Here is a 116,591-nt window from a genome sequence, read left to right as displayed (position 1 = left end):
TTATTTGGGACAAAGTTAATAGCCATGTGGGATAATTAAGAAAAGGTCAACATGGTTTTGTTATGGGCAAATCCTGTTTCATAAAGTGTGTTGATGAGGGTAATTTTTATCAAGCATAAGTATAGCTTTCTAAAATGTATTTGATAAAATGGTGTACAACCCTTTTATGGGCAAAGTTTATGGAATGAAAAAGCCAGTCAAAACATAGATGCAAAACCGGCTAAGTGATAGGAAATAAAGAGTAATGGTTATAACCATTACTTTTCAGACTGGAGGAAGATTTAAGTACAATTCCCGAGTGGCAGTGTTAGGACCCCTCCTTTTTCTAATATATATTGATAATCTAGAACTTGAGCACAGTTTCAAAATTTGCATATGATAGGAAACTTGGAAGTAGTGTGAAGGGAGAGTGTAGAACTTCAAAAGAACAAACTTAGATTAGTGGAATGGGCAGACTAGTGGGCAAGCAAGATGTATGAAGTGGTTTAGCTTGGTTGGAAAATACAAATGCAAATGAGCCAACATAAACTAAAGGGTACAATTCTAAAGGGTTGCAGGAGCAGAGGGATCTGAATGTATATGTACACTGAATGTGGAAGAACAGATTGAGAATGTACAACCTGTAGGGGCATAGAATATAACAGCAAAGAAAATTTGGATATTAAATTTGGATTAAACCATGGTTCAGCCTCAACAGGAGGATTACATGCCATTCTGGCCACTGTATTTTAGGAAGGATAAAAAGACAGTAAAGAAAGTGCATAAAACATTAATGAAAAGATTCCAGCATTGAGAAATTTCAGCAACATAGAAACAATGGGGAAGTTGGGGCTTTTTTTTGGAATAGAGAAGGTTAAGAGAAGATTTTCTGGAGGTATTACCAAATTATGAGGGTCTGGACAAAGTAGCTAGGGAGAAAGTGTTCCCTTTCTTGGAAGGATTGAGATTGCAAAGGTACAGGTTTAAGATTGGCAGAAGAAATTATGTCCGATGAGGAAAATTTTTATTGCACAGTGAGTTCTTAAGACCTGGAATGCACTGGAAACAGATTGACTCAAGAAATTCCAAAAGGAATTGGATTACAGTCAGTTCTGATATAATGCAATAGTTCCGTTCTCATGCGATCTTGCGTTATAAGAAAATCGCACACGAGCCTTACCATTTAATCTAGTGGAACCGGAATCATGTTATAACCAATACAGCTTAGAAAAGTTTGTGTTCTACAAATAACAGTCTAAATTCTTCAACTGTGTTAAAGCCAATTCGCATCGAAGAAACGTGTTTTAGCAGAACCAACTGTATTAGTGAAAATGGGCTTTGTGGAGAAGGTGAAAGAGTGGCATTAGGTGAATTGCTGCTTTACAGAGTCATAACTATTTTCTGATTCTATGGTATGACCTGCAACCCACCTACACTTCTCTTTTCCTCTACTGTTATGCATGTATAACTTCTGTTTTAGATTAATTTAAGCAAATATAATTGGACAACAGAAAACAGATGAGAACTAATTTAACTGAATGTGGAGACCATCACTATTATTCTTTTGTTTTTCTCATTTACATTTGGAACTGTGAGTTGAAGTTGAGGACTAAATTTTAAACTTTGAACAGCAGTTTAAGAAGAGGAGAGAACAAAAGACATGGTCCCCATGTCCTGGAAAGACAATGCAGGTTAATTACTACAATCAGGACAGTGCAGGCTGTTCTGTGCCAAGATGTTGTTATGCTCAGAACTGACAGATGATTAGATGTTGAACTGATCAATCAAGAGAGGGCTGTTGGTGGCTAGTCAACCACAGAGAATTTTGAAAAAGCAAGAGAAAACAAAAAAACAAACGAGGCTGACTGGGTTTTGAAAAAAGAAAGTGAGGACTGGGTTTTGGACCTGAAGTAGTTTTCTTTAGGAAGCTCCTGCATTGGTGTTCTTCTGTTTTTGCTTTGTCTTTTAATTCTTCAGTTATCAACTTGATAAAAGTTCTGAGAAAAGAATCCCTGTTAGTAAGAAATAAGTAAAACTCTCCTCAGAGGGCGGCATGGTGGCTCACAGTACCAGGGTCCCAGGTTCGATTCCAGCCTTGGGTGACTGTCTGTGTAGAGTTTGCACATTCTCTCCGTGTCTGTGTGGGATTTCCTCCAGATGCTCCAGTTTCCTCCCAAAATCCAAAGATGTGCAGATCAGGTGAATTGGCCATGCTAAATTGCCCATAGTTTTAGGTGCATTAGTCAGTGGTAAATACAGGGTAGGGGAATGGGTCTGGATGGGTTACCCTTTGGAGGGTCAGTGTGGACTTGTTGGGCCAAAGGGCCTGTTTCCATACTGGAGGGAATCTAAACTAATCTGCACACATTGTCTGCATTCATTGGTGGCATCAGAATTCAAGCAAGATATACAGTCCTACCTGCTTGTAATACAACCCATCATCCAAGATTTCATGATAGTATTCATAGTTGAAACAGTACTAAACTGGCAAACTACAATTAGAGTCAGAGAGTGATAGAGATGTACAGCACGGAAACAGACCCTTCGGTCCTACTCATCCATGCTGACCAGATATCCCAACCCAACTTGCCAACACCTGGCTTATATCCCTCCAAACACTTTCTATTCATATATCCAGCAATGTTGCAATTGTACTACCCTCCACCACTTCCTCTGACAGCCCATTCCATATTCATACCACCCTCTGAATGAAAACGTTGCCCCATAGGTCTCTTTTATATCTTTCCCCTCTCACCCAAAACCTACGCCCTCTAAATCTGGACTCCCTCACCCCAGGGAAAAGACCTTGTCTATTTACCCTATCCATGCCCCTTGTGATTTTATAAACCTCTATATGGTCACCCCTCAGCCTCTGATGCTTCAGGGAGAACACCCCTAGCTTATTCAATCTTTCTCTATAGCTCAAGTCCTCTAACCCTGGCAACAACCTTGTAAATCTTTTCTGAACACTTTCAAGTTTCAAAACATCCTTCCGATAGGAAGGAGACCAGAATTGCATGCAATATTCCAGAAGTGGCCTAACCAATATCCTGTACAGCCACAACATGGACTCCGTACAAGACTCAATACGCTGACCAATAAAGGAAAGCATATCAAACGCCTTCTTCACTATCCTATCTACCTGCAACTCCACTTTCAAGGAGCTATGAAGCTGCACTCCAAGATCTCTTTGTTCAGCAACACTGCCTAGGATCTTACCATTGTGTATAAGTCCTGCTAAGATTTGCTTTCCCAAAATGCAGCACCTCGCATTTATCTGAATTAAACTCCATCTGCCACTTCTCAGCCCACTGGCCCATCTGGTCAAGATCCTGTTGTAATCTGAGGTAACCCTCTTCGCTGTCCACTACACCTCCAATTTTGGTGTCATCTGCAAACTTACTAACTGTACCTCTTGTGCTCGCATCCAAATCATTTATGTAAATGACGAAAAGTAGAGGACCCAGCACCGACCCTTGTGGCACTCCACTGGTCAGAGGCTTCTAGTCTGAAAAACAACCGTCCACCACCACCCTCTGTCTTCCACCTTTGAGCCAGCTCTGTAACCAAGTAGCTAATTTTCCCTGTATTCCACGAGATCTAACCTTGCTAATCAATCTCCCATTGGGAACCTTGTTGAACGCCTTACTGAAGTCCATATAGATCACGCCTACTGCTCTGTCCTCATCAATCCCCTTTGTTACTTCTTCAAAAAACTCAATCAAGTTTGTAAGACATGATTTCCCACGCACAAAGCCATGTTGACTATACCTTATCAGTCATACAGTCATAGAGTCATAGAGATGTACAGCATGGAAACAGACCCTTTGGTCCAACCCACCCATGCCGACCAGATATCCCAACCCAATCTCGTCCCACCTGCCAGCACCCGGCCCATATCCCTCCAAACCCTTCCTATTCATATACCCATCCAAATGCCTCTTAAATGTTGTAATTGTACCAGCCTCTACCACATCCTCTGGCAGCTCATTCTATATACGTACCACCCTCTGCGTGAAAAAGTTGCCCCTTAGGTCTCTTTTATATCTTTCCCCTCTCACCCTAAACCTATGCCCTCTCGTTCTGGACTCCCCAACCCCAGGGAAAAAACTTTGCCTATTTATCCATGCCCCTCATAATTTTGTAAACCTCTATAAGGTCACCCCTCAGCCTCTGACGCTCCAGGGAAAATAGCCCCAGTCTGTTCAGCCTCTCCTTATAGCTCAGATCCTCCAACCCTGGCAACATCCTTGTAAATCTTTTCTGAATCCTTTCAGGTTTCACAATATATTTCCGATAGAAAGGAGACCAGAATTGCACGCAATATTTCAACAGTGGCCTAACCAATGTCCTGTACAGCTGCAACATGACCTCCCAACTCTGTATCCAAATGGCTCGTTCTCCCTGTATTCCATGAGATCTAACCTTGCTAATCAGTCTCCCATGGGGAACCTTGTCGAACGCCTTACTGAAGTCCATATAGATCACATCTACTGCTCTGCCCCCATCAATCTTCTTTGTTACTTCATCAAAAAACTCAATCAAGTTTGTGAGACATGATTTCCACGCGCAAAGCCCTTGACTTTCCAAATATCTGTACATCCTATCTCTCAGGATTCCCTCCAACAACTTGCCCACCACCAACATCAGGCTCACTGGTCTGTCGTTTTCTGGTTTGTCCTTACCAGCTTGCTTAAATAATCGCACCACATTAGCCAACCTCCAAGCTTCTGGCACCTCACCTGTAACTATCAATGATACAAATATCTCAGCAAGAGGCCCAGCAATCACTTTCCTAGCTTCCCACTGACTTCTAGGGTACAGTGATCAGGTTTTGGGGACTCATCCACTTTTATGCATTTCAAGACATCCAGCACCTCCTCTTCTATAATATGGATACTTTTCAAGATGTCACCATCTTTTTCCCTACATTCTATATCTTCCATGTCCTTTTCCACGGTAAACACTGATGCAAAATACTCGTTTAGTATCTCCCCCATCTCCTGCAACTCCAAAGACTGCCTTACTGATTTTTGAGGGGCCCTAGTCTCTCCCTAGTTACCCTTTGTCCTTAAAGTATTTGTAAAAACCCTTTGGATTCTCCTTAATTCTATTTGCCAAAGCTATCTAATCATCCCTTTTTGCCCTCCTGATTTCCCTCTTACGTATACTCCTGCTGCCTTTATACTGTAAGGATTCACTCAATTTATCCTGTCCATACCTGACAAATGCTTCCTTCTTTTTATCAATCAAACCCTCAATTTCTTTAGTCATCCAGCATTGTCTATTCCCACCAACTTTTCCTTTCACCCTAACAGGGATATACTTTCTCTGGATTCTCGTTATCTTATTTCTGAAGGCTTCCCATTTTCCAGCTGTATCTTTACCTGCAAACATCTGCCTCCAATCAGGTTTTGAAAGTTCTTGCCTAACACCATCAAAATTAGTCTTCCTTCAATTCAGAACTTCAACTTTTAGATCTGGTCTGTCCTTTTCCATCACTATTTTAAATCTAATCGAATTATGGTCGCTGGCCCCAAAGTGCTCCCTCACTGACACCTCAGTCACCTGCCCTCCTTATTTCCCAAGCATTGAATCAGAAAATTTTCTTGTACATGCTTAACAAATTTGTCGCCATCTAAACCCTTAACACTATGGTAGTCCCAGTCTATGTTTGGAAAGTTAAAATCCCCTACCATAACCACCTTATTATTCTTACAGATAACTGAGATCTCCCTACAAATTTGTTTCTCAATTTCCCTCTGACTACTAGGGGGTCTATAATACAATCCCAATAAGGTGATCATCCTTTCTTATTTCTCAGTTCCACCCAAATAACTTCCCTGGATGTATTTCCAGGAATATCCTCCCTCAGCACAGCTGTAATGCTATTTCTTATCAAAAACGCCACTCCTCCTCTTCTCTTGCCTCCTTTTCTGTCCTTCCTGTAGCATTTGTACCCTTGAACATTAAGCTGCCACTCCTGTCCATCCCTGAGGCATATTTCTGGAATTGCTATGATATCCCATTCCCAAGTTCCTAACCATGCCCTGAGTTCATCTGCCTTCCCTCTTGCAATGAAATAAATGCAGTTTAAATTATCTGTCCTAACTTGTTCTCTACTTTGTCCCTGGCTGCCTGACTGTTTGACTCACTTCTTTTCTCAACTGTACCAGTCTCAGATTGATCTCTTTCCTCACTAACTCCCTGGGTCCTCTGCACCACCCTACCCCACCCCACCTTGCTAGTTTAGATCCTTCCACTGGCAAATCTCCCTGCCAGTGTATTAATCCCTTTCCAATTCAGGTGCAATCCGTCCTTCTTGTACAGGTCATTTCTACCCCAAAAGAGCTTTCAATGATCCAAAAATGTGAATTCTTCTCCATACACCAGCTCCTCAGCCATGTACTCATCTGCTCTATCCTCCTATTCCTGCCCACACTAGCCTGTAGCACTGGCCGTAATCCAGATATTACTACTCTTGAGGGCCTCCTTTTTAAATTCCTGTCTAACTCTCTATATTCTACCTTCAGAATCTCAACCTTTTCCAATGTTGTTGGTTCCAATGTGTATGATGACCTCCAGCTGGGCCCTCTCCCCCTTGAGATCATTCTGCACCTTCTCTGAGGTATCCTTGATCCTGGCATAAGGGAGGGAACACACCATTCTGATTTTTCGCTGCTGGCCACAGAAACTTTTGTCTGTGCCTTGGACTAGAGAGTCCCCTAACACATTCGATCTCTTGGAACCCGACGTACCCCTCATTGCACTAGAGCCAGTCTCAATACCAGAAACTTGGCTATTCATGCTACATTCCCCTGAGAATCCATCACCCCCTACATTTTCCAAAACAGCATATTTGTTTGAAATGGGACTAGCCACAGAAGACTCATGCACTACCTGCTTACCTCTCTTATCTTTCCTGGAGTTAACCCATCTATGTGACTGTATCTGTGACTTTTCTCCCCTCCTAGCACTGCCATCCATCACACCCCCTTGCTATAAATTCCTCACTGCCTTTAACTGTCACACCAACTGATCTATTTGATCTGATAGGATTCGCAACCAACAGCATTTATTGCAGATATAATCCTCAGTAAGCTCTCCCTAAACTCCCACATCTGACAAGAAGAACATATCACTCTACTAAGAGCCATTTTTGCTTCTTCCAGTCTGCAGACCCAGAAAATAGCACTGTCAAAATACTACTCCAGGTTAACTTAATACTTATGTCTTATATTTTTAAGTTTAATCAAGAGATATATCTCAATAAAACATATAATCAAGAAAGAATCTACTCTACTCAGTACTGCAGACTTACAGCAAGGCCACACTTAAAACTATCCACTTATCTGTCTCTGTTCTGTGATCTCTTCCAAACAGGTTCCTCCAAGGTCAATTATGAATTTCACTGTTTGTTAATTTTCTCAGGCACTCTCCAAAGTCCATCGATACATGAATTCAACAGCAAAGGTAGTAACTGTGTAGTTTCACTGCTGTTAGCAGTGTGGGTTTCTTTCTCTCTCTCTCTCTCTCTCTCTCCTGCACAGACCATGTGCTACCTTTGTCTGTTTCTTTTGTTTTCCTTTTCAGTTTATCTGTTAATTGGTCTGTCTGTCTGCAGGTGTATTAGTGATGAATTATGATCAAAGAATATTGAGTTTAGAACATAGATATTAACTAGATTGCCTTTGATTTTATCTGTGTTCTACTGAAGTTATGTTCTTATTAATACATTGTTATTTTTTGATTTGGAGATGCCAGTGTTGGACTGGGGTGTACAAAGTTAAAAATCACACAACACCAGGTTATAGTCCAACAGGTTTAATTGGAAGCACACTAGCTTTCGGAGCGCCGCTCCTTCATCAGGTGATTGTGGAGGACACAATTCTAAGGCACAGAATTTATAGCAACAATTTACAGTGTGATGTAACTGAAATTATACATTGAAAAATACCTTGATTGTTGAGTCTTTCATTTGTTTGAATACAACAGACAATCAAGGTATTTTTCAATGTATAATTTCAGTTACATCACACTGTAAATTTTTGCTATAAATTCTGTGCCTTACAACTGTGTCCTCCACAACCACCTGATGAAGGAGGGTCACTCTGAAAACTTAACCTGTTGGACTATAACCTGATGTTGTGTGATTTTTAACTTTGTTATTTTTTGTTTAAGTCTCAGAACATTTATTTGTAAAGGGTGGTAGGAACAATTGTGAAATTTTCAGGGTGATTGGATGTTTTAATTATACTGTGATACGAACCTAGTGATGGTGATGTTGATTAGCTTGTTATCACTGTGTCATAACTCTTGTTTAATTTCCTGCCTGGTCCTCATAACTCTTGACTCTCTTGTCAATCAACAATCTGTCTAACTGACCCATGAATATATGCAATGACCCAGCCTCTGCTCCTCACTGGAGAAGGGAAATACAAATATAAATGACCCTCTAAGAACAGAAATTCATCCTTATCTCTAGTTTATTTTGAAACTGTGCCCTCTAGTTGTATATTCACATGTGAAAGATCATCCTTTCAGCATTTATCCTGTCAACTCCCCCATCCCCTCCAGAATCTTATGTTTCAATAAGGTCACCTCTTATTCTCCTTAACCTCAATGAGTATTGGTTCAACCGGCTCAACATTTCCTCGGGGATCCACACATACATATGTACATTTGTAATAAGACTCCCTACTGTTACACTCCACCTTCTTTGTAATAAAGGCCAACACCCCATGTGTGCTTTCATTTGCTTTAACTTCATGATGATGTCTTTGTGAATCCTACAGTTGTAGTATAACGTTCTGTAATCTTTCCCATTACACTTTGTTAAATACATAACAATCTTCAAAGGGAATTGCAGCACTATGGGTACAGAGTAAGAGAATGGGACTGTTTCAAAGAACCAGTTTACACAGGTCTACATATTGATTCTTTTCTCTCTTTTTATCAGTTGAAGAAACCTCCACTTGGTATAAATGTTATTCCGCTGTTCCTTGATCAGTGTTTCTAGAACAATTTCCATTTGACTTATTTTGCTGAAATGGAAGCCTGATTGAAGGGCTGATTATAACACAAGCCACCACCAAAGCTAAAACCAGGTAGAAAGAATTAAGGTAAATTAGGAAGGTGTCGTGAATCAAGTGGATTTTAAAATATCTCTGCACTGTCCAGAGAGATACAAGACCAATTCCGTGAATCATTTTATTCTTAAACCATTTCAAGTCTTTTAAAGTGTTTGGATTTTAATTTGAGTCGCACTTTAAGAGGGGGCAGCGTACTTTGAAATATACGTTCATTACTCTTTCGGTTGGTGAATCTCTCAGCTAGCCTTACTTAAGGAAAGGCTTTGTTCTGATGCTCGCTCTATTCCAGAACTGGACTAGCTCCAAACCAATGTTATATACAGATTTCATTAATCATTCTGCACATGATCTGGTGTCTCTGGAGATTTAACATGACTTTTGCTTGGAGTCTGCTCGCTTAACATAATCTACCCCTGTGTTTGTAGCTTTTTAAAAAACTAGCAGATATTCTCAAATTTCCGACAGAAACGAACCCTTTCAGCAAATGATACCACCCCCACCCTAATCTACTGTATTGGCTTTGTTTGTTGAGAAATAAGGGTATCTTTCTTTTAGATGCAATGTATTAGGCAGTCAGACACTGTCTCTTGCAAAGTTGTGAGTGGTTAATGTGAATCTTGTCTGAACTATATAATCGTAAGATGTTTTCCAATAAGCAATGTGTGTGTGTGACTACATATACGCATCATGTTGCCATTAGAGTGAGCAGGAATGGACAAATTCGAGTTAATGAAATGTTTGACATTCTGCCTGCAGGGATATAAATGCGACCGCCATTAAATGTTTTCAAATATCTGTCTTTACAGAGGCTGGGTTGGAAGCACGTCAGATGGTGGGAAGGCTGTAATATGTCCTCTCCCTCACTGCTCTCTCCAGCTTCCAGCAATGCATTGACCCGCTTGTCTGCAGTTCAGCTTTAAACTGGGTTCGACAGCAGCTCCGTGCCATTTTGAGAAATTCCAGGGTTTCGTCTCTCCCTCTCTGTGAGCCGCGGCGTTTCATTGAGGAACAAAAACTGGAGAAGCGACTGCGCTTTAGAAACTTTTTGGATGATTAGTACAAATGTATATGGACAGAAACTGCTCCGGGGAAACTGCTGGGGCCCGAGTGAAATTGGAGACTTGACATTTGATCGTAAGTACGGTTGTTATATGCCATGTTTTTGTTTGCATGTGTTTATATTTTCTAAAAGAAAACTCCGTGAAGTTGAGGAACTGCACCAGGATCAGTCACGTTATACTCGGGTTAACTGTACGAATTTCTATAAGGCTGTGAGAGATGAGAAAAAGAATCTGAAATGTTGAAAATCGGAGATTTGGACCATGCAGATTAGCATCTGAGTGCGAGCATTCAGTGCATTAACGCCCCCAAACACCAATTTCCTGTGCTCTTTCGCCGAGGTGATTTTTCTAAACCAGGGTTCACTCTGATCAGCAGATCCCTTCGAACCTCTCTCAATGATCCAATCGTCTGTTCAATAGGCACTGAGTGTTAGCAGGCTATTCGACTGTGAAATGCATCGTAGCCAGCATTAATCTTGTCCTTATTGCACACTTTCAAAGCGGCTAAAGACCTGAAGCTGTAACAGTGGCCGCTTTCTCTGCTCTCTGTGGGCTAGGACCATGGGACCTGATAGTAATAGTTTGGAGTTTCTGGGTCAGACCCGGGATTTGCTGCTATGGATCACTCCGTTACATTCCGTGTTTAACCCGAAGAGCCGCCGAGAACGTTCTGGTTTTGTTTCCTTACATCAGGAGTTGATAACAGTCAAGTGGTAGCACTCATTAATATCATGTCCTTTGCTCACAACATATTAACATTCAGCCCCAACACCTTTCATGCAGGATCAAAATTCCAAGAAAAGTTTGGCTAAAAAAGTATTAAATAGCTGGCCATCTGTCTAGAAGTTGTTTCCAATGAGCATTCTTGCTGCAGTAAAACTTAATTTGCAAACTCTTATTCTCGTGAGGATATTTTTGGCTTCTCTCTTTGCAGGAAACCCACGAAATTGACTTCCAGTCAAGAGTGGGGGAGGAGGTGCAAGCACAGGCCGGTAGTCAACAAGAGGACTGTACTTAGCTCTGATAAAAAAGCTGGCATTTCCGGTCCCATCATTGACTCTGTTATCACACATGACTAATTTGAATAACAATGAGGTTTGCACCATGCATATCTGGTCTGGTGCTCCCAGTGACAAAAGGCTTGAGAATAGTGAGGAAACAGTGTCGGTTTGATAGATGGGGTGAATAAAAACATTCTTGTTGATGTGACAGTGGAGCTAGTCATGGATGGCTCTGCAACCTAAGTGTTATGTCTGGATTCAGCATGTAATTATCTTAAACACAACTGTCTGCAATACTGTTGGAACTGACAATTATAGCAGAGACAAACGTAATGAGAAGTTTGGAGTAGGTAAGAACGTTAACGCGAACCTCTAAAATATCCCTTGTGTGTGATGAGTTGACTGCTTTGAGCTGAAACAGATTATTTCATTGCAGTATGCTTCTTCAAACCGCCCGCCCCGCTCCAACGTCCTTCATCCCCAGGATCTGTGTCTAGGATAGGGAAGGACTGTAGATGTCATATGCGTGGACTTCATTAAGGCATTTCATAAGGTTCCCCATGGTAGGCTGGTGGAGAAAGTGAAGTTGTATGGGGTCCAGGATGTACTGGCTAGATGGATAGAGAACTGGCTGGGCAACAGGAGACAGAGAATAGGAGTTTCTCAAAATGGAGAACTGTGACCAGTGGTGTTCCACAGGGATCCATGTTGGAACCACTGTTGTTTGTAATATGCATAAATGATCTGGAGGAAGTTATAGGTGGTCTGATTAGCAAGTTTGCAAATTACACTAAGATTGGTGGAGTAGCAGATAGTGAGGAGGACTGTCAGAGAGTGCAGCAGACTATAGGTAGATTGGAGAGTTGGGCAGAGAAATAGCAGATGGAGTTCAATCCGTGCAAATCTGAGGTGATACATTTTGGAAGATCCAATTCAATAGCAAACTATATGGTAAATGGAAAAGCCCTGAGCAAAATTGATGTACAGAGAGATCTGGGTGTTCAAGTCCATTGTACCCTGAAGGTGACAACAGAGGTGACAATAGAGTGATCAAGAAGGCATACAGCATGTTTTCCCTCATCGGACAGGGTACTGAGTACAAGAGTTGGCAGGTCATGTTACAGTTGTTTTGGACTTTGGTTTGGCCACATTTGGAACACTGCATACTGTTCTGGTCACCACATTACCAAAAGGATGTGGGTGCTTTGGCAAAGGTGCAGAGGGGGTACACCATGATGTTGCCTGGTATGGAGGGCGCAAGCTATGAAGAGAGGTTGAGTAGATTAGGATTATTTTCATTCGAAATATGGAGGTTGAGGGGGTCCTGATTGAGGTCGACAGAATCATGAGAGGTATAGACAGGGTGGATAGCAAGAAGCTTTTTCCAGAGTGGCAGACTCAATTACTAGGGGTCACGAGAGGGAAAACGTTTACGGGAAATACGTGTGGAAAGTACTTTAGGCAGAGGGTGGTGGATGCCTGGAACACATTGCCAGTGGAGGTGGTGGAGACGGGCATGATAGTGTCATTTATAATGTATCTAGACAGATACATGAATGGACAGGGAGCAGAGGGATACAGGTCCTTAGAAAATAGGCGACAAGCTCAGATAGAGGATCTGGATCGGCGCAGGCTTGGAGGGCTGAAGGGCCTGTTCCAGTGCTGTAATTTTCTCCGTTCGTTTTGTTCTTTGGTAGTAGTTTCTGATGGAAATTGCATGTTGGGTGAGGTTTGGTTGTACAAAAGTGAAATCCAGCAAATGCTGGAAACTAGACATCAAAATAGAAAATGCTAGAATACTCAGCCAGTAGAGAAAAATAGTTTCAGGTTGTTGACTTTCCACAGAATTCTGAGTATTACTCTTTGCTGACTTCTTTCTCCCGCCACAGATGCTACCTGACTTCCAGAGTATTCCTGACATTTTCTGTTTTATTTCAGGCATAGTTGTGATATCTTCCGCAGCACTAATAGGCGCTGGGAAGGTATAGAATCATTCCTGCCTTTACATAAGATACCTGAAGATAAGTCACAACTACACGCTGAAAGAGATTCCTTCCTAGTCTTTGCTCAAGTATCCATGAAAATCTGCTTTCACATCCACATTTTCTTCCTTGGTAATTGTATTCGGCTCTAACGTCTTCCATATAATTTCAACTGAAATTCCGCCCTTCGTGTTATTGATCCACCCATAATAATAGGCATCTCCCAGACATTCAACATTCCTTGGACAGTTACTCTGTCTGTATCTTAAGATCCATTACTCCATGCCATGTGCTGCCACATGTACACTCTTCGCTTCAGAAACACCAACTCACTCTATCTTAGAGCTCTTCTGGTTCCCAGTTTCATTTCACCCTTTGTTTCACTTTAAGAAAAAAACTTTTCCCCTTTATTACAGAGGGACTTCAAGCTCCAACAATTAATGGGTCGAGGTGCTCCTCCTGCCCATTCTTCCTTTTGACTCCACTGCTAATCTTGCCTCTTGCAAACATTCATGCTGTTCTCCAACTTTGCCTTTTCTGACGATGAACCATGCGTCCTCAGCAAAAAACTCCACTTCTTTCCTTTAAGCCCTTATGCCCTCACCTTCATGAATTTTGAGCATAACTTTGGGCAGGACTCCATCCCCTTCTTAATGAACTCTTTCACCTCTTCAGTGTTTGCCACCACCTTGACTCTGATGATCTTCCCTCTACAGTTTCTCATGTCATGGTTCCCCAATCTCGAACAGCATACTTCTACTTCCTTCCCAAGATCCAGAAACAGGACTTCTCCATTGACCTATTGCGTAAGTTTGTTCCTGACCCAATGAACTGATTTCTTTCTAACTTGACACTTTCTATTATTAAAGGATAGGACACTCTGGAGGCAGGAAGCATGTTTCGGCTGATGTGTGAGTCCTGAACCAGAGGACACAGTTTAAAAATAAAGGGTAGGCCACTTAGAACAGAGTTGAGGAGAAACTATTTCACCCTGCCCCAGAAGGCTGTGGAGGCTAAGTCTCTGGATACTTTCAAGAAAGAGTTAGATAGAGCTCTTAAGGATAGTAGAATCAAGGGTTATGGGGATAAGGCAGGAACAGGATACTGATTGAGGATGATCAGCCATGATCATAATGAATGGTGGTGCTAGCTCGAAGGGCAGAATGGCATACTCCTGCACCTATTGTCTATTGACTACTTTTTATTAGCCCGTGTGCAGACTCTTTCTCGTATAGCTGTGGCATCTCCGATGCCCTTTGTCACTTTAAAAATTCCCAATTTCATAGCCCTCTCCTCTTAAATGTGGATGTCCAATCTCTCTGCACCTCCAACCCACACTAGGATGGTCTCAGGAATCTCTGCTTCTTCCTTGAATGAGGTTCAAACAGTCCTATCCTCCACTTGACTTAGTTTTTCTTCATTCTGAACAACAATTCCTTCAACACCACTCATTTCCTCCAAATACACATTGTTGTTATGGGTACTTGTACAGGTTGTAGCTATGCATACCCACTCACCCATTGTACTCTATGCTACTTTCTCCCCACCCCCACCCTCCTAGAACATAGAACATAGAAAAATACAGCGCAGTACAGGCCCTTCGGCCCTCGATGTTGCGCCGACCAAAGCCGACCTAACCTACACTAGCCCAATAACCTCCATGTGCTTGTCCAATGCCCGCTTAAATGACCATAAAGAGGGAGAGTCCACCACTGCTACTGGCAGGGCATTCCATGAACTCACAACCCGCTGAGTAAAAAATCTACCCCTAACATCTGTCCTATACCTACCACCCCTTAATTTAAAGCTGTGTCCCCTAGTAACAGCTGACTTCATTAGCGGAAAAAGGTTCTCACTGTCAACCCTATCTAAACCCCTAATCATCTTGTACACCTCTATCAAATCTCCCCTAAACCTTCTTTTCTCCAATGAGAAAAGTCCCAAGTGCCTCAGCCTTTCCTCATACGATCTTCCTACCATGCCAGGCAACATCCTGGTAAACTTCCTCTGCACTCGTTCCAATGCCTCCACATCCTTCCTATAGTATGGCGACCAAAACTGCACACAATACTCCAGATGATGCCGCACCAGAGTCTTATACAACTGCAACATGACCTCAGGACTCCGGAACTCAATTCCTCTACCAATAAAGCCCAGTACACCATATGCCTTCTTCACAGCTTCCTCTAGCTTATCTCTCCACGCTTCAGGCTCTCTGCCTGTATTCCTGATTGAGGGCTTTTGCCCGAAACGTCGATTTTGCTGCTTCTTAGATGCTGCCTGAACTGCTGTGCTCTTCCAGCACCACTAATCCGGAATACCTTTTTCTGCATACAACACATATTTCTTGTGCATCTTATTCAACTCTTTTTTTTCCAGTACATTGGTGCCGGAATGGTGTCATATCCTGTTATTGTCCTGAATGAAAAGACTTCATCACCATTGCTTCCAAATTCCACCTTTGTCCCACCTTCATATAGTTTATCTCTGACAATTCCCTCCCTCAACTTCTCCTTCTCCACTTCCAGTGATAAGCTAGCCACTCAATTCATTATTAACTACCTGACTCTCATAGCCATTTCAACTATACTTTCTCACTCAGTGCTTCTTCTGCCTCCATCACTGCTGTTCTTATGATGCAACCCTCTAAAACAGTATCTCTGAGCCGTCTTCTGGTTTCCTCAACCAAGGAGTTCTATCTTCGACTCCATCATGATTGCCAAGAGGCCTTGACTGTCCTCATTTCCTGAACTTGTGTTCCAAACCCTTCCCAGAACCATAATGGGGCTTCCCCTCTCCTAATTTTTGACCATAACTGCCTCTATATTCAACAATTTCCCACCATTCTGGCCACCTCCAAACACATCTTCCCATTCCCTTTTATCACTCCAGAGGGGTCATTTCATGCCTGATATCCTGGCCCGCTCCTCAGTCACCATATTCCCATCCTCCAACATCTCTTCAGTGCAAATGCAGGAGGTGTAACAATTGCCCTTTTATTTCCACTATCTTCACCTTCCAAAGGTACAACACTCCTTCCAAAGGAAACAGCAATTTACGCGCACATCTTTCAATCGAGTCTACGATCTTCGCTGCTTGCCATGTGATGTCCCCTACCTAAGGGAGCCAGAATGCAGATTAAGGTGACCTTTTTGTGGAACATCTCCATTCTGTTCTCATGCATGACCCTTGCTCTCACTTTGTCACCTCTGTCCTCAATCTACTGCACTGTTCCAATGAAGTTCAACATAGGCTTCAGAACAGCACCTCAAATTTCAATTAGGACCTGACTGCCTTCTGGATTCAACACTGAGTTCAACAATTTCAGACTGTAAACTCTTGACCCATTTTGTTTCCATTTCTTTGCTTTTTAATTTTTTTTAAGACAGTGGCTCATTCTCTCTCAGTAGCTCTTTTTTGGTTTTTTTTCTTGCTCCATCACCAATCCCTTTGCCCTAGAGGACAGATATTTCTGCCATTCAATCTCTCCTATCTTCTAACCTATCACAGGTCTTTTGCCCTTGTCCTGCTTTCCCCTTGCTTGAAACCGAGTAAGTCTCCAACTTTCCCCAGTCCTGATGAAATGTCATGAACCTGCATCTGTTTCTATACTGAGTGCCTAACCTTCAAAGTATTTTCTCTCATTTCCTGTATTGACCTTTAAAAAATTGATATTTTAAGGAAAGATGGTGATGTGTAAACCTCCATATTTCATGTACACTTGAGACCAAAATAATAGAACAGTATTTGGAAGCAGTTTTGAATCTGTTAATAGTTAATGTTGATTAGCTTTAATGGTAGAAGTGATTTCATTTGTGAGAATCTGTTTTGGTACAGAACTGGATTTATTATAAAAATTGTGGAGACTCATCCAGTTAGTTATGGCTAAGAAACAGAAATCTACAGATGCTGGAAATACAAAACAAAAAGCAAAATCAGCTCATTTATAGCTGCTGAAATGAAAAAGAATCGTGTGCAGCTGCTATCTTTGGATATTTGCAGCCCCTCTCTGGACACTCATTTATAAACTAGGAGAAAGTGAGGACTGCGGATGCTGGAGATCAGAGCTGAAAAATGTGTTGCTGGAAAAGCGCAGCAGGTCAGGCAGCATCCAAGGAGCAGGAGAATCGACGTTTCGGGCATAAGCCCTTCTTCACTCATATATAAAACCTATCCTTATGGAAATCAAAATATAATCATAAGGTTGTAATAAAAATGCCCAAAGTTCAACTCCGTACTTGTTCCATTTGCCTTTGGCTCTCTCATTGCTTAATCTCTTGCTTTGTTCTCTATTTGTTTGCCTGTTTTTCTAATTGCTATTTCCTCACTGTTTTGCAAGCCTATATTTGTCTGCCTGGGTTTGCTTTTCTATCTGCCTCACTCTTCCCTACTTCTCTTTTCCCAAACTATGCTTCTCTTCAGTTTGCACCAACCATTGATGTTTCAATGGTAGCTTCCTATTGTGCTCTGACTCCAGATATATTACACTTCATCTTGAGACTAAACTGAATAAGGGTCTTCCAAAAACATTTTAAACAAGCAAGTGGGAATTTTGTTTATAATTCAAAAGGAGAAATAATTTAAATGTGCATATATTGCGGCCCATGATAAAAAGTAAACCACCATTTAAAGTGGTCCACCAAAACAGTAATGTAAATTTTTCTTGAAGTGCTGCTTCTCAGCATTTGTTCTCTATCTCTTACATATGTTTTCAAGTTGTAGCGGAGAATATATAATATACACTAAAGACAGAATCTTTCAGAGCCCTGAGTGATGTGTGGGCTATGGCAAGATGTATGGCACAATTGGCAACAATTATGATGAGGGCCATCTTGAAATCAAAATCATCACATGCCATCTTTTATATTTTTCTCAAGTGATGTGGCCAGATTCTTGCTAGGCACTTGACACTCCCTGTATTTTGCTAAACATCTTTGTTAACATCACAACTCACCTCAATAATATGCAGACTCCTATCTTACCAAACTTACCAATCAAACTTGATGCTGGGAGAACTCGATATGGAAACCAGAGTGCATATGTGGCAGGTCAACCTGCCACTTACTCCAACAGCTGACTGTAGCCAAAGGATAGCCCTGGTCATAATCAATGGGCATTATCAGAACACATCCCTGTTTCCCAGGAATTGGAATTTGCTATTTGCTGACCAATCATGCCCATCCTGATACTTCAATTATGCATTGGCATTGCACTCTGAAAGTACAAACTTTCATTGTAAGGCACACAAGCAATCAACATTGATAGGCTGCAGCAGCAACACAGACTAGATTAGGTGACAATACAGGGAGAGCCAGTTGCTATCTTCGCACTCCTCATTTAGCACCTAACAGCAGGCTTGTAGCAACCCTGCCATGTCTTGCCTAATGATGCCAGTCACACAAATAGGCAACTTGCCTTGGTGCCAAGCAGTCCTTGGTCCTTAGGGGATGCACATCTTGCTGTGTGGTAGTGTGCTATATTAACCTCACACCTGCTCGATATGTTTGCAGCTTAGGGGGCTGCAGAACTTGCTGTTCATAGCGTTTTTTAAAGGGAGATAACATTGGTCACAGACCCCATGCAATGTACAGTTCCCAGGCTGCCTTCTCCCAAGCCACTGCACAGCATTGACTCTCTCTGTCACATGTCCTTGGCACAGCCACTGCTGGACAACTCTGACGAGGTGGCTCAGTGGTTAGCACTGCTGCCTCACAGCGCTAGGGTCCCAGGTTTGATTCCAGCTTCGGGTGACTGTCTGGAGCTTGCACATTCTCCCTGTGTCTGCCTGGGTTTCCTCTGGGTGCTCTGGTTTCCTCCCACAGTCCAAAGATGTGCAGGTCAGGTGAATTATATACTGGATTAGTGGTGCTGGAAGAGCACAGCAGTTCAGGCAGCATCCAACGAGCAGCGAAATCCTGCTGTGCTCTTCCAGCACCACTAATCCAGTATTTGATTTTCAGCATCTGCAGTCATTGTTTTTACCAGGTCAGGTGAATTGGCCATGCTAAATTGCCCATAGTGTTTGGTGCATTGGTTGGGGGGAGGTGGTTCTGGGTGGGTTGCTCTTTGGAGGGTCTGTGTGGATTGGTTGGGCTGAAGGGCCTGTTTCCACACTATGGGGAATCTAATCTAATCTAAACTAGATCTTTGAGCACAGAAGAAGCTAAACATTAGGCATTTGAACAAGAAAGTACTAAGATGTTACCAGGACCCAATGCTATGTGTATGCTTTGCTCCTCCTGCTTGTAGTTAGTGCAGTGGGCTCTCCATCCATTGAGCCTCATGGGTAGCCAGAAACTGATACCGGTTGATGAGAAACTCCATATCCGGTGCTACCAATGTGTCCTGAGCATGTTTTTCTCTCTCTCCCTCCCATAAAATCTCAGTGCACTTCCTGGTTCTGTAGCTGGGGTGAGAGAGCCAGCTCTGCTGGGAAGATAGTTGGTCCTGAGGCTTCATGGGAAGAGCCTCTGGTGCTTGAATTTAGATAGGCTAAAGATATGCTGATGGTTTTCTTCCCAGACACGTTGATTCTCCTCAGCCTAAACCATTTGGAGGAGAGCGGGCAGCCACCTCTGCAGTGTCCTGAGTGGACAGAGGGTTTGTGTGTGTTTCCACCTCTGGCTGTGTGCCTCTGTGTTGCCCTGTCTCCTTGAGGATGGGGCACCTGGACCTGTAACCCTGGCTTTGCTCTAGGGTCTAATGATTGGGACAATGAGAGTGTAGACATAGAGTCATAGAGATGTATGGACAGATCCTTCGCTCCCACTCGTCAATGCAACCAATCTAGTCCAACATGCCAGCACCCTGCCCATATCCCTTCAAACCCTTCCTATTCATGTACCCATCCAGATGCCTTTTAAGTGTTGCACTTGTACCAACCCTTACCACTTCCTCTGGCAGCTCATTCCACACATGTACCACCCTCTGCATGAAAAAGTTGCCCCTTTAGATCTCTCATATATCTTTTCCCTCTCACCCTAAACCTATATCCTCTAGTTCTAGACTCCCCCAACCTAGGGAAAAGACTTTGTCTATTTATCCTATCCATGCCCCTCACGATTTTATAAATCTCTATAAGGTCACCCCTCAGTCTCCGACGCTCCAGGGAAAACAGTTCCAGCCTATTCAGCCTCTCCCTACAGCTGAAACCCTCCAACCCTGGCAACATTCTTGTAAATCTTTTCTGAACCCTTTCAAGTTTCACACAATCCTACAGATAGGAAGGAGAGCAGAATTGCACACAATATTCCAAAGTGGCCTAACCAATGTCCTGTACAGCCACAACATTACCTCCCAATGCCTGTACTCAATACTCTGAACAATAAAGGAAAGCATACCAAGTGCCTTCCTCACTATCCTATCTACCTACAACTCTACTTTCAAGGAGCTATGAACCTGCATTCCAAGGTCTCTTTGTTCAGCAACACGCCCGAGGATCTTACCATTAAGTGTATAGATCTTTCTAAGATTTGCTTTCCCAAAATGCAGCACCTTGCATTTATCTAAATTAAACTCTACCTGCCACTCCTCAGTCCATTGGCCTATTTGAACAAAATCCCACTATAATCTGAGTTAACTTTCTTTGCCGTCCACTACACCTCCAATTTTGGTGTCATCTGCAAACATAGTAACTAGACCTCTTATGTTCACATCCAAATCATTTATATAAAAGACAAAAAGTAGAGGACCCAGCACTGATTCTTGTGACACTCCACTGATCAGAGGCCTCCAGTCTGAAAACAACCCTTCACCACCACCATCTGTCTTCTACCTTTGAGCCAGTTCTGTATCCAAATGACTAGTTCTCCCTGTTTTCTGAGATCTAACCTTGCTAATCAATCTCCCATGGGGAACCTTGTTGAATGCCTTACTGAAATCCATAAAGATCACATCGGCCGCTCTGCCCTCATCGATCCTCTTTGTTACTTCCTCAAAAAACTCAATCAAGTTTGTGAGACATGATTTCCCATGCACAAAGTCATGTTGACTATCCCTAATCAGTCCTTGCCTTTCCCTCAGGAAATGTACATCCTGTCCCTCCAACAACTTGCCCACCACCGACCACAGGCTCACTGGTCTATAGTTCCCTGGCTTGTCCTTACCACCCTTCTTAAAGAGTGGCACCACGCTAGCCAACCTCCAGTCTTCTGGCACCTCACCTGTGACTATCAATGATACAAATATCTCAGCAAGAGGCCCAGCAATCACTTCCCTAGCTTCCCACAGAGCACCAGGGTACACCTGATCAGGTCCTGGGAATTTATCCACTTTTATTTGCTTCAAGACAAGCGGCACTTCCTCCTCTGTAATATGGACATTTTTCAAGATGTCACCATCTATTTCCTTCCATTCTATATCTTCCATGCCTTTTCCAGAGTAAACACTGATGCAAAATACTCGTTTATATCTCCCCTCATCTCCTGCGGCTCCACACAAAGGCCAACTTGCTGATTTTTGAGGGGCCCTATTCTCTTCCTAGTTACCCTTTTGTCCTTAATGTATTTTTAAAAACTCTTTGGATTCTCCTTAACTCTATTTGCTCAAGCTATCTCATGTCCCCTTTTTGCCCTCCTGATTTCCCTCTTAAGTACACTCCTACTACCTTTATACTCTTCTAAGGATTCACTCGATCCATCCTGTCTATATCTGACATATGCTTCCTTCTTTTTCTTAACCAAACCCTCAATTTCTTTAGTCACCCAGTATTCCCAACATCTACCAGCCTTTCTTCACCCTAACAGGAATATACTGACCCTGATACTGTCAAAATTAGCTTTCCTCCAATTTAGAACTTCAACTTTTAGATCTGGTCTGTCCTCTTCCATCACTATTTTAAAACTAATAGAATTATGGTCGCTGGCCCCAAAGTGCCCTCCCACTGACACCTCAGTCACCTGCCCTGCCTGACTTCCCAAGAGTAGGTCAAGTTTTGCATCTTCTCTTGTAGGTACATCCACATACTGAATCAGAAAATTTTCTTGTACACACTTAACAAATTCCTCTCCATCTAAACCTTTAACACTATGGCAGTCCCAGTCTATGTTTGGAAAGTTTAAAATCCTCTACCATAACCACCCTATTATTCTTACAGATAATGGAGATCTCCTTACAAATTTCCCACTGACTATTAGGGGGTGTACAATAAGGTGACCAGTATGCCTCTTCAGCAGTCTCTGAAGGTGCTGGACCTGGCTCTCCATGGCAGCTGCCAACCTGTTGATGGAGGCAGCCCAACAGTTGCAGGATTTGCTGCATGGAGGCAGCTTCTGGGTAATGAAGGCCAATGTATGCGTGGCTGTCACTGCTGCATCATGCTGTGTGTTTAGATACAGTCCCTGATTGCACACATCACAGGGTCATCACCTGCCTGGGCCCAAACAGCGGTCTGGTCTCCAGCAGCCCTCTGAGTGCCAGTGGACTGGGCTGTCATTTCTTCCTCAGCCAGCTGTGGAATTGCCACTATGAGGTGCTCACCACATTGTACTCCCACACACTGTACTTCGATGATTTCCCCCAAAAGTGTCTGTCAGGGCTGATGGGTGGTGCAGGAGCAGCCTTGCTGATGTTTCCTCTTGAGGCCTTAGTACTTTTGTCCTGAGAGGTCCACAGCCAACCACCTCTTCACAGATGTCATAGAGTCTTCAGAAGGATTATGGGGTATCCAAGACAGAAGAGAGAGAAGCTATTATGGTCAGTGATTCAAATCACAATGGTGTTAACGGGAGACTGGTGGTGGCATGCAAAGTGATACTTACTGATTTGATGGGTCATGGATGTCTCACTATCTCCACAGGAGCAGTCCCGTGGTTCTGCAAGGGTCAGGAGTCTAAAAGGGGTGAAGGCATGGGTGTCAGACACCTCTCAACTGTATAAGCTCACTCTGCCCTTTTGCGGGCTGTCTTCTCTTGTAATGAGAAAAAGGGAGCGACTGAGTGAAATTACAGTGAGTTGCATAGCTGTCAGTGTTGAAACAAATGGGGCAAGATAATATACCAAATGAGGACCAAGGAGGCAACGTATAGGGCAAAGCAGGATTAATGGTATGGAAATGAAGGAGGAGAGAAGGTGAGGGAAGATATTGTAGGCAATAGTGGGAGTGGCAGAGCATGAGCCTTGGAGGGAGCAGTGACAGATAGAGAGTGAGTGTGACGTAGCAGAGAGAAGAATGCACCATATACTCTGGCATAGCAGGTAAGGTATTGCTCTTTCTGCACTGCTGGCCCTGACACCTGGGTCTGTGCTGGTGGTGCAGTATCTTCTGGCTGCCCTCTGGGAAGAGGACACTTCTTCATTGGTGCCTCCAGATCCCTGTCAAAGAATCATCATGCCATCTTCTTTTTCTCCGATAACATGTACAAACCTCCCTGTTGAACAGGGCAGCTTCAGATTGCCAGTGTTCATCTGGGTGTGTAGCACCCTTTTAAAGATGGCAGGGATGCTGGTGCTTTGGCAGATATCCACTGAGTGCTAAGTTAATTTGGAAATGTTATGTGGTAAGATAGGGCAGAAATTAGATGTGAGAGATGCCGTTAGTGCTGGGTTTGTAATTAATGTGGCGAGTTTAGTAAATTAGGACAGAAAACATCTCACTTTGAAAAACTCTCCAAGAAACTCAAAACAACTTGGATGTAGTCAAAAAAGATAAAATTCACCTACAAGGCACTGAAGAGATTGTTTCCTTTCTGCTGTCTGAAAGACATTGACATGTGCTGATGATTTCACAACGCCAATGGCCTTTTATACTGCCAGTTTTCACAAACGAGTCTGGATGATCAGTGGCAGCAGACCAAGGTCAATGAACTTCCACACAAATATTTTCCATGACAGATTGGTAGCTAGTGATCAAAGGAGGGACCCTGTCTGATACTTTCCATCCGATTGTGGGATGCTAGATGCTAAAGTGAAATGGAAGACACCCCTCCCCTCCCAACCCTATTCCCTCCATGGCTGAGAATTGTTAACATCACACAGATCAGTACATTAACTTGACATTGGGTAATTTAAAAATTCTCTTTATTTTTTAGGGCCGTAAGTTAGCTGGATATGCTTAAAACCTTAAGTGCAACTCAGAGCTCAGGATGGTTGAAGTTTCCAGCACATTGGGAGACTGACGGGTTAATTCTTCACTCACATTCTTGATATCCTTCTAAGCTATGTCCTGGAGCAGTCTTAAAGTGGCTGCTTTTACCCCTCTGGTTTATGTAAAAGCCAGCTGTCCAGTCTCCTATTGCTATGGTTCAAACAGCTGATTCTGCAGAAACAGCATCTGATATTTATGACAGACTTTCAAGGCTGAGCACCACAGCTGCTTTATCTTTAAGCTTGCTTCATGTTTCCACAAAAGTACATATTGTCCCATTTAGCCTTCCAAATAATTAAAAATATCTTTTGAACTTGGTCAATCTTCTCATTATACCTTCGAAACACTAACAGTTCTGTGTACTTTTTTTTGTTGTTGTTAATATATTTTATATCAAATTCTGCTCTTTGTGCAATCCAGGGTTTATAGTTCATCTTTTTAATTTCCTGTAAAAGTCCCAAATCCTTATCAAGCACTACATAGACTGCATGGTTTAGTTTCTCACAAGTATTCTTTTTACTTAGACCTTAATGAGGCAGATTAAGTGGCTGGAAGGACACAACTTGCAAACTGGTGAAACAACAATAGTTTTAGAATAAAAGCAAACTACTGCGGATGCTGGAATCTGAAACCAAAAGAGAAAATGCTGGAAAATCTCAGCAGGTCTGGCAGCATCTGTAAGGAGAGGAAAGAGCTGACTTTTCGAGTCAGTTAGACTCGAAACGTCACCTCTTTTCTCTCCTTACAGATGCTGCCAGACCTGCTGAGATTTTCTAGCATTTTCTCTTTTGATAATAGTTTTAGAATGATGAGACAGTGAACTGATCAGCTGCCCTGTTCACCAAACTATTGCTTTAAAGACCAGAAAAGGCAGTTTTCTGTTTCTCTCAAGCAATAAAATTAAAAGTCTCTTTATTGATAGCAAACGATAACCTTCACAAATAAACACTTTATATGGGTAATGTTCAGGTGCCTTTTTTTAGTCCTTGTTGTGGCAGTTACAGGATTTAGATATATCAATATTGTGAGTTCAAAGTGTTTTGATCCAGAATCTGCATTAAGTACTAACAGATCAAGTGGACCATAGACTGTAGGAGGTAATTGTAAAGGGTATAAACTTACAGATGCTTCATGGAAAGTTGTAGGAAATGCTGCAGTGAACTCTTAAAACACACAAGGCTGGCAGGCAACACTTCCTGCAGTAATGCACATTGATAAAATTGACCCTAAAGGGCTCCAATATTCTCTTCAATCATTTAAATATAGCCCAAGAAGAACAGTTGTTACTGTATCAGAGTAATATTGCCTTTACTCACACCAGCAATCTCAGGTTTGTGTTATGGCCTTAGCCCTTGGATCCTGACATACTTGACCAAAGCTGTTTCAGTTCACTTATCATCATCTGAACATCATTCTCAATACAGTATGGGTGGCACGGTGGCACAGTGGTTAGCACTGTTGCCTCACAGCGCCAGAGACCCGGGTTCAGGCGACTGACTGTGTGGAGTTTGCATGTTCTCCCCGTGTCTGCGTGGGTTTCCTCCGGGTGCTCCGGTTTCCTCCCACGGTCCAAAGATGTGCAGGTCAGGTGAATTGGCCATACTAAATTGCCCGTAGTGTTAGGTAAGAGGTAGATGTAGGGGTATGGGTGGGTTGCGTTTCGGCGGGGCGGTGTGGACTTGTTGGGCCGAAGGGCCTGTTTCCACACTGTAAGTAATCTAATCTAATCTAAACAGCTGCCAACCTTTGGTAAGATTTAAAAGAGACCTAAGGGGCAACATTTTCATGCAAAGGGTGGTGCGTGTATGGAATGAGCTGCCAGAGTAAGTGGTAGATGCTGGTACAACTACAACATTTAAAAGATGTCAGGATGGGGAAATGAATAGGAAGGGTTTAGGAGAATATGGGCCAAGTGCTGGCAAATGGGACTAGATTAGGTCAGGATATCTGTCTGCCTGGATGAGTTGGACCAAAGGGTCTGTTCCCAAGCTGTATATCTCTATGTGTCTATGCCTGTAGGATAGGGCAACAAAACTCAGAGAAAACAGACCTTATCTATACCATTTTCATACCCAAAGCTGAAAATACATTGCACTGGAACACTGAACCAACTAGTTATAAAACATTTTGTCGTGCATTTTGAATAATAGGCATGTTTCTATTTACATTGTGCCTCAATGGAAACTTGTAAATTCTGCAAATGATCAATCTGAAAGCCTTTTCCGGGTTGAGGGAAGGAAATTGAAAATGATGAAAAAAAAGGGTCATGGCCAGCAACGAATTTCATTTATACAGTGCCTCTAATGCAATAATCCTGCCAAGGCACCTCACAGGAGCATTCCAGAGCATAATTGGACCCAAGCCACATAATGAGATCTCATGACCGACCGATAACGAAAAGCTCAGCCACCGAGAAATTTTAACAAATATGCTAATGGAGAAAATAGATGGAGAGATATAGAGGTTGAGGTAGGAAATTCCAGAGTTTGGGTTGACAGCTGAAGGCTCAGCCATCAATCTTTGAGCAATAACATTGTGAATGCTCAAAAGACTGGAATTACAGGAATACAGAAACCTCAAAGGGTTATGGGACTGGGGATGACCAAGGAGATATGAAGGGATGAGATCAGGTGAACTTTAAAAACAAGGATGAGAATTTTAAAAAATTCATGCTTTGCATGATTGGAAGTCACTGTAGGTCAGCAAGCATAGGGTGAAAGGTGAACAGAATTTGGTATGAGTAAGGACATGTGCTAGATGACCCAATTTTTGGACAGTAGAATGCCAGCAAGGAAGTGCTTTGGCATAATCAAATCTAGAGGGGACAAAAGTATGGGATGAAGGTTTCAGCAGAAAGTGAGCTGAGTCTGGGGTGGAGTCAGGTTGATACTTGGCGAAAGTGAAGACTGCAGATGCTGGATATCAGAGTCAAGATTAGAGTGATGCTGGAAAAGCACAACAGGTCAGGTAGCATCCGAGGAGCAGGAAAATCGATGTTTCGGGCAAAAGCCCTTTATCAGGAATGAATCCTGGTCAGGTCCACGCCCCCCAACAACTACCCACCCTTCCTGGCACCTTCCCCTGCCACCACAGGAATGGCAAAACCTCCGCCCATACCTTCCCCCTCACCTCCATCCAAGGCCCCAAAGGAGCCTTCCACATCCATTAAAGTTTCACCTGCACATCCACCAATGTCATTTATTTTATCCATTGCTCCAAATGCGGTCCCCTCTACATTGGGAAAACCGGATGCCTTCTCGCAGAGCGCTTTAGGGAACATCTCTGGGACACCCACACCAATCAACCCAACCACCCATGGCCCAACATTTCAATTCCCCTGACAAACACCATTCCTGAAATCTTGAAGGTGAATGAATTACTTTATATAATTGAAATTGTCAGTCGATATCTAATGCCAATAGATAATCAGTCAAACTGTGCTGAAGAGGTTGGAGTTCTCTGAACCTTGGAAATACAACTAGTTATTACAAAAAGTATTACTACCTGTTGTTTCCCTGCATCTAAATGTGGATTTCACCTTCATAATGCTGCAGCAATTACTTCAGAATCATTTAAGTTTAATGTGGGCATCACAAAGCTACTGTACTAAAGAACAGTTCCTTGATTACCTTACTTGCTCCTCTTATTTTTTTATAATCTGTAACTCTATTAATTACTCCCTTCTAATCCTCTGTATTGTTTATTGAACACAAAATACGGGGACAAAATGATTTTCTGTCTGTACTAAACTATGGGAAGTACAAAGAAATAAGCTCTGTATTTAAGTTTTTTCCTATATACTGTTAAATCAATAAAGAAGTAGTAATAGGGCAATCTGACATATGAAGAGAATGAATTTCCTCAGGAGGAGGGGGTGTTGGAATATTGGCAATATCGTTCTGGAGAGAGAATACCATTAATTGGGACTTTTTTGAAGTATCTAACACATGAAATGTTTCTTTAAATCCATCAGAAAATTCATGGGTCAGGTTTAATGAAAGTGAAGGTGGCATCACCTGCGAGTAAGTGTTGGCAAGAGCCACACATTGCCACTTTTGGGGAAGAATTGTCAATTTATTTAACAGTTGTGAGCCTTCCCTGAGATCAAAGGCCTTCAGATGAAATCCCACCCCTGGGAACTGCTGGCCAATCAAATGTTGGCAACTGTATCCAGTAGCAGTGACATCAGCTATTTCCTGCCAGTAGGGCACCCACTAAGTCCTGAGGTTGTCACTGAGTCCCAGGCCGCAGGTTAGCAATGGTGGAAGTAGTGGGTGGGACTGTTGGGAATTCAGATTGGCAGCAAGGATAGAGGGAAGTGTGTTATACTCAGTGGCACACTCCTCCCTTCCCGAATGCCAGGTACCTCAGTTGGATATGGAATACCCTTCGATGAAGAATTCCTCTGAGTGTCCACAGGTAACCCAGAAGGAGTTTGTTTGTTATCCTCACCATGTGGCAAGCCCCTCACCGGCTGCTGGAATAACGGTTCTGAGCCAGGAGGGGATCCACACATCTTTATTCTATGGACTCAAATGAGCTGTGGATAAGAAAGTAGCAGAATTCCTACATGCTACCCTCCCTCCTGAATAATTAACCCAGACCAAACTCATCGGGGAGGAACAGGATTAAATTGTACACCATAGATGTGCAAGTTGGTTAGAATTAAATTTCAGTAGAAAATACTTTTATTCCAAGACAAGATAATTATTTGAAATAATTTCCAAACAAAGTAATTTGACTAAAATGATTAAAGTAATTCAAGGTACAGTTAGAAGGTAAAGTTTCTGCCAGACAGAACCTAATTGTATTGGGTAATGTGAATAATCGCACATGTGCATGATCTACAATTCCAGCCATTAATTTTAAATATACCTCTCATGGATATAATCTCTCATGACATTGATGGCTGGAAGTCTAGATATTTTCTAATTAACCTGTTCAGAGATGTTTTTACACGCCTCCTGGAGCAGGGGTGACTTGAACCCAGGCCTCCTGGCCCAGAGGTAGCAACACTACCACCACACCATACAAACCCTCCAAGAAGCTGATAGTTTTTTTTTATTATATCCAGAAGCACTCAAGCACAACTGAATGATTATACTTTCCCCCAAAACCAAATTATCCCTGTTTTTTTTCCCATCTATTAACCACTACAAATAAATCAGCAGTGTTTCCCACCATGTTAATTAATTTGTGTGCAAAGCCCACTGAGGTCAAAGTGCTCGTAGTCTAGATATTTTCTAATCAACCTGTTATTAAGCCATAGAGTAATACAGCATGGAAACAGGTCCTTTGGTCCAACTTGTCGTTGCTGACCAGATATTTGGTTCCATTTGCCATCATTTGACCCGTATCCCTCTAAATCTTTCCTTTTCAGACACCAATCCAGATGCCTTTTAAATGTTGTAATTGTCGCTGCCTCCACCATCTCGTCCTGCAGCTCGTTCCATACATGCACCACCCTTTGCCCCTCAGGTCCCTTTTAAATCCCTGTCTACCTGCAACTCCGCTTGCAAGGAACTATGCACCTGCACCTCACGTCTCTTTGTTCAGTAACACTCCCTATAAACGCTATCATTAACTGTATAAGTCCTGCCCTGGTTTGCCTTCCCAAAATGCACCATCTCATATTTATCTAAATTAAACTCCATCTGCCACACCTTGGCCCATCTGATCAAGATTCTGTTATATTCTGAAATAACCTTCTTCACAGCCCACTACTCCAGTTCAAAGGTGTTATTACACACCTATAGAGCAGATGAGATTTGAACCCAAGCCTTTTGTTTCAGAGGTAGGGACACTACCACTGCACCACTAGAGCCCCTCCTGGGCTTGTGGTCTAGCACTCACACTAGCATGAAATTCAGTTGCTAAATTAGCTTAACGTTTTGAGCTCAAACTAGGAAAAATGTAATTACAGCTGACTATAACCTGCAGAGATTTTTTAAAGTAATCACTAGATTTAATGTTCTTCTTACATAAAGTTTTTTGTATCTAAATTTAACACACTGAAGCACGAAATCTGGTACAAAACATCATATTCTTGAGCTTCTCCTATGTTGTTACTTAAGGTGTTTTATACTCCAAACTGCACAATATTATTTCACTGGTATGATGAAATCTTCAGGCTACCACTGTTTAATAAAAGACCTCTGCTTCTGTACGTCTGTTATCTGATATAATTTAACATTTAGCACTAATAGATCAAAGTAAAACAAAAACTATTCATTATTTTGTTCCTTCAGCAGGGTATACTGGAACCAGTCTTCCAGAATAGTGAAAAGAGGAATTACTTATAAATTAAACACAACATGTCTTCGCTGAATTATCCAAACTGGGTGACTTTTGATGATGATTATGGTTTCCAGTCACCAAAACAGTCCTTCAGTTCGGACAATGGGCACAAGTCCAATGGTCTGGTATTGAGTCTTTCTTCTCAAGATGATTTGTCCAGGAGATCTGCCTCTGGCAGTAACACGCCACTTTCTTCACCATTCACAAACTTTCCTTCCACGCCAATGTCTGGACTTCAGATACCAATCACAGCAAGCTCATCCGGGGATAGCTGTTTCTTTAAGTTTGAGGATCTGTCGCAAACCGATCAGTTTAGGCCACATAATAATGAGAATGGATACACCAATCCATTTTGGAATCAGAGTTATATTTCAAGCACTGGTATTTCTCACTGTGAACAAGAAAGTAACCAGGCTCATGAAATCTCAACCACAAGCACAACAAACACTTTTTTTCATGGCCCCAAGCAAATGAATGGACCCCAGAAAAGTTGGAGTAATTCCCCTCTAACTGTTCTTTGTCAAAAACATGAAAAGATACAAGCAGACGACTTCCAACCTTCAAAGACATTTTCAGAAAACAAACAACATCATGTTCAAATATCTTCGCCTAATGTTAGGAATCTCTTCAGAATTGGGTACAAAAATGGTTGGCCTTTAATGATGAGGATCCCTGAGAAGAAGAATATGATGTCTTCCCGTCAATGGGGCCCTATCTATCTGAACCTCCTGGCTGGGGGAGTTTTACAACTCTATTATGAACAGGGCCTTGAGAAACCTTTCAAAGAATTTCAGTTGCAACCATATTGTAGGCTCTCAAAACCCAAGCTGGAGAACTACAAGGCATCAGAAAAGATCCACACAGTGAAGATTGAAAATGTGTCATACACAGAAAAACGAAAATATCACGCAAAAACCGAAGTCCTACATGAAGCAGAGGTTGAACAGGTGTTGAAATTTGGAACAACTGACTACAAGGATTTCACAGACTTCATTGCTGCTGTTGAAGAGGAACTAATGAAACTACCTCTCCTTGCACAGCGCAGAAAGAGCTATGAAGAACAAGAAATGATACTTGAAATAACGGATCACTTCTGGGGAAAATTTTCAAGAGAAGGAAAAATGATTGAAGGTTCAGTGGTGACCCACGTTTATTGTCTGTGCTTCATTAATGGCAATGTTGAATGTTTTTTGACTCTTAATGACTTACAGCTTCAAAGAAAAGACCGCTGTTATTTGAAAAATGATATGGATAGCACATGGATTCAGATCTCTGACTACCGGGTTCATAAGTGTGTGAAAGAAAATGAGTTTGAAAAATCTAGAGTCATAAAATTCACTCCTCCTGATGCCTGTAGATTGGAGCTCATGCGTTTCAAAACAGTCTGTGACAATCCTGAGCTTCCCTTTTTGTTAAAGGGTCTGGTCACAGTTCATGGAGCCTACACAGAATTGCAAGCATTTCTAGTTATGTCCGCTGCCTATTCCAATCTCCAAAACAGGCTGTCATCTATGTATTGTGAAAATGTGATGATCCGCTTTCCTGTTCCCCCAGCTTGGTTCAAGATATTTCAAACTGGGAATCTCTTCAGACAGAAGTCCTTGAAGGCAAAGATGAATCGGAATGCTCGATTTGGCTCTGTTAGCACAACAGGTGGTGAACCAGTAATGCAAGTCACCATTGGTACAGCTAAGTATGTACATGCTTTCAAGGCAATTGTCTGGAGGATTGATCGTCTACCTGATAGGAATGCAGGTATATTCCATCATATAATTGCTGAACAATCAGAATGTAGAAATTGGCTCATCTGGTGAGCAAGTGCATAGTTTCTGATATCCAATGATAAAATAAAGTTAAAACTTTTATGGGACAGTGGTGGACATCAGCCAGAAAATTGAGAAACCCTACTTCAACTGGCCAAGGAAGTCCCCACTATATTTTACATTCCTCTAGTAATTAATTGCCTGCAATTGGAGTTTCCCACCTCTTTTAAGAGGCAGATTTCTGGTCTATTAGATGGTTGTCATCTCTTCAGTCTCAAAGGTACCAATGGGAGTGGTGGCCACGGCTGGGACTGCAGCAGGTTAGGGCCAGCTGCAATGGAAGAGATTTAGACTGAGTTTGTGAATCTCATTAGGACCATTCACACATGGAGGAGAGGAAGGAATCTCATTTTGCAGCAAGGCTGTCTTTGCTGTCTGGGGTCCCACATTATCCTGAAGAAGGGCTCATGCCCGAAACGTTGATTCTCCTGCTCCTTGGATGCTGCCTGTCTGCTGCGCTTTTCCAGCAACACATTTTCAGCTCCCACATTATGTCAAGTTACATTGATGCTTCCACCACTTCCAAAGCCAGTAAGCAGGCTGTTAGGGTGTAAACGAATGGGAATTACTTTCTCCATGAATCATCTGTTCAGCTATGGGGCTGTACCAAGAAGACATTACACCTTTCCGTAGGAAGGGAGGGAGGGAGAATAAAAGGAATTTATTCACCTTTATAATTTCACCTTTATAAATTCTCTATATTGAGAAGTGCACCAATAGAGACTGGGAACACACACATCTGCCCTCCTATTCAGCCGTAAATAATGAAAATCTCTCAAAATACAATCAAAGAAAAGGAAAACTACAACTTGTATTACTTAAACTGAATTCACCAAGAATGTGGAGATATGTAAGGTAAATGAGAACTAGAGAACACGGTAATTGCAATAATAGTGCTACCATAATGAGGGGTCTTCCATTTAAGATTGAGATTGAGGAATTTTTGTTTTTTTTTAAGAGACCTGTGAATCTTTGGAACCCCCTTCCACCGAGGGTGGTAGAGGCAGGCACTGAATTTTTTTAAGGTAAAAGAAGATAGATTCTTGATTAAAAAGGGAATCAGAGATTACCAGGTACAGGTGTGAACGTGGATCAGGCCTAATTCATATGGTCATAAGTAAAACTTTACACCATGATTGTTCAGATTTTTATTTATTATTATTTCAATACTATATCTTTTTAATATTTCAGTAATGTCAATACTTAACATCTTTATTATTTGTTAGCCATACTGTCCCATCGATAATTCTAATCTTGAAAAAAATTGTTACTAAGGTTTGGTTATGCTCAATGTATTGCTCCTCACTGCTCTGTGAAATGCTACTTCTCTCATTTTATCTTGTAGCATCTGACCATCCACACTGTTTTTCTTGTAAACTTGAGCTGGGTTCAGATCAAGAAATACCTTCAGAATGGAAGCCAGTCATTGCTGTGGAGTTTGAGGTACCTGACACATCAGCTTCCAAAGTGCAAGTGAAATCATTCGGAACAGAAAGTGATATCCAGCCAGAGAAGCACATTCATCGAAAAGCTCAATACCACTACCAGGTCATACTTTATATATTCATCTTGTTTGCAAGAGTTTCTGTTGTGTGGTAAACAACAGGACATTGCAATAAAATGGGACTGAAAAGTGAATTTTGAATCTGCTAATTTATTGAACATTCTTTCACTGTAAAGTCATTTGAAAAGATTTGAAGGATTTCAGCCAGGCAGGTATTTTATTTTTTAACTCATATTATTGCAATGTGCTGTGATGCTTTTTTGCAGGTTCGCTGTTTAATCTACCAGAGGGTTCTGAAGAGTTATCAGCTTCCCCGATTTTATGCCTAAATTCTTTTGTTGTCTTATTCTTTTGAGTTCTCCATCTCATGATTGTGCCATTCCTGCAAAGGGACGAGAAGATGTAACTCCCATATAATTTTGTTTGTTCTGGGTTTCATGCTCCAAACCAGAGAACTGCCCTGATGTCCACAACAATCCTTTGAAGTACATCTGTTCCATTTAGCTTCATTACTTTTTCAAAACTTGAATTTTCCATAGTATTTTCTCTTCCTGTGCTGGTTCGCTTAAGGCATCTTTTAAATGCTATTATGCATTAAATTTCCACTTGCAATTAAGCACAAGATGTAAGAGACAGATCATGTCTAACAGATTTGATTGAATTTTCTAGAAGGTGACTAGGTGTGTAGATGAGGGTAGTGCAGTTGACATGGTCTATAAGACTTCAGTAATGCTTTTGACAAGGTCTCCATTGGTAGACTGGTTAAGAGGGTTAGAGCTCATGGGATCAAGGGCAGTTTGGCAATTTGAATTCAAATTTGGCTCAGAGGCAGGAAGCAGAGAGTGATAATGGAAGGGTGTTTCTGTGACAAGAAGCCGATATTCAGTGGTGTTTGGTCCCTCGTTGTTTGTTATGTACATTAATGATCTAAACATAAAAATTGGTGATATGATTAATAAGTTCCCAGGGCTCATGCAAATTGGTGGTGTGGTAAATAGCATGGAGGAAAGCCTTAGACTATAAGGTGATATATTTGGACTGGTCACAAGGTCTGAACAAACGCAAAGGGAACTTATACCTGAAAAGTGTGATGTGATGCATTTTAGAAGGACTAACAAGGCAAGAAAGCACACATTGAATGGTAGGACCCTAGGAAGCACAGAGTCATCAAAGGCAGAGGTGTGCATGAGCACAGATCCTTGAAAGCAGCAGGACAGGTAGACAAGATGGTTAAGAAGGCAAATGGGAAACATACTTTTATGAATCAAGGTATTGAATACAAGAGAAAGGAGGTTATAATGGAGCACTTTGTAACATTAATTAGGCTGTAACTGGAGTACAGTGATCAGTTCTAGTTGCCATTTACTAGGAATTGCACTAGAAAGGACACAAAAAGATGTTGCTTGGATTGGAGATTTTCTGGAATGAGGAGGTCAAATTAGCTGGGGTTGTTTTCCTCTAAGCAAAAAAAGCAAAAGCAGAATCTGATTTGAGGCATACAAAGTTTTGGGGTTATAGACAAGGTAGGTAGGGAGAAAGCTTTTCTCTTAAGGGAGCACAGTTTTAATGTAATAAATAGGAAGTTCAGAGGGGATATGAAGAGGGTTGTGGGTATCTGGAATTCACTACCTAAAAGGGTGATAGAGGTGAGAATTCTCAAGACATTTTAAGAATATTTAGATGCACACTTGTATGCCATTCCATACAAGGCTATTGGTCAAGTGCTGGAAAATAGGATTAGAATAGATTGATATCTGATGACTAGCATGGACGTAATGGGCCAAAAGGCTTCTTTCCGTGGTGTTAAAAACTATGACCCTAATTATTTTTTCTTGAAGCAAGTGCAAACTCTGGGTAACGGCTAAGCTATGATCTAAAATAGAACTATATTCCCTCAATCCCAAATACAGCCACACACACATGAAAGGACAAGTGTCTGCAGAGTTAATTCCCCTTAATATTCTTTCTTCACTCCATCTTACAGCCTCTTTATTTGCGTCCTTGCAGGGTACTTATTAGACTTGCACTTTTACCCTCCTTCTTGCAGCTTTCAATTCCCCCTCCTGCAGCATCCTCTATACCCCCTTTGCAGCCTCTTCCTTTCCCCTCCAACACCTTTAGCTGCCTTCTTCCTCCGTGCCCACCACAGCAGCCTCCAATTGGTCAAACAGCAATTCCTAAGATCCCAAGGCTGTGAGCTAATGCTCAGCAATCCTTGAGGCACAGAGCTGTGCTGATAGTAATCCCCAAGGCCCGGAGCCACGCTCATCAATATGAGCAACTCAATCACTGCAGCAATGTATCTCCCTAGCGACCCTTCCTTACGGGTTTGAAGTATAACCAAACAGTCATGTCAGAAATTTGATAACTGAAGTGTCCTGAAAGATTTCTTCAGTTAGGAATCTTTTCTATTTTAATCCATAGGCCAATTTGTCAAAAGTCTGAAAAATTGCTGAAATAGGTCCTCCTAAGTATAGTCATTTTGTTCTTCATTCTTTATGGAATGTGGGCACCACTGGTAAGGCCAGCACTTGTTTATCCATAAATGTCCTTGAACTAAGTGGAATTTTAGGCCGTTATAGAGGGCAGTTAAGAGATAATCACACTTTTGCTATGGGTTTGGAGTCAAATATTGGCCAGACTAGGTAAGTGCAGCAGATTTCCGTCCTAAAGCACAGATTGAACTAGATAGGATTTTACAATAATTGACAATGGTTTCATGGTCATCAATAGACTCTTAGTTCCAGCTTTTTGTTGAATTCAAATTCCACCACTGCTATGACAGGATTCAACCTGGGTACCCAGAACATTACTTAGGTTTCTGGATCGCTAGAACATGGTGAGTCGCACATGACTATCAGGTGACAGTACTCATGAAATTCCTTTAATTGTCACCATTACCTTTCTTGTGTCAACTGAGCAGACACATGTCTGTATGTACATTTGATCAACATCAAAGGAAAACTTTAATTCAGTCCCTTGTTCATATAGCACCAAATCCACTGGTAGAAACCTCCCTGTAAGTTGGCAAGATGAGTCAGTCTGGCACACCACAAGAGACATAACTTTGGCATCAAATTTATTTATACTCACTGAAACTTCTTGCTGTGTCAAGAATGTAGAACCCTCCCACTGGAAAGAATGGTAAATATTTTGCATGGAAATATTTCCTGTTAATGTCTGTAAAACAGAATGTTGTGGGTTTTAGTTCTACAATGTTCAATGGAAATTTGAAAAAGACAGTTTCTGAACTTTGGATTACAATTTTGTAAAATAATCTTTTACTTTCTGAGATAAGGAATTTAAAGGTTGCAAAATGAAACATTTTCAAGTTTGTGCACCTGTTTGTCAGCTCTAATTACTCCAGGACAAGAGATTTTAAAACAAAACAACTGAACTTACAGGCTTACTCTTTGTTCTAGGCAGATACCCTGCTGATCAGAAGGTGGTGATATTCCTGAGTCTTACTTTTTATTTTCTGCATGAGCCAATCTCGTGGTTCTTGTACTGCATCATGCTGACCTATCCTCCCTAGTTATGATCATTTCTGTTGTGGATCTAGTCCTAAGAACTGGACAGTGGATACCAAAATTGAAGAGAAAGTCATAGAATCCCTACAGTGTGGAAGAAGGCAATTTGGCCCATTGAGTCTGCACTGACCCTTTGTAGAGCATCCAACCCAGACCCACCTCTTTATTCTATCCCTGTAACCCTGCATTTCTCTTGGCTAATCCACACTGCCTCCACATCCCTGGACACTATGTAGCAATTTAGCATGGCAATTCCACCTTAACTCCACACAGTCACCGGAGGCTGGAATCAAACCTGGATCAAGTGTACTGTGAGGCAGTAGTGCTAACCACTAAGCCACTGTCACCCAGACGTGTGCCAGATTTGCCTTTAAATATCTGCACAGTTTCTGTTATCACTTGCTGTTCTGTATAAAATAGAATAATGAGATATGATTGAGAGATGCCAGTCACTATACAAATTGACAGACACCTTTATGTTGGATGACTTCTCTATAATTGCTAATTGGAATGAACATTTCAGACAAGTTTTATTTGGATGTCAAACAAGCATGACATCAACACTGTGCCTGCACATACCTACACAATGTGGCATATTCCAGTTTTTTTTGTCTTTCTGGTGCTCTGTTGCAGTAGCTTTTTTCTTGCGGTGGAAACATGGCCAGCTGAAGAAAAAGCCAATGGATGACTAAGGGATGTTTTTGTATGGGGGAGCAGATGCTGGCAGGGACTGGTGTTGGTGAGGAGGTGGAATGAGAATGAGCTGGCAACAAGTCAGGAGATTTTTATGGAGCCTGGAAGAGAACATCAGCTTGTCATGTACCATGGAGATCTTTTAAAAAAACACAGGAACATTATCTTTTCGGAGAGACCTTGAAGTGGTCTTTTTAAACCTTTCAAGCAAAAGAAACGGAGATTATCATGCACTGTGCAAACTCTGCCTTTCCTTTCCAAAAGATTTGAACTCCAATTTGTCAGAATTTTCTAATTTTTCAGGTGAAAACTTTTCAGTTGAAAATTATCTCCCCCATTAAATTGCTTTTATACAATAAAATTCTAAGTGGGCATTGGCTTTGCTTGGTAGTCAGAATAAGGAGAAGAAACAAAAAGTTGTCATCAACGCTAACTATCTGCGCACTACATTTTCCATTGGTTATTTCATCGGTTCAGAAGAGTTCACATCCTACCGTGTGATATTTGGAACAAACATTTTGTTGCAAATTTTATTAATCCATACTGTACCATAAGTGCAAACCCTTTTAAAACGAACAGATTGAACAAATGGGCAAAACACTTCATATGGACACATTAATATCAAACTAAATTCAACATTAGTCCTAGGATATAATATTTATTTTCTGTAAATTTTGGCAGTTATAGAGTCATAGAGACATAGAGATGTACAGCATGGAAACAGACCCTTTGGTCCAACCTGTCCACGCCGACCAAAAATTCCAACCCAATTTAGTCCCACCTACCAGCACCCGGCCCATATCCCTCCAAACTCTTCCTATTCATGTACCCATCCAAATGCCTCTTAAATGTTGCAGTTGTCTTTTGTAAACCTCTATAAGGTCACCCCTCAGCCTCTGACACTCCAGGGAAAACAGCCCCAGCATGTTCAGCCTCTCCCTATAGCTCAAATCCTCCAACCCTGGCAACATCCTTGTAAATCTTTTCTGAACCCTTTCAGGTTTCCCAACATCTTTCCGATAGGAAGGAGACTAGAACTGCACGCAATATTCCAACAGTGGCCTAATCAATGTTCTGTATAGCCGCAACATGACCTCCCAACTCCTGTACTCAATACTCTGACCAATAAAGGAAAGCTTACCAAACGCCTTCTTCACTATCCACTTTCAAGGAGCTATGAACCTGCACTCCAAGGTCTTTTTGTTCAGCAACACTCCCTAGGACCTTACCATTAAGTGTATAACTCCTGCTAAGATTTGCCTTCCCAAAATGCAGCACCTCACATTTATCTGAATTAAATTCCATCTGCCACTTCTCAGCCCATTGGCCCATCTGGTCCAGATCCTGTTGTAATCTGACGTAACCCTCCTCGCTGTCCACTACACCTCCAATTTTGGTGTCATCTGCACTAACTGTACCTCTTGTGCAGCATCCAAATCATTTATGTAAATGATAAAAAGTAGAGGACCCAGCACCGATCCTTGTGGCACTCCACTGGTCACAGGCCTCCAGTCTGAAAAACAACCCTCCACCACCACCCTCTGTCTTCTACCTTTGAGCCAGTTCTATATCCAAATGGCTAGTTCTCCCTGTATTCCATGAGATCTAACCTTGCTAATCAGTCTCCCATGGGGAACCTTATCAAATGCCTTACTGAAGTCCATATAGATCACATCTACTGCTCTGCCCTCATCAATCTTCTTTGTTACTTCTTCAAAAAACTCAATCAAGTTTGTGAGACATGATTTCCCAAGCACAAAGCCATGTTGACTATCCCTAATCAGTCCTTGCCTTTCCAAATACATATACATCCTGTCCCTCAGGATTCCCTCCAACAACTTGCCCGCCACTGAGGTCAGGCTCACCGGTCTATAGTTCTCTGGCTTGTCTTTACTGCCCTTCTTAAACAGTGGCACCACGTTTGCCAACCTCCAATCTTCCTGCACCTCACCTGTGACTATCGATGCACAGAATATTAGAGTTGATTCTATGATTATTTTTTAAACTGAAAACATCTATAGTTTTGTTAATTATATTCTTTGAGGCCCTTTAAAGTAATTCAAAAAGGGCAAAAAAAGAAACTGACATGAGAAAAGTAAATCTATTCTAGTCCATTCTCAGGACAGCCTAGAATAAGTAACAAAGCTCCCTAACTGTTCCTGGAGAAGAACAAGTTAGTTCCCAAATTAACAATCAGGACAAAGTTTCTTTACACCCTCAGTAACCCACAAAATAGACATTTTAATTTACCTGACAGATTATATTTTAAATTGTACATGAGCAATAATTCCACTCAAATCCCTCTGTTTTTACCCAGCAAATTTTAATTTATGCTGCATCATGAAAAGCACCACCAATGTATATCATTAAAAGAATACTTTAATTTCATTAAGACTGGATAAAAGTCTTAGTCATTTGGACACAATAGTGTTGTTAGTGTTTTAGGCCAACCCTTAATGTGTAGCTTATTATTGGTAGGCTTACTGAAATTGTACTGTGACCTTGCAAAGTGCTGGTGAGACCACAACTGGAATACTATGAGCAGTTTTGGTCCCTTTCATTTGAGGATATCATTTCACTGGAGACTGTTCACAGTATATTAACTGGGATGATCCCTGGTATGAAGGCAGTGTCTTATGAGCAAAGGCTAAACAGATTGGGACTTCACTCACTGGAGTTTAGAAGAATGCAAAGTGATCTCAATGAATCATTTTGAATGCTTAATGGGCTTGACAGGGTAAATGCTGAGAGCATGTTTCCCCTCCTGGGAAAGTACAGGACCAAAGGGGCGTAGTCTCAGATTAAAGGGGCACCATTTTAAGACTGCAATGGGGAGGAATTTCTTCTCTCAGAGGATTGTGAATCTTTGGAACTCCTTCCTAAAGGGAGCAGTGAGGGTAGAGTCCTCGTGTATACTTAAGGCTGAGATAGATTGTTGGTCAGTAGGGGAATCAAAGGTTACAGGGAAAGGAAAGTGGACATGAGAAATGTCTGTTCACTCATGATTCTGTTGAATGGCAGTAGGTTCAAGCAGTCAAACAGCTTTCTTCTGTTCCTATGGTGTAATGGCCTTCCTAAAATTTGACTGAACAGGTCCATTCACACATTAAATCAAGCCACATTTGTCCAGTTTCCAGATTTACTTTTTACCTCTCTCTGGTTTGTGTAGCTAATGCAACTTCTCTTACTTACTTTGGATTTATTTTTAATTGCAGGTTGAAATTGAAAAGAAGTGGATTAGTATTGAAGGAGAAGATCCAGACAAACCTGGAGACTGCATGACCCAATGAACATTGTATTGTACATAATCTCCAGCATAATATTGTAACAATTATTGACTAAGATTATAACAATGGACCTGACTATTTGGAGACTGCATGACCCAATGAATATTGTATTGTACATAATCTCCAGCATAATATTGTAACAATAATTGACTAAGATTATAGCAATGGACCTGACTATTTTGAAAATGATATTGAATGTGTGGTAACACAAAGTTCAGGATATTATTCTCAGTGTATTTTTATGCTTTCTGTGTAACTACATATTTTACCAGGCTCCCCTCCTATAAATTTAGCTGCCATCCCAACTGTGGACCTCCTGCATCCTGGACCACAAAGTGTTTGATTTTAGAGCATCACCAGTGCTACTTACAATTACGATCATGAAAATATGGCCTGGTGAAGACTTTTCATTTGATGTTTCCCACTATCTATGAAAAATTGTCTGGATTGAGATTAGAAACGCTGCATTGAGCACAGTATCACGCTTTGTTTCTCCATCACCGGCTATGTCAGGCAATTATTGTATATTGAAGGTAATTTCAGCGATCTATCAAGGAATTGCTTTATTTTGTTGTCTTATTTGATTTTAATTTACATAGAACTTAATTTTGAATTCTGCAGATGGTTTAAAATACAGAAATGTAATAAATAGCGAGACTCAGACATTAGAAGAACATCGATTGGTGGAAAGGGCAAACACATGGTTGATGAAATTTAATGGAGGAATGTGAAGTCATGCATTTTGTTTAGAAAATGAAATAAGACAATCTAAATTAAACTTATAATTTTCAAGGCAATGCAGGAACAAAGAAATCTGGAGCCATGCATACAAGCTTTGAAGATGGGAGGACATAGATATAGAAAATGGGAACAGGAGTAGGCCACTTTGCCCATCAAACCTGTTCTGCCTTTCAATATGATCATTGCTGACCAGTATCCTATTCCTACATTTTCCCCATATCATTTGGTCATTTTAGACCTAAGAACTATATCTAACTCCTTGAAAACATTCAATATTTTGGTCTCAACTGTTTTCTGTGGCAGAGAATTCTACAGCCTCACTATTCTCTAGGTGAAGAAATTGCTCCTCACCTCAGACCTAAATAGACTAGCCTCACACTGTGACCCCTGGTTTTGAACTCTCCAGTCTTTGGGAAACATCCATCCTGTGTTTACTCCCTCTTGTCCCATTAAAATTTTATAGATTTCTGTGACATCCCTCCTCAGTATCTCTCCATGGATTAGTTCTACCACCTGGGGATCAGTTTGCTAAACTGATAGACCTATAATCTGAGTTCCTGCATGATAATTAACCGCTGGGGACTTGTACTGGATGGCAGCCAGCATCTAGAGAACCAGTAAGGAGTGAGATCAGGACATGTTAAAATAGGACAGGAGACTTTACACAGAGGCTTGGAGTATGAGAGCAAATATTGGTTAAACCCCAGGTGATGTTTTATATTCAATTCTGGGTGCCACATTTTCAGATAGATATCAAGACTTTAGACTCTGGTTATGTGAACAAACTAGAGAAGTTGGAGATATGTTCCTTAGAGTAGAGGGATTTAAGGGGATATTTAACAGTGGTTTTCAAAATCATGAAGGGTTTGATTTATCCAGAAGCAGAGGATCAGTAACGTGAGGACACAGCATGAAGGCAATCAACGTAAAGTCTAAAAGCAATCAGAAGAATTTTTTCTACAGTAAGTCTTTACGCCCAGAATAAACTAGCCAATAGCATGATGGGGTTGGATTCAAAAGGGAATTGGATAAATATTTGCTCAGAAAATAATACAAGTGTGTTTGGAAAGTTCAGGGATTGGAATTAATTGTATAACAACTCAAAGGTTGTTTTAAATCGACAGTACAAGCATGATAGCGTTTTTCAGTTGTTTCATTCTATAATTCTGTAATTAAAGGGCAAATATTTGTGGGCGGCACAGTGGTTAGCACTGCTGCCACACAGCGCCAGAGACCCGGGTTCAATTCCCACCTCAGGCGACTGACTGTGTGGAGTTTGCACGTTCTCCCCGTGTCTGCGTGGGTTTCCTCCGGGTGCTCCGGTTTTCTCCCACAGTCCAAAAATGTGCAGGTCAGGTGAATTGGCCATGCTAAATTGCCCGTAGTGTTAGGTAAGGGGTAAATGTAGGGGTATAGGTGGGTTGCGCTTCGGCGGTGTGGATTTGTTGGGGCAAAGGGCCTGTTTCCACACTGTAAGTAATCTAATCTAATCTGTAAGTAATCTAATCATATGTTCCTTTTGTAGTCTGAGAATTGTATTCGCTGATTATTTTCACAGATGTAGACCTAAGCAAATGTATTATCCAAAATAAATCCTGACCTTCAGTAACAACCAGTGGCTGGAATACACTTTTTAATGAAATGAGCGCATTCTGTACTGCGGTGGCTCAATCAGTGGCAGTGCTCAGTAATATGATCGAAGGAGAGCAACCCCTCACCATTTTGACAAATGTATAAATCCTGATCTATGTTTGGCACAGCACACAACACTCCTTGGTGGTTATGGCTAAATCTACTCAATGAATGATGCTAACAATGGAATTGATTAGCATTTAGCAAGTAACTAACAAGAAACAATTTCTCATATGTGACATTTCTTTAGCCAATTATGATTAATTCATTCAGTACAAAAGAACAATTAAAAGCAAATTATTCACAGAAACTCCAAATGCTAAATGCAGTGTAGTTAACAATTGGAATAGGCTACAACAAAATGAGTCTAACCATTCATTTCTTGCATGTTACTCCTGTTGGTTGTTAACATTATGGAACTGGTCTAATTACTTTCGTGAAGGTAACCAATGTTGTAAATATACTTATTACGATGCTTCCAATATTTATTCACATTAAGAATACAGAAAATTTTAAAAATTTGGACAACAGTAAATACTATAGGAAAAATAACTCTTTCATATATTTAAAATGGAGTGATATGATATTTACAATATTAAAAGGGGCGACTTACTTATTGAATTGCCCCTTATGGGCTGGAGGTCATGCTCCCCGCCAATGGGTTGAAAGGTGGCATGCCTCACAAAATCTGCTGTTAAGTCTGCTCATGACTACCTTTCCATCCCTGAACAATCTGAAATTTTACAAGAGGTGTTGGAAGCCTTGGTTGACCCACTAATTCTGAGGTCTATTTAGGTCCTGTAGTGACTGATTAATGGCCTTATTCTGCCCTCATGCTATTTTACCCACAGCAAGGAGAGGCACAGGCAAGTGAATAGTCCAGCAGCTTTATCTGCATGGGCTAATGTTGAGCAAAGGGGTTGAAGGATGTCCCTTGCAGGTCTCCTGTGCCCGTCAGAAGCACCCCCACTTCTCAAAGTGCATTGTACCCTCTTTACACCATGTGTCCTCTCAAATTTGTCCCTCCAAATCCCTTGTCTGCCATCCTGATCTCAGCTCTATGCCAGATTTCACCTAAGTTCGGGATCCCCTCGTCAGGACTGCCTGTAGTCCCAGCAGCGGCCACTGCTCCATCTGACTGGCTGCAGTTCTGTAAGTTGTGAGTTAGATTGGGACAGATGTTTTGCTTTAAAGCAATTAACACAGCTCACAGATATTGTAGCTGAATGGTTAGAGACCAAAACACACCTTAAAATCCATCCAATAATATTAAACCTTTAAAAGGTGTACACTTTCACAAAAGGAGACAGATTCCTGTGCACTTAGTGATGTTCACTAGTTACCCTCCTATATGCCCTGTAAAAGCAACCTCGGAAAAGGCATTTTTCTTCTGGGGTTCTCTTCAGGGATATTACGAGTCAGGATTATGCCACTGGAGAAGCTTAACTCTAACCCTCTTTATTTCAAACTGATTCCATTAATAAGTGTATGGCTACCTTCCTTTTCAACACTTAAAATCATAGGCTATTTCTGTAAAATATGTCCACCAAGATTGATTAAGTAACACTGATTACATCCACTTTGAATACTGATAGCACCAACTCCTAATAATCTGAATATTTGCTCAAATCCTAGGTGATAAATTGCTTTAGAATTAAACTAGTTCTGTAAAAAATGCTCTATTTAATCAATATTCCATTTTTTGGAAGCAGGATTTTAATATCGACTGTTAATCCTCAAATTATTAAATGTATTGCACTATTAGCTAAACTACCTTGAACATAGAACATAGAACAATACAGCGCAGTACAGGCTCTTTGGCCCTTGATGTTGCGCCGATCCAAGCCCATCTAACCTACACTAGCCCACTATCCTCCATATGCCTATCCAATGCCCGTTTAAATGCCCATAAAGAGGGAGAGTCCACCACTGCTACTGGCAGGGCATTCCATGAACTCACGACTCACTGAGTAAAGAATCTACCCCTAACATCTGTCCTATACCTACCACCCCTTAATTTAAAGCTATGCCCCCTCGTAATAGCTTGACTAGTGCTTTGAATCCTAACTCAATTAAATCTACTGTCAAAACAGTCGATTGATTAATTGAAACACAAATATAAAATCATAAAAGTACTTAAATTTTAAAAGAATGAGAGATGATCTTATTGAAACATTTAATATCCTGAAGGGACTAGGCAGGGAGGAGGCTGAAAGGATGCCCTTTGTGCAAGAGGCTAGAAATAGGGATCTCCCTTTAAGACAGAGATGAGGAGCATTTTCTTTTCTCAGGTCAAGACTCTTCCCGAGGTAGGGTCATTGAAAATATTTAATACAAAGGTAGATAGATTCTTAACTAGTGAGGGAGTTAAAAATTGTTGGGGGTAGGTGGAAATGTAGAATTGAGGCAATATTCAGATGAGCCATGATTTTATTGATGGCAGATCAGGCTCAAGGGGATGAAAAGCCAATTCCAGCTAATAACACCTATATTTGTATAGATTTAATAAATCTTTAAACACTCTCAAGGTCAGCAATAATGTAAGAGTGCTGCAACAGCAAAACTAATACCAAATAATTTTGTCCTCCCTTTGTACAAGCCCTGACTCAGAAATGGAATCCCAACTCCACCCCTCCCCTCCCTCCCACTCTGAAACACTAATCCCGAACACCACCACCTATCATAGGTGTATTGAATTCTGTAATCTGAGGCTGAATATGGAATTGTGCAGTAAAACTCTGAGTGCTTGATATTGACACCAGTGACGGATTTTCACAGAGTTGGAAGGACTCCTTAAACCTGGTGGGAAAGAGCCAGATTAACAAGAACTGCCTCATTTCCAACAGACCTAATGTTTGCAGGGGAAAGGTGTGTATTGCACATGAGCGAAACCTTAATATTAAACTCAGTGCTGAGCGAAAACAGACCCTATTTTCCCTGTTCCAAGAGCCTTCACCCACAACGTTAGTGCCACAACTTAATGGACTAGTTGTGGGCTAAAGTGTGTCAAAGGAAGAGAAGGTTTTATAACTCATGATCCAAAGTTATTTTAATGCTCCGTTGTTAAAACTTTAAAAAATGGCTGAAGGTGTCAATGATAATTAAAGAGAACACCTCTCTGCAGAATTGCCATGGTGAACAGTTTAAGTTAGGACAAAAAGTAGCATCTGGTCATGCAATTTCAAAAAGACTTCTCTATTGACATTTTACATTATTACGATATATTGGCTGAGTTACAGAGCTACAAATATCTCCACAAGGGGCTCTAAGTTCACAGTATAAGGGGAATATTAAAGGACTAGTTTTCTTTCATATGGAGTCTGAATAGCAGTTTGGTTGTTTTATACAAAGATTAATCTCATGAGGAAATTGAATGAGTTCTATGAATGTCATTTTTCACTATTAAGGGTAGAGGAGTGAAAGCTTTATTAGACTTACATGTTTTTTCATCTGCCCATTGCTTGGTATCTGAAGCCGCCTGTCTGCCCTCCAGGCTATGATAAATACACAAACTATGAGGAACCAGAAAAAGAAACATAAGAAGCGAGAAATAAAACTGATTCTGCCTTTGCAGAATAGATAAAGATATGCAAATTTATGTTGTATTTTGGTATAGAGGTTTGCAAAGGGATAGCCTAAGCTTTTGTCTTCTTACACGGAGATGTATTTTGTAAATTATTACAGGCATATATACAGTATATCATATGTAAATATGACATGGTCTAATACAACCAAAGAATAATGACTTCAAAGCTCTCTGTTTTCATAATGCTGTATGGCTGGCTCATTTATGATTTGACTTTTTAATTGTTTAAAATGTTGGAAAACATAATTACACCATGGTAATTTTTTATCTGATGAACGAAACAAAACAATGACCTATTATCATTGGCTGATTTGAGTGACTATTAGAAATGCATGCTTCTTTATTTCATTTTATCATCATTTTATCACATTTTTATGTTTCATGTTCATCTGTGAAATACATTAAATTGAATGCTAGCTGCTATAAGTCATTGAGAGAAACACAGACGCAAGGAGCAGAAGTGGGCCATTTGGCCCTTCATGCCTGCTCTGCCATCAAATGTGATCATGGTTGACCTCTATCTTAATGTCATAGTCCCACTTTCTCCCCATCCCTCTTGATGTCACAGAGTCATAGAAATGTACAGCATGGAAACAGATCCCTTGGTCCAACTTGTCCATGCCGACCAGATATCCCACCCTAATCTAGTCCCACCTGCCAGCACACAGCCATATCCATGCAAATCCTTCCTATTCATATACCCATCCAGATGCCTTTTAAATGTTGCAAGTGTACTAGCCTCCACCACTTCCTCTGGCAGCCCATTCCACACATGCACCACCTTCTGCGTGAAAAAGTTGCCCCGTAGGTCTCTTTTATATCTTTCCCCTCTCACCCTAAACCTATACCCTCTAGTTCTGGACTCCACCACCTCAGGGAAGAGACTTTGTCTATTTATCCTATCCATGCCCCTCATGATTTTATAAACCTCTATAAAGTCACCCCTCAGCCTCCAACACTCCAGAGAAAACAGTCCTAACCTACTCAACCTCTCCCTATAGCTCAAATCCTCCAACCTTGGCAACATCCTTGTAAATCTTTTCTGAACCCTTTTAAATTCCACAACATCCTTCTGATAAGAAGGAGACCAGAACTGCATGCAATATTCCAAAAGTTGCATAACCAATGTCCTGTACAACCACAACATGACCTCCCAACTTCTGTACTCAATAACGGAAAGCATACAAAACGCCTCCTTCACTATCCTATCTACCTGCAACTCCACTTTCAAGGAGCTATGCACCTGCACTCCAAGGTCTCTTTGTTCAGCAACACTCCCTAGGACCTTACCATTAAGTGTATAAATCCTGCTAAGATTTGCTTTCCCCAAATGCAGCTCATTGCATTTATCTAAATTAAACTCCATCTGCCACTCCTTAACCCATTGGCCCATCTGATCAAGATCCTGTTGTAATCTGAGGCAACCTTCTTCGCCATCCATTACACTCTAATTTTGCTGTTATCTGCAAACTTACTAACTATACCTCTTATGCTCACATCCAAATTATTTATATAAATGACGAAAAGTAGTGGACCCAGCACTGATCCTTGTGGCACTCCACTAGTCACAGGCCTCCAGTCTGAAAACCAACCCTCCGCCACCACCCTGTGACTTCTACCTTTGAGCCAGTTCTGTATCCAAAAGGCTAGTTCTCCCTGTATTCCATGAGATCTAACCTTGCTAACCAGTCTTCCATGGGGAACCTTGTTGAACACCTTACTCAAGTCCATATGTGTCACGTCTACCGCTCTGCCCTCATCAATCCTCTTTGTTACTTCTTCAAAAAACTCAATCAAGTTTGTGAGACAAGATTTCCCACGCACAAAGCCATGTTGACTCTCCCAAACCAGTCCTTGCCTTTCCAAATACTTGCCCACCACTGACGTCAGGCTCACTGGTCTATAGATCTCCGGCCTGTCTTACCGGCTTTCTTAAATAATGGCACCACGTTAGCCAACCTCCAATCTTCCGCCACCTCACCTGTGACTATTGATGATACAAATATCTCAGTAAGAGGCCCTGCAAACACTTCCCTAGCTTCTCACGGAATTCTCAGGTACCCCTGATCAGTTCCTGGGGATTTATCCACTTTGATGCGTTTCAAGACATCCAACACTTCCTCCTCTTTAATATGGACATTTTTCAAGATGTCACCATCTATTTCCCTACATTCTATATCTTCCATATCATTTTCCACAGTAAACACTGATGCAAAATACTCATTTAGTATCTTCCCCATCTCCTGCAGCTCCACACAAAGGCCACCTTGCTGATCTTTGAGGGGCCATATTCTCTCCCTAGTTATCCTTTTGTCCTTAATGTATTTGTAAAAACCCTTTGGATTCTTCTTAAATCTATTTGCCAAAGATATCTCATGTCCCCTTTTACCCTCCTGATTTCCCTCTTAAGTATACTCCTACTGCCTTTATACTATTCTGAGGATTCACTCAATCTATCCTGTCTAAATCTGACATATGCTTCCTTTTTTTTAACCAAACCCTCAATCTCTTTAGTCATCCAGCATTCCCTACACCTACCAGCCCTTCTTTTCACCCTAACTGGAAAACACTGTCTGTGGATTCTTGTTATCTCATTTCTGAAGGCTTCCCATTTTCCAGCTTCCCTTTTCCTGCAAACATCTGCCCCCAATCAGCTTTTGAAAGTTCTCACCTGATACCATCAAAATTAGCTTTCCTCCAATTTAGAACTTTAACTTTTAGATCTGGTCTATCCTTTTCCATCACTATTTTAAAACTAATAGAATTATGGTCGCTGGCCCCAAAGTGCCCTCCCACTGACAGCTCAGTCACCTGCCCAAGAGTAGGTCAAGGTTTTAAAATTAAAACATATATCTATTGCTGTATTGAAAAGATTCAGTGACCTGGCCTCTACAACCTTCTGTGACAGAATTCCAGAGTTTGACTACCCTTTGAGTGAAGAAATGTTTCTTCATCTCACACCCTAAATGAATTACACTGTATTGTAAGACTGTGATCGTAGTTCTAGACTCCCCAATAAGGGAAATATGCTCCTTGCATCTAGTCTGTCATTCATTTTCGAATTTTATACATTTAAGTCAGATCCCCTCTCATCTTTTCAAACTGTAGTGAATACAGGCCCAGTTGAATCAATCTCTCATCATAGGACAGTCCAGACAACCCCGTATCAGTCTTATGAATCTCCACTGAACTCCCTCTGTGACAAATATAATCTTTTAGGTTGGGACTCCATACATACTCCCGATGTGGTCTCATCAAGATCCTGTTTAACTGCTGTCAAACATCCTTACTTCGGAACTTAAATCCTCAAACAATGGGGCCCAACGATCAATTACGGTGATGCCATTGAAAGTTAATGGATGGTGGTTAGGCCCTTTCTTGTTTGAGGGAACTAATTTCTGCTGCTGTGGTGCAAATGGTACTCATCACTTGTCAGCCCAAGCAGGTCATGCTGCATGTGAGCAGGGTCAGTGACCAATCATCAGTGAACATTCCAACTTCTGATGAAACAATTGAAGATGGTTGGGTCTAAACGCTACCACAAAGAACTTCTGCAATGATGCCTTGAAAATGAGATGACAGGTCTTGAAAAACGACAGACATCTTCCTTTGTGCCAGGTATGGTTCTAGTCAGTGTGAGTGTTTTTCCCCAATTCCCACTGACTTCAGATGTAGACAGTAAAATAAAAAGAAAGATTAAGACAGAGGAAGGTTAAAGAGAGTAAAAGAAAAATACCTTTTTCCACTTTTTAAGTAATGACAGGGACAGAAAGAATGCACAGTTAACTAAGCCCCATTATGCCATGAGTCACAATTAGTATAAATGTTTTGATTCAATCACCAAAATGACAAATTGTTTCCCTTCTGTACTGCTTTCGAGAATAAAGACATTCATCTGACTGCTTTAATGAACTCATAATATCTTTATTAAAGAACAAAATTAATTTCTAAAAATAAACATCAAAATTGTTAACACCTAAACTATAATTTGGAACTAGAGCTATATTTCCTTTTAATTCCAATGCAGACACTCAATACAAAACACAACAAAACCTCTGCTCAGATGATATTTTAAAATGGGCAAAAGAAAAGCTAATGGTCTGGGAAACAAAAGAGACAAGTTAACAAATTCTGACAGTGCACTGAGTTTCTTCCTGATTAAATCAAATTGCTGACAAACATGGACTGTTAAAAGACCTTCCAAACATGGCACTGGTTTGGATGGATATGAAACTACCTCCAAATCTTTGAATAGTGGCCACAGTTCAGGATCCTATCCTCATAAATGGTGAGGAGTCAAATATTGGGCAGTGCCTCTGGACTCGTCCTGCCCTATTGGGGGATGTTTTCCATCTGGAATGAGCAAGAGGTAGACATTATTAGAAGTGAAAATACGTTGTGAGGATGTCTCCTGAGCAAGTGAGTAGGCAATGCAAAGGGCATGCAGGGTTTACGGTGTTGAGGATTGGGTGAGTGAGAAAAGACACTGCAGGCAACAGTGAGAATATTGTGTTCGATTCTAACCTAACTCCAACAGAAAGGACTTATAGACCCATCAAATCTTTTGAGAATTGTAGTATTCTATCTACCCTCAGGCAATGGTGGTTGACAGTTCTTGTTACTAGAGTACACCCAAGCAGTAATCAAGTTTCAAATTTTGTGGGTCTTCACATGATTGGAGAGTCTGATGCCATTTCATCTAGAGGGGGCCATTCATGTCATTGTTGTTGGTGCCTCGGGAACTTTCTGCCATTTATTTCCTTGAGACATGCTGAACCAAATTTTCAATGTTTGTTTCCACATGAGCCATTGGGTGTAGTGTTTTCCCAAGAGAGGGAATGCAGATGTTTGTAACTGGCTTTTTCAGGGTGTCTTTGTAGTGCATAAAAACGCCTTTGTCTGATTTGGCATGAGACAATTCAGCTGCGGTTATTAATTTCTATGGTAAAGAGCCCCACCTAGTGGTGGAAAAGGAAGTACAACAAGTCACTTTTCGAAAACATTTCTAAGACGTTTTTTAATCAAACTGTTTGGACATGTTTGGCACCATAGCAGGAGGGACTTGGATCTGGGCCTTTGTGTTCAGAGGTAGGGCCTCGATTATCATGCTACAAAACTTGTAAAAACAAGTAAAGAAACAGCTGCAGTTCAAATTCAGCTTTCTAGATAAGCACTTTAACCCACTAAGCCACATCACCTATCAACTGAGTCCCTTCTAATGTTGCTGAAAGTAATTAAAAATTAAGATTAATGATAGCAAACAATCAGTTTAGGGCAAATGGGTTAAGCTGATGTACAATGATTCTTTATTTAATTTGTGGCAGTCACAAAGAAACTTGGGCACTAAATTGAATTAACCCTGAGAATGGAGTCAGCGATTCACTGCATCTTAATCATGGTTATCAATTGACATGCTGTGAGGATACCAACTGCATGTTGCCTGCCTAAGGTTGAGATTTCAGCATGGACCAGGTGGCAGGTGAATTTCAGGTCTGAGAAGTGCTCCCTAAGCACCCTCTTTGAATTTGGTTTCCCGCTGAAAGACCTTCAGTCCTTTGTCCTCCCTGATCTATCAATCATTTCTTCTTTGCAGGGTGGCCAGAACACCATTAAGACCAATAACCCAAAAGATCTGAATAACTCTGAACACAAGATTCCCTCTTTTATAATGTTCACTAAAATCAAACAAAAGTCAACATAAATTAAGCATGAATTATCAAGCAAATGATCTTCAATAGAAACTATTATCCTTCAGGTAGTTCATTTAACAAAGATAGATCTTACAGATTTACTGGAGTCCTCTTAGCTCATTGGCACCATGCTCAGCCACAATTCCTTCAAAACACTATCTCCTTCAGTTAGAGTTCGGCATCATTTCTTCACCAGTCATTGAGTTCCCTCCAATAGCAGCTTTATTCTACTCCAGTTTTATGGTTATGGTCATCACCAAAAAGATGCATTTCTGAATTTTGTTAGCTCAACTTCTGACGGTCCTAATGGTATGGATTCCCCAGAGTCTGACTTTGACTCATCATAAACACCTCGATACACTATATGGCCAGTTCAGGCTAATAAGTGAAACTGTAACATTAACTTTAGTTCACTTTATCTAATACCAAATCCAGTTTTTAGGTTTCTTTATCTTTAGATGTTTCTCATATACACAACTCCCTAAAGCCTGACTGTACTGCTCTGCTGTTGAAATCTGATTCCTAAGGATTCTGTGGGTTTTTGTCTATATTCAGTACTCCCCTCCTGCTCAGATGGGTGCAGCTCTAACACACAAGAAGCTTGATACCACCCAGAACAAAGCAGCCTGTTTGAGTGGCACGTTATTCACAAACATTTAATCTTCATATCATTGACACTCAGTAGCAAGTGTGTACCATCTAAAAGATGCACTGTAGAAATTTACCAAGATTCCTTAGGCAGCACCTTCCAAACCCTCAATCCCTACATCTAGAAGGACAAAGGTAGCAGGTACAAGGGAGAACCACCACCTCCAAGTTCCTTTCCAAGGCACTCACCACCCTGACTTGGAAATATATTGCTGGTTCTCCAGTTTTGCTATGTCAGTTCCATCCCTAACAGCATGTGGATGTACCTTTACCAAATGGACCACAGTGGTTTAGGAATGCATCTCACCACTACATTCTCAAGGATAACTAAGATGGCAATAAATGCTGGACCAGCCAGCAACATCTACATCCATCAATGAAAAACAGAACAATGAACAACTTGAGGCCAAAGTCTGATTTTTCCAGAAATTTGAAGCTGTAGCTATCATAGAATTCCTACCATGTGGAAAACAGGGCATTCGGTCCTTCAAATCCATACCAATCCTCCAAACATCAACCCCACTACCCATCTCCCCCCCCCGCCCCACCCCGGAACCCTGCATTTCCCATGGCTAATTCACCTCCCCTTTACATTCCTGGGTACTATTGGCAATTTAGCGTGGCCAATCCACCTCACCTGCACATTTCTGGACTGTGGGAGGAAACTGGAGCACCTAGAGGAAACCCATGCAGATGTGGAGTGAATGTGCAAGCTACATACCAACAGATGCCTGAGGATGGAATCAAACCCAGTCCCTGGCACTGTGAGGCAGCAGTGCTAATGACTGAGCCACCGTGCCACCCCTATCAATAGGGATTGTCTCAAAAAATTACAGTTGAGAGTGTGGTGCTGGAAAAGCACAGCAGGTCAGGCAGCATCCGAAGAGCAGGAAAATCAACATTTCAGATATAAGCCCTTTATCAGAAATGAAGGCTTATGCCTGAAACGTCAATTCTCCTGCTGTACATCTCTTTAACTCTATGACTCCTGCTCCTCGGATGGTGCCTGACCTGCTGTGCTTTTCCAGCAGCACAATCTTGACTCTGATCTCCAGCATCTGCAGTCCTCACTTCCTCCTCAAAAAATCAATACTCTTATCTCCCTGAACACTGGGCCAGCCATAGGTGCAGAAACCAATTTGCACACTCTTGCCCCTGTCCTAACCCCAGTTTGCAAATAGCAGATTTCATCTCAGTGGATTCTCTTTAATCTCCCAACCATGTGCAATGTCTCTAAAAAGGCCCACATGTCCACCCAGTTCTGGGAGAACTTGTTTACATAGCAGCTGTTAAATTAACTGCATGTTCCATGTAGACCATTGAAAATGAACCAACTATAGAAAGCCCTCAAAATAGGTAACATGACAGCAAATGCAAGAAGATATGATTCAGCAGTTAAATTACAAGTAGGTGTGGCTATTCCCAGGGGTTAACCAGGCACATTAGGTCCAGCAGTGAGGTGAAAGTCATTCACCTCCAGGTTTGTGGAAGTCCTCACCTGATTTAGCATTTTGGTTTCCTGCTTCAGAAACATTGTCACTCATTATTCACTTCAAAGGAACTTCAATGCAATAATGTTCAAAGTATCAACTAGTCACTTGGTTGCAGGTTAGAGGTGTGTTTGGATTGGAATTTGTTTTTTATAAAACTTTCCCACCTAACCACATTTTATGGAGTTCCCACCTGTCAGGACTAATATGTATGATAGCATACTAAGACATTTGACACGAGAAGCATATATACATAAACATTAACAGATTAAATTGGCCAGGGTTAGAAAGCATTGTAACCAAGCCAAAGTCTGAAGTCACAGGCACATGAGAGATGAAAGAAGCAATATTTGGGATCGGGTCAAGTACTGAAATAGTCATGCAAAATTCAGGAAATACTGTACAGCAATTGCATGTTTTACTGAAATAACTTAATGACAGAATCTGCAGGATTATTTTTATTCTTCATGGATGTGCACATAATTGGCAAGATGTAGCACATTCCAATTAAATTGAGAAGTTGGCAGTGAGTTACCTTCTTGAACTGCTTCACTCCATGTGGTGGAGAGGGAGTTCCAGGATATTGTCTCAGTGACAATGAAGTAACTATGAAATAGTTTCAAGTCAGGAGTTGTGTGCATATAATTGGGGATATTGCAGGTCGTCGTGATCCCATATATCTGCTGCCCTTAGCTTTCTAGGTGGTAGAGGTCACAGGTTTGAAACATTGCCACTGAAGAAGCCCTGATAAGTGGCTGCAGTGCACCTTGTCCATGGTATATTGTGTACTGGTGATATAGGGACCAAATATTTAAGCTGATGGGGTGCCAATTCAGTAGGTTGTTTTGTCCAGGATGATGTTGAGTGCATGAGCGAACATTCCCACTTCTTACCTTAAAACATCTGAAGATGGTTGGGACTTGGTAATTCCCAGAGTGATGTCCCTGGAAAGGAGACAATTAATCTCCAACAACTGCAATCATTTTCCTTTGGCCTAGATATGACTCCAACCAGTGAAGAGCTTGCTTTCATTTCCATTGACTTCAATTTTGCCAGGGCTCCTTGATGCCACCCAAACATATTCCATCGTGATCTCAAGGGATATCACTTTCATCTCCTGTCATGGGTTCAGCATTTTTGTCCATGGTTAGATCAAAACTGCCATGAGGTTAGGAACAAAGTGACCTTGACAGAACTCAAATTGAGCATCAGTGTACAAGTTACTGCTGAGTATTTAAGATTTAATAATGATGCTGACAACAACTTCTACCACTTTGCTGATGATCAAGATTAGGCTGATGGAGTGGTAATTAGTAGGTTTGGATTTATCCTGCCTTTTTGGGACATACCTTAGCAATTTCCCCATTGTTAAGTAGATGCCAATGTTGTTTATATACAGGAACACTTGGCTAGGGGCAAGTCTAGTTCTGGTGCTCTAATCTTCAATACTATTTCCAGAATGTTGTCGTGGCCCATTGCCTTTGCAATATGCAGTGCCTTCAGCCTTTTCTTGATATTATCTGGGCGGTATGGTGGTTAGCACTGCTGCCTCACAGCACCTGAAATCTGGGTTCAGTTCCCGCCTCAGGTGACTGATTGTGCGGAGTTTGCACATTCTCCCGGTGTCTGTGTGGGTTTCCCCCGGGTGCTCCGGTTTTCTCCCACAGTCCAAAAATGTGCAGGTTAGGTGAAATGGCCATGCAAATTGCCCGTAGTGTTAGGTGTAGGGAAATGGGTCTGGGTGGGTTGCGCTTCGGTGGGTCAGTGTGGACTTGTTGGGCCGAAGGGCCTGTTTCCACACTGTAAGTAATCTAATCTGGAGTGAAACAAATTTTCTGAAATTTGGCATTTGTGATATTGAGGACTTCAAAAATACTTTGAGATGGATTATGCACTTGGCAGTTATGGCTGAAGATACTTGCCCAAATACTTTTCCTTTATTCACTCACGAGATGTGGGCATCACCGGCTCAGCCAGTTTTTACTAGGTAAAAACAATGACTGCAGATGCTGAAAATCAAATACTGGATCAGTGGTGCTGGAAGAGCACAGCAGTTCAGGCAGCATCCAACGAGCAGTGAAATCAACGTTTCGGGTAAAAGCCCTTCATCAGGAATAAAGGCAGTGAGCCTGAAGCATGGAGAGATAAGCCAGAGGAGGGTGGGGGTGGGGAGAGAGTAACATAGAGTACAATGGGTGAGTGGGGGAGGAGATGAAGGTGATAGGTCAAGGAGGAGAGGGTGGAGTGGATAGGTGGAAAAGAAGATAGGCAGGTCGGACAAGTCAAGGAGACAGTAACTGAGCTGGAAGTTTGAAACTAGGATGAGGTGGGGGAAGGGGAAATGAGGAAGCTGTTGAAGTCCACATTGATGCCCTGGGGTTGAAGTGCCCCTCACATAGGATTGCATGTGTCACCTTTTAACATAAGGGAAGTCAGTGTACATTTGACAACTATACAATCTAGTTGCATGGCTTCCACTAATGCCATAGCAATTCAATTGGAGAATGTCAATCCACTGCAGCCTTTACCTGCTTTCATAGCATAAGATGTGCTTATATCTGTCTGTTTTACCTTGAGGAATTAAAAACATCTTTTAGTAGTAGTCCACCCCTATTGATCTGCCCAGACCAGAATAGTAGATTTGCTTTGTGCAAGTTTTAGCTGGGATAGTCATAGGGAAAAGGGAGACGAGCATAACCACCTAATCTGCATTCCTGACATGCAAGGACCAGTACCAGGGTATAGTTATTAATCAGCCCTTGAACCCAAGATCACCATCTCACCTGCTGTCCACTCAATTCCCCCTTGCTCAGCCATTGTCCTTGTTTAAGTACCATCTGTCAAGGGTCAGCGAGAATTACAAAACTATGGCATAGAGTTCTAAACAATCAAAATGTAGAAAGTTATGAGCTGCTATACATCTCAGACTCATTGGGGAAACAAACGCCACAAAACACTGCAGAACATTGCTGAGGCAGAAGGGACTATAGCCTCTGTGCAAAATGTCCCTACCTCTAGACCAGAAGGCCTCGTTTCATGTCCTCCCCAACCCCAACCCTAACCCTATCAGAAAAGATTGGTTAAAAAATACCTGGGGCAGCCATCAGGAAGGGAAGTTCTTGTGGTGCAGTGGGTAATACCATTAACTCTGGTTTCAAGTTCCCCCCAATCCTGTCAAAACAGGTTGATTTTAAAAAAAATACCTGGGCCACTGCGCTCGAGCCCCGCTGACGTCATCCAACGAGCCTCTATGACGCCACAGCGCCCGCTTTGTGACATCACGCCCGCGCCTAACGGTCAGCGGTGACGTCACGAGGCCAGCAACCGGCGGTTTGGCGTGGGGCACACCTCCTCCTCCTCTTCAGGGAGGGACACCATGGCCTGCTCCCCCAATGTCAACCTGGTGGTAAGGCAGCAGCTTCCAGCGTTTACCATGTACTCTTCTTTATCAAATCCAATTACTTTTGGGAGGGGACCTTACTTTCGCTGCGGACTGACCGTTTGACACCTTTCAGTTGAAGTTAGAACTCGTGCGTTGACAGTAACTACCATTGGGACAGTCGACAGAAATTCAGTATTCACACTTTTCATGGTTAACTTTGTTTAATGCACTTTAAATTATTGTTAATTTAGTGCGACCGTTTAGGTACCGAAGGAGAGACTGGGACATTGTTTTAAAATTATGCTTTGAAACGGCACAGGCTGATTTTAACCCTGGTTGCCTAGCAGCTGGTGTTAGAAAAATGTATCTCAGAGCAGGGTTAGGGGGATTCATGATGTGCATGTTCCACTGCCATTTCAACCACACTGGTATTTAAGTCAGAAGTGATGCCCACCTCAGCCTGTTGGGGTTTTGTTAAAATTATGAAGATTGATCTCCCATGATGCGAAGACTCACTTTCTTGGATATCTATTTCTGTAGAAGGAGACTGCTTCTCCAGGTTCAAAGCCAAAATCAGAAATTGCTGGAAAAACTTAGCAGATCTTGCAGCATCGTGTAAAGAAATTAGAGTTAACGTTTCGGGTCCAGTGACCCTTCTTCAGAACACATCTGCCAAATTTGCAGAGGTTGATTTCTGCTGATTTTTTTTTCCCAGCAATTTCTGATTTTGTTCCTGACTGACAGCATCTTCCATTCATTTTTGTTTTGCTTCTTCAGGTTGTCTTTTGCAGTAGGGCCTGCCACCTGGCCTGTTGGACCATGACATCATGCTTTGCTAATAACTTTGCCATTTTCATATGATACGGAGGACATCAGCTACATTAGTATTCATGTTATACAATTTTTTTTTACTGTGTCAATCAAGTAATTCGCTTGGCCACAAGTCTTATTTTGGTTATTCATTCATGGAATGAGGGCAGTGCTAGCTAGGCTAGGATTTATTGCCCATCCCTAATTGCCCAGAGGGCAGTTAAGAGTCAACCACATTTCTGTTGGTCTGGAATCACATGTAGGCCAGGTCAGGTAAGGGTGGCACTTTCCTTCCCGAAGGGCATTAGTGAACCAAATAGGTTTTCCAATACTCAGTAGTGGATTCATGGTTTTCATTAGACCATTTAATTACAGATATTGGTGGGATTTGAATCCATGGTTATCATTAGACTCTTTAATTACAGATATTGGTGGGATTTGAATCCAAGTACCCAGAACATTATCAGGGTCTCTGGCCTTCACCTCCCCATAGTAGTACTTTTTCCTCGTTGACCTTAACATTTAACCAGAGATAGTCAGGGATTTGTAGCTGTGGCAGGTTTTTTGTGTAGGATGTCATTTATTGCACATGGATTGCTATCTAGGCACTAGAATGTGAATAAGGAGTATCTTTCAAGAGGAAAGGTTACTTTGCTAACAATGCTGATTACAGTACCTCAACATACAAGTTCTATAAGGTACCCAGGGAACTGCCATGATGCATTTATCTTGAGACAATGTACCAACTGTTATCACAGCTACCTGCTACCACTCCCCTTTTATTGGAATATGAGTGTCATCTTAAGCAGCTGAATGATTCAACTCTGCCTTCTCCTGAAGTTGGAGAAAGTGAGGACTGCTGATGCTGGCGATCAGAGTTGAAGAGTGTGGTACTGGAAAAGCACAGCCGATCAAGCAGCATCTGAGGAGCAGGAGCGTCGTTGTTTCGAGCATACGCTCTTCATCAGGATCCTGATGAAGTGCTCATGCTCCTGCTTCTCGGATGCTGTCTGACTGGCTGTGCTTTTTCAGCACCACACTCTTTGACTTCTCCTGAAGTTGCCTGGCCTCTGAGCTATGGTCTTCAGTCATTTTGATTTATTCCATATGATACCAAGAAATGGCTGAAGGCCATAGCTCAGAGGCAACACCTCCCAATGCTGAGTTTGGTTTTGACAGGGCAACTCTTTCCCCTGACCTCATTACAGCTTTGGTTCAAACGTGAACTCAAGATGAAAGGTGAGAGTGACTGCCCTTGAGATCAAGGAGTGCAGGTGGCTGTCCCTTGGTTGAAGTCATTCCTAGCACACTGGAAAATAGTTGTTTGCTGGAGTCATCCATCTCAGTACCAGGACATCACTACAGGAGTGCCTTATTGAGCTTCCATCATAGCCAGAGACTATTTCCCAGGGCAGAAATGGCTAACACGAGGTGTCAGGTTTAAGCTGGTTGGAGGCAAGTATAGAGGGGATGTCAGATGCGGGTTCTTTACACAGAGTTGTGAGAGCATGGAATGTGTTGCCAGCAGCAGTTGTGGAAGCAAGGTCATTGGGGACATTTAAGAGACTGCTGCACATGCATATGAAATTTGAGGGTGCATACATGAGGATCAATGGTTGGTACAACATCGTGGGCTGAAGGGCCTGTTCTGTGCTGTACTGTTCTATGTTCTATAAAGTCAGAATTCAGTGTGTCCCCTGATGATAGCACAATGTTTAGTCGTAAACTCCAACACCTGGGAAATGTCAAAGCTTCTATAAATTGGGAAATAACATGAATGCCAACAGAAAGACCATCTCCAGCAACAGCAGATCTAACAATCTCTGTGACTTTCAATAACACTTTCATTTATTGCTAAATTCATCAACATCCTTGAGGGTGACCATTGACCAAAAACTCTACCAGACTGGCCATATGAATAGTTTGACTTCAAGAGCAGACCAGAGGCTGGTAGTCTATGGTGAGTAACTTGAATCCTGTCTTCCGAAACAATGTCTAGTTATCTACAATGCATAGGTCAAGGGTATGAGGGAATACTGCAACTTGCCTGGATGAATGTAGTTCCAACACCACTGGAGAGGTTCAACACTTTCTAAGACAAAGCAGTCTGCTTGATTAGCACAACATCTGCCACCATAAACCTGTGTTTCACCCACCATTGACATACAATGGCAGTAGTGTGTATCACCTAACCACAAAGCATTGCTGCAATTTATAAAGCCTGTATCAACGCCATCTTCCCATCCTGCAATTTCAACAACCTGGAGCAGTGGACACCACCCCCTGCAAGTTCTTCTCCAAGTTGCTTATCCTGAGTTGGAACTAGATTGGTGTTACTGCATCTTTTATCTGGATAAAAGTTCTGGAGATTCCTAACAGGGCAATGCTATACCAGATGAATGCAACAATTTAAATGGGTAGTTCACCATCACCATGGAATCTGTACAGTGTAGAAGCAGGCCATTTGGCCCATGGGGTCTCCACTGACCCTTCAAAGAGCACCCCACTCAAACCTACTCCACTACCTTATCCCTGTAACCATGCATCTCATGGCTGGCCCACCCAATCTATACAACCCTTGACACTATGGCTAATTTAGCATGGCCTATTTCAACTAGCCTGCATGTCTTTGGACTGTGGGAGGAAACCAGAGTACACAGAGGAAACCCATGCAGACATGGGGAGGATATGTAAACTCCACATAGTCACCCTAGGATAGAATTAAACCTGTGTTCACAGTGCTGTGAAGCAGCAGTGATAACCACTGAGCCACCTTGCTGCCATAAAGTGCCACCACTTCCAGAACAATTAGGATTGGGTAACAAATGTTGATCTCCTCCGTAATGCTCACATCCCATGAAAGAATAAAAAATGCCTCATTGTCGGCAACCACATTGCACTATGCTGTACATTACTCCATATTCAAGTGTTCTTGCATTTAAGGGGGACAGTGCACAACAGGGATCCTCCTGTAGAAGGATCATTCAAATTTAAAGCAGAGATAGTCTGCTTGGTCCTTTTGAGCCTGTTCCGCCTTCAAACAGATCATAGCTGTTCTGCTCATGTTTCACATTCTACTTCTGTTCTACCCTTTTTAACTTTTTTGCCTAACAAAAATCTAACTGTGCTTTAAAATGTTAAGTAACCCCCCTCCAATGCTTTCTGAAGCAGAGAATTGTAAAGTTGCACAATCCTCAAAGAAAGAATGTTCTTCTAATTACTTTTCTACAAGGATGTCATTAACTTGTAAAACAATACCCCCTCGTTTTGGCTCACTAGAGGAAACATCCTTTTCCGATCCACTGTCCAAGGATCTTATCAACTTTAATTGAGTTAACCCTCACTTTAGAAGCATGGAATAGCCCAATCTATTCAATCTTTCCATGAGACAACCCACTCATTCCAGATGTCAAGCTAGCAAACCTCCTCTGAATTATCTCCAACACATTTATAACCTTCTTAAGTAATTGCACATCGTATTCAAGATATGCCTCACCAGTGCTGTGTATAACTGAAGAACAAATTCCTTTTATATTCAATTCCTCTTGCAATAAAAGGTAGCGTCCCACTAACCTTCTTAATTATTTGCACACGTTACAAAGATTTAATAATCATTACAACACCTAGAACTTTCTGCACCTCAATTGTAGTTCTCTACTTAAGTAATACTGTGCATTTTTATCCTGCCAAAGTGAATACATTTTCCCACAGTATGTTCCACCTGCCAGATTTTTGCCCATTCACTCAACTTATTTCTCTTCAACTTCTTTATGTCCTCTTCACAACATAAGTTCCTAACTATCTTTGTGCCATCTGCAAATTTACCTGCCAAGCTTTCTCTCCCCTCAACTAAGTCATTCATATAAACCCATACCTCAGGATGCCACTTGTCGCATCCTGTCAATGATAATAGTATCATCTATTGTGATTATAATTATCTATTCTAAGTAATCTAATGTAATCTATTTGTTCATGTCCTATTTTCTGCCAACCAGCAAATATTCTATCTGATAATATATTATCCCCTAAATCATGTATGTCTACTTTGCATAATAACCTTTTTAATTGGCACTTTGTCAAATACATTCTGGAAGTTCAAGTATAGTACATCTATAGACTCCCTCTTATCCAAAGCACAAAGCCCATATAACATAAGAACAGAAGTAGGCCATTCAGCCCAACCCGTTTGCTATGCCATTTAATGAGATCGTGGCTGAACTGATAATCCTTATCTCTACTATCCTGGCTTCCACCTATACCCCTTGATTCCCTTATTAATTAAGTATCTGTATATCTCAGCCTTGAATATTCTTAATTTCCCAGTCTCAATAGCCCTCTGCAGTAAAGAATTCACCAGTCTCTGTGGGGGAAAGAATATCCTCATCTCTTTCTTAATTGGGTGACCCCTTATTTCGAGATTACGTCCTCTGGTTCTAGATTTTCCCATAAAGGGAAACAACGCCACCACATCTATCCAGTCAAGCCCCCTAAGAATCTCTTCTGTTTCAATAAGGTCACTCCTTGTTCTTCTAAACTCCAGTAAGTACAGGCCCAACCTACTCAACGTCTGCTCATAAGTTGGTCCCTCCATACCTGGTATCGCCAACTCGCAGACCATTTCAGGGAACATCTCTGGGACACATGCATGAACAATCCCACTGCCCTGTGGCCAACCATTTCATCTCTCCTTCTCAGTTCCACGATGACATGTAAGTCCTGGGCCGCCTCTACCACCAAATCAAATCCACCTGCCAACTGGTGGAAGAATGCATCATCTTCTGCCTTGGGACCCTTCAACTACACAGCATCAGCATTGACTTCACTAGTTTCCAAATCTCCCCTCCCCCAACTTCATCCCACATCCAACTTTCCAACTATGTACCGCCCTCTTGACTTGTCCTACCTGTTCATCTTCCTTCCCATCTATCAGCTCCACCCTCCTCACCAACCTATCACCTGCCATCTACATACACCAATTGCCTTCCCACATACCACAGATACGGGGGGGTACTCCTGTATTTATTGTAAATAATTGTCACTCTAGCAGTGATCCCTGTGGTACAACATTTGTTGAAGATAGCCATCTTGAAAATGCCTCGTTTATCCTAACTTTCTGTTTTCTGTTAATTAGCCATGCTAATGCACTACCCCCAACACCACGGGATCTTAGCTTATTAAGCAGCCTTATGTGCAATACCTAATGCATTTTTGAAATCCAAATATATTACATCTACTGGTTCCCTTTATCCATCCTACTTGTTACCACCACAAAGAACTATATTAAATTGTCAAGTCTGAATTCTCCTTCATAAAACCATGCTGACTTTTCATGGTTACCTTATGTATTTCTCAATGCATTGCTGTTACATTCTTTTAATAGACTCAAAATTCTATTCTCCCAATGTTCTCCCAAAAACACATATGAAGCTATCTGGCCTACTGGTATGTTTTTTTTTTCTCTGTTCCCTAATTGAATAATATGGTTGCATTGACAATTTTTCAAACCTGAGATGTGACCAGAATCTAACTATTTTCTTAAATGTCTACCATTGATCATCAGCTTTCTTTCTGCTAAATGCATTTTTTCAGTACATTCCAGCCAACTCTGCCCTCATTTATTTGTAAGTACCCTTAATTTGGTTTAGAGTAGTTGGTTCAGACCAATGTTTCTCTGCCTCAAACTGAATGCTAAATTGTACTGTGTTATTGTCACTGTTTCCTTGGGGATATTTTACTCTGAGATCATTTATTAAATCAGCCTCATTAAACATCTGATCTGAAATAGTCTGATCCAGGTTAGATCATAACATCATGCTGTCCTGGGAAATTGTTAAATGCACTCTGTTGAATCTTTCTCATGGCAACCTCAGGAAATTTCATTTTCTCAATCTAAATGAAAATTAAAGTCATCCATGATTAATATACCGCCTTTTATACATACCCTGATTATCTCCTTATTTATTCTCTTTCCTGTTCGGGCCTGTAGATTTCTCCCACCAGTGTCTTTAATTCCTTATTAGTTCTTAGCTCTGTTGTTTGGATTCTATATTTTCCGATCTAAGATCATTTCCAGCTATTATGCTGGTTCAATCTTATAATAACACAGCTACCCTACCACCCTATCCTTCCAGCCTGTCCTTTCCTTTCAGGTCCTTTCATGCCTCTCAATACTTTGTTCCTCCTTTGATCTCCTTGTAATTGGAGTCCATTGGCCTTGGTATTTTGGTCATGCAGCCCTAGGGCATTTCTGGTTTGAAGTCCCAGACATGCTGGGTTTGTCCTGATTAAAAGCATGTTCACCCTCCTCTGGAAGACAGGGACCCCTTGGGTGTCGTAAGAGAAGAATTCTAGGGACTCTATATGTGGTTTCTCCTCCAGCTGGGTGTCTGTTGGCATTGTTTGTCTATTTTGTGAGGAAGGAGCACCTGGAGTGAGATAACATTCTTTCAGCTCCTGTCACCTTGTTGTTGGTATGCACAAATAGCAAGAGGACTAGAATGAATATCTATATGTATGACCGGCAGACAATGAATGTGCTGGACATGGCCTTTAATGGCACCTGTCAACCTACCCATAAAGGCATCCAGAGGCAGCATGGTACAAACAGTGTTGGAGGGATCATCCAACCTTCAAGGCCAGATAAGATTCACTAGGCTAATGTCAAATATGCAGGGAATTTTCTTTGAGAAGAGTTTGAATTGATTGAGGATTTGTGGAGTAGGAGGGACTTTGTAATTAATGGTAAAATTTAGTCAATTGTCTCTTTAATAATCATCAAATCATCTCTTGAATGTCGCAATAGAAACTAAATTAGGAAGAGTATAAAGACAGAAAAGTCTGAGGACTCAGATAGTATCTGCTGACCTGCTCATTACTGGATGTGGAAAATTTGAATAAAGCACCTTCACTTAACATCCTTAGTACATCCTTCACTGCTCACTTTATCCTAAATGTTGAAGATCTTTTAAACAAACCATTCAGACAACCAAAGCATTCTATTAACTAGAATTAAAAACATAGAAAATAGGCACAAGAGTAAGCCATTCAGCCCTACAACTTGTTCTGCCATTCAATGAGATCATTATTGATTGTCTAACTAGTTTGCATCTCTGTAGCTCCTTTCAAGACTGTGATGTCCCAGAGTACCATTCAGCCAGTTAAGTAGCCTTAAAATGTAGTCACTGTTCGTAATGTAGGAGAACAGGTAGCCACTTGGTGCAGTTGAAAGTCATATAAACTGTGATGAGATATAATACCAGAAGATCTGTTTTATTGATAGGACTGAGATAAATTCAGGTCAAAGCAGTTAAAGAAATCCATTGATGATTTTTATACCTGACTGGGGACAGTTAAGAAACAACATTGATAAATGTTTTGGAATTCATTAATTGTCCTCTTATTTGCCAATGATTTCTGCCTCCGCAATAATGAATAACATGACATCTCATCTGCATCTGTTTTTCGAACAAATCGTCCAAGTATGCGTTATTGCATTCTGCTTCTCCAGAATAAGGGATTTGATTCCAAAACTTTAAATGCAGAGTTGATCATCTTCTTTTTGAAACATAGATGTTGAAACTCAGTAGACAGTAGGAAATCTATCATTATACTATAATGACGTATAGTGCATTACGATCCACTATACGTCACTGCTGTGAGCAATCCCACAAGAAATTTTATCTCTGTTTGCTTGTAGCTGGCTCATACTGTTTTGCCACCTCATACAAAAAAGGAAGGAACAACCTCATAAAAGTCAAAACTGTGGAAAAAATATCTAACTGCTAATAAAATTGTTTTTTTTTGTTTTACAGCCCAGACTCTATAAATCTGTTATTGAGGATGTCATCAGCAATGTACATGATTTTTTCCTTGAGGAAGGTATTGACGATCATGTTCTCAAGGATCTGAAGCAGGTATTTGGTACTTCTGTTAGCACAGAAGTTTACATTTTCTGTCCTAAGTGTTAGTTTTCTAAGCGTATGCCAATTATGAGTAGCAATAAAAATACTTTACCTGATAATAAAAAATAGAAGATCATTACAAACTTCTGAGATTATAAGTCCAATCTATTCAATCACAGACCAATCTACTCACCACAGAAATTAATTTAATGAATTGTCATTACATCCATTCTAAGGCATGTACTCTGGTGTGGCTGCACTTGCAGTATTGTGTACTGTACTGGTTGCCGTATCCTAGGAAGGATGTGGAAGCATTGGAAGGGGTGCAAAGGAGATTTACCAGGATGTTGCCTGGTATGGAGGGAGGATCTTATGAGGAAAGGCTGAAGGACATGAGGCTGTTGTTGTTGGAGAGAAGAATGTTGAGAGGTGACTTAATAGAGCCATACAAGATGATCAGAGGACAGTGAGAGCCTTTTTTCTCAGATGGTGTTGGCTGCCACGAGGAGCTATAGGTATAAATCGTGGGGTGATAGAGATAGGACAGATGTCAGAGGTAGGCTCTTTACTGAGAGTAGTAAGGGCGTAGAACACCCTGCCTGCAACAGTAGTAGACTTCCGAACTTTAAGGGCATTTAAATAGTCATTGAATAAACAAATGGATGATTATGGAATAGTTTAGGTTAGATGGGCTTCAGATTGGTTTCACAGGTTGGCACAACCTCAAGAGCTGAGGGGCCTGTACTGCGCTGTAATGTTCTATATTCTAGTAGGATATGTAGTGTTTCAAATATTATCCATCTAAAGTGCTATAGAATTGCACTGAAATGTTGTTACTCTTGTTATACAACCCATTTACAATGAGGACTAGCATACAGTTTCCTTCCCTACGTGCTATCTTTGTGTTTCTCATATAAAAGCACCTAATTTTATCACCACTTAAAACATCAACAGTTTTTTTCAACCTATTCCCACGTTATGCTCCCCATGCTGCATGATGTACACTTAACCTAACTATATCCCTTTCCAGTTTGTTTATGTCTTCCTTATAATTTACACTGTGTAATACCAGTACGCCTGGATACATCACACCCAGTTCATTTTGCCTTATAAACTCTAAATAGCTCAGGCCTAATTGCTGATACTTGTGGCATTTCATTAGTTACACCATATAATCTTTATGACAACATAGTCTTGCCTGTTTCCTGAATTTGATTTATCCTCAATACATATTAACAGAATTCCGTAATACCTAATCTTGTGTCAGCACTCCTTGTGCAGAATTTTATTGGATGCCTTCTGAAAATATAAATCCACATCCACAGTTTTTCTTATATTTACTTTGCCATGTACAGCCTAACAGAATTCAGTTTGATATGTTTTGACATGATTTTACTTCCATAATATTAACCATGACTAATCATATTTTGAACAGATTTGAAGATGGAACTTTGATTTATGGGAGATTGAAAAGAATCAGGGTGATAGGTGTGTAGCAGCGTTCTGTATGCACTTGCTAAATTAGTTGAGAAAAGATATCTTTGTAATAAGAGGGTTGAGGACTGAAAAGGTTGTTCAAAATATTGAAAATAACTCCTATTAATTCTGTGTTTCCTCAAATATCTATCCAATTCTGCTTTAAATCCTTTCCATACTAACTGCCTATATTGCCTGGCTCGTCTTTGTAGTATTTGTTGTAAAATCTTTTGTATTGAAAAGAAGATAAACATTTATATTTTAATTTCCCTTGCAAACTTATTGTTTTCAGTCTTCCGACTCAAAAGGAAATTTAAATTTGCAAAGGTAACCCCAACTTCTGATGGTGTACCATTTTATATTTTCCTCCTTGCTCTCACAGTTCTGCCCTCTGCTTATTGCACTGTTTTAGTGAAGCTTAATGCAAGCACAAGGAGCAGCACTTCAACTTTTAATTAGGTATTTTACAGCCTTGTTGAACTCGATATTAAGATCAATTACTATAATCTCTGGTACCCATTTTGTTTCTGTTCCTCTGCATGTTTCAGTTTTCTTTTCACTTTCAGGCAGCAGCACATCTACCCAGGAGCAGAAGTGAGTACATCTATGAGATGCACTGCAGAAATTCACCAAGACTCCTTAGGTAGCACTTTCCAATTTATGGTGCTTACCATGTAGATAGACAACGGCAACAGATATATGGGAACTGCAAGTTCTCCCTGAGCCATTCTTCATTCTACCTTGGAGATATGTCAACATTCTTTCATTGTCACTGAGCCAAAAGCCAATCTCTCCCTCCCTAATAGCGTTGTGAATGTATCTACACTAAATGGATTGCAATGGTTCAAGATGCCACTTACTGCTGCCTTTCTGATGGGCAATTATGCTGGCCCAGCCAGTGAAATATTCATCCCATGAATGAATAAAAAGTAATTTGTTCAAAACCTATTGCAACTCTAACATTATAACATTACCCATTTGTAAGGTCTATTTCTCTGTCCACTGATGCTGCCTCATTGGCTGATTATTTTCAACAGTTTGTATTTTTATTTTTTTGTTTAACAGTCTCGGAATAATATTTGGCATAATTTTTGGTTATGCCAATCAGGAACAATCCATGCTGTTGGTAGCTGAATGTTGTTTTACACTCAACACCTTTTAGAATATATAGTCCTTCAAGGCTTTGTCCCATATGAGTGAATACTTCCACAGAAATCTATTAATCTCTATTTGTAACAGTTCACTATTGAGAGAGTTGTTTCTTAAAAGTTTTACACCAGGATGTCACCATTGATTAGCTCTGGGGTAGTCTTACACTGATGAGCTGTTTGCTTTTCGTTTTTAGTGACTTGTCGTGAAATATTCTGAAACTTGCTTAAAATGTTTTAAATCCCATTTTGTAATTGATTTGCTCTCTTGACTTTCATGCAATAAGCTTTGGGAGAGCAAACTTCTGCAGTCCAGAGCGGTGGAAGGCTTTTTCAGGGAAAATAATCACCAGCAGATCATGTTGGAACTCCAGCAGCAAAAAACTCATCAAACTGTACATACATCATCAGGTTTGTTCAGATTACAACATAGATTTTTTTTAAGTGCGTTTATTATTTACATAAGTAATGTGCCTTCTTACCAGCTGAAATTAAGATCTGAAAGATCTTGCACAGCTACTGGACTTCTGCACTTTTAGACAACAGATGCAGGAGTAGGCCATTTGGCCCTTTGAGCCAGCACCACCGTTCATTATGATCATCGCTGATCATCCACAATCTGTATCCTGTTCCTGCCTTATCCCCATAACCCTTGATTCCACTGTCTTTAAGAGCTCTATCCATCTCTTTCTTGAAAGTACCCAGAGACTTGGCCTCCATTACCTTTTGGGGCAGAGCATTCCATATATCCACCACTCTCTGGGTGAATAAGTTTCTCCTCAACTCTGTTCTAAATGGCCTACCCTTTATTTTTAAACTGTATCCTCTGGTTCTGGACTCACCCGTCAGCGGAAACGTGCTTCCTGCCTCCAGAGTGTCAAATCATTTAATAATTTTATACATCTCAATCAGATCCCCTCTCATCCTTCTAAACTCCAGTGTATACAAGCCCAGTTGCTGCAATCTTTCAACATATAGTAGTCCCGCCATTCCAGAAATTGACCTTGTGAACCTACGCTGCACTCCCTCAATAGCCAGAATGTCCTTCCTCACATTTGGAGACCAAAACTGCACACAGTACTCCAGGTACGGCCTCACCAGGGCCCTGTACAGCTGCAGAAGGACCTCCTTGCTCCTATACTCCATTCCTCTTGTTATGAAGGCCAGCATGCCATTAGCTTTTTTTACTGCTTGCTGTACCTGCATGCTTGCTTTCATTGATGTACAAGAACACCTAGATCTCGTAATACTTCCCCTTTACCTAACTTGACTCCATTTAGATAGTAATCTGCCTTCCTGTTCTCACTACCAAAATGGATAACCACGCATTTATCTACATTAAACTGCATCTGCCATGTATTCGCCCACTCACCTAACCTGTCCAAGTCACCCTGTATTCTCATAACATCCTCCTTGCATTTCACCCTGCCACTTAGCTTTGTGTCATCAGCAAATTTGCTAATATTACTTTTAAAACCTTCATCTATATCATTAATGTATATTGTAAACAGCCGCGGTCCCAGAACTCAACCTTGTGGTACCCCTCTGGTCATCACCTGCCATTCCGAAAGGGATCAGTTTATCACTACTCTTTACTTTCTGTCAGCCAGCCAATTTTCAGTCTGTTTTTTGCCCCAATAACATGGGCCCTAGGTTTGCTCACTAATCTCCAATGCGGGACTTTATCAAAGGCTTTCAGAAAAAGTCCAGGTACACTACATCCACTGGCTCTACCTTGTCCATCTTCATAGTTACATCCTCAAAAAATTCCAGAAGATTAGTCAAGCACATTTTCCTCTTTGTAAATCCATGCTGACTCTGACCTATCCTGTTACTGTTATCCAAATGAGTCGTAATTTCATCTTTTATAATTGACTCCAGCATCTTTCCCACCACTGACATCTGGCTAACTATTCTATAATTCCCTGTGTTCTCTCCCTCTTTTCGTGAAATTATGTATCAAACAGTACCATATCTACAGTTAGATGAATGAGTCAAATAGAAGAGAGATTCCCAATGAGCATTATTGGATTACAGTTTATATTGAATGTACCAATCAAATAGCATATTAGGACAATATTAGGGCAAATTACTTAATACCATTTCCACCATTTATCGTGAGAAGCTGCCTGTATTCAATGAATGATGCTAACCACTTATCAATTCCACTGAATCAATTATAAATTTGCTGCGTATAATACATTAAGTGTGTTGATTACTTCAGGTGATCAGTACATGTTTCCCACTTTATTGTTGTAAATATTATTTGGATTCCTCGTGTCAATCTCCATCCTTGGCTGTACTTAATCTGTTTTGAGTCTCAGCTTATCAGGAAGCATTTCTACTGATACTGGACATTTAATGAGCTATTGATCATGGAGGGACAGATTCGGACACAGGGTAGTACCACATAGAATATTTGGAGCAGATTTTGCTTTGTGCTTACTGCTTTCAGTTATATGTGTTGCTGATAATCAATTCATTCCCAGTCTCTGACATTTCCTATTGCTGTTCTCTCTCTGGATCTAAAGGATGATGCATTCTCCAAGATTTATAACGTTTAAAGTAAAAGCAGAAAGTGCTGCAGAAACTCAGCAGGTCCTGCTGCATTTATTCGTAGAGAAGCATAGCTAACGTTTTGCTTTCAATGTGCTTCTTCAGAATCCTGAAGTTCTGCCAGATTTCGAGTTTCTTCAGTACTCTAACAACACCAATTTGAATTCAGTTCCCCGACTTGAGGTCCAGCAACACACAGGAAGTTTGACATCATCCAGGACAGCCAACTTTGAATGGTACCACATCTGCAAACTTCCACTCCGTCTATCACTGATGATCAGTGTGTACTATGTACAAGATGCAGCACAGAAATTCACCAAAGATTCTCAGACAGCACTTTCCGAATCCATCTAGAAGAATAAGGGCAACCGATACATGGGAACACCACCACCTGCAAGTTACCCTCCAAGCCACTCACCATGATTTGGAAATATATTGCTGTTCCTTCCCTGTCACTGAATCAAAATCCTTTAGTTCCCTCCTGAACAACATTGCTGCAGCTTTTCATCCATATAATAAAAACTGGGATGAAGCTGTTCCCGAATCTGCTCGTGCATGTGTTCAGGCTTTTTATTGTCTGCCTGATGGAAGAGATTATAGGAAATTATTACTGGGGTGGGGTGGGTCCTTTATGATGGCAGCCTTTCTGCAGCAGTGAGCCACGTAAATAGAGTCCATAGATGGAAAGTTGGCTTTCATGATGGTCTGGCCTGTGCACACCACCTTCTGTATTTTTTAATGGTCCTGGGAAGAGCAGTTACCTTACCAAGCCATTATGCACACGGACAATATCCTTTCAATGGTGCATTTTGTTCTGGAACAGGCCAGACCTCAAAGCATTTCAGCAAAATAGCCTGGACCCAAACTTTGCTAATTGTTGTTAGTAGGTGTACAGTTGATATTACAGGAGGGATGCAGCTGGCTTAACCACTTAGTTTTAAACAAAACTGAATGTATTTGCAATATTACCGAATGAATCACAAACAAAAGAGAACAGAATATAGAATAACTTAACCTATCTGTAAACCCATCAGACTGTCCAGATTAATGATGCAGTTTCAAATATTTGCAACAATCCCCATGAACACCCCTTGGCACAAAAGGTAAAATAAATTCAGGGTCTTACGAGAGAGAGAAAAATGGCAGCATGGAACACCCTCTTCCATGAAGCTATTTCTTGGCTCAGCAGCCTCAAAACTGACTGACTGCTTTCATTGAATAGCCAGACTGCCAAAAACCAAACCAAATCTGAGCTGGGAACATTGTACAAGTTTTATTTTTAAACTTTAAAGCCTTTTACCTGAGGTAGTATCTGTTAGCTATAATCAAATTGGTCTTAAAACCCATCCAAGCCAGACCTTTTGGAGTCACTGCTTTTATAATCTTTCTGGGGGGAAAAATAAGCTAAGGACAGCATAACCTTGTTAAAGGTGCAGCATCATCACACCTTTCACCCCCTCCTTTAAAAAGTGTACCATCAATATCCAAAGATGGCTTCATTTTTTAGAAACTCCTTAATTTAAACTGTTAGTACTCTACAACATATACATTACATTGAAAATAATCATGCAAATATGCGCTACTACATTCTGTTTTAGTCTGTTTTAATCCTGCCTCCTCTGTTTCTCATTCAAGTCTTGACAATGCATCAGCCATCGCGTTTTCTTGTCCTGCCACATGCACAATTTTCAAACTGAATGGCTGTAATAACAATCTCCATCTGAACAGTCTTGCATTTTTGTCCTTAACCTATTGAAGTTTGTACAAAAATTTATGGTCAGTGTATATGATTGTCTCAGATATGTTGCTGGGAACAGAAATATTGAAATGTTGTAACACCAACACCTCAACTGTTGAATATTTCTGCTGATGAATGTTCACTTTCCTGGAGAAATACCCAGGCTTTCTATCTTCTCATCTTCTTGCAAGAACACTGCACCAACACCCACATCACTTGCATCAATAGCCACCTTGAATAGCTTTGTGTAATCACAGTGGAACCTTGATTAGCTGAATGTAATGGGTGGGCAGTATTTCATTTGGATAATTGATTATTCAGTTAACTGATTCAATGCCTCTCCTCTGGGCCTCGGAGTTTTCTGAAGTTTCCTTTTTCTTCACTCTGCCTGCCTTGCTCCCTCTCTCTGTGTCCAGGGTTTGTTTCTGAGTGGACACACACTTATGTGTAAGGGACCTGCGGCATTGCTGAAGCTTCACTGCCCCACCGCCCCAATCTGTTCAATGGGATTGACACAGTGAGCACTTGCTAAATCAGCTCTCTGTTCAGGAGATTAGGCAGCGGCACACTGCACATGAGCCACCGCCCCTGCCCCCACCCATGCCCCATCGGCCCCCCTGCCTGCACCTACCCCGCCCCCACTCCCATCCGTCTGCCCCCACCACATAGCCGCCACCATCCACCCACTGTCAGTAAGCAGAGTACATTTTTAATCATTGTAAACAAAAGACGCGATCAGTGTTGAAACACCTCTTTGATGTAATGTTTCTATCAGGACCTTGCGATCTTTTTCACATAATCTGAAATTTGGATAATTGAGGTTTCTCTGTACTGTGGCTAATACTGGAGCAGTGGTTAACACTGCTTTCAGGCTGTCAAATACCTTCTGACTGTCCGTTGTCCATGGAAACCTCTTGCCTTTTTTTTGCAATTCAGTGGGTGGAGCAGCCATACTGCTAAAATTTGATATGAATTTTGATAAAGTCCACTCAATCACAGAAATTGTAGTACTGCCCTTTTTGTTGATGGTATGGGAAACTCCCCAATTACCTTTTTTTTGCATTCCTTGGGTTCATTTGTCCATGTTGAATAACATGGCCCAGGAGGGTGACTAGGGTTTTGGCAAACTCACTTTTAGCCAGGTTTATCACCAAGCCTGCCTTCCGAAGTTGATCAAACAATTCTAATAAACGTTGCAAATGTTCCTTCCATGTGTGACTAAAAATCACCAGGTCATCAATATATACGGCACAATTGGTTAATCCAGCAATGACCTTATTGATTAATCTCTGAAATGTGGCTGGCGCATTTTTCATACCAAACGGCATGACCTTAAACTGACATTGGATGCTGCCTGAACTGCTGTGCTCTTCCAGCACCACTAATCCAGTATTTGCTTTCCAGCATCTGCAGTCATTGTTTTTACCTCTTAAACTGACATAGTCCATTTGCCATTATGAAAGCCAAAATTGTCTTTGCTCTTTCAGTCAAAGGTACCTGCTGGTATCCCCTGAGCAAGTCCAACTTAGAAATATAAGTTGCTTGTCCAACCTTTTCAAACCAGTCTTTCAAATGTGGAATTGGGTATATATCAGTTTTTGTAACGCATTGAATTGACTTTCTAATAGTCCACACGTAACTGTTGGGTACCATCTGGTTTTGGCACCATCACTATGGGTGAGCTCCAGTCACTGTAACTCACTTTGAATATGTCATCTTGGAGAATGTGTTCAATCTCCTTTTAGAACCTGCGCCAACTTGAGGGTTATGCCTATAAGGATATTGCTTAATTGGAGCAGCATCTCATGTTTTACATCATGCATAATTAGGTTAGTAATTCCCAGCTTACTTCCACATATTTCCCCCCCCCCCCCCCATGCAATATAATAACTCTCAGGTCATTTTAATTTTGCTCTGGAAGGTAACTCCATAATTTATCCCAATTTTTGACAACTTTCTTGTTGTCCAATTTAGTTTGAGGAATGTCCAATTCAGAATCCTCTGAACTTGGTTCTTCCCTCTATGTTGTAACCAATAACACATTCTATTCTTGCTTTCCTTTCCTGTCAAAATTTCTTTTGAACATGTTCACATGACACACTTTGTGAGAGTTCTTTCAGTCTGGAGTCATTATTAAATAGTTCATCTCACTCAACTTTCTTTTGACTTGATAAGATCCACTAAACCTTGCTTTTAAAGTTTCACCTATTACTGGAAGTAACACTAACACCTTATCCCCGATAGCAAAATTGAGTTTTTGGCGACTTGTCTGCTTCCTGTTTCATTCAATGCTGTGATATATTTAAATGCTGTCTAGCCAACCCCTCTGCTCTATGTATCAAATTTTCAGAATGATTAAAAAGTCCAAATATGTATCTCTGAATTCTGACTTACTAATTTCTCCTTAATTTTAGTGGTCCTCTCACCTCATACCCCAAAACTAATTCAAATGGACTGAATTTGGTCAATTCATTTAGTGCATCTCTGATTGCAAAAAAGTACAAATGGACTTCCCTTATCCCAATCATCTGGATATTCCTGACGCTAAGCACCATAATTCTATTAGTTTTAAAATAGTGATGGAAAAGGTCTAAAAGTTGAAGTTCTAAATTTTGGGCGGCACGGTGGCACAGTGCCTCACAGCGCCTGAGACCCGGGTTCAATTCCCGCCTCAGGCGACTGACTGTGTGGAGTTTGCACGTTCTCCCCGTGTCTGCGTGGGTTTCCTCCGGGTCCTCCGGTTTCCTCCCACAATCCAAAAGATGTGCAGGTCAGGTGAATTGGCCATGCTAAATTGCCCGTAGTGTTAGGTAAGGGGTAGATGTAGATGTGGGGGTATGGGTGGGTTACGCTTCGGCGGGGCGGTGTGGACTTGTTGGGCCGAAGGGCCTGTTTCCACACTGTAAGTAATCTAATCTAATCTAATCTAAATTGGAGAAAGGCCAATTTTGATGGTATTAGGCAAGAACTTTCAAAAGCTAATTGAATGCAAATGTTCACAGGTAAAGGGATGGCTGGAAAATGGGAAGCCTTCAGAAATGAGATAACGAGAGTCCAGTGACAGTATATTCCAGTTAGTGTGAAAGGAAAGCTTGGTAGGTATAGGGAATACTGGATGAATAGAGAAATTGAGGGTTTGGTTAAGAAAAAGAAGGAAGCATATGACAGGTATAGACAAGATAGATTGAACGAACCCTTAAGAGTATAAAAGCAGTAGGAATATACTTGAGGGAAATCAGGAGGGCAAAAAGGGGACATGAGATAACTCTATTTGCCAAAGCTAAGGAGAATCCAAAGGGTTTTTACAAATACACTAAGGGTAAATAGGGAGAGAATAGGGCCCCTCAAAAAATCAGTAAGGCAGTTTTTGTGAGGAGCTGCAGGAGATACCAAATGAGTATTTTGCATCAGTGTTTATTGTGGAAAAGGACATGCAAGGCATACAATGTAGGGAAGTAGATGGTGACATCTTGAAAAATGTTCATATTACAGAGGAGGAAGTGCTGGATGTCTTGAAACACATAAAAGTTGTACTTCACCTAATCATGTGTAACCTTGAAGTATGTGGAAAGATAGGGAAGTGATTGCTGGACTCCTTGCTGAAATATTTGTATCATCGATTGTCATGGGTCAGGTGCCGGAAAACTGGAGATTGGCTAATGTGGTGCCACTGTTTAAGAAGACTGGTAAGCACAAGCCAGGGAACTATAGACTGGTGAGCCTGATGTCAGTGGTGGGCAAGCTGTTGGAGGGAATCTTGAGGGACAGCATGTACATGTATTTGGAAGGGCAAGGACTGAGTAGGGATAGTCAGTATGACCTTGTGCATGCCAAATCATGTCTCTCAAACTTGATCGAGTTTTTTGAAGAAGTAATAAAGAGGATTGATGAAGGAAGAGCGGTGGATGTGATCTATATGGACCTCAGTAAGGCGTTCAACAAGGTTCCCCATGGGAGTCTGGTTAGTAAGGTTAGATCTCACAGAATATAGGGAGAACTAGCCATTTGGATACAGAACTAGCTCAAAGGTGGAAGACAGAGGGTGGTGGTGGTGGAGGGTTGTGTTTCAGACTGGAGGCCTGTGACCAGTGGAGTGCCACAAGGATCGGTGCTGGGTCCACTACTTTTCATCATTTATATAAATGATTTGGATATGAGCATAAAAGGTATAGTTAGTAAGTTTGCAGATGACACCAAAATTGGAGGTATAGTGGATAGCGAAGAAGGTTACCTCCGATTACAGCAGGATTTGATCAGATGGGCCAATGGGAGTGGCAGATGTAGTTTAATTTTGGTAAATGTGAGGTGCTGCATTTTGGCAAAGCAAATCTTAGCAGGACTTATACACTTAATGGAAGGCCCAAGGGAGTGTTGCTAAACAAAGAGACCTTGGAGTGCGGGTTCATAGCACCTTGAAAGTGGAGTCGCAGGTAGATAGGATAGTGAAGAAGGCGTTTGATATGCTTTCCTTTATCGGTCAGAGTATTGAGTAGAGGAGTTGGGAGGTCAGGTTGCAGCTGTACAGGACATTTGTTAGGCCACTGTTGGAATATTGCATGCAATTCTGGTCTCCTCCTTATTGGAAAGATGTTGTGAAACTTGAAAGGGTTCAGAAAAGATTTACAAGGATGTTGCCAGGGTTGGAGGATTTGAGCTATAGGGAGAGGTTGAATAGGCTGGGACTGTTTCTCTTGAGTGTAGGAGGCTGAGGGGTGACTGTGTAGATAGGGTATGGATAGGGTAAATAGACAAAGTCTGTTCCCTGGGGTGGGGGAGTCCAGAACTGGAGGGCATAGGTTTAGGGTGTGGGGAAAGATATAAAAGAAACCTAAGGGGCATTTTTTTCACACAGAGGGTAATATGTGTATGGAATGAGCTGCCAGAGGAAGTGGTGGAGGCTGGTGCAATTACAACATTTAAAAGTAATCTGAATGGGTATATGAGTAGGAAGGGTTTGGAGGGATATGGGCTGTGTGCTGGCAGGTGCATTGGGATATCTGTTCAGCATAGGTGAGTTGGACCGAAGGGTGTTGTACATCTCTGACTTTATATTTCAACTGTTTCTCACCAGTCTTTGGCTACTATGGGTTTGTTCCCCCCTCACTCTGTTCTTTACTAAGTTTAACCTTCATCTCCATCCTTTTAAAGCTGACTTTCCTGTCTAAACCAATTTCTGAAGTTCAAGCTCCCTCTCTTTCTTTCTTCCTTTCCCCTCTCTCCTTTTCTGTCACTTCTCTTTTTCATTTGCTAAAGTAATTTGTTCTTTATCTTTTTCCTGTACATTTAATTGTTATTCAAACTATTTCATTTCTGTTGCACTTTCCTTGTATTTTGCCTCTAACTCAATCTGCTTCATGTTCAATTAAATTTTAGCCATCTCTAATGAATCTGATTGTGTTTCCAGCAAATTTAAATAATGAGTTATTGCTGTAATTATCTCTTCTTTCCTCACAGAAGGAGGAAGCTCCAACTCCAGCAGCTTGACCTTAATCACCTTTTGCAAGACCCCCACAGTCACTTAGTTCTTCCACTATTAGAAAACTGTTGGTGACTGAAAGAGCCATTGCTATCCCAATTGCTGTTTAAACCAACCAAAATCAACAACTGGAACAAAAGACACTAACGCCTACCAGTTGCAGTCTTTGAATCCAACAATCCGAATCCCAAATCAGAACTATAGAACAAATCCTACAATGAATCTGTTATGGACCAGACCAGAACCCCTCAAAACATTTCAAGAAAGTAGCCCAGACCCTAACTTTGCCAGTTGTTTTAAGTAGGTGTGCATTGGATTATCCAGGAGAGATGCACCTGGCCCAAACACTTGTTTTTAAACAAAACATTTTATTTGCAATATTATCGAATGAATCTCAAACAAAAGGGAACAGAATAAAGAATAGCTTAACCTATCAGACTATCCCAAATGAATGATGGTGTTCCAAATATTTGTAACAATCCTCATGAACACCCCTGGCACAAAACATAAAATCAAACACTGTCTTACGAGAGAGTGTGACACGGCAGCATGGAACCCTGTCTTCAATGTAGCTGTTTCTTGGAACAGGAGCCTCAAAACCTGCATGACTGCTTTTAAGTCAACAGCTGGACTGCCAAAAATCAAACCAAACCAGAGAAAAACTGAGCTGGGAGAACTGGCCATTTCACTTTCTTTGTATAAGTGTTTTTAAACTTAAAAGCCTTTTGTTTTGAGGCAGTGTCTGTTAGCTATAATCAAATTGGCCCTAAAAGCCATTCAAGCCAAACTTTTTGGAATTACTGATTTTACGACATCTGTGGAAAAATAGCCAAGGACAGCATAGCCTTGTTAAAGGACCGGCATTGTCACAATGTGTCGAGGTTGGTGAGGGCCCTTATGGACATGCCATAAGGGCCCTCTTGATCATTGAATCCACGTGGGAAGTCTAGGACAGATTATCAGATATCGTCACTCTGTGGAACTTGATTTCTCTACCCCGTCAATCCTTTGAAGTAGATGGGGGTCTTTTCTCCACCTTTCTTCTTGAAGTCAATGATCAGTTTTTTAGTTTTGCTAATTTTGAGAGAGAAATTGTTCTCATTTCACCAAGCCCTCCATCTCCCTTCTGTATTTTGACTCGTTGTCAGATATCCATCCAACTATGGTAGTGTCGTCAGTGAACCTGTCGATGGCGTTCATTTGGAATTTGGCAACACAGTCATGGGTGTATAGGGAATATATTAGGAAGCTGAAGACACATTTTTGGAGGTGGGGGGGCGCTGAGTGTTATTGTGGAAGATTTGCAGTTATCTACCTTCACAGATTGCGGTCTGTGGATCAGAAAGCTGAACATCCAGTTGCAGATGGCAGAGCTGAGACCAAGGTCCCAGAGTTTTGAGATCAGTCTGGAGGGGGTAATAGTGTTGAAGGTGGAGCTGTAGTCAATGTGCAGGAGTCTGATTAGGTGACCTTGTTGTCCAAATGTTCCAGGGAAGAATGCAGGACTAGGGATACAGCATCTGCTATGGACCTGTTATGTCGGTAGGCAAATTGTAGGGGATCAAGGCAAGCTGGGAAGCTGGAGTTGATGTAGACCATGACCAGCCTCCTGAAGCAGTTCGCAATTATTGGGTTAAAAATCACACAACACCAGGTTATAGTCCAAAAGGTTTACTTGGAAGCACTAGCTTTGGGAGTGCTACTCTGTCATCAGGTGGTCCAAAAGCTAGTACTTCCAAATAAACCTACTGAACTATAACCTGGTGTTGTGTAATTTTTAACTTTGTCTACCCCAGTCCAACACCTCTAAGTCATGATTATTGACGTCAGAGCCACTGTGTGGTAGTCATTAAGGCGCTTTGCATGTGAATGAATTTTTAAGTGTTTCCTCTTTATTTCAGATCTCCAGCAGCTGCAGTATTTTGCTTTTACTTATAACAATTAATTGCAATGATGTTAATGAGCCCTCTTTCAGTGGTGAGAACTTTACTAAATTTTGACAACATCAGACATGGATGATAGTTAGATTTGCACATCTAATTTAGTTATTAGATAAGAATGCAAGGAAATTGAGAACAAATTTGAAAACATGACTGGTCAGTTTTCTCATGTATGAGATTTTAGAAAATCTATTCCACTTAAGCACAAAGCAAATTTGGCAACAAGTTACAGAATTGTTTCTAATAATGAATTCTATCGTAAATTATCATTGAGTAACTTTGTTAGATATTCAGTATCAGCAGGTCTTTCTATACACTGTCCAAGTACAATGGTACTGAAGGAAATGATGAACACAGGTCTATGGCCAGCTAAGGAAATAGTCACATGGAGTTGAAATACAAGTTCTAGGATTTGGCTAAATCTTTCAATTAAGTTTGTATTGATCAATATTGTTTGAAGTAATGGAAAGACTTGATAAAATATTTTCTATCAGTATGAGAACACTTTCATTTTGGCAGTTTACTCCCTTGTCCTAATGATGCTAGTATGTTAGAGTATGGTTCCCTAGGCATGGCTAGCTTCTGTTCTTTGTATTACTTACTGTTTTTGCACTTGATGCTTTTTATTTGTTCTCTCGCCGTGACTTGATTTTTAAATCGGTAATAATCACAAAACTCTAGATGTGGTGCAGCCATCACATTCTCGTACCTAAATCTGAAGCATGGCTGTCAAAAATTCTGGACTTAGCAAATCTTTTAAACCTTGATACATTTTCTACAAATCTCTATCAATTCTGAGAAATATTCAAAAAGATTCAGTCATTGTATACTTAAAATTCATGATGATAACTTGCACTACATGTAGCCACGATAAATTTAAGTGCAGTCTTTCAGGATTCTTCATATGCCATGTTGATGTCAGAATTAGTCATAGTAAGTATTTGTGATTTCCATGTTAACAATGGTCCTATAGCATTGGTTTAAGCAGTGCAAAACAAGATATAGCCATAAGATTTAAAGTAAAAGATCTCGGTTGGTGTATTAAAAAAGCTTCTCTATACAGACAGCTTCAAGTCTGTAGAATGCCTGGCACTGCAACCTTTGGCTGAATTGTGTGGAAGTGCTTGGATGTGTTTGGAGATTGGAGAGAGGGAGATGGAGGGAATGCTAAGGTTTAATATCCGTTAGAGCATTTTGAACTGAAGGTCTGACGTTATTTCATCATTTCTGGAATTTTACTGATGGTAACTAGCATAGAGGGCTGACTTTGCATGTTTAAAAAATTAAGGAATTTAAAGCAGTTAAAGAATTTAAAAGGCTAGTTAACTAGAATTTTACCATGCATATTGATTTTACTGAAGACATATGGAAACCAGAGGTTCAGAGCCTTGTCTAATTAAGGGAGACAACAAGGAAATGGAAGCTCAGTACAGAACTCAGCAGTCATCGAGAGAGTGAGTGTGCCTTGCCAGGTTGGGTGATGGTAAAAACAATGACTGCAGATGCTGGAAACCAGATTCTGGATTAGTGGTGCTGGAAGAGCACAGCAGTTCAGGCAGCATCCAAGTAGCTTCGAAATCGACGTTTTGGGCAAAAGCCCTTCATCAGGAATAAAGGCAGTGAGCCTGAAGCGTGGAGAGATAAGCTAGAGGAGGGTGGGGGTGGGGAGAAAGTAGCATAGAGTACAATGGGTGTGTGGGGGAGGGGATGAAGGTGATAGGTCAAGGTGGAGAGGGTGGAGTGGATAGGTGGAAAAGAAGATAGGCAGGTAAGACAAGTACGGACAAGTCACGGGGACAGTTACTGAGCTGGAAGTTTAGAACTAGGGTGAGGTGGGGGAAGGGGAAATGAGGAAACTGTTGAAGTCCACATTGATGCCCTAGGGTTGAAGTGTTCTAAGGCGGAAGATGAGGCGTTCTTCCTCCAGGCGTCTGGTGGTGAGGGAGCGGCGGTGAAGGAGGCCCAGGACCTCCATGTCCTCAGCAGAGTGGGAGGGGGAGTTGAAATGTTGGGCCACGGGGCGGTGTGGTTGATTGGTGCGGGTGTCCCGGAGATGTTCCCTAAAGTGCTCTGCTAGGAGGCGCCCAGTCTCCCCAATGTAGAGGAGACCGCATCGGGAGCAACGGATACAATAAATGATATTAGTGGATGTGCAAGTAAAACTTTGGATGTGGAAGACGCCTTTAGGGCCTTGGATAGAGGTGAAGGAGGAGGTGTGGGTGCAGGTTTTACAGTTCCTGCGGTGGCAGGGGAAAGTGCCAGGATTGGAGGGTGGGTTGTTTGGGGGCTTGGACCTGACCAGGTCGTCGCGGAGGGAACGGTCTTTGCAGAAGGCGGAAAGGGGTGGGGTCTGTTTGGAGGTGGCGGAAATGTCGGCGGAGGATTTGGTTTATGCGAAGGTTGGTAGGGTGGAAGGTGAGCACCAGGGACGTTCTGTCCTTGTTACGGTTGGAGGGGTGGGGTCTGAGGGCGGAGGTGCGCGATGTAGACGAGATGCGTTGGAGGGCATCTATAACCACGTGGGAAGGGAAATTGCGGTCGATGCAGAGCGGACATTGCCAGACAGTGGCAAAAGGGAGCCAGTATTGATGGGGTCTGCTGCCAGAATGGCACCAGACAGTAGAACTTGATCCAAAAGGACCAAAGTGAAGTATTTCTGTCTGGTTGAAAGATGTTAGATCTTCAAGGCCACCCAAACATTGGACTCTCCTTGAGGAGGAAAAGCAGCTGAGTGTGAAAGAGATTTAGCCGTTCATGTGGCTTATTACCAACCTTAGGACCATCAATATGGCCAATCTTGGAGTAGGCATTTCAGAGAAGGACTTGGCAGGTATACCAACAATTTTTAACACACAGAAAAGGCTATTCCCTTGAGAGAATATTTTAATTCAGGTTGAACTGTCTAGATGTCTGAGTAATAGCATCTGCACTTTCCAAGGAGGTAGTCATTGATCATTGTGCCATATTGCAGGATGAGCTGAAACCCATTGGGTTGATGACTGCCTAATGACAGTATCATTGAAGATTGTAATTGCTCTCAACTTCCACACTTTTTGGTTTTTGTAGGAATCTGCTGAAGATGCATGGTGTCTCCCAGTTTGTGGTACATAGGATACATCAAGGAGGTGACCAGTATCCTGTTCAGGAGGACCATCACTGTGTTTGATAGTATATCAACAGGTCCGGTGGAGACATCCACCAATTTCGCGCCATCTTTCAATTTCTGAGGTGTGAGGTGTCGTTGATTGCGAGTGTGCAAACATCAAGCCTCCCACAAATTAATCAGAGCTGTTCTACAAAGAAAGATGTTTTTCTTGCTCGATTTTAATTGATCCATGGCCAGTAAAAGGTGATTCTTCTGGTGCGTGCACAGTTCTCAGTAAGCAGCCACAATGCCTGTATACCTTCCACATGCCATAGCTCCTTTGATTCTGCTTTACACCTTCAGAGATGGCAACTGGGAAACAGAACCTAGCCATTAAAGACATAGCTGTTTAAACCTGTAAGGAATCCACTTATAGATGCAGAGCCGAGTTGCAAGCTCCGTCATAAGTCATCCCGAGTGATCATCAAGTGGGTCATATGTCAGTTGGAGATGCGATTCAGGTGCCTGGATCTTTCTGTTGGGGTTCTTCAGTCTTCTCAAACAAGCAGGTATCTTACTTCATCGTGGTTAGGTATTGGACGTTAGGACATTAGGTATTGAACAATGAAGCCATTGAGTACTGCGGAAAAAAGATGCATTTTGTCAAATGTTTTTATCTTGCACTCATCAGGACAATTCATAAGAATGTAAAGAGAAGCAATGTTTTTCTATGTACGAGAAAAGCATGTATTAGTTGGCATGTGGACTCTGGCAGAAGCATCGCTATGAAGAATGAACCATCAAATGACCGTTAACTGCCAAAGTTTCATTCTTTGCAGGCAGAAAGAACACTGCAACTGTTTCAACTGAACAAAATGGATGACATGATGTGGAGGAGCTGATATTGAACTGGGGTGAACAAAGTTAAAAATCGCACAACACCAGGTTATAGTCCAACCGGTTTATTTGGAAGCACTAGCTTTTGGAGTGCCACTCCTTCACTAAGTGGTTGTGGTATATAAGACACAGAATTTAGAGCAAAAGATTACAATGACATGCAACCAAAATGATATATTGAAAAAAACATGTATTGTTAAGTGTTTAATCTTTTTGAATGGTTGCAGGTTTCAGTTCATTAATATTACATATTACAGTAAACCTTCAGTCGTAATCTAACTGGTAGACGTATTAGCATGGAGAATTCATGAGTCATAGTCTGCTTGCCAACCAATCAACATATACTCTGCTTTTTATCCTTTGCACTAATTCTTCTGAAATGTCCTGATGAATGTAAGACAAAAAACTTTGACAAATGTGTTTTTTTAAAATTCAGAAATACATAAGTTCTGTACTACAGATAGACAATGGATACCTTATGGATCCCAAGTCTTACAGCACTGGTGATCTGGAGAAGTTAGCTGACCAGGCAATACTTGATAAAGAACTCCATGAACCACAGACAAGGGGTGCGGAGAATGTGCTAAAATATAGATATTTTCTTGTTACTCTTATGACCATTGTGAAATGGTAAAACATTCCCTTTATGCAGCATTTTTGTCACCCCCTTCAGTTTGCTGTTTTTCACCTAGTGTCTGGGTGCACACTGCACGTTTGGAAGGTTAAAGACTGTATCACTTTCAGCCAGTTGAAGAAGCCAGACTGGAGTTGAGGTTTCATCGGGTCATGAGAATTGAAAGAAAAAGAAACAATGATGTGGAACACTTCTATTGAATAGCATAACAAACATGGAAGACAATATTTATATACTGAATTCATGTATGAAATCCCAACTGCACAAATGTGTGCTTAAATCTTTTACATATACTCCTACATGGTGTTCCTGCTCAAGTTATTGTCACAGCTGCTGACAGCCTGCTCATCTTGTCCCTTAACCTTGGGATGATTTTGGTGGCAGTCCTTTGATTGAAGGTCTAGAGGGCCCCATCATACAAAGAGGTACACTAAGCAATGTCGGTATTAACAAAGGACCTGAGGAGCAGCCAAGTTGAGCTTGGAGCACTCTGCCAGGAGGCCTTAGAAATGAAAGGCAATTGCTTATCGCAGAGATATGAGGACCTATTCTCCAAGCATGTTGTCTCCTTAACACATTGCTACCTCTGCTTTCAGTTCATGGGCAAGGCAATGACATGCAGGTTTGCTCGTACTTCTGGCATCCATTGACTGGTGCTGGATCTGACTCCCCAAGAATGTTGATGATTTTTCAATTGAAGAAGCCAAAGAAATATCAGCATTTGGTTGGATGGAGTCCTTTGTCATTGTACAATATCTTTTGGCAGCTCCACCAGATGGTCCCTTACCCCTCTCTGCAACTGGACACTTGCTATGTTGCCAGGTATAGCAGTCCTGTGCTGGCCTTCTGAAAATTGAAGAAGGAGCAATTTTGTTTCTCCATGGAGATAATCACAAGCTTATGCTGGTGGCTGATAATTATACATGATAGAGAATGCAAATTTTCCTGTATGCTGGTATTCTTGAAGGACTTACATTCATAGAGTTTTATAACACAGAAACAGACCCTTCAGTCCAACTTGTCCATGCAGATCAAATATCCTAAATAAATCTAGTCCCATTTGCCAATATTTAGCCCTGATCCCTGTTAAACCCTTCCTATTCATGTAGCTATCTAGATTCCTTTTAAATAACAATTGTATCCACTTGCTCCCCTTCCTCTGGCAGTTTGTTCCACACACGCACCACTGTCTGCATGAAAAAGTTGCCCCTCAGATCTCTTTTAAATCTTTCCCCTCGCACCTTAAACATATGCCCTCTAGTTTTGGACTCTCCTATTCTGAGGGTAAAGATACTTTGGCTATTCACTGTACCCATGCCCCTTATGATTTTATAAAGTCCTCAGCCTCCAATGTTCCAGGGAAAATGCCCCAACCTATTCAGTCATTCCATATAGCTCAAACCCTCCAATCCCGGCAACATTGTTATAAATCTTTTCTGAATCCTTTCAAGTTTAACAACAACTTTCTTACAGCAGGGAGACCAGAACTGAATATAATATTCTAAAGGTCGCCTAACCAATGTTCTGTTCAGCTGCATCATGACATCCTTGTGGTGGACAGCAGTGAGAGGTGCTTTTTGCTGAAATGTAATCTTGCCTCTGGCAGCATATGCTGCCTGATCTTGTGTGTCATCAATCGGCTGGTCACTTTTTTCCATCAAACATGGCCACTTATGTTGGCCTATGCAAGTTCCAAATGCAAAGTGAACTCCCCTTGGAGGGCCAAAGCAGATCTTTCATGCACTTTCAGCACTAGATTCACAATCTTTAGTTGTCCTGCAGCTATTGGCTCCTCTACAGTCTCAGTCCAGGCTTGTTTGATTGCTCTCCTCCTTCCCCTAAGGAAGACGAGCTGTCACCTTGTCCTTGCAGCCTGAAGGAGAATCTGCTTTTGCTGAATCATCATGCTGTCTGGGTGCTTCCATCTTGTCAACATGACACTATCTATAGTTAAAAGCAAGACCTGGATGCTTTGACCATTTCTGTGAAATAGATTGCCATTAGATCATCCAACCATACCTCCTTTTCAAAAGCCTTTTCATCTGGGCAATTGACTAGTATGAGAATTAGCCCAGACCTCTTGGTCCAAAAGTAGGGACACGACTGCTGTGCCACATGAGCCTTAGGCTAGCTTTAAGTGGTGCTAACCCCTCTCAAACATGGTAAATTTATTCTAATACTATTTGCAGAACCTCCCCCTCAGTAATCCATTTTAATTAGTAGTTTCAAGTCAGATCAATTTAATCTGGTGTGCTTTCCATAGTTTCGTCTTTGGCAATGCCATTAAACAATTGTAGATCTATATAATTTTGCTAGATTTACTTGTCAGCTACATTTTGACATTTAAAGTAAAATCCAAGTTTTGTTTCATGATAATCAAAACTTAATTTCTGTTGCAGCTTCTATTGTGATTCCTGCTGGTAGAAGTGTTCAGAATTTTACCTCTGCAGATTTGGTAGGTTTTATATTACTAATCAATCCTACTTTGTCGTTTTTATCTCCACATCAATGCCTACATGTTCCAGGTATGTCCAGTGCTTGTGAAAAACACTGGACAAGTCACTTATTTTTAAAGATTGGTTGTGTACCATAGGCTATTAATAATGCTTAATTGCTCACCCGAGTTCCTGAGATAAAATTCCACAAGTTGTGACATTGATTCAATGGTTCAAAGTTTGGGAGAAGATTTGTAGCTCGGGTGCTCGTTGTTGTGGTTCTGTTCACCGAGCTGGGAATTTGTCTTGCAAAAGTTTCATCCCCTGTCTAGGTGACATCCTCAGTGCTTGGGAGCCTCCTGTGAAGCTTCACAGGAGGCTCCCAAGCATTGAGAATGTCACCTAGACAGGGGACGAAACGTTTGCAAGACAAATTCCCAGCTCGGCGAACAGAACCACAACATTGATTCAATGGCCTTGATATTTATGGGTGTGCTTTTTCAGATCAGGGTTATTGGGGTGTGGGTGCAAGGAAGCATACTGTGAGGAATGCATGAAGTAATCCCTGAAAGCTCTGTGACTTTATTCCAGCGGTGGCCAAATCAACGTCCTGTACAACTCCAACATAACCTCCCCGGTCTTACAATCTATGCCACAACTGACACAGGCAAGTGTCTATTAACTGTCCTATTAAACTAGTACCTTCAGGCATTTTGGGCAAGCATCCCATGATCCCTTTGTTCCTCTGAAGTTCCTAATGTCCTGCTATTCATTGTTACGTTTTCCAAAGTGCATCACCTCACACTTATCAGGCTTATATTCCATCTGCCACTAATCTGCCCATCTGACCAATCTCTTTATACCTTCCTGTAACCTAAGACCTTTTTCCTCACTATCAACTATTTGGTCAATCTTCACTTATTTGGTTAAACACCAGACGATACACTCACTGATCATTATCAAGTGAACATTTTGCAGTCCCTGTGGAATTTATTTTTGTTCATTCATGCGATATTAATGTCATAAGTAAGGCCAGCATTTATTGTTCATCCTTAATTGTTCATTAAAAAAGTATCAGGGAGCTACCTTCTTGAACCATTGTAGTCCGTGTGCTGTTTGTATATCCCAGGTTGGAAGTGATAGACAAAGGAGTTGAGAGTTCTTGGGGAATTGAGAGGAAAGTAGAGGAAAGTAGCAGACTTGCTAATTTGAATTCCTGCTCATATTTTTTATGTTCCCCATTGATGTCTAGGCTGGCTTTAAATTTTGTAGATATTCTTAATAACATGTTTGGAGATCATGACACATCTGTGAAGCATGTAAATTAACTCGTTGAGCTGGAAGGTTTGTTTTCAGACATCTCGTCACCATACTAGATAACATCATCAGTGAGAGTCTCCGCTGGTGGCATGTCCCGCCTCACGATTTATAGATCTTGGTTTCTGAAGGTGAGTGATATCATTTCTGGTTCTTTTTTTCAAGGGAAGGTAGATGGGATCTAAATCGATGTGCTTATTGATGGAGTTCTGGTTAGAATGCCATGCCTCTAAGAATTCTCGTGTGTGTCTTTGTTCCACCTGTCCTAGGATGTGTGTGTTGTCCCAGTCAAAGTGGTGTCCTTCTTTGTATGTATAGAAACTAGTGATAGTGGGTCGTATCTTTCGGTGGTGTTTATGTATCCTGGTGGCAAGTTTCCTGCTAGTTTATCCGATGTAGTGTTTTTTCAGTTTTTGCATAGTATTTTGTATACTATGTTAGTTTTGCTGGTAGTATCTAATGGATCCTTTAGGTTCATTAGTCGCTGTTTTAGTGTGTTGGTAGGTTTGTGGGCGACCATGACGTCAAGGGGTCTGAGTAGTCTGGAAGTAATTTCTGATATGTCTTTGATGTAAGGTAATGTGGCTATAGCTTTTGGTTGTGTTGTGTCTGCTTCCAGACTACTCAGACCCCTTGGCATCATAGTAATCCACAGACCTACCAACACACTTAAACAGTGACTAATGAACATAAAGGATCCATTAGATACTACCAGCAAAACAAACGTCATTTACAAGATACAATGCAAGAAGTGTAAAAACCACTGCATTGGACAAACTAGCAGGAAAGTTGCCACCAGGATATATGAATATCAGCTGACCACCAAAAGACACGACCCACTATCACTAGTTTCTTTACATACAGACAAAGAAGGTCACCACTTTGACTGGGACAGCACGCACATGCTTGGGCAGGTGAAACAAAGACATGCACAAGAATTCTTAGAGGCATGGCATTCTAACAAGACCTCCATCAATAAACACATTGATTTAGATCCTATCTACCTTCCCTTGGAAAAAAAGAACTGGAAATGACATCACCCACCTTAAGAAATCAAAATCTATAAATAGAGAGGCGGGACATACCAGCAGCACTCCACTGGAGGCTCTCAGTGATGGTGTTATGTAGTATAGTGACGAAATGTCTGAAAACAAACCTTCCAGCTCCGCAAGCTAACTTATATTCATATAATCAACTTGAGCTATAAATCTTCTCAAACATCACTAACACCTGTGAAGCATTGGGGCCTGAACCCAGACCTCCTGGCCCAGAAGTACTGATGCTCCACAGGAGCTCTAGGCTAGCTTTAAGTGATGCTGACTTTTCTCAAGCATAATGAGATGTGCAGCCATTTAATTCACACAATCTGTTTAGCTATTTGTGCCAGTTATGCAAATTAGTCAGCTCAAATTTGATGTGCTACTTCTGAGAAAAAGTGTGGGTTTATTATGCATAGCACCACTCTATGCTCATTTTTAGAGGCTATTGAATTTTAGATTGTTTCCCCCACCAGTTATCTACTGTACCTAATGTAGTTCTGCAGTCAATTACCATTAATGTGCGCTGGCATAGTCTAATAATTTGTCCTTTGTTAACTTTGTGGGAAAAGTGTGACCACCTTGTACTGCATAAGAAGTGTTAAGTAGCCAATTTGGGGTAAATCCCATTCTTTCATCCCTTTTGCATGTACTGTTGAGAAGTCTGTGTTGAACAGAAAAGGGATAACCCTGCACAAAGTAATCTCCATTTGTTTGGGAACATTGCAGCATGAAATTTCAGTCTCCAATTAATTATTTGTTTCAAGAATTATGTCTAATGTTAAGCACTCTTCTACCTACAAATAATTTCAGTTTAAAAATTTCATTTTCTGGTATACTTCCTTACGATGGCACCTAACCTCTCTATCCTGGAGACCCTGCACCTGAACTCCACTCAGTTCTGGTACTGCTATACTGATTTTCTTTGTGTATGGACTTTGTTCCAAGAACCTACATTAAAGGACAACCTCTGTTGCTATGATAGGTAAAAAGCAGAATACTCCAGATGGTGGAAATCTGAAATAAAATCAGAAAATGCTGGAGAAAGTCAGCAAGTCTAACATCATCTGAGGAGAGAGAAAAACAGAGTTAATGTTTCAAGTTCGAAGGCTCATCTTCAGAAGTTGGTGCTTTGGGCTACCTGAAGCTAATCATAGAGCTGTGAGCTAACAAATTTTTAACTGTTAGGTTTTTCATATCCTTAACATTGTATTGTTCTTTTAGAATGCTTCAGGTGCTACAACTACTCTTGCATTGCCTTCTGGCATTGGTCTTCCAATTCAGGTTCCCGCTGGAGTTACCTTGCAGACTGCTTCAGGCCAGTATTTTGTTTTCCTTACTGTTCCAATAAATCACTTTATGTAAGTTGGTTTTTCCAATATTAAATGTTGGATTATTTTTCTTGTTTTTGTCAATCCAAATTGCTTTCTTTTGTCTCTCCAGAGTGCACATCATTTGCAGAGAAGTTTTATAGAGGCTGTTAATCCATTTATACAAATTTGTGAGGGCCCTTGTGGCACAGTGATAGTGTCCCAAACCTCTAAGCCAGAAGATCTAGGTTCAGGTGCCCAGAGGTGTGTCATAATGTGTCTGAACAAGTCAGTTTAAAAACATCTCCAAGCTTGTGAACCAAACACACTTAATGCATAGATAATTATTGCTGGCATAGATTGTAGATTCAGGACAATATAAGCATTCGAGCAAATTTTAAAATGCACATTTTTAAAGTAAGGAAATGTAATTGGATTTCTAGGTTTGCAAACTTTTAGGTCTTGTGAGGCTAGGAAAAATAATATTGGCAACTTAACAATTTAACTGCAGCACTGCAGAAAGCAAACTATGACACCTTTATCTCGAAGGTATAAAATTTTACCAAGTTATAAAACTTAAGGAGAAGAAATCCTGGATTCAGGGAAAGCATTTTTTTTGTAGGTTCATGGATATGGGTGTTGCTAGATAGGTCAGCATTTATTGCTCATTCCAGAGGCCAGTTAAGAGTCATTGCTGTGGATTTGGAGTAATGTGTAGGACAACCAGATAAGGATGGCAGATTTTCTTTTCTTACAGGATGTTAGTCAGCAAATGAGTTGTTAAATAGCATTTGACAGTTGTTAGATGGTCACTTTTAGGTTAGCTGCTTTTCTTTATTCTAGATCTTCTTAATTACATTTAAATTTCACATCTGCCTTGGTGGAATTCCCCAGAACATTACCCTGGGGTTCTGAATTATTAGCCCAGCGACATTATTAATATGCCCCATTACTATGCTATTTGCTTCTGGCTCTCTGCTGACTGTTTAGAATTATTGAGAGTACATTTAGGAATAAGTTATATTTAAATTTTAAATGGTGTAATTTGAAAGTTTGACATTCTTTATAACAGTACTCAGATTTAAAATCATGTTGAAAGGAAATCCTTTTCCCAGTTTTCAGTTAAAGAGCAATTTACATTTTATCTACATGTAAGCAAAGTACTAACGTGTCAGCTGTTTACATTTTGTTGTAGCAGAAGTTCCTGAAACTGGTGAATATGAAAAGGATATCCAGAGAAAAGTGTGAGGCAAAGAGTTTGACTGAGGAAGTGAATTATCAGTGCCCAAACTTTACTCAAAATCTGATATCTAAAGTACAATTAACTTTAAATTCAAGGGAAGCACATACAAAGATGAACTTATAATTAGTTTAGCATTGCATGCAATGTTTGAATTCCTACTGATTTTTAGAAGTGAATGTTGAGCCCAGTGAGAGCTGCTTCTGATGCACGGTTATCATTACTATTCAGCCGAATTGCTATCGTGCTATTATGCTATTGGCTAGGACTAATTTGGCCCTGCTGCTCCTTAAAAAGAAATGGGTCTTTGAAACAGTGACTTGAAAAATCATTTGGAAATCTCTAGACTGTAACTTTTCATATTTGGCCCTCATTTTTATAATGTATTCAGATTACAGTTCTCATCTTTTTGAGTAATAACTTTGAATAATAATTAGTACTTGTTTATTTGAACATTTTAACATCTGTTTTACCTTTATTAATTTAGTTATGAACAGTATTTTTATTTCATTGCTGTGATTGAAAGCTTTTATAGTAAACTATCCTCGGGCTCTGAGAAGGCAATGATCAGTGGGTTAATTTACACTGAATAAGATTCCTAAAAATCCTTCTGTTTTACATCCTTTTGGGAGAACAGTATTGCTTTTGGAATACAGGTTCTCTAATTGATTGATTGTCTTTTGTCGATACTGACTATTCTAATTCACATGTTGTTGATTCCATTCAATCTTTATCTTTTCTAGGTCATATGTATAAGGTCAATGTTCCAGTGATGGTAACACAAAGTGCTGCAGGCCAGAAATATTTCCAGCAGCCTGTTCGTCATTTCATTCAGCAAGTAAATCCAGTTACAGGGCAGACAGCTCTCTTCCAACAAAACTCTGTTTCTAGTCAAACACACGTCATTCAGCAGACTTCACAAGACCAAGCACCAACACTCCAACAATCCAATTCAGGTCAAGTTTCCACACATCAGCAATTGCTGACCAACCAATCTTTTGATGTAGCTAATCAGTCTGTTCTGCAACAACCTAGCATATCAAGACACTTATATATTCAACAACAGGGTACAATGAAACAGGTTGTTTTACAACACACTGGGATGGGGGTACAGACAGGGCCGCCTATTGTTATTCAGAGACAGTCCATAGCAAACACAGGAACGCTAGCACAACATGTAATATCCACACAGCCAACTCAACTGGAACAGTCTGTGGAAGAACAAGTGACCACTGGCCAGACTCAACATCTGTTAATTCAAAATTCAGATAATGCTCCTCCAGCTCATACACTTATTGTACAAAACCAAGCATCTGAACCAAATGAAGGAACAAACATACCACAATGTGTTTCTGAGCAGTGTGTGGTCCAACAGTTTACACCCCAGGTAAGAGATTAGAAAAATTAGCACTGAAAGACATTAATGTACACATTTGAAAATTTTATGTCCATAACATGCAGCCTCTGACAACATGAAGTTGAGAAGCTGAGACATAAAGCATTGTTCTAATATTAAAACTATATTGTTTTATCTGCTTAAAAATACAAACTGAGTGGAGAATTGAAAATGGCTAAAAAGTAGCTAATTATTTCACACCATGTGGCATGCTGGTTTACTATGTTTCTTATGAGTGTAGCACCTGGAAACATTATTAATCTATTGCTTTTGAACCAGTCTTAAGTAAATCAGAAATGCCAAGAAAAGGTTGGTAGAGGCAGGAACCACTTCAACATTTAAGAAGTATTTGCATGAACACTTGAAATGCCATAGATACAAGGCTGTGAGCTAAATGTTGAGAAATGGGAAGAGTATATAGGTGCTTGGGAACACTCTGCTAGCTGGAGTCATACCTGGCACTTAAGATGAATGTAATTGTTGGAGGTCAGTCATCTCAGATGCAGGACACCTGTGGACATTCCTCGGGGTAGTGTCCTAGGCCCAACCATTTTTAGCTGCTTCAATGACCATACTTCCATCATAAGGTCAGAAGTGGGGATATTCACTGATGATTATGTAATGTTCAGCATCATTTGCCTCGCCTTAAATACTGAAACAGTTCATTTCCAAATGCAGCAAGACCAGGACAATATCCAGGCTTAGGTTGACAATGGCGAGTAGGATTTGTACCATACACATGCCAGGCAGTATTCAACTCCACCAAGGTAGAATCCAACCAACACCCCTTGACATTACCATCACTCAATCCATTATCAACCTCCAAGAGATCAGTATTGACCAAAAACTGAATTTGACCACCTACATAATGTGGCTACAAGAATAGGTCAGAGGCTAGGAATATTGCAGTGAGTACCCCACTACCTGACTCCCCAAAATGTCCACCATGTACAAGGTGCAAGTCAGGAATGTGATGGAATACTTCCCACTTGCCTGTATGAGTGCAGCTGTTCCAACTTTCAAGACATTTGACCCAACCAGGACAAAGCAGCTCACTTGACTGGCATCAGATCTACTCCCTCCACTCAGATGCAACAATGTGTACCATCTACACGATACATAGCAGGAATTCATCAAAGATCTTTAGACAACACCTTCCTAACCCATGGCCACTACATCGAGAAAGATGGGGACACCAGATATATGGCAGCACTACCATCTGCAAGCTCCTGACCAAACCACTCATATCCAGAATTGGAAATATATTGTTGTTCCTTCAGTGTAGCTGGCTCAAAATCCTAAAATGCCCTCCCTAATGAAAATGTGGGTCTACTTACAGCATATGGACTGCAGTGATTCAAGGAGGCAGCTCGCTATTGCCTTCTTGAGGGCAATTAGGGATGGGCAAAATATGCTGGCCCAGACAGGTACATCCATAATCCAGTAAATGAATTGTTATGAAAAATGTTAGAACCTATTATTAAAAATGTGACACCAGGACACTCGAAAATAATGTTAGCATTGGGCAAAGTCAACATGGATTTATGAAAGAGAAATCGTGTTTGACAAACTGTTTGAAGTTTATTGAGGATGTGGCTCTCAGATTAGATAAGTGGGGAACCAGAGGAAAAAATGTATTTTGGTCATTGGAAACATTTGCTAAGGTTCAACAGCAGGTTAGTAACCAAACTTAGAACACTTGGGATGGATTGAGGATTGGTTAATGGTTAGAAGACAAAGAATGGATTTGTTATTCTAATGTTAGGGGGGACCTGCAAGGATCACTACTTCGGCTTCAACTATTCATAGTCCGTGTCAATGATTTGGATGTAGGGACCAAATGTCATATTTCCATACTTTCTGATGAGACAAGCTAGCTGGCAGTGTCAGTTGCTAAGAGGTTGCAAAAGGCCTTCAAGTAAAGAACATGGCGCATGGAAATGTGAAGTTACTCACTTCGTTAGGAAAAGTAGAAAGGCAAAATGTTTTTGAATGGCAAGTGATTTTGAAGTGTTGATGTTCAAAGGTACTTGGGTGCCCTTTTCATAAGTCACTTGAAAGCTAACAAGCCAATAGGAATGTAAGTTGTATATTGCCTTAACAATATTTGCTGCAATTCTTTAGATCCTTAGTAGGACCACACCTGGAGTTTCATGTTCTCAGTCTATAAAGAATGATATACTTATCATAGAGAGAGTTAAACAAAAAGTCACCAGAAGACTGATCCATGGAATGGGATTTTCCTTTGAGGAGACTGGGTCTCTATTCTCTAGAGTTTTGAAAAATCTCATTGAAGCATGTAATATTCTTAGAGGCTTTGATAAGAGAAATAAGGGAAAGAGGTTTCTTCAGACTCTGGTCTAGAACCAGGGGAAACAGTTTTAGTAGAATGGCAGGCCACTTAGGATTGAGATAAGGAGAAATTTATTCACTTTAGAGAGTGATGAATCTTAGGCATTCTTTACCCCAAAGGAGTAGAGGTTCCGGCATTTAGTATATTTAAGCCTGCAACTATTTGATTTCCAGACATTAAAGCTATCAAGGGTGTTTTGGATAGTGTGGGGGAAAATGGCATTGCAGTAGAAGATCAATGATCTAGTTAAATGGCAGAGGAGATCATTGGGCTGAGTGGCTTGGTTAATTTTTCTGTGAGTCAAAAGAGAACGTGTTCAGTATAAGAACAGGTTCATTCAGCTAAAGTAGGTTTGAGATGGTCAGGGGCTATTTATATGTTTGTTTAAGGAAGAAATTGCTGTCCTCCTGAAGGATAGGTTTCTAATGTAATTGGTGTCCACTGCAAAAAGAGCAAGTTAAGAGCCAGAAACCTTTTAAAGTGGAAGACAGTGTCAGAAAAGTTCCAGAAGAAACTGGTCATGAGAGAAAACTTAGTTGAGATCGGCAGAAACTAGTTATCTGAGACAAAACATTGAGGTTACCAGGGACATCTTGTATGTGGACCTTGGGAAAGAGGTAGACACAGACTCTGAAGTTTTAGGCTTGGAGTCCATTGGTACATGTTGTGGGAAAGAGAGTGGGAAATTATAGCTTGATGATTGGTGATGGAGTCATGGTTGAAGAAGAGTTGTTAGAATTGGCATTTAGCATCTGACAAAAAGCAACAGCAGGTTCAATGAGCAGAACTGCAGTAATTACAGGATTTTATAAATTCTTTGGTTACTATTTTGCTAATTTTCTTCGAAGTTTATGACCGCGGTTTTATGTTCACCCTCTCAAATTTCCACACATAGGTTTAGAAAGATCCAAATCTGTGGAAATAGTTCCTCCTGTTTTTTCCCAAATAAAATATGTATTTACTTAAATCATCTTAATGGAATCACTTGTACAAATCAAGAACTCGTGTTCAAATTTGCACAAGATTACATTCAAGCAACCTTAAATCAGACTGGACATCTTGAGGCTACTGTACCATTTTTTTTTGCTTTACAATTTGGCTATTATTTGTTTTGGGGAATTAAATTTTGATTTTACCATTTAGGTGAATGAAACCTTGTTAATGGTTGCCACCACATCTGAGGAACAACCAATCAAAGTTGAAACGTCGTCCATCCCACAGTTAGATGGAACTAATGATACATCTTCAGATGAAGAAATTGGTAACCTGCGGGAAGTGGAAGAAAATGATATACTTGGAATTATTGATGCTGAAGACCTTAAAGCTCTTGAAGGTTATGATGAAGATGATAGTTCTAGCCCTGACACCTCCAGTGATGGCTCTGATGAAGAACCTAAAGAAGAAATTATAGAAGAAGTAATTATATAAAATATTTTGATCATGGATCTTAGTTCCTATAAAGATGACTAATCACATATAATTGTAATAAGTATAAGACATGGGAGCAGAAGTAGGTCTTTCAGCCCATCAGGTCTCCCTCACTATTCAGTTAAGTTATAGCTGATCTGATAATCCTTGATTCCCCTTCCCTGCCTTATCCACACAGCCCTTGATTCCCTTACTGGTTAAAAATCTGTCCATCTCAGCCTTGAATATACTTAACAACATAATCTCTACAGCTCTCAACTGTTTTTAAAAAAAAATTCCACAGATTCATGACCCTTTGAGAGGAAATTCCTCCTCACCTGTCTTAAGTGGGTGACCCTTACTCTGAGATTATGCTCTCCCAGAAAAGGAAGCAATTTCTCAACAGTCCCCTAATAATTGTATAGATTTTAATAAGGTCATATCTTATTCTTCTGTACACCAGTGAGTACAGACCCAACTTCTCATAAACATTCCTGTATGCCCAGGAGCAATCTAGTGAAACCCTTTTCTGAACTGTCTCCAATGCAAGTTTGCATTTCCTTAGATAAGAGGAGCAAAATTGTTCACAGTATTCCAACTGTGGTCTAACGTGTGCCTTGTACAGTTTTAGCAAGGCCTCCGTATTTTTATCTTCTATTCCTTCTGAAACGAAGGCCAAAATTCCATTTGCCTCTCCTAATAACAACTGAATTTTTATGCTAGCTTCTTGTAATTTGTGCATGAGGTCCTCAAAGGCTGGAATTCCCTCCCAAATGGCAAGTGGGTCTGCCAACACTACATGGACTGCCACAGTTAAACATGATAGCTACCTCCCACCTTATCAAGGGCAATGAGGTATAAACAATAAATGCTGGCTCAGCCAGTGAAATCCCCATCCCACAAATGAGCATTATTAAGATATACATAAGTTTTTGGTGGTAAGGGAGAAGGCAGGAGAATAGGGTTGAGAAATGTATCAGCCATGATTGAAGGGTGATGTAGACTTGATGGGCTGCATGGTCTTGTGGTCTTTTGCTGAATATAATAGTTCTTGGAAGAGTACAAATGCACCCATTATCTCTGAAGGTACTTCCTTTAACAATGTGGGATGTATCTCATCAGGCTTAGGGGATTTTTTGCCTTTAGCTCTATTAGTTTATCTAGTACGTTTTCTCCAGTGATTATTTTTGTGCTTATTTCTTCTTCCTCCTCCCCCGCCTACCCATCCCACTTGATTATTTAGCATTCTTGGAATGCTATTCATGTATTTACCTAAAAGACTGATTTGAAGTATTTATTCAACTCCTCTGCCATTTTCTGCTTTCCCATTATTGTTATCCCAGCCTCATTCTCAAAGGGGGCTATGTTCATTCTGGCCTTTCTTTTCACATATTTAAAGAAGCTCTTGCTATTAATTTTTACGTTACTTGATAGTTTATCTTTGTTCATTTTCTCCCAGTTTATTATGTTTTTGGTTATCTTTTGGTTTTTCTAACTTTTACAATCTTAAAAATTCTTTCCCACATTATATGTTTTTTTTCTTTCAATTTGATACTGTCCTTATTTATCTTGGTTAACCATTACTGGGGACAAAATGGCCTTGTAGTGTTATCACTGGACTATTAATCCAGAAACTCAGCTAATGTTCTGGGGACCTGGATTCAAATCCTGCCATGGCAGATGGTGGAATATGAATTCAATAAAATATCTGGAATTAACGATGTAATGATGACGATGAAACCATTGTCGATTGTCGGGAAAAACCCATCTGGTTCATTAATATCCTTCAGGGAAGGAAACTTCCATCCTTACCTGGTCTGGCCTACATGTGACTCCAGACCCACAGCAATGTGGTTGGTTCTTAACTGCCCTCTGGGCAATTAGAGATGGGCAATAAATGCTGGTCTAGCCAGTGACGCCCTCATCCCATGAATGAATAAAAAACATAGATTGATTCATCCACTTCCCAAGAATCCTCCTTACTGAGATGTATTTTTGTTGTAAGTCGCGAACTATTTTTAAAATATCTGCCAGTTTTCATCAAATGTATTTTCTATTAAACTGCTTTTCCAGTCTATTCCAGCCAACACTCATTCCTTTGCAATGGCCCTTATTTAAGTTTAGCACTGTTGTTTCTGACCCATGTTTTTCACTTTGAAACTTAGTACTATGTTATGGTCACTGTTTCTGAGGGGATCTTTTATTCTGAGATCATTTGCACATTATCAGATCCAAAATAGCCTGATGTCTGATCCCTGGGCCATTCAATCATAAGACAAGTAAATATTTGACTCTATCCAGATTTCAGTACTTCTGTTGGTACTAAAAGAATTTCCATTTTGTTTAGCCCAATGTTTGGAAATCTTAAATTGAAGTATGGTAAAAATGTTTATTTTGTCGTTTGTTCTGGTACAGGTTCTGATCATATTTTTAGCAAGTTAAGAGGTTAAATTTAGAGTTACTGCTGGCACAGAAGCTTTAATATACTGCTTACTTCGGAAGTATATTTTGTGAGACTTGGCAGATCTTGGAGGTCTGGTGGATTTTAACTCAGTGTTTCTAATAGCAGTAGAGGTCAATTCAAATTAAGAATGCTAGATAATATTTTAAATTGGTTAGGTATTCCTGTCTGAGGTACACCATTGAAGCATAATGTGTGAATTTACAAATCCAGTCCTTTGATATATGGTAATAACTGGGTTAGCAGTTACGTAGTGATTAATACTTCATATATCTTGTAATGCTGAACTATTAATTCAAAAAAATGAATTTGTTCATGCAGGCAGGAAATTAAGAAGTGTTCTTGGTCCAAAATATCAGTTTTCCCTTTATAGGTATTGTATTGACTTTTGGCAATTAGCCAGACCAAATCTGGTCTTTATTTGAGACTTTTGGCTGCTGAGAAGTTTTGATTCCCCAATGAGATTTTACTGCATGAGCCATATAAACTTAATACTCTTCCAGTTATTTTATAAATAAATGCTCTGTACTCGATGTGTTTCCTCTGTCCAAATCCCTCAACTTAACATTATGAATCTATCTGCTAATCTTTCTTTCAGAATAATTAATAATATGAAGCAAACGTGCAAGTCTCACAGATGTTATTTTTGAAGAATTAAACATTAACTGGATCTTTGGAAAAATGAATTGGGAAAATTCTGCAACTGTTGGTCTCTAACAAAATGCCAAAATTCGAGTTTATTGATTTACAAAATGATGGCTGTTTATAAAATGATTCAGAATATGTGCAATGAGTCCTTGAATGGTTCTGACTGCAATACATTAACAACATCTTGTTACATAATTCATTTTTAACCTTACTTGTCTGTTTCAATAACCTAATTAACCAAAGTAAAAATTATCGCTGTAAGTGACAGTCAACTGCTTATTTAAAATAAAGGTCCATAAGTTATGAATCCACTTAGGTAAATCAATTTTCTAAACTATACAAAGGCCCAATGCTTTGTTACATTACAAAAAAAAATGACACTGGACACTTGGTTTTATATGTGGTGTGCAGCCTTTTTGTTGGGAAATTCATGTGTGCTGCCAAAACATTTGGTGTAGATTATCAGATAGATTAAGAAGAATACAAAAAGAAAAGGCAAATAGGAAGTACTGATGTCAGGGTCTTGTTTAAAAGCTGAAGATTTGAGGGGAAAGTATGGATGGAGTTGAATTATGAGAGTTGTAGTCCATAAGATTGCTACATGTATGACTTTAAAGTGAGGAGGAAATTAGTTAAAATAGCAGATTTGTAAATGATTTCAGAGGTGTAGAGTTGATAAAACTGTTTTGCAATTTAGAAGAACAAAAGGAGATCTAGAAAGAATCTTTCCCTTAAATTTATTTTTAATTTTCAGAACATTGCTCACATAATTTCTCTATTGTACTCTTATCCAAGGATATATTCTGTACAACTTTGCATCGCTGCTTGTCAAATAAGGTCAATTCTGCTCCTGTTACATGGTGAAAGCTCCTCAGCAAATATGCTGCTTTATATCTTTCTCCCAAAGGTTTGGCACATTTTGTTGTTTTTATGGGATACACGTCTTCGGGTTTCATGTGTTTTTGTGGGACCTCTAATAGTCAAAATAAAATGTAACCTCTGTCAGATTTGCTTGAATTTCTTAGCCAAATTTAAAGAGGGTGTTTTGATTTGTTATTGGAATGAATCCCTGGAGACAGACAGTAACTGAACATTACATCTTCAGTTTGAGGTGATATAAGTAAATGTAAAGTCTGCTTTCATAAGAAGATAATGAAGTGTTAATCAGGACTAACTACTTCAGTAGCATTCAGTGCAAGACTTGGCAGAGCCAACAGTGAACAAGTTTCTCCATTTTTCTTGTTATAATCTTGGAAAAAAATCTTCATTAGTGTTTTAACATAGCTAATATTAGCCGGGAAATCTTTGGCATCAGCAGTGATGGACGAACAGCTTTGCTTTCACAAACTGACTTTTTCCTTTGAGCTACTCTTTAGCAGTCAACTTGACACTATGAACAGTAAAAGCAAGAGGTTCCTGCCCATGATATCAATTAGCAAGAATTTTGTGACTATTGCAGCATTAATCTTTGCTATTGTTCTTTGGTTTGTGACTGAGCCTATGTCTTGCTCTTTTGCTGTTTTGTACTTCGCTTCTTTTCTCGTACTCCTGGATAGAATACATCTGTCTGCAATTTTCTCTTTTTTTGAAGAAGTAACAAAGAGGATTGTTGAGGGCAGAGTGGTGGACGTGATCTTTATGGATTTCAGTAAGGCGTTTGACAAGGTTCACCATGGGAGACTGGTTAGCAAGGTTAGATCTTATGAAATACAAGGAGAACTAGCTGTTTGGGTACAGAACTGGCTCAAAGGTAGAAGAAGAGGGTGGTGGTGGAGGGTTGTTTTTCACACTGGAGGCCACAAGGACCGGTGCTGGGTCCACTAGTTTTCATCATCTATATAAATGATTTGCATGTGAGCATAAGAGGAAGAGTTTGTAAGTTTGCAGATGAGACCAACATTGGAGGTGTAGTGGACAGCGAAGAAGGTTACCTCAGATTACAATGGGATCTTGACCAGATGGGCCAATGGGCTGAGAAGTGGCAGTTGAGTTTAATTTGGATAAATGCGAGGTGCTACATTTTGAGAAAGCAAATCTTAGCAGGACTTATACGCTTAATGGTAAGGACCTAGGGAGCGGTGCTGAACCTTGCAGTGCAGGTTCATAGCTCCTTGAAAGTGGAGTCACAGGTAGATAGGACAGTGAAGAAGGCATTTGGCATGCTTTCTTTTATTGGTCAGAGTATTGAGTACAGGAGTTGGGATGTCATATTGCAGCTGTACAGGACATTGGTTAGGCCGCTGTTGGAATATTGCATGCAATTCTGGTATCCTTCCTATTGGAAAGATGTTGTGAAACTTGAAAGGGTCCAGAAAAGATTTACAAGGATGTTGCCAGGGTTGGAGGGTTTGAGCTATATGAAGAGGTTGAATAGGTTGGGGATGTTTTCCCTGGAGCGTTGGAGGCTGAGGGGTGTCCTTACAGAGGTTTATAAAATTATGAGGGGCATGGATAGGATAAGTAGAAAAGGTCTTTTCCCTTGGGTAGGGGAGTCCAGAACCAGAAAGCATAGGCTTAGGGTGAGAGGGGAAATATATAAAAGAAACCGAAGGGGCAACGTTTTCACAGAGGGTGGTATGTCTATGGAATGAGCTGCCAGAGGAAGTGGTGGAGGCTAGTACGATTGCAACATTTTAAAAGACATCTGGATGGGTATATGAATAGGAAGGGTTTGGAGGGATATGGGCCAGGTGCTGGCAGGTGGGACTAGATTGGGTTGGGATAAGTTAGACCGAAGGGTCTGTTTCCATGCTGTATATTTCTATGACTCTGACTGCTTTGCCTTTAAGCTTCCCCTGTGTTTTACTAGGTCACGGTATCCACCATGAACACAACCATAAAACTGTGAAGCTGCATGTCCATAGTAATACCAACTGCAGTCTGTGCCAGTGAAACATGGAAAAGAAGAGAAAAGGTATAACAAATGGACGTTTTCCGTTACTATTGCCTCCCAAAAGTCTTGGGCATCACTTGGAGAGACATCATTAAGGAAGAAGTGCTACAGAGGAATGGTCAGAAGCATCTATGGAACATTGTAAGAGAAAGATAAATGAGGGCAAAAGGACACCTAATTAGCCGTCTGAACCTGGAAAAAGAAGGATGGGATGGACAAAGAAAAGCTTTTGCTGCACACTGAGGAAATTCAAGAGCGGAATACTGCATTGACTGGACTGAAAGAGATTGCAATGGATCCAGATCGGTAGCAGAGGCTTTCTGCCTCCTATGTAGGACCAGAGGGATAAGTTGAACTAAATGTGTTCTACTGGTGTATTATAATTGTGTATTTAGTTATGTCATAGTTTGAACAGCGGTGATATGAGTGGCAGTTGTAGTGATCCAGTGTAAAGACTGTAGTGATTAAAGAAGGTAGTGAGCCGCCATCAGCTTGAGAGTAATTAAAGATGAGAAATAAATGCTGACCTATAAAGGAAATTTGATTCCCAGAAATCCCCATAGGCAAGTTGGTCACCTGCATTTATTAGCCATTTTTGACAAAGGGAAAGAGGCTGATAACATAACTAATGCTTAGAACAATGCAAATAGACCTTAACAGGTTTGGAATTTTCAGATTTAAGATTATTTTTTCAAGGTCTTCTCATTGTATTAACTCAAATTCACTGAATACATACTTCTGCCTAACCTATCTTTACTTGTACTGGATTAGATCCTTGTCTGAAAAACAGCATATTACCTTCTGAGATTACTGAAAAGCTTTAGTGTATGGATAAATATAGAGAGACAACCTTGTTGATACATATAGTCTGAACACATTATTATTATTTAACCCCTCAGATTGTTAGGAAGTAGTACATGATGGTTTGAGTTCAGTTGCTCAACAAGAGTGTTACTGTATAAGGGGATATCTTGCTTGGGTTCATTTCTGTTGGTTAAGTAAGCAGACTCAAAACTGACACAGATTATCAAAATGGTCAGTGATTCTATTCATGAGGAAAGAAATACTTCTGTTTGAGCTCCTGATGTAACATTCCTCATACTGGAAACAGGATCTGTTCTCTGGACCTTCTGAAGCTTGAAGATAAAGAGAGTTTCATTTCAATCTTGAAATTGCCTTTAATGATCTTGTGGGCCAGAGCTTGACTGTCTCCATGAGATTAGCCTGTTTTTTCTGTCATTGACCATTGCAGCATTGCCACCTCAGTTTCCTTGCAAATTTCTAATTGATCTGTAATTCTACAAGTCAAATGAAAAGTAGCATAATAGTGAAAATTTTCCATTGCAACCATTACTTTGTATAGTGGTTTTGCTCTTAATCTCTTTTTCTTGTTTCTCTCAACTGTCATTAATCTTTAAGAGATGTTTAGATGTTTGTTTTGATATTTTAGAAGCTTTGCAACACCCAGCTACTTTCAGGTTTACCTTGTCCTTTCTTCCCAACATTGCTTGCTGTCCACACTTCATGGTTATTTCATTGGTAGTAAAGCATTGTGGGTTATGAAAGGCACTACAGTAATACAATTCCTTTCCTTTATCTTTTTCTATTAAAGTTGTGTTCTGTAAATCTTGGTCTTTCAATTGTTTACTTTTTCAATTTTATATAAAGCCTGCAGAAATGTTATTGTTATTAATCTTTGGTAATTAATGGTGCAAAATTAATCTGAATGCAATTATTTTACAGGATCCTTTAAATTCAGGCGATGATGTAAGTGAACAGGAGGTACCTGATCTATTCGATACAGATAATGTAATTGTTTGCCAATATGACAAGGTGAGAACTTTTTTGTGAGTGCATTCAAGCAAATATGTATTTATATTTTTCTTTCAAATCGTGTTATTTTAGAAGTTATCTGATACCCGGTAGATGGGCAGATTCATGCAGCAATTGTTTTCAATTCCTTGCTGTTATGTTTTTGCTATGGGATGGTGGAAGAAGAAACTACGTATTTAACCATATGACAAGAGATAAAGTTAGAAAGAAATATATATCCGGCTGTCTTTCTACCTATCAGATCAGATGTAGAAACCTTGTAAGCAGGCACATGTTTGGCTCATCACTTGCCACAAGGTCTGTACATCTCAGAAAAAATGAGAGTAAAATGCAAATATTAAAAATTGGAAAAGCTCAGAAAAAGAAATACAGTTTTATGTTGGGAGCTCATTTTTTTCAGTTGCAGTACAATTTATAACTAAATTTGTGATATACTTTTGATTAATGCCCATTTAAAAGCTGTAATATCTGTCCTACGTGACTTAATTAAAAAATGATTACAGTTCATTTAGAAAACATTGAATTTCAGGAATGCAGAAAAGATGAGTAGTTCTGAGCCTTGTCTGTGCAGTTGGTGTTCTGTATTATAAAGTACTTGAAGCTCTAGATTTCAAAATGAGCTAGTGCCACTTGGCTTTTATTCTTCCTTCCATTTTAGGATGATTTTGACACTTGCCCAAAGACAATTGAAGATTCTTTACTTCTTCCTTCCACCTCTCTTGTCAAAAAAGATCTTCTACATCAGCAATTTATATTTACTTAGTCCTGTCAACGTAGAGGGGGAAATAAAAGTGTCAGGTGTCAGACTTCAAGTGAGAAATTATGAAAAATGGTCAGACGTATGATTGCAAAGGTGGATTTTGTTCAATATCAGAAAGATCAAGCAATGTAGAGCATTTGAGGCAATTCTGGAGTGCAGTATTAAATTTATTTGAGTATATCAGTTCAATGCTTCCTTGTCTGAAAATAGATAATATCTTCCTAATTAACCAGTAAATTTGTTGAGTTCATAAGATTCAGATAATGGGATGAGTAGCAATGAAAGGAATAGAATTAGTTCTTCCTGCTTAAGCATAGATTCTAACCAGTCAAAGGTAGTGGCCTGATTGTGAATGGATAGTACACGAACAGTCTCTAGCTATGTCTGTCATTATTTATGTGATTAGAAATTTGTCTGAACTTCTTGATGTCATTAATTGCAACTTTCAAACTGAAGTCTGAGCAATTTTAAGTCACTAATTACAATGAGATGAATAAAAAATTTCTCTTTGTGGTGTGTGAAATGTTTGGTCTACAAAATAGTTCACTGGGCACATTGGATTAGAACTCAAGGCAGTACTGCTGATGTTAGAATGATGCTTGTATTATGAAATCATAAGACAGTTTTATGAATTAGTAAAGAGGTCGTATGGATAATACACTGATTCAAAATGTCATAGTCCTGTTGACTTTCTGATGTCTGGTTTGCATACAAAGTATTTCAGTAAGAATGAATACTGCAGAAGTTAATGTTATGCTTGATCTTCAGTAAATGGAAGAAACAGCCTGTCAACATACATGGATTATGTGCCACAGTACATTGTACTAATTCTTTTTATGGTATTCTATCACTTGATTGACTTCACTGTGATCAAGAAATGGCAGCTTCTTTACGCAATTATATTAATTAGTTAACTACAAGAACCAGATTTTGTACTGTTGGATCACTGGCAGTGAGTTTTCTTGCTTCTGAAATAATACCCTAGGTTACACATTTAAGGTAGAGTTTTATACCACTTGTAAATGCAAGAATACCCTAGGTTATACATTTAAGGTAGAGTTTTATACCACTTGTAAATGCAAGAATACTGCCACTGAATCAATTTCATAGCGACTAGGGGCATTGCAGAAGGAGCAATTTGGCTTGAAGTTTTGCTCGTGTATCCGACAGAGTCAGGAAGATCCCTGGCTCCACAAACCCTGACTCCGAAGTGATGTAACCTTTCTTCCTGGGTAGAGGTGTTAATGAAATGCAAGTGCTCTATTAATAGAAAAAATTCAGAGACCATTTGGGCTGCTGGGTGTAGAAGTGGGCTGCCTGAAAGACTGCCGTTGGTGCTCCAGAACTTTGCCCCAGCTGTGAAACAAAATAAAACTTAATCAGTACTCAGCTCTTATATATTCACCATGCCTCATCCATACCACCTCATACACCACGCTGAACCCTCATTGTTACCCATATCCTCACATCATGCCCTCAACCCACCAACCCCATAGCCTTCATACTGTCCATATTAAGCTGTACCCCACTTTCCACTGCCAACAGACTTTTACACTCCTTCCATGCTATGTTATGTCCCTCCACAACACAGACTATGCCAAGATATGCCCTGCTACTCAACGCTATAATCCATTATAGCCCCTATGGCAACTGTATGCCATCCTATATCCTCCACCCACTATCATTTGACAATCAGCTCTCCATGCTAACTCAAAGTGCCCACAATAGGCAGACTCAGGACCTGTGTTGAGATCAAATAAATAAAAGTCCAAAGTGTCTACTCATGACTCCACAATGTTTTTAAAAAGTCTCAACACTGATTAGCTTCCCCTAACATAATATAGAAATAAGCATGTTTACTCCTAGCTCCACAAGGCAGAATTATGGTGCTGAAGGAGAGTTTTCTGCCCATTTGTGCCTGATACAATACTCCATCTTTGTTCTTGATATTTTTAATCAATCTGTTCAGAAATGTTATGATAAATGTGGAGAGCATGTGAAACTGAGAACTGGGTCTCCTGACCCAAAAGTAAGGGGCACTACCATTGCACTGTACGAATGCACGTCAAGATCTCAGCTGTCAATGAAAATGTGGTAATGATGGTTTTTAGAAATCAGCCATGCAGCACAAATCCAGACCTGGAGCTTATGTCAGCAGAATGAAATAGCAAGCACTGATTTTTTTCTAAGTTGCAGATTGTTTCTTTTAACTACAGGGCGGAGATTTAATGCCCTTAGCAGTTTAACATTTCTTTGGATAGCTTGACAGTTCCACTTAGTTTATCCAATTTTTACCCACATTCATGTCTACCTTTATCAGTCACAAAGGGCATCTTACTTCTCCCCAAGGTTCCCCGGATCAATCCAGAAGAGAACTTTAGTATTCCAAAAGTGTATTTAAATTTAAACAAAACTCCAGTACATTTAGAACTTATTTGCAAAGTTGTGCAATTTTCCCCTCTAAGAACAATGGATCTGGAAGCTACAACCAGTTCCTGTTTCTTTCACCCCTGGAAAAAATTATATGTAGTAGATTTACAGGCAGGACCTTTTAGAAAATGGGCTCCAGAACCATTTTGGCACTTTGGAGACCAATTCCATCATTGTGAAAATTCTGGCTTTTTTCTGACCAGCATGCCAAGGGAGAAGACTTGCTTAGTGGCATCATTCTATCACGACAAAATTTAATGTAAATGCAGAACCAGATAAGTAGCAAATGAGAATGGATACTCTAGTCAGAAATGGGATGTTGGCAGTGTGTGTTCGAGTCACATTGGTGAGGAAAAGCTTTCCAAAGCAAGTATATAACAGGCTGAGAGACAATCTGGTAGATGGCAATGAAGTCTTCCAGAGAAAGGATTCCAATGATCATAGTTCTTGGAAGGTGGGGAGACATTTTCCATATGTGGTGATGATCACGAATGTACAGCCTGAAAGGATGAAGAAGTCAGATTCAGTAGTAACTTTCAAAAGGAGATTGGACATATTGCAGTTTATGGGGAAGGGATGGTGGAGCTATATTAACTGGATATTGCTTAAGGAAATACAATGGGCTGAATAGCCTCTTGTGGCATCTCCTAACTTATTGAACATTAGCTCTATAATGCTCATTCCTACTTTATCAACAGACATTGTTTCCTCCTGTACTATTAAACTGGTTCCATCTAATGTCCAACCTCTCTTGATAAATTCAGTCTCTCTCTGTGCTGTGAAACTTCTGAAGCCCCATGATATGTTGTCATTATTATTTGCATTTCACCAGGATATCCAGTCCCACTGGAACTCTACCTGTATCATTTCTGGCTTCTCATTGAATGGCAGCCCGACCAAACCCTATCTACCAGCATAGTGCTCTATTTTGCTGAACCTGATCTGGCTTTCAATTACTTCACTTTGTTTCACTTTGAAAATATATCTAATGGCGAATGTGTCCCATTCCTGGTACTTTCCTTACTACCTTCAAGTAGGGAAAAAACAATCTCTCCCACTTAATTGAAGTAAGCACAAGGTATTTCACCTGAAAAGCTGTGTTTGGGGCTCCAAACAATGAGGAAATTGGAAGGAAAAGAGGAGATGTTGCATTTTCTGCATATGCATGGAATGATGCTGGAAGCATTGGAAAAGTGGACCAGAGACTTTTCAAGCAAAATGTTGCTTTGCAGTTCTGATATTGGGGATGGGATGTAGATGTGTTTTGTACTAATACACTGAAGTGATGAAAATTATGTAAGATGCTCCATTGAATGTGGAGGCTGATGGGATAAAAGATCCTTCTACTGATGGAGGCATCCGAGCTGATAAATTTTAAACTGCAATCTCTCAGATTGCTAATTTTTTTTCAGCTGAGCTTTCCACTCTTCCATGTTCCAGTTTTCAAAGCTTTTGCATTCACCCACTCTTCTTCCTTATACGCAATGAATGAGGTTCTTTTATCTTTCGTTCACCAAATTAATCACTATATCTATAAGATACTTGTCCACTACATTCAGCATAATTTCATTGTCAAACACTTAGTGGCGTCCTTTTTGCTTTCCAGGCAGGCTATTCCTTTGTTCATTTTACTTTTAATGGAACAGTACATTTGCATGAAATCATGTTAGATACAATGACCATCCATTTTTCTGTTCCTCACTAAGGTGATGGATTGCCAATATTTCTTGCATATCAAGCAGAATTGTCTTGGACCTCTGCAGAATACCCGTCTAACCTATTTATTCTGGAGCTATAAATAAGTCAGTCTAAAGAGATTTGATAAATTTTGACAGGTCTGTTAGCAGTTGTGGAGAGAGAAACAGAGTTAACATCTTGAGACTTGAGAGTTAACATTAAACATCTTGAGATTTAACATCTTCAGTACTGTTCTCGAGGCTCAAAGCATTAAATCTGTTCCTCTTTCCACAGCTGCTGACAGATCTGCTGAGCTTCTCCAGATATTTCAGATTTCCAACATCTGCAGTATTTTGCTTTTGCTCTAAATTTAGACATTCTGTTGTTACTCTGTGAACTGTTGATTCTCTGAAGACTTGAAATTGAATCACTATATTTTAATGTTTCAAAATAAATAAAAGCTAGAGCATTTTCTCTATCATAAAATTCATGGTAAGCTTTAAATTTTAGAGTAGTGTTTTGAAACTGTCTTGAGCAGTCTTAAAGATGAACTCTGCAAAGTATTTGCATAGATTTCTTATGCCGTTTGCTGCAAAAATGCAGACATTTGTTTTTAATTTTTACCTCGCGTCCATGAATGAATGTCCAGAAAACACATTCATTCCCATCAACCCTGTTGTACTTCATGATTGCAATACCTCCTCCTGCAGTGTATTGGCTTTATAAATGTTTTATGAGAGGTAGGAGTTCTGCCTGTTTCAGGGAGAGACACAGTCAAAACTGGCATTATTTATAATTACAACGAAATAAATCTACTTGTTGAAATAAAAATTCACCAACACTAGCTAGTAGAAGAATTTCAATACAATCAGTTTTTTTGCTGATTGTATTGAAATTCCACATGTGTGCAACATATTCTTTGATCATCTTTCTGTGCCAAAACGTATTGCGTGTTGAAAACTTTAATAAAGTCAGGTGTATTGACTTGGTCAGTGTGACTTTGTGACTTTCTCAGGTTATTTTTCTTTCTTCTCATTGGCTTAGCAATAATTTCATTCTGTTGAAACTGGTTCTAAAAGTAAAATTGTTTATCCATGGAAAAGAATTAAACCCTGCACGTGTTCTGATTAAGACTTCCTTGCAGAAAGAGTGAGTGTGCTGAAGAGAAAGGAAGGGAGAGAAATAGTGAACTGAAAGGGAGAGAAAGAAGTAAGAACTAGAGGTGGAGAGGAAAAAACTCCACAGTGAATGAAGAACTTGTTTATAAATATGAATTTGCAGTGGTGAGTAAGAAGGCATAGATTTAAGATCATTTGTAGAAGGGAATAGAGCATTCTTTTCCACTCAGAGGAAGAGAGTTCTGGAAATAATTGACTGAAAACTTGAAAGCGGCAGAAATCAAATTTAAGAAGTACTTAATATATAGTTGAAATACTGTAACCTGCAAGGCTATCTGGATCATGAACAGGAAAGTGGGATCTTTTACAGCTAGTACAGACATGATAAATCAAATAGGTGAAAGTGAGGACTGCAGATGCTGGAGATTAGAGTTGAGAATTTGGTGCTGAAAAGCACAGCAGGAAAATCGATGTTTCGGGCAAAAGCCCTTCATCAGGAATGAGTCTGTGAGTTGAGGGGGCTGGTGAAATAAATGGGAGGGGGCTGGGGCTGGGGGGAAGATAGCTGAGAGTGCGATACGTAGATGGAGGTGGGGATAATGGTGATAGGTCGGACAGGAGGGTGGAGCAGATAGGTGGGAAGGAAGATGGACAGGTCATTAGGACGGTACTGAGATGGAAGGTTGAAACTGGGATAAGGTGGGAGGAGGGGAGATGAGGAAAGTGGTGAAATCCACATTGACATTGTGAGGTTGGAGGGTCCCGAGGCGGAAGGTGAGGTGTTCTTCCTCCAGGTGTCAGGTGGTTAGGGAGTGGCAATGGAGGAGGCCCAGGACCTGCATGTCCTCGGCGGAGTGGGATGGGGAGTTAAAGTGTTCGGCCACGGGGTGGTGGGGTTAGTTGGTGTGGTTGTCCCAGAGATGTTCTCTGAAGTGCTGCGTGAGTAGGCGTCCTGTCTACCCAATGTAGAGGGGACTGCATCCGGAGCAACAGCAACAGTAAATGACATGTGGAAGTGCAAGTAAAACTTTGGATGTGGAAGGCTCCTTTGGGGCCTTGGACGGAGGTGAGAGGGGAGGTATGGACCCAGGTTTTGCAATTCCTGTAGTGGCAGCGGAAGGTGCTGAGAGGGAGGATGTGGGCCTGTCGAGGAGGGAATGGTCTTTATGGAAAGTGGATAGGGGTGGGGAGGGAAATATATCTCTGGTGGGGTCTGTTTGTAGGTGGCGGAAATGGTGGAAGATGATGCAATGTATACGGAGGTTGGTGGGTTGGAAGGTGAGGACTGGGGGGTTCTGTCCTTATTATGGTTGGAGGGATGGGTTTAAGGGCAGAGGTGCGAGAAGTAGATGAGATATGCTGGAGGGCATCATCAACCACGTGGGAGGGGAAATTGTGGTCTTTAAAGAAGGAGGCCATCTGGTGTGTTCTGTGGTGGAACTGGAGAAGGAAGGGAAATGAGGTGTTTGAGATGGTCTAGGTGAACTTAAGGGTGGAATGTGTTGATGAAGTTGATGTACTGTTCAACCTCCTCATGGGAGCACAAGATGGCACTGATACAGTCATCAATGTAACAGAGGAAAAGGTGGGGAAATGGTGCCGGGGTAACTGCAGAAGATGGGCAATTCCATGTAGCTGACAAACAGACAGGCATAGCTAGACCCCATGTGGCTGCCCATGGCTATCTGGAGAAAATGGGTGGATTCAAATAAGAAATTATTGAGGGTGAGGACCAGTTCTGTCAAATGAATGAGCGCGTCAGTGGAAGGGTACTGGTGGGGACGTCGGCAGAGGAAGAAACAGAGGGCTTAGAGGCTCTGATCATGGCGGATGGTGATGTATAGGGACTGTATGTCCATGGTGAAGATGAGGCTTTGGGGGCCAGGGAAATGAAAGTCTTGGAGGAGGTGGAGGGCATGGGTGGTGTCCAGAATGTATGTGGGGAGTTCCTGGACCGAGGGGTGGGGGAGGGGTGGCGGGGGAGAGGTTGGAGGTGGAGGATAGAACAGTATCAAAGTATGTGAAAATTGGTTCAGTTGGGGAGGAGGCCGAGATGATGGGTAAGCTGAGGTAGTCAGGCTTGTAGATCTTGGGTAGGAGGTAGAACCAGGCAGTGTGGGTTCCCGAATTATGAGGTTGGAAACTGTGGGTGGGAGATCCCCTGAGATGACGAGGTTGTGTACGGTCTGGGAGATGATAGTTTGGTGATGGGAGGTGACGTCCTGGTTGAGGGGACAAGAGGAGGTGGTGTCTTCGAGTTGACCTCCTCCATCGCCACGCCCTAATCACCCGATGCCTGGAGGAAGAATGCCTCATCTTCCGCCTCAGGGCCCTCCAATCCCACAGCATCAATGTAGATTTCAGCAGTTTCCTCATTTCCCCTCCCCCCACCTTATCCCAGTTCCAACCTTCCAACTTGGCACCGCCCTCATGACCAGTCCTACCTGTCCATCTTCCTTCCCACCTATCCACTCCATTCTCCTCTCCTACCAATTACCATTACTCCCGCCTCTATCTTCCTATCTCAGCTACCTTCCACCCCCCCCTTCCCAGCCCCACAACCCTCCCATTTATCTCTGCACCCTTACAGCCTCATTCCTGATTAAGGGCTTTTCCCCAAAACGTCGATTCTCCTGCTCCTCGGATGATGCCTGATCTGCTGTGCTTTTCCAGCACCACACACTTGATGATGATAAACCAAATAGCCTTCTCCTGTGCTGCAAATTTCTGAGATTGTATTTGAAGATTAAGTTATCCCTCTTCATTGGAAAAGATAACCATAAATATGTAAAGCCAGCAGTGTGATTTTTCAGAGTTCCTACAGTTGCATGATTTCAACCAGTGAGACTGAATTGAGAACATGCCATAATTGGCTTGCTTAAGTTAATCAAAATTGATTGGGTTGAAATAGTTGGATTGAATCCTACTGCTTGGTTCAGTGTTAGTACTTGTCTTGGTTAGGAAATACTGATTTCACTTTGAGTATTTGATTGTATTTTCTGTCCTGATGCTTCATTATTCCGTTGCTAGAAATTCTGGGTTGTTAATGAGAGACTAAACTAAGGCCTCATCTGCCTGTTTACGTGGATGTAAAAGATACTGAGGATAAAAGGGTATTTTTCTGGCACAACCAATATTAATTGCACCACCTTGAAAACAGAATAGCTGGTCATTTATTGCACTTGCTGTTTGTGAAATGTTGTTATACATTAATTTGTTGCTATCGTTACTAACAGAATTGACTTCCAACAAAATGAAGTCATTTTGACACAGCATGGAGGTGTGAACAATTGTATGTAACTGTCAGTTTGTTCCTTCTTACTGACTTTAATTGCAATGTAAATTGCTTAGTTGTCAATCCTTTGTCAGAACACTGGATTTTGACAAAAGATCCATTCCTGTGATGTTAGCTTGTCTTTTCCAATTCATATTTTCATGGAGTTCTGTGTATTGTCAGATTTTTAAAAATTTGTTCCAAGGCAGTTTGTTCTTCCAACTTATTATGTTATTCCTATATTCCAATGGTCCCTATATGAATCTGGCACTGTTATTCAGTTTACCTTTTTATGCTGAAAGACAGTTTTATGGAAGTGATCATTGGCATCATTGATATGATGCACTGTATTTGACTACAATGGTGTGAGTGTTTTCTTTTTGTATTAGATTCACAGAAGTAAAAACAAGTGGAAATTTTATCTTAAAGATGGAATAATGACCTTCAATGGGAGGGATTATGTGTTCTCTAAAGCTGTCGGGGACGCAGAATGGTAGAAGTGAAAACGCTGACTTAAACAAGTGACCTAATCCATTATAAGAAACGTTTTCAAATGATTTGTGTGGATTGATGGCTTCTCACTGATGTGCCCAAGAACTAATTCGTAACAAATGTTGGTACAAGTTATGCTTTGTTTTCATCAACGTTTCACGTACTTTTGATATAATTCATCAGGATCTGTTATGATGTAAGTTCTTTCAAAAGTTATTGAACTGACTAATAATGATGCTTAAAAAATACTTGAAATGGAGTAAATATAGTTTATTGCAGGAAACTTTAATTCTATTTTGGTAAATAAAATTATTATGCAAAATGTAACTCATAAAGAAGCAAAATGAA

At 40.7% G+C, this 116,591-nt stretch overlaps 1 protein-coding gene across 1 annotated transcript; it reads left to right on the top strand.

The window, feature by feature from the left end:
* Positions 1-9,427: 9,427 nt before the first annotated feature.
* Positions 9,428-116,248, top strand: LOC140482658 (stonin-1-like). The gene is made up of 11 exons (XM_072580161.1): positions 9,428-10,205; positions 30,447-32,250; positions 33,664-33,866; positions 67,123-67,224; positions 70,124-70,247; positions 88,562-88,617; positions 92,176-92,269; positions 94,245-94,888; positions 98,394-98,666; positions 106,403-106,492; positions 116,141-116,248. The coding sequence occupies exons 2-11, from the start codon at positions 30,513-30,515 to the stop codon at positions 116,246-116,248; spliced, it is 3,432 nt and encodes a 1,143-aa protein (XP_072436262.1). The 5' UTR covers positions 9,428-10,205; positions 30,447-30,512.
* The last annotated feature ends 343 nt before the right edge of the window (positions 116,249-116,591 follow it).

Source organism: Chiloscyllium punctatum, chromosome 11 (genome assembly GCF_047496795.1).
Source record: "Chiloscyllium punctatum isolate Juve2018m chromosome 11, sChiPun1.3, whole genome shotgun sequence".
In the NCBI taxonomy this organism is placed as follows: domain Eukaryota; kingdom Metazoa; phylum Chordata; class Chondrichthyes; order Orectolobiformes; family Hemiscylliidae; genus Chiloscyllium; species Chiloscyllium punctatum.
This window is presented reverse-complemented; position numbering and strand designations above follow the sequence as displayed.

Excerpts from the sequence above, each read along its gene's own strand:
- LOC140482658 (XM_072580161.1), top strand. The coding sequence starts at position 30,513 with ATGTCTTCGCTGAATTATCCAAACTGGGTGACTTTTGATGATGATTAT. Across the intron at positions 33,867-67,122 it reads AAGCTCAATACCACTACCAG|CCCAGACTCTATAAATCTGT; the intron begins GTCATACTTTAT and ends TTTGTTTTACAG. Across the intron at positions 94,889-98,393 it reads TCCAACAGTTTACACCCCAG|GTGAATGAAACCTTGTTAAT; the intron begins GTAAGAGATTAG and ends TTTACCATTTAG.